Source organism: Rosa chinensis, chromosome 1 (genome assembly GCF_002994745.2).
Source record: "Rosa chinensis cultivar Old Blush chromosome 1, RchiOBHm-V2, whole genome shotgun sequence".
Taxonomy (NCBI): domain Eukaryota; kingdom Viridiplantae; phylum Streptophyta; class Magnoliopsida; order Rosales; family Rosaceae; genus Rosa; species Rosa chinensis.
Window position 1 is genome coordinate 37,759,929 of NC_037088.1, and position 103,317 is coordinate 37,863,245.

Here is a 103,317-nt window from a genome sequence, read left to right on the forward strand (position 1 = left end):
ATGTTGAAGATTTCCGCTAGGGTTTTTGTGCTGCTAGGCCTGTCAAGACACTCCACCCTTGTGTCCGCTGGACTTCGGTGTGGTTGAGCGGTTGCTAGTCTGGCCAGTGAATCAGTTTTGGCGTTCTTTTCCCTGGGGATTTGAGTGATGGTGTGAAATTTGAATTTTTTGAGGAGCGTCTTGACGTAACCCAAGTATGCCGCCAACTGTTGATCCTTGGCCTGGAAACTCTCGTTGACCTGGTTGACGACTAACTGGGAGTCGCTAAATATGTTGACACTGTCAGCTTCTGAGTCGATGGCGAGGAGTAGGCCGGTGATGAGCGATTCGTACTTCGTCATGTTGTTTGAGGCCTTGAAGTTGAATTTTAATGTGTATTCCACATTTAGTCCCCCTGACCCTATTAAGATGACTCCAGCGCCGTTGGACTTGGCGCAAGCGAAGCCGTCCACGTGTAAGTTCCAGTCTGACTGCTGGGGAGCTGGTTCCTTAGCGGTTACCATTTCCGTGCTGGGTTCGACCTATCACTCGGTGAGTTCAGCAATGAAGTCTGCCACCGCCTGGCCTTTCATGCATAGGAATAGAGAGTAGTGGAACTGCCACCAAGTACTCTTTCAAGCTTTGAAACGCTGCCTCATAGTCTGGGTTACAATCAATGACCTTCTTGTGGGTGGTCTTCAGGATTTTGAAAAATGGGAGACATCTGTCAGTGAGTCTGGAGATGAACCGAGAAAGGGCGGTTAGTTTGCCCTGGAGACTCTGAACGTGTTTCTTCCACTCTGGAGCCTTCATGTTGAGGATGGCTTGTACCTTGTCAGGGTTGGCCTCTATGCCTCGTTCACTGACTATGTAACCTAGAAATTTGCTAGCGGTGACGCCAAAAAAGCATTTTTCTGGGTTAAGGGGCATACCATAGGCCAAGAGAATGGCGAATATAATTCTGAGGTTTGCCACGTGTCCGCTAGCCTTTATGCTTTTTACCAACATATCGTCCACTTAGACCTCGATGATTTTGCCCAGATGTTCAGCAAACATAGCATTCATCAGCCACTGGTAAGTTACACCGGCGTTCTTTAAACTGAAAGGCATGACATTGTAGCAGTATAGGCCCTTATCGGTGGTGAAGGAGGGGCACTCTTGGTCACCAGGGTGCATCTTGATCTGATTGTAGTCGGAAAAGGCATCCATCATGCTAAGTAGCTCGTGCCCAGCGGTTGCATCGACCAGTTGGTTTATGCGAGGTAGTGGGAAACTGTCCTTAGGACATGCCCTGTTGAGGCCTTTGAAGTCAACACACATTCGCCACTTTCTGCTGGGTTTTTTTACCATGACCAAGTTGGAAATCCACTGAGGGTAATTTACTTGGCGGATGAATCCAATGTTCTGGAGCTTGGTAACATCTTCCCCTATAGCACAGTATCTCTCCTCATCAAAGGCCCTTCGCCACTGCTGGGTAGGGTAGGTGGATGGTTTGATACTCAATTTGTGTGTGATGATCTTGGGGGAGATGCCTGGCATGTCAGGGTAGGACCATGCAAAGACGGCGGCGTTGTCACGTAGAAACTGGATGAGCGCCGATGAGGACTGTCTGCTCAGGGTGCTCGTCGGAGATGCTGATAACCCTTAAGGATGTTTCTGGGTTGACAGCCTCCTTTTTGACATATTTCTTCTCGTTATCCCTGGGGTCCTCAAAGATATTTGGTGCCAAGGAATGATTTCCCACTGTTAGGATTTCATGGCGACGCGATGATTGTGCCACTGCTGTCCTCGTGATATTTGCACCACTTGCCAGTGTTTCTGGGCTTTCCCACCCTTGGGTATTTCCTTGGGGGTGGTGGCTGTATCTGGGCCTTGCACTGATCGTATATTTCCTTGTATAAGGCCGTGAGGACCATAAACACTGCATACCGCTGGGATGACTCCATCTGTTTATTACGGTTATCCCCATGAAATGAGCGACTGCCCTTATTGTAATGCTGGTCCTTTTGCAGCTTGCTCTGGTGGTTGCTCTGTTGGCATTCTATCTTTTTATCAGTTGGCGGTGCAGCAGAGGTTTTGCTAGCGGTTTCCTGATGGCTGGCGGAGGGTTGGGTGGACTTTACAAGCGTTGGTGGTGGTGGTGGGGTTTCTCCATATGTGATGAATTCTGCCTGTGCATGGATGATAGCCTCACTTATGACATGGTCGTAAGCGTCGTTTGGATGATTGTAGTTGAGGTGATAGAGAAATGGCCCCTTGAGGAGTCCCTGCTTGAAAGCTGCCAGCGCCATTGTCTTATCAAGATCGCTGCACTGGGATGTTGCCCCTCGCCACATGGTGACAAATGCCTTCAACGTTTCCTCCGCCCCCTGCTTGAGGCTAAATAGTTGTGTTGTACTGTGGTGTCCTGCCGCCAATAGGATGAACCGAGAGAGGAAAGCGTTTGATAGTGCGTGGAATAAGTCAATGTACCTCGGCGGACACTAAAAAAACCAACAAATTGCCTCACTATCTAGCGTTTCGCTGAACAAGTGGTAGAAGGTGGCCTCACTTCTTTTAAGGTGTCCATATGGAAAAATGGGTTAGTTATGCCACTGTAATGTGACATCTTTGGTGTCTTTGCGTGCGCAGGGAGGATGACATGCAGGATCCTGGCAGTGAATGCTCTTGATCTGGACGCAAAGAGTGGATTTGGTATTGGCGGTGGGGTGCCTGCCTCGGCCCGAATTAGCCTTTGCTCTAGTTGTTGCATCCGCTCCAGTATTAAGGTGGTTATGTCCCCATCGGGTCCTGCCTGTATGTTCTGCTGACCTAGCTCTCGCCTGGGGACAAGTATATTACCCTCGGTTCTGGCCTTGATTGTTGAGCGGCTAGTGTGTGGTTGTGACTCTGCCTCCTGCTCCAACATTAGTCTGGGTGGAAGTGGTGGTCCCATTCCCAGTAGCTCCGGTGGGTTCAGCGGTATCTGCATCTGTATGATTGGTCCGGGTACCAATCCACCGGTGTTGGGCTAACTGTGCCTGGTGCTCTGCGATTGTTCGCTTTGCGCTGGGTTGGCGTTTCCTCCAGCGCCCTCTTAAGCTTGTCAAATCTTGACATCAGTGTGACCACCTGCTTTTGGGCCTCAGCCTTTTCTCTACGCTCCTACTCGCATTCTCTATTTGCTTTGTGAAGGTCTGCCAGTGCCAGCTCATACATAGCGGTTAGGTCCTGCACCGGAGGGCGGCTACCACTCGGCTGAGCCTCCGCTGTGGTTTAGGTTGGTGGGACCTGGGAACTTGCCTGGGGTTCCCCGCTAAGGTTGACCAGCATGCTGAATAGTGCATGGTTAACATTAACCGCTAGATTGACATTGATCACTGGGTTGGGATAGGGGTTGGCGGATTGATCCGCCTGCTCCTCAGTGTTTTCCCCGCTACCGTTAGTCATGGTGGATGTGGTGGGATGGCCTTCTGTTCAAGAATTCCCACAGACGGCGCCAATATTAATGTTTAAAGTTCAGCGGTTGCTAAACCTTTGCTAATGCTGGTCCGATGGGCGGATTGCTATCTATGATACTCTTTAGAGCTCCCGCTACATGTCAAGTGAAATATAGAGGGCGTCAAAGGGAGACCGCGCTGGGTGGTCTTCTCTTATCCGATGCCTAAGTTAGTCAATGTATTTTTATTGACAAAGTAACAGTAGATAAGTATTAAATGCATAATCAATGAGGAGAGAAGAGAGAACCTTTTATAAGTGAAGAAGGAGCTGATCTTCTTCATGTTTTCGATGTGGGAATGACATGCTTCAGTCCCCAGCTTCTGGAGCTTCTGATGCTGTCTTGGCCCAGCGCGTGGCGGTGCGTTAGAGGTGATCTGGGGGTAAGCCAGGGCTCAGGCGGTAGCCTGCTTGGCTCTGTTCCCGTAGGTCACTCCTTTGGCTGGAGTTGGTACCGCTAGCGGTAGCATGAGCGTGGCTCATTATAGCTAATTATGTTTGCAAATGCCTATGTAAGTACATGGAACTTCTCCCTTTTTCATCTTGTAAGCGAGATAGTCTCTGCTAAGCGCAACATCGCCAGTAGAACCTCCCCATTTACCTTACAAGCGAGGCCGTCATTGCTGACCGCAACGCCATTCATTGGGCTACTGCTAAGCAAAACCCCGCGACACTGCTGGCCACGTACTATCAGTGGAGGGACTTCCGCCAACGGCGATTCCCGAGGTAACGCCTCAATTTTACAACGACCGCCACACGGCGTTGCAGTCAAACCAAGGTCCTTCGAGACAAGGGGACACTTCAACAGAGTCTTCAACGGCCCTAATCAGGCATGTTGACCCCCGCCACTTGGGTATCAAAGATTGGGTTCGCTACCCAACACCCTCTGCCAAGTGCAACTCCCCTCAACAAACAATACACTAACCAAACAGAGGTCTATCTTAGCCGGAGAGTGGGGGACTCCCTAGGGGGCCTAGCAGGGGCCCACCCGAAAGGGTACAAATGTTTGCTTAGTAGGACCATGGTTGACAACGCACCGACGCTAATTATGCTCTTGCAAGTCTAGTGGAAGTAACGCTTCGAACCGCTATGCAACTTGATTCGGTGCCTATACTAGCACCTCACGCGTAATACAACACGGTCATCAAGTTTAGGGCAAATAAATTAAGCTCCAAGTATCGTACCCAAGGGAATAGGGAACCCCCACTTGGTTATGGACAACTAAGCACAAATACAAATTATCCTAGTAACAAGTATCCAAAATTGTGATTTTTGATTGTGAAGACTTAAACTAAATATGAGATCCGAAAACAGAAAATTGCTAAAAATAAAAATGCAATGCTAAAGTAATTTGTGAAAAATTCAAGACAAGAGAGTGTTGGGTGCTAGGGAGGTTCCTTCACCCAAATCCTATGTGTCGGGAGCTATCTAATGTAGATGCAAAATTCTTGATTAGGCGGTAGTCGAATCCAAGGCTGTTCAAGGCTCAAGGACCATATATTCTCAATTACGGCATTAATGCGCCATTTCAAGGGTCACACAAACTCAATTAGAGAGAGCTAGAGCTGGTTCAAGGGTCTCTAAGTCGCTCTAATTGGCATAAAGCTCAAGAATTAGACCACGAAACGATTCACCCTCGCAATCACGCGGCGGGTGTTAATCACCATGCTTATAACTCCTACAATACCAAATTGAGGGTTCTAGCTTCGGAATAAAGGAGGTCAAATCTCTAATTCCGTCCTAGACATGCTTAAAATACATACCCTAGAGTTGACTAGGCTCCTAGACATGCATTTCAACCCAATAAAAATTGATATAAGCATCCAATAAAATAAACTGCATCAATCCATTAAAATAGACATTCTTTACATAAAATTTGGGCAAAGGCACACAACCCTAACCCCCAACAAAATTTCTACTCACTACCCATAAATATATACATCATCAATTCCATCAATTTCATATAAACAAAAGAGGAAAAGGTATAGAAGAGGGAGAACAACCAAAACAAGTTACAAATGCTAAAAAGCAAACATAACAAGCCTTGAAATGATAATTTCTCCCTTTTACCCAAGTGGTGATTAAACCCCTAATGCTTGAAGTGCTTCCCCTTTAAATCTTTGTGAAATTGATGAGAAGATGGAATTTTGGTGAGGTGGATCTTAGTGAGGAAGTATGAATCTTGGTGAGGAAGTGTGGAACTTGGTGAGGAGAAGAAAAGATGAGAATGAAGAATTTTGGTGAAGTAGATCTTGGTGAGGAGAAGAAATCTTGGTGAGATAGATCTTGGTGAAGAGAAGAAAAGATGAGGAGGAATTTTGGTGAAATAGATCTTGGTGAAGAGGTGTGAATCTTAGTGAGGAGAAGGAATTTTAGTGAGGTGGTGTGGTTCTTGTTAGGGAGAAAAAAAATGGAGAAGGAAGGGAAAGAGAGTAGCCCAAAGGGCTGCCTCTGTTTTGGTGTTGTGGCGCTGCGGAGAAGAAAGGAATGAACAGTCTGCCTTTTAATTGTGAGGGGGAGGATTAAATACGGGGCTGCCTTTTTTTTTTTTGGTCGAGAGACATGAAGGGATAGGGTAGGCTGGCGTGTCAACATCTGAGAGGAAGGGTGAAAGGAAAGAATCAGGAAAGGGAAAGCCACCGTGCATAATTATGCAATTAAACATTCTAACGTCAGCATGATGTCATAACTATTTTTTTATAATAAATAAATTTCATTTCCTTTTCTTTTCTATTCTTTTCTTTTCTCCATTCTTTCCCTTCTTCTTTTCCGTCTTCTTTCTTCTCTCGTCGCCATGTACTTCCACATATACTCTCGGAGGCAATTGAATTCTGCTCCCTTATGGCATTGACCACGGTTGACCTGCATTGACTATTTCGTCCTTTTGTCGAAAACTCCAATCTGCTCCAATTTTTGCACCAATTTCTCTCGTTTCCGCACAATTCCGCTTATTCTACAAAATAATAAAAATAGATTAATTACATATAAATTGACATGGGGATTGACTTATTTCTAGTGTTTTAGATATAATTACACACATATAATGCATATAATCACAACTCCCCAACCAAGATTGCCCTCCTTGACTGGGGACTTGTACTTACATAGGCATTTGCAAGCATAATTAGCTACAATGAGCCACACTCATACTACCGCCTGCGGTACCAACTCCCGCCAAAGGAATGACCTATGGGAACACAGCCAAGCAGGCTACCGCCTGAGCCCCGGCTTACCCCCAGATCACCGCCGACGCTCCGCCACGCGCCGCGCCAAGACAGCATCAGAAGCTCCAGAAGTTGGGGACTGAAACACATCAGTTCCACATTGAAAACATGGAGAAGATCAGCCCCCTCCTCACCTATAAAAGGTTCTCTCCTCTCTCCTTATTAATTACGCATTTACTACTTACCTACGGTTACTTTGTCAACACAAATACATTGACTAACTTAGGCATTGGAGAAGAGAAGACCGCCCAACGCGGTCTCCCTCTGACGCCCTTTGTATTTTACTTGATAGGTAAACGAATGTTCCAAATATCATAAGTAGCGGTCCGCTCATCGGATCAGCATTAACCGAAGTTCAGCTACCGCTGAACTTTTAGACATATATATATAACAATTATAAATGAACAGAGATTAAAAGATTAATAATAACAAAAAATTACCTTTTGTGCAACTTCTGCTAATTCTGGAACTTGTGAACCATATGTTGACCACCAATTAATGGTATCCATAGTTACAACATCTGTCTGGACAACTTGTGTAGCAAAAATACCTTTTTGCTGATGAAAAATGGCATACTGTTGACGTAATAACTCTGCTTTTTCTCGATCTTCTGATATCTTATCAAATGCTTCCATGAGGCTTGTAATCACTTCTATATCTTGATTAGGGCTCTTTCGAGTGAATCCTCCTCATGCTTTTTTACTGAGAAATTCTCTATCATAAAATCTTGGCGTCAGGGCATATCCAACACAATGGATAGGGTAATTCATTTTTTGCCACCTTTGGAGCACAATCTTTTCGACTTGTGGAAAATAATTTGAGTGCGGCCCAGAACTCATAACTTCTCTTATTTCTCCAAGCATATTGTCCATCCTTTCATAAATTTTACCCATCTTTTGACCATCACCATTACAATATTTAATTAAAAAATATATTGGCTTTGTGATATTCACTATAGCCAACACATCATCCCAGAAGTTGTCTGCCAATACAGCTTGTGTTATATTCTCCCCAAGTTTTCTTTTCTCGGGGTCTAAAGTCTTCACCCAATCTTTCCATTTTTGAAGAATTACCGTACTTGCTAGTGCTTCTTTGCAATCAATAAGTCGCTTTAACAAGATATAATGCAATGAAAATCTAGTTTTTGCAACTTTCAATAACTCCAATTTTGATTGACTTCTGAACGTGGCCAAAGCATGTGAACGGTTCAAAAAGAACTTAACAATAGCTTTTCCAATATTATAAATTTTCTGAAACCACTCAAACTCTTTTGCCAAATCTTTAAAAATAAGATTCAAGGTATGAACAACACAGGTAGACCAAAAGATATGTTTATGTACCTTTTCAATCTCTCTCCCAGCAGATTCACAGTTTTTTGCATTGTCAGTGACTATCTGGAGGACATTTGACGATCCCACATCTTCAATTGCAGTAAGCATAAAGGCAGCAATCACTTTACCAGTTTTTTGTATCCCAGAAAAATCGTGAGCATAAAGAAGCAACGCTCCTCTATATTTGCAGCAATAATGTTGATAAGTGGCTCATGCTTCATGTTAGACCATCCATCTGATACAATTGAAATATTGTGAGTAAACCATGTATCTTTAACAGGAGCTAATTATTTTTCCAGACTTCGTTTACACTCATCAAGCAAAGTAGTTCTTGCTTTTTCAGAAGATGGAGCCTTATAACCCTTGGGTCCATTATTTGTAGCTGAAATCATCTCATGAAATTGGCGATTTCTTAACACATTAAACGGAATTCCATTAGCGCACAATCCTCTCATCACCTTCATATCAACACGATTTTTGTCTATAATCTTGAACATAACATCAAGAGCACCCGCAGTGGATTTTTGTAGTTGTTGCCTCAAGATTGTTGAGCTTTTCAAAGATGAAAAAACTCCTTTTTTTCAGCTTCCATATCTGCGAACCCTCGCATATTCCTCCCAATTATTAATCAATGATTGACATCGACAGATCTCTGATTTTTTTCCAGGGAGATTACCAAAAAAGTGGTAGTGAATGCGAGTGTATGAACTCTTATACTGACCATCACAATGTTTGCAGGTCCATGATTTTGTTTCACCCGAATTTTTTCCTTGCGCTCCACCTGTGATAATAACTTCATTGAGTAATGGCTTTATGTCAAAATTCATTGGAATTTCTTGAGCTTGTTCATGGCTGTTTCTACTCGATCATTGGTCTGTATTACTTGCTTGAGTTTCTTCAATAGTATTATTGTCTTCAAGCTCACCGACATCACCTTCATAATTTTCTTCAAAAATTGGTTCTTGATGGGATGGTTTTCCTTTTCCAAACACCATTGTTGAGTTGAGCTAAAATAATAGAGGTTTTTTTTTTTTGGAAAGGAGAGGTTTTTTTTATGCTTTGTAGTTGTACGTACTGTTTGCATGTAGTAGATTGCGATTTTGTATTCTTTCCCAGAATCCCAGCAAATTGAATATTACATTTTTGCATCTGATTCTTTTCATCTCTTCAAAAACTAGAAGGAACTGTTGCCGCCTATCTAGAGGAAGCCAGAGGCGAGCAGTCCTTCCTTCTCTGCCGCAAGCTGAATTCGCGGTGGCGTTTGATGATGCGGTGCATATTAGCAGAGGTTCAGCTTCCTTAGATCGGTGTGGAAAATCAAAAGAGCTCTTGGAATTGGTTCAGATTCTCAGAATCTCAGTACCAATGTCTCTGATGTATGTGAGTTTCCAGATTCCCGTGACACCATGTTTTTGATCTGTCTGAGTTGTGATTGGAATTGGCTCTGATGTGCGTGAGTTCGCCAACACCATGGGATCGCTAAACATAGCGATCCGAATCGCGAACGCCTAGCGATCGGGTTCGTTCGATCCGGAATGCGAGTCGCCGGCAGGTGCAGCGTTTCCGGTGACTCTGGTTCAGTAGAGCCTACAAGGAGAGAATCAAAGGAATGATTGGTGAAGTGATCTTCCCATAAAAGAATAAAAAAGGAAATGACTGGTGAAGCACGTATTTGGTGACATTCCGCCCGGGCCAACCCTCAAAGAGGCGTTTGGCAAGACAATGACAACTATCACACTATAGGAAGAGCAATTTACACATCTCACAAGACGCAGTTATGTGTTCTTGATATTGAACACCTTGACTCTTTCGAGTTCAATCTTCATAATCGTATTGCTTACTCATAATAGTAAAGATCCTCAAATTTTATAAATAAGGAGGCTTTCTCTAGAACGAGCCTCTAGGTGTTGTGTTAAGCGGTTACCTGCTAGGACACACGGGATTCTACCCAGTAATGTAATAAAGAACTTCTAACCATTTGGTTTTCGTCTACTTTGATTCTTTTATGGATATGCTCAATTTTCTTTTCTTAACATGACTTCATGTTTCCTATGGTGGTTCTCTAATATAGCTATGACCGCAATTTGGACACTTGTGTTATAAATCTAGAAGGAGGTTTTGTGGGTGCTCTTTGTTTGAAACATTGTCATCGTCTTCCAAGCTACTTTGTTTGGTTGATTTGCTGTGGTATCTCTCTTGCGGCTGCAATCATGTCAAGGGGATGCAAGTGATGGCGTTTAGAGTTGCGTTTTCAATTTGCTACTTTGATTCTTATGCACAGATACTATTTATGTTCAAATTGTTAGGATCTTTAGTAGGTTCATCTTGCAATTTCAGAGCAAATCTGTTGTTGAATAGATTGACTCTATCTCGTTGAAATGTTGAAAAAAAAAAAAACATTGGTTGTAGATGTATTTGTTAATTAATCTGCAAAAAAAAAAAAAAAAAATTAAATGCTAACACTCTTTCACATAGAAATCAGAGTGAGTTATCTTCCACATAGAAATGAATGTGAGTTAGGGTTTAGGGCTTCCACACAGAAATTAGTCTGAGTTAATTATAATTTTCTACTCACATAGATTGAACTAATTAAAATTAATTATGGATAAATAGTGTGGCCCAGACTGACTTCTAAAATCATGTGAGATGAGCATTAGCCCCCATTCGAGAGAGCACGGAAAAACAATCCATGTGTATCAAAGCCTCATAGGTAAAAGCTTTCACACATTGAAAATCGTGTGAGAATGAAGACTCTGAACCAACAATAGTTGTACTCGAAGTTTTGCTAGTGTGGAAACATAACATTTGTTTATATATGACTTCACTTTACTATGCATTGACATTATATGAATCATTAGTTATTCTAAATTTGTTCTTAGTTAACTATATTGGTTCAAGAGGCAGAATTGTTGGTTCAAGAGCATAAGGATCTTAAAAATTAGGAAAAGAAGACATTGCTGGAGTGGTAAACTGTGGAAGAAACACTATTAGTGTAACGTCCCGTATCTTAAATTAACCGTTTACTAGTCATTTGGACGGTAAACGACAACTACTTCAACTTTTTACTCTGTGTTGATACTTTTAGTGGCCCTAAAAGTTGTCTTTTTGTTTGGGTCAAAATTTAAGAAAATTTTCTTCATGAAAGTTGTAAAGGACGTTAAACCGAATCCATGGACATGTGGTACTTAAAAATCGGAGTTCGTATGCGAAAGTTATAAGCGAAAAGGTAAAGCTACTGTTCATGATAGAAATTTGTAGGGAAAAATTCACCAAAGGTGTCCGGACACTTCGGTGACTTTCAAAATGATACCTGAACTCTGCAAGTTATCAATGTGATACCTGAACTTTAGTTTTCGTATTATCGTCGTACCTGTGGCCAACTTCCGTCACTCCTCCGTCAACTGTGAGCACGTGCGGCCCACGTGAGACCCAAAATGAGGGCAAAATGTCTGATATGCCCTCTGTTTGTTTTATACCATCATCTACGCCTATTATTCCCTCCATAACACACGATTTGGACCAAATTTGTGGACTTCTTCCCTCCAAATTACATAAAATCCATTGACCATGCTAACAAATTTGACCAAGACCTGTTTCACATGAAATTGGTACAAAGAATGCAACTGACATAAAAGGAAATAAAATAGTGCCAAATGAAAGGCAACTCTGCTATCTTAACAAACACTCCATGTTCATAAAAAGCAGAAATTAAAAATGGCAAAGGCAATAACCAAATAGAAATTCATTGCCTCTTGAAACTGACAAATTGTTCCAGAAATTCAACAAAAGAGAGCAAATTCAAAAGTCATGTTCATTACATCATAACCCTACATGTTCCATACAAAAAGTAGATTAGTTCTTAAACACCCAACCCTTGCCTCAAAATCCTGCCCATTCAGATTCAGTTTGGCCCTTCTGTTGTGCCTTTTTTGCTGCAGGGTTTTGGCTACTCTGAGTTGGAGGTTCATGCATTGCTTGTGAACTAGAAGCCCCTCCATTTGCACCTTGGTTGCCCTCTATGGTCTTCAACTTCCTCCAACCCCTCCTAGACTTGATGATCTGATCCCTCAATCCGCTATTACCCTTTGAGGTTGGAACTTTTGGTGCCTACATATGAAAACATAACCATATCCATCACAACCAGAAATCCATAACCTTAATCTTAACCAACAAATCAGAACCTTAAACAGATGACAAGTTCACAACTATAGACAACCATATCCATCAATTGTCAACAAATCACAGTCATACATCCATTTGCTTCTTTTTCATAAATCTGGTATCACACATCTATTTCAACTCAACAATCATAAATCCAAAATCATTCACCCATCAAACATTTACTGTAACAATACCACAACCAGCAAATTTCTACAAGAATCACACAAAAGAAAAAATAACTGTTGGTGAGGAAAACACAAACCTGCTGCCTTCTTTGCCTCTTCCTAGTTTGCTGGCCTCCAATGGAACTCCCTTCACCCTACAATGAAAATTAAAACAAGTTAAATGTATGATTATAACCAACAACAAACCATCAATTCTGAATGCTTGGCCTGACTTACTGCTTGTTGAGCTGCTGCTGCTTTTTTGGCCTTAGTGATTGGGCAGCCCAACCTGTTATGGCCTTTCTTGAAGCACACCTGGCAAGTCATCTTGGTGTAGGTTCTAGGCATCCTTTTTTGGTTATCTGTTTGGTTAGGTGCTGGTGGAGGCAGCTTGTTGTCACCAGGTTCCTTGGTTCTCTTCATTTTTGGCCTTCCTGCTTGTTTCTTATATGGGGGAGGTGAAATTGGATACTCAACTTGTTCCCAATCATCCTCACCAGCAATATGATGAATAATGGGATTATATGCCTCCATATAAGAGGAAGGCATCAAGTAGTCATCACAAAAAAGTGCAGGTTCTGCTCCTTTGCTTCTAATAGCACAAATGGCATGAACACAAGGTATGCCACTTAATTGCCACCTCCTGCATGTACACGTGTGGAGCCTTAAGTCCACTGCATGCTTACTGCCATTTTCACCACCTCCAGTGATCTAGAACTCATGTTCACCACTGTGATATGCTCTATAACAAGAGGTCCTCTCTGCCACCTTATCCAAAATCTTTTTTATCCTAGGCCCAACCATATCATCAGTCCACTTTTGAACTCCAACCCTTCTGTTTGCCATCCTAACCATTAGGTCCATTCTTATCTTCTCTAACATGGTTAAGATGGGCTTATCCCTTGCTGGAAGAATTGCTGCATTGAATGACTCACACAAGTTGTTGAGCAATATATCACACTTGCTATCAGATTTGAAGTATGCCCTGCTCCATTGCTCTGGATGCTTGTCTTGAAACCATTTCCATGCTTCTTGGTCCAATTGCTGCAGCTCATCCATGTGCTTGTTGAACCACACTTTGGTGCTGCTCCTTGCTGCATCCCATACAAGCTGTTTAAGCCCCTCTCCTGGATGCTTGGCCTTGAAGTTATTGTACATATGCCGAACACAATGTCTGTGTTCAGCACCAGGAAACAATTCAGCTATGGCTATCCCCAAGCCCTTCTGTTTGTCAGTCAAAAAAGTGTAGGATGAATCTCTCTCTATTTTCAAACCCCACATCAAGTACTTTAGAAACCACCTCCATGTATCTGTGTTCTCCACTTCTACAATAGCATAAGCTATAGGGAACATGCCATTATTGGCATCAATACCTACTACACATAGAAGCTGCCCTGGGTGCTGACCCTTTATGTGACACCCATCCAACCCAATCAAGGGTCTGCAGCCTTTAATCCACCCCTTCTTGCAAGCAGCAAAACACACATACATCCTATGAAACCTTCTAACTTCCCCCACCATCTCAGCCTTAATCTCTATAGTAGAACCTGGGTTACTCCTCAACAACTCCTTCTTGTAACTTGCTAGCTTGTTGTACTGCTCCACATAATACCTTTCATTCATCCTTTTAGCTTTATTTTTTCCTCTTGAAATTGTTTGCACAGAAACATCCAAATTGAACTTCTTTTGAATGTGGTTCTTAATCCCCTTCCTAGACCAACCTTCATCCACCAATAGGTCTTCCTGTACCTCCTTAGCAATCCTATTATAGTTCAAATGGTGACTTTTATGAATATGTGAACAGTTGTGATCAGATCTGAGAGTCTTGATCACAAGTGTGCTTGGTCCAAGCTCTTGAATGCCACTAGCATACAACCAAAAATGACATCCCAACTGACATTTTACCTCAACCTTCTTAGGAGTGTTCTTTTGAAACCAAACAGCCCTTCTATTCACCAAACCATACTCCCTAACTGCTTCCTTCAACTGCTCTGAGTTTGCAAAACATAACCCAACCAAAAACTTGGGGTTCTTCAGGTCTACCCTTCTTTTCCAAGATTTAAGTTTAATGCCTCTCCAAGAGTTTACAGGGAGTGGATTCCCTTCCTCGTCTTCTTCAGTTTCAGATCCTCTCAAGCTATCAAGCTCCTCTTCTGTTTCACCTCCATCATCACTGCATTCACCCCTATAGCCCATGTCTTCAAACTCTTCAACAGCTTCTGGATTGGACACATGTTCCTCAAACTGAGCATCATCTTCCTCATCGGCTTGGTCATAGTCACTGTCCACAAAGAAGTCAGAGCCATCTGAGCTTGATCCACTTTCTTCTACCTGCTCATATTCCTTTGCCCCATTGTTTCTCGTTCTGTACCTTGGCTCCTTTGTTTGTCTGCCCTTCTTCTTGGCAGCAGGTTTACCCTTCTTCCCCTTGGCTTGAGTGTCCGGTGCAACCTTCTTACCCTTCTCTGCCTCACTGAACCTCTTCTTCTTGCCTCCCCTACTGTCCTCTCCTCTTGGACCCTTCTTAGAACAAGCAGCCTGTTCAGTTGGTTCAGATTCCTTAACCCCAGCTTCTTCTTCAACTCTTGGTTCAAAAACTTCTTCTTCAACAATTGGTACAGCTTCTTCTTCAACTCTTGGTTCAGTAACTTCAGCTTCTTGCACAATTGGTTCAGTAACTTCTTCTTGCACAATTGGTTCAGTAACTTCTTCTTGCACAATTGGGTCCAATTGCTCTTTTGCTGGTGTTGTTGCTGCAGCGTTTTTAATAGTGCCTTCTACTTCCACAGCCCCTTGAACTGGTCCTCCTTCTTTTGTACTTTCTGCAGCCTTGTCTTCAGGCCTTCCCTTTGGCCTTGTTACACAATGTTTTTCACGAGGGTGAGGAATAAAAGCATTGTAAAAGCCACTAAATACCCCTGGACAACCATCCACATAGCCCCTATTACTATTTTGCCCCTGCCTCAGCTCACCTTGGATTCCCTCACCTTGTGAAGCAAACAGGTCAGGCACCAGGTCACTAAGACCGGTAAAGGTGCCTTGACTTTGCTGCTGCTGCTGCACACCATCCCCTACTTCTTTATCACTATCTGAGTCCAACTTTATCACTTCAGGATGCCCTCCCATGTGCTTAACCCTCTGACCCCTTGCATTTACATCTGCACCCACTCCACCTCCAACATTTACTCCACCTACTCCACTCGGCCTATTTAGTTGACTTGCAAAGATGTTGCTACTTTGTTCCATCCTTACTCTCTCTGCTGCTGTCAACCTATTCAATGGGTTTTCCCAATCTGGGTCAGATGGCCTCAAGTCATCCTGTTCAGCCTCCTTTTTTCTCCTCATCCCACCACCAGTAATATACACACTGATTTGCCTTGTCTTTAGAGGAATGAGCTTGGTCATCTCAATTGCATCTGCATCATTCTTAATCGGCATCCATCCCTCATTGCAAGAAGTTCGAGGAATCTTGAAGTAGTATGAAATCGGTTTCTCTCTATACCCAAGATCCCAAGCTATGTTCCCAAACTCTGTCCATGCTATCTTATCTGGGTCTAAACCATCTAGCCATATCTTCCCACCATCTTTGTTAAACCTAGCCACCCTATACTTTTTGGTACCATCCGGCATCTTGTCAAAGTAACCACCATGGTGGATTTCCATGGTGTACAAGTCTTCTGGAACTGAAGATGAAACAAAAGAACAGTATAAACAACAAAAACCTTATCCAAAATCTACACAAGCTCAAAACCCAGAAAATGTAGAAAATGAAACAACAAAACCTAGAAATCCCAATTTTTTATTGAATACCCATAATCGAAACAATAAAAAATAATTCTGGCATTTCAGACCTAACTAATCCAATGTCAATCAACTAAGTGACAAACAAAAACTATTTTTCATATCATGGACCACTCCCGCTTGTCAATTAAAAATTCGGCCCCAAATTCCAAAACCCTAAAAAATTCATCTTAATCAAAACCCTAATCTGGTTTAACCTATTCTAAACCCAGATTTCCTGAAAACGATGTCTTTAACCATGTAAGACCAGATATTTGAAATCAAAGGATAGGAATGGGAACTCACTATTGTCGCGTCTGGGTCCAGATTCTCTGAAAAACCTCCACATCTTCGCCATTGATAACTTAACTTTTTGTCGGGAATCAAATCGAATCGAATTCTTTCTTGAGAGGTTGATTAACTTTTGTCGCCTTTTTGGTTTGAGAGCAAGAGTTTGGGACTGATTATGATCAGTCATTTTCGATAACTGTAGTGTTTTCGAGGGAATTCAACTTTTAATCGATATTAGGGTTGGATCCATGAAAATCTCTTTTTTGCCCTCATTTTGGGTCTCACGTGGGCCGCACGTGCTCACAGTTGACGGAGGAGTGACGGAAGTTGGCCACAGGTACGACGATAATACGAAAACTAAAGTTCAGGTATCACATTGATAACTTTCAGAGTTCAGGTATCATTTTGAAAGTCACCGAAGTGTCCGGACACCTTTGGTGAATTTTACCCAAATTTGTATAAATAATAAAAATTTACTGTGGTAGGTTTCCAAATCCAGAAACCCACCTTTCTCTCTCCTTTCCCCCGATCTCTCCCCTTTCCTCTTTGGGCGATTCCTTCTCCCCTTCGATTTGCCGCCGTCCGGCCATTAACCGGTGGGCAACTGGCCACCACATGATCGCCTCTTCCTCCTCTTGACGTTAGTGCCCTTGAGTTTCGGCGATTTGGCCAGAAAACCCCGAATTGAACTCACGGGGGCAGTTTGAGCTTTTCCGGCGATTCAGCCATTTTCGGCCGTCTCCGGCCACCAAACCGGCGTCGAAGGTGCGGTTTTCGCCAAGGATTATTTTCCCCCTAGCCTTGAGCCACGATTTGCAGTGTAGAGGGAGAATCGATCAAAACCCGATCCTAGGGTTCTTGGATTTTCTGGGTTTTCTTCACCGGCCAATTTCGAGCACTTAAAGGGCAATATACCGAGCTATTACTCGATGAAGGAACTCGTATGCGTGATCGCCTAAATAGTACAGTGAGTGGACTTTTGTTTTAAATAATGATACATGCATTTATTTTGAAATTATTGATTTATTTAATTATCATTTTATTGATTGAGCATAATATTTTGCCTTGGATTATAATTTTGACATTGTTTTTCCATATGAATTTCGGTTACGAATCTATTATGCTCGGATTTGGATTTATGATTTATTTTCGGAAATATGATTTAATTTTCGGAGATTAATTATGAATTATTTTCAATTATGATTCAGAAATGGATTTTGAGCCTTCGATAAGTATCTTCGATATATGGCTTTTATTTGAAATCATGATTTTCGACGAGTTATTTTCCGAGGTGATTTCTGGAAATTTATAATACATTTCTATTTGTCGATATTGAGATTTCTGGAATATTTTTCGAAAATGAAATTTTCGATGGAATTATATTTATCGATTATTTCTCGCCTAATGGTTCATTGACTTGAGATTATTTTGGCATGCGGGGCCACGTCGTTGGAATATGTCCTTTCTCGTGAGTATTGGGGAAGCCTTACTGATTTTTGAGTTTTCGTATGGTTTTAAACCACCATACCTGGGTCATCATATTTATTACTAGCTAGCCTATTAGTACTCCTCCCTGCTTACTATGTGTTCATGGGTGAGTAGAGCAAAGCATGGGATGCTCTAGAGTGTGGGACACTCCGACCCGAGCCTGGGAGGCTCCCTTATTTGTATGGTGAGAACTTCTTCCCCATATTTGACTGATACCTTCAGCTAGCGGGGCTAGCTCGATTTCTTTTGACCAGCGGGGCTGGAATGTTTTCACGAGTTTTTGAGTTTAAAGAAATACGTTTTATCCACATTGCATGCATCGAGTTTTTAAAGGAATAAATGTGGGAAAGTATTAAAGCTTTACTTTCATTTGAATTAACTTATTTATTTTGTCCACTTACTCTAACGTGTTTTAAATTACTTTCCTCTGGGCCTTTCGGTTTCAAATGCCTAGTTTGCAGGAGAATTAGTGGAGGTCGGGCGTACATGGCATTTGAGGCATAATTGTCACTACTTCCGCATTGTAGGATCCCTTAATTGATCTTTTACTCTTCTTTTTATATCCTTGTGTATTAGTATTGCTCTGATAACCTTTGGGATTAGTATTGTTGAGTTTTGTGTTTTGTGAAAATGGAGGTGATGGTAATTGGGAGCAGGGTGGCTCCAGGAGTATAAGGTTGGTTTGCTTGAAGTGTTTTACAGGTTTTTGGATAGTCCATTTTAGGGGTAACTCTGCCGAAATTTTGGTAGAGCTATTCCTAAGGTGGGCCCCACAGGGCCACCTCGGGTTTCAAGGTGAAATTTGGGGCGGGTCCTATCAATTAGTCCTTAACAATGCTAAGATATTTGAATACTACCCATGTTGGCCTCAAGTTAGATGTATATATGTGCGTTATAACAATGTCCTACTCGCCTATTTACTTCATTTATCAAAATGTCCTACTCGCCTATTTACTTCATTTATCAAAAAAATTTCAACAAACTTGACTAGAGCACTCAAAATGTCATGACCATTGAACCACTATGAGGAGGCCTATTACTTCTTATCAAACTCAAGTAAGTGACTAGCTCTGATGATGTAATGAACCAAGAGTATATACAAGTTGGACTAATAACATTATACACACAAGAATTATTGCTCTTATATTTTGGATTCAAGTGTGTTGATTTCTATACTAATGTATAAAGCCTCACTTACTAGCAATTGTTCCCATTACTTTAACAGAACTCCCCCATTAATACAACACCAACATTATTTGATCCAAATTCAGAACAATGCTTGTCGTATCTTCTTCAAATTCCACTAATTTACCTGCTATTATTACATTAAGACCATAAATACGAGCAATGCCATCTTTCACTTGAAGTACAGATATTGATATTTAAAATCTTTACCTCTCGGTTATATTGCTCAATATGTTCGCGAATAATATTACTAATTTCATTCTCTAGCTAGTATGGTTAACCTGCACCAACTTAGGGCAACTAGGGTTGGTCAATCTTGCCAACTATTACAAATGGACTGAGGTCAAGCCGAACTAATGAGGTCGGTGTCGAAAAAGCCTGTAATTGCAATAATTTCTTTATATCTTCAACCACCATTCTCTCCTCCGCCCAACAATGATCGATCTACCCTAGCAACATCACCTATGCTAAAAATTGTTGGTGTGTTCCATGCTAAAAACTTCGTTTCTACCACCCCAATTCTCCGAACATCCATAACAAATAGCCTAAGCGCTGAACACTCAGCAAACCCCAAATTGTTATCAACACACATTTTTGCATTTTCTAATTTGTTTTTATTATACAAATTATCGATAACACCTTCAAATTCATTAAAGTGTAAACACTTCTACATTTGCTGTCATCAAATTTGGGCCGCATGGAAAGTCTCTTCGATTTCACCTAGTATCCCGGTCTACATTCTTTGAGCTTTTCTACCCAACCCGTCTCACACACCCTTTAAATTCTTCATCCCGCACGGGCAACCTTCTCTCTTTGTTTTCTTCCGCGGCAGTTGCTGTGACTTGAGAGCTCTTCTCCTGTGAGGAACTTCCCTCACCACTTCCCACTCTGCCAGGTTCTTCTCTTTTAGGTTTTGGTTTAGAGGGTGTTATGTTTACATTGTAATTTGTGGTTAGTTGACTTTTCATACTGGATTGAAAGTTTTCGGACTTTTTCTCACTCTAGAAAAGAAGGAAAACATGTTTATTCTATGCATATTGTAGTTGATCATGTAAAATGGTTTTCATTGGTATGGAGAAGCAACTTTTGGTGTCAACATGCTTGCAACAATTTTTGTTCCTTTGTAATTCCAAAGAAATCTCACTAAGGTTCCTTTGTAATCTCAAGAAGAAATTAGAGGCTCTATAGAGTTCGAAAGATAGTGATGCAAATGCTAAAAGATCGGGACTATCTAATTGTGGATCACGATCTCAACATGACAATGTCGCAGTTTAAAAACAAACATGGAGAGAACATGAAAAGGGAGGACCTTACTATTAATAGAAGGAAGAGAGGTGACGAGTCTGATCAAGTATTTGATGGGATTTAGTGTTCTTGAAGTAGTATTGTTCGGGTTCTAATTGATGGTTGTTGGGTACTAGATTTATGTGTTTTTCCCTGATGAACTAAAAGTTGGGGTCAAGACAATGGAGAGTTACATCACATGCATGAATAAGGAGAATGTGATTAGAGCAATCTTAGTTGCTCAACAAAATCTAACTCCTTTTGCAAAGACCTCCATTAGTGAAACAGGTTCAAAGTACCACTTCAAGATTTGAAGGAGTGAAGGGTGGAGAAAGAAGCCATGCCTAGTCTTCAGAGATTGCACATTGAATATTGCAAAGAATTGCGGGCAGTTCCAGATGGGCTTCAGGATATTACTACCCTCAAGGAATTAACAATTGACCTGATGCCTGGTAGATTCTGCAGTAGGTTTGGGGAAGGAGGAGAGGATTGCTACAAAATCAAACATGTGCCTTCTCTTATAATCACAAATATTCGACCCGATGAGAAAGACGATGAGCGACAAATTAATGGAGGAAGCAGCAGCTACGTCTCAAGTAGTTGCTTATGACTCTGAGGAATCAACTGTGGACGGTATGTCACTAATTGACTCAACTGTGTAATCAAATCAAGATTTTATTTATTGATCACTTCTCTTAATTTTGATTCATATATTCCTGCTAATATGTCTTGATTATGACTAGCTCCTCCTCCTCCTCCTCTTGATGAAAAGACAGAGGAAATACAAGTTGCATCCCCTCCAAACCTCGACCCAGTTTGGGATTGATTTTGAAACCTTCTTTTGATCCCAAAAGAGCTTCTAATGGGATTGAGGGTGTTTGGTAAACTCTAAAATTTGTGCTTCTGGAAGAAGCGCTGCAGCCAATAGCAGGAAATCAAAAGCAGCTCTGAGGTGCTTCTTGTTTCAACTTTTGCGGAAACCAAATGGAGGATGCAGAGGATTTAATGAAACTTTATAGACTACCAAAACTACCCTTGATGCTCTCACGAATTTACATCAAATGTCCTAATTTTCTTTGCTTCAGTTCTAGCGTCCTCCCTCTTCTCTCACTGGGTCTGACCCATATCTCTTCCCTCTTCTTTCACTAGATCTGATCCAAATCTCTTCTCTTAAACAATGTTTGAGTCTTAGATCTATGATACTTTATTTATCTGTTCGAGATATCGTTTATCCCCTTCTCTTTCTCCAATTTTAGTGTTCATATATTTTCCTTCAGTTTCATTGTCTTCAAAAAATTCATAGAAGAATCTCTCCTCTCTAAGAGGTAATTTTTACATGTTTGGGTTGGGTTCTGATTATTTGTTTGCCTCATGGTTAATATTTTATTTGTATTTGATGGACATTCATTATTTCATGTTGGATGTCCGTGGTTAATTAGTTGCTGGGTTCTAAAGAATCGATGGTAAAGAAATTGATTTCCATAGTGGACATCATCTTCTTTGACTCAGCCTGCTGGTTTGAACCGTTGGATGGATTGACCCACAACTCGGCCTCGTCGAACTCAAAGACTCCGTCGGAGTTGCGAATCGGGTTGTGGGTCGGGAACATGTAGTTGGGTTTGGACTAGAAGCTGGTCATCCTTGACGCCATTGATGGATTGAAGAGAGGAAATGGGTTGGTTTGGCTTGAACTGATTTATAGCTAAGAAGCTAATTTGTGACTTTAATGGCTGAGATTTTGGCTATTAAAGAAGGTTTGCTTTTGGCTCATCCATTCTCCTCTTCTTTGATTTTCGAATCGGATAATCTTCAAATTGGACAGTTGCAACTTTGTTAGAGAGCATTAGAGAAGTTACAGTTGCTTTTCCAGCATTGGATCAATAGAGATGTTAATTAAGCACAGATCATTTTGCTTGTTTAACTCGCAAGGGGATCTGTTCTCTGGATTGGATTCACAATCCACTATCCTCCTTCCTATTAGTTCAGTTGTTTTGCTGTTCATGTGACCCTTTTCGTAATTATGCCAATCAAAAATATTTTATTTATAACTTATCAAATACTCAGAATTTGTTTTTCATTCTCACAACACTTCTAAAAATAGTTTACCAAACACTCAGCTACTTCCCCTCATAGCAGATTCAGACGTGCTTCCCCTCACAGCAGATTCAGAAGTGTTTCCCCTCACAGCAGATTCAAAAGTGATTTCCCTCACAGCACAACAATCCCAAACTAAGCTGATCATTAGTTAAATCCACAAGCTGCTGGTTATCAATATTTGGGCCGCATATAAGGTAGCCCTTCTATGTTCTTTGGGTTAGTTTTTTTTTTTTTTTTCTTCTCTCTAAATTGTACGTAATAGATTCACAATCATAAGCTAAGAAATGTTAATTCAAAATGTTATCCCTTCCATAGTACAAAATCTGGTGTTTTAACCAGACTTGCATATTTACATATTTCAAAAGTAAAATTTTTACTGGTATAACTATATATAAGTTCTTCAGATGTATCATCATCATCTGCTATTGATCTGGGGGCTGCCACTGAAAGATTGGATGGTAAGAGAAGAAAAGAGTGACTGAAGTTGCCGTTGAAATGTAATCTTGAATATGATCAAACAGTAACATATAAGAAGCACTTTCCTTCCAACCCTATTTAATATCAAACAGACACAACAACAGAAGTAATATTTTGGTCATTTCTCTAATGAGAACTTTAATTTAGAATAAGAGGAGGTAATGCTTAAAAAAAATATGTTTTTATACTTTAGAGCATTAATCTCCTTAATCAATGTTATTGGAGAAGGCATTAGAAATTGACCACTGTTTATATACAGTTTGTATTGATTTATCTGTATCTAAGATTTTTGTTTTCTTCTTGATATTTTATCTGTATCTAAGGTCTTTGTTTTCTTCTTGATATTATTAGAAACAGAAAATTTGGACCAAGAAAGTGTTGAAAAAATATAGTGGTATCTAAATTTGAAGATTTGAATAAGAAAAACAGAGATATTGAGTAATCTAATCAATGAGGCCTAAGCAATACTGATGCAGCCAAAAAGCCAGAAGAGCCGTACAACAAAAGTCAATGGTCGGAAATTTCATGTCAGCAAAGATCTGTAAGAGAACGAACTACTAATGCATTTCACAGGACATAGAACCTACCTCCTCAACTGATTTTGCATGCTAGCAATCTTTATAGAACTCTCAATCCCCAAAACACAGCAGCTCAGCAAGAATATGTAACTTATATTAGCAATAACGTATGTAAGTAGAAGGTTTTTTGAAATATGAACCAACATGGGAGAGGGAATGACTGCACTGTATACATACCACAGGTGGAAAAAGCAATAGAACATTCATAGTCACACATATAAACATTGAAGAGTCAAAACCCTCTCTATTGCATATAAAAGTTCCCATTCAAACGATGTTGTGAATTCTTGAGAATAGGATTGATGTACTGCAGAGAGTGCGGACAAATACAGATATCACAATTCCTTGATGATCAAAAGGATACAGAATAGCAAACTCTGTACATATATCACAAACACGTAGCCTACACTCCCATAACAGCTCAAAGATTATATTTTCATTATCAAACTTTGTCAGCTCAAAGTTTGTACCGTCATCCTAAGTATCTCTACAATCAAACACATCACTTTTTAAATGCAATCGACAATACCACATAAGACATAGAATTTTGTTTTAGAAAGAAGAAGCACCATAATCAAAAACCCATTACAGCAAACTTATCCAAATACAGAAAGTATCAGAAATTCAAAGAACCTAGAAAGAACATGAAATCAAAGTTTGCAACTTCAAACAAAATTCTTGACAATAAAAGCCATATCTTCTGGTAAAGCAGTAATAAATGATTAGGGTCTGTATCTTCACTTTGAAATTTAAACAGAAAATGAAGTTTGGTATTTTAAAGGTGTAAATTGTAACCAAAGGAGGCCATATATCTAACTCTGATATAAATAATGAAACATGGAATGAAGCAGACTTCATATGAAGGTTTGCAGAAAGATTGAACTACCAGAATTCGTCACCTCAGAGCTGACAGAGCAACAGTTCTCATGCTGGTGGAAATAAAATGCTGTAAATAAATTTGAATAAAAAAAATAAAAATAAAAACAGAACCAAAAGATGCAATTTATCTCACTCTGACAATTTTCAAAACAGATTATCAATCAAATTAATCGTGCTCTCCAATTCAATGAATCAGAGTTCATGCAATTCATAACATAAAGAAGTCTATGAACTTAAGTGATGAGACACTGAATGAAGCAGTCCCCATAGGAAGGTTTAGAGAAAGGATTGAACTACCAGTATGTATCAACACCTAAAATCCATCACATCACAGTAAGAGTTTTAGATCAATTTGAGTTTGCTTAAGCAGAACCATATTAAAATAAACTATAATTAGATGTTTCTTTTTTTCATTTTGTTGGAGTAAACATGGTTTGGAAGCTCTGGTCAAATTACCCTAGTAATCTTTACACGTTATGACACAATGCAGATGTATTTGCAGACATATGCGTCCACATACACAAGGAAACTATATCATTCAACTGAGTAAAAATACCTTGTGCACACCATGAAATCCCCAACCCCTCTTTGGATCCACTACTCGGGCTTCCATTTCGTATCTTTCAAGCCACCTAAGAAAATCGTCAAAATCTTCTTCAGCACCAACTTTCTTTGTGTCATTAGTGTCACTGTCGGTTGAGCTGCTCGAGTACCACAACTTTGAGCTTCTTTGCCTGCCTACCGCTGTAATACAGCTCATGTTAACCATAGACACCAAATGATCTATCTAAAACAATCAGCCTCCACATACACACACTCACCACTATTTCAGTGCATGTTAAAGTGTACATTCTCATTAAGATCACATTATGTAAAACAGTAGCAATTACCTCAATGACAACCCAACATCAAAAACATCATAACCAAAGCCTCACGCTTTATGATCAAGTACTCAATTTTGAAGAAGGTAAGTACCCATTCTCTCTTCATGACAAAACAGAAAGCATAGAGAGTGAAATTCTATATAATCATCATTAGATCCGCATGATCTTCGTTACAGAGAAAGCAGAGAGAAAGCATCAAATATTTATAGACCAATTGGGAAATTAAAGATTCAATTTTGAAGAACCCAACAATCAATTACCAAGAAATTGAAATAGAGCTTACCTCAGTATTGGAAGTATTGTCGGCGCCGGACCCGAACTATTGATTGGCTCGAGAGTCGTCGATTTTGGAAGCTCGATCGTTCCCCCTTTCTCTCTCATCGTGCGAAGCAAAGAAGCATAGTCACATTCAACAACAAAATTTTATTTCATCAAACTCAGTCATACCGTTCTGTTGACCGCTGACGTCAGTTTAATCTCTTTAATTTTTTTATTAATTTGCTCATCCAATACGTCATCATCTCTTCGACATTCTATTTTCCTCACCCAGTACGTCACCCCAGCCCAAACCCTAAAATCTCCTCCCTCTATATATATATAGCATTTAACTCCATTGAAGGTAGCTCATACTTCCATATCTGTCTGTCTCTCACCTTTTACTAGTCGAACTACATTAAGCCTCAACACCAAAACCATCAGTTAAGAACACCCCAGGAAGGCAGTTGGATGGGCTGCAAGAGATTCATCTGGTGTTCTCTCTCCCTTCAGTTTCTCCAGAAGGTATATATAGTACATGTTTGTTTTATATATAGTTCTGAAGTTCAACCGATTCGATTGCAGGGAATCCGGAGAGAAAGACGTGACATTCAAAGTGTTGTATTGTGGGATTTGCCATTCGGACCTTCACATGGTCAAGAATGAATGGGGCTTCTCTACCTATCCTCTGGTTCCCGGGTACGTTCGACCTATTCCTGCACACTCTTTACTAGTATAACTGGTAAAGGTGTTTACCATTTTATTTATATTAATGCTTGAACCCTCTTCAGTAATCTAATATAAACACAATTTGGCAATGCAGGCATGAGATTGTCGGTGATGTAACCGAAGTAGGGAGCAATGTACAAAAATTCAAAGTTGGAGACAAAGTCAGTGTTGGATGCATAGTTGGAGCTTGCCGATCTTGTGACAATTGTACCGACCATCTTGAGAACTACTGCCCCAAACAAATACTCACGTACAGTGCCAAGTACTATGACGGAACCACCACCTATGGCGGTTACTCTGACATTATGGATGCAGATGAACACTTCGTACTCCGTATCCTGGACAACCTACCCCTTGATTGTGCTGCTCCTCTCCTATGTGCCGGAATCACAACCTACAGCCCGTTGAGATATTTTGGACTTGACAAGCCCGGCATGCATGTGGGTGTGGTTGGCCTAGGTGGTTTAGGCCACGTCGCAGTGAAGTTTGCCAAGGCAATGGGAGTGAAGGTTACAGTGATCAGTACGTCCCCTAATAAGAAGGAGGAAGCAGTTAAACACCTAGGAGCTGATTCGTTTTTGGTTAGTCGTGACCAAGATCAAATGAAGGTAATTATTTGAACAAGTTACATCTTTTACGACTTTTAAGTGGATTATTCAATGAACAAGTTACTTAATTAATGTTTGTTTCATTGATTAATTTGTAGGCTGCCATTGGTACCATGGATGGGATCATTGACACAGTTTCTGCACAACATCCTCTCTTACCTTTGATTGGTCTGTTGAAGTCTCATGGAAAGCTTTTCATGGTTGGTGCACCAGAAAAGCCTCTTGATCGAGCTTCTAGTTTTTCCTTTACTCATGGGTAAGCATGTAACTATGAGTAGTTGGCTTTTCCTGTTATCTTTTGCATTGTAGGGTTATTAATAGAGCTAATGTTCGATTTAACAGGAAGGAAGATGGTAGCTGGTAGCGGCATTGGAGGTATATATGAAGGAGACACAAAAGATGATCAATTTTGCAGCCAAGCACAACCTAACAGCAGACATCGAGGTTATCCCAATTGACTACTTGAACACTGCCATGGAGCACCTTGCCAAAGCAGACGTCAGATACCGTTTTGTCATTGACATTGGAAACACACTGAAGGCTAGATCTTAAATTCTCCAAACCAGACTGTATCAATGAAGGTATAAGAACAGAAGCCCAGACTCATCTGGTGCCATAATCATTGTTGTTCTTTCTACAGAGCATTTTTTGTTGTTCGCTACATTCATTCTTTTTCTCCTTTTAAACTCTCTTATCCTCATCACATTATAAGCAGAATGTAATGTAATGATTCGAAATAAATGATTACATGAATAATTTACTGCCTTCTCTAATGATTTGATATAAATGAATATTTGAATAATGTTACTGCCTTCTTTTGTAATGTAAGTGCTATATAATCACTTCAAATTTTTGCTCTATCTCTAATCCCTACTCCTAATGTAAATTCATCAAAAACCAAAATTAAGAACTGAAAACTAATATCTGGTACAAAATACATGGAGTTATCTGCAATGATGGCTGACTTTAAGATTTAACTCTAAAGGTTGAATTTCTCCTCTATCACAATGTCATAAACTAAAATTCAAGAGATTCAGTTTTAGAGGACCAGAACAACTACTAGAAGTGCCATATGAACTCCCACAAGAACAATCGATCGGGGTATGCTTTAGACATTCTACAACCAAAAACCTCCGCTTTTGTAGCTTTATTGAGAACGTTGTTGCCTCAAGAATGACAAGAACATGTGCAGGAGAAATTATTAACGTCATAAAAAAAAACATATTAAGCAAGAGACAGACTATAGTACCCCCCCAGTATGGGATACCTTTTTATTTTTATTTTTTTAAATATATAGCAAGTTAATATGATGGTAACCTGATGAATAGGTCATCAGGTTACCCATTCAAATTTTGACACATGGCAATTTAAAAAAATTAAAATTACATTTTTAAGCACACATTTGTCATCAATTTGTAATATTGTCCATATACTTGTAAATATTGTCCTAAATTGAGTAATTACTAAAAGGTTTACCCCAATTACGTACAGAATGGAGAACTATATTACGTGAATGAGAACACATGCTCTATTTGGTATAAATATGAAGATTTACCACTTGTACAACACATTTGTTGTCAATTTTGTAAAATGGTTCATAAACTGGTGGATGTTGTGTTAGAACTTGTAATTACTACAAACAGAACATTTTTTACAACATTTTTCATCATTTGTCCTTATATTAGTAATAATCGTTGTTAGTGATGTAATTATTTTCTCAATGAGGAACATTACACAAGTTATCACCCAATTACACAATCGAAAACTCTATTATGTGAATGAGGACACATGCTCTATTTAGTATGAAATATGAAGATTTATCACTTACACAACACATTTGTCGTCAATTTTGTAAAATGGTTCAAAAATTGGAAGATGTTTTCCTTGACATTGTAATTACCACAAACAGAACAATTTTTACAATATTTTTCATCATCTGTCCTTATATTCATAATAATCGTTGTCAGTGATGTAATTATTTTCTTTATGGGGAACATTACACAAGTTACTACCCAATTACACAATCAAGAACTCTATTACGTGAATGAGGACACATGCTCTATTTAGTATGAAATATGAAGATTTATCACCCGGACAACACATTCGTATTCAATTTTGTAAAATGGTTCATAAACCTGTAAATGTGGTCGTAGACCTTGTAATTACCACAAAGATGACATTTTTTACAACATTTTTCATCATTTGTCCTTGTATATCGTAATAAGCAGTTGTCAGAGATATAATTATTTTCTCAATGACGAACATTACACAATGTATCACCCAATTACACAATCAAGATCTCTATTACATGAGTTAGGACACATGCTCTATTCAGTCCTTAACAACATATTCGTCTTCAATTTTGTAAAGTGGTTCATTAACCAATAAATTTGGTCCTCGACTTTGTAATTACCACAAAGAGGACCTTTTTTACAATATTTTTCATCATTTTCTCTTATCTCATTTTCAGCTCCTCTCGGCCTCTCTTGCTCTCTCAGAGTCTCTCCCTCTCTCTCATAGTTTTATCAACACACTCTCTCGGTCGCTTCACCAAAGATTGGGTAAGGTTTCGAAACTTAGGCCTAGCTAGTTCAATGTCTGATTGAAATTTGGGTTTCTAGGTTGCATTTTTCTGGGTTTCATAGTTTGGGGTTTCAAGTTCATATCAGTTTGCATCTGGGTTTTCATAAGAACCATTTTTGTGACATGGGCTCATCTCAATGATTCAAACGTCACCGATTTTCATGATGATTTGATTTTGATTTAGAATTAGAGTTTTTATTTGGGTTTTAGGGTTGACAATTCTGATTTTCTTGTTTCGGGTTCTGATTTGGGTTGTTGCCCTTCCGGCTCTGGATTCCCAAGTCTCGGAGCACGCTATCTGGTGTTGTTCCCAGATTGTCGTCTCCGGTGACGCAATTGAAGAGGAAGCGGTCGGCGAAGCTTTGCATTCCGATTGCATCGACGGGATTTGGGGCTGCTCCGGGGACGCCGTCTACGGCGGTGTGGAGAGAGGTGCTGGAAGATTGAGAAGGTTACTTCTCCGTATATCGTAAGAAAGGGGGGAGAGAGGCTTTGGAGGATCGGTATTCAACCACTCTTAATCTTCATGGTGATCCCAAACCAGGTAAAATTTTTCCCTTTTTTCTTACTGTTTCTATTAGTAATTACACCCGGGACTGTGGTGATTATACTGGCTGGAAGGTTTAAGTGGAAGAGAGTTGTTTTCCTTAAGCAGCTTTCATCTGGGTTGCTTCTTGTTACTGGTGAGCTTCAGTTTCTCTTAGAAAAGTATTAATCGAATGTTAAAGCTGTTTTGTTCTTTCGTCTTCTGTGTGTTAATGTGAAGATTATGACCTCTTATGCACACTGCAATTGTTTGTAGGGTGGTTAGTTAGTTGAGTAGTAGTTATTTATTGGGTAATAGGCACTCTAAGCTAGTTGCTATTTAGTTGAAAATGTATTGAAAGGATTGTTTTTTTTTTTTTTTTTTTTGGGAATAGCAATTGGAATAACTTCATGTAATAGCGTAGTGAGAACTGAATGCATCAATCTGCAAAAGTATCACAATTATAAAGAGTTCATGTATAAGATATATGTATATCCTGTGTTGAGATTCTAATAGTAAATCCGTTTGTACAGATGTTCTGTAACTATTAGGTTACAATTATAAAGAGTCCTCGTGCTATTGACACTTAATTTCTGTAATTGGTTTCCAACGCTAGTTTCATCTGGTTTTCATTTTTGTAAAGACATGATACACCCATCTGTTTTGCAACAGATTTTGTTCAAGTTTGCTATTGGAAAGTCATAAATACTCTTAACAGCTTATTTCATTTTTTTCTTTCCATTATTAATATTTTTCCCAATAACAAATTGCAGGACAAGAAAGTGTTCCCACAAGAGAGGAAAGATGATCAGAAGAGTGTGGATGCTTTGTTGATAATGTCCATTGAGGCTGTCCCAGACTTGAAGACATACTTAGCTGCAAGATTCTCTCTTGGGTCTGGCATGAAGCCTTATGAGCTTGTCTTTTAGACAGTCAGCTCTTTTCTTACTTAGGATATTTGTTCCCGTTCTTGTTTGTTTCTTTACTATGATTGTATGTTCTGTTCACATTGAGATCCGAGATTTTGTATTGATCGGCATTGCCTTGCAAGGGATGTTATGATTTTCATTTTGAAAAAAAAAAACTTGGGAAGAAACATTTTAGATGAAGTTGTGAGGAGGAATGACGAAATGAAACATAGAGATTTGCACTCATTATCCTAAAACATTTGACAATCTCATAAAGATTCTATTAAAACAAATTTTAGATTTATTTTCGAGAGTTTTTATTCTTTGCAGTATGAGGGCGACCACGACCCCTTGCTTGTAGTGTTGAGGTTTTTCTCTGCACGACTTTTGAATAGCTCCTACCCTGATGTTGATCAACACTATTTCCAGTAGCTTCATCAATTTCTTCTATTGTCTTGATCTTGTTCTTGGCACCATCATTTTTGTTTTCATTATCTAAAGCCTCATTAATTTTCACCCATGCTTGGTTCTTTGGGTGCTTCAACATCCAAAGGGCAAGTTGCACACGACGATTTACAGAATCTAACTGCATTTAGTAAACATCAAAGTTATACAATAGGGGAAAAAACATCATTTATTGCAATTAAAGTTGAATCATCTTACCTCATCTTTCAACGGATTATCATAGTTTATTATGTATCTGAGCATGAAAATGCCACAATCGGAGTTGTTTTGTTGAATGTGAATGTCATCTACATTGAAAACTGTGAATGAACAAAACGACCATCCTTTCTTGAAACTACTTTGGATTTCATTGTCAAATATTGTGTCCAATACCAAAAGCTGTATTTCAAACAACAAGAAGCTAAGTGTGATGTGCAATACAGTTTCCATATAATCAAGAGAATGATTTCACTCTTTAAAATTTATTACCACAAAATAAACAAGATCATTTCGAGCCATAGTGCGTGCAGGGTTCGGGTAAGTGTCCCATATCTCTACATCCGTTCTCGCTAATACGAGTTCTTCTCCTTGAAGTACCTCACCTTGAGAAAACATGGGCAGTGACACCTTGTCAATTTCTTTGGCATACGGACATTGTTATTGTTGTCCATATATTTCTCTCGTCTTTTCCCCTCTGCAGAACAAACCCATTTGCTGATAGTGACTCTCCCAGTCCTAGCACTTGTTCTCTTGTCATCCTTTCTAACATCAAAACCCATGGCTTGCACGTCTCTACATGGAAGAATAAGGGAAATCAGATATTTCCCTGTTATTGACTCTTGGAACCCCCCACCAGTAGGTTATTAAATTTTTTCATGATAAGTTCTTGCTAAGAATTCTGGATCCCTCTGACCATGTCTTTGAGGGCTGCTTGCTTACTGATAACATGTTATATTAACTTATGTGTTTCCATCAACAAAAGCTTAATTCAAATTTCTTCCTGACATATAATTGTCACCTATATTCTGTGCAGACCACCTCCAAAAGGTGTGTCAAATAATTGTCACCTATATTCTGTGCAGACCACCTCCAAAAGGTGTGTCAGGGGTTATTGATCAAACAAGGGGACTCCTGTATTATGTTGAAAAGAATTGCTCAAAACTTGTTTACACTCCTGAACTGAAATATGTATGTATTGCTGGGAGGTAAAACTCAAATTGTTCCTATTTGGTGCTCTCAGATTTTCTTGTGTTCTTATATGAATGGATATACTTTAAGAAACCATCTCTACTTTTGGGTTAATTAATTGGCTACTGCTGTAGTATACATTGTAGTAGTCTGTATTCATTGCTACTGCTCCATTAGAAGATCTTGCAGCATTATATAAGCTAGATGAGGTACCTAGATATGTTAAACAGCACACCACCCTATGAATGGTGTGTGTGTGTGTGTGTCTATATATATATATCTATATATATATCTATATATATATATATTGTATTGGTGAGAATCAATAAGCAACACTCTTGAGATCTTGACTGTGGTAAACCTCACAGCTAATGTAAGACACCATCAAAGAATATGAATGCACTTACTTTTTTATTTGCACCTTGAATTCAATAGTAGCTTGGGATCTACACGGGCTTTAAATATGTAAAATACAGGTATCTCCAAGGCGCTCGCTTATTTGGCAACTCAGGTGGAAGTGTTGATTCTGCAATTCCAATGGAGAGTTTAGAACCCTCATAAGAGGTTGCTGTTATAAATGATGTGAGCACTTCAAGCCAAATGCAGATAGTAGAGTGAACTCAAGAGTCCAGGAATCCAAGTTAGATCCAAGCTTAATTGTATTATATCTAGTGATTCGGAGATTAAAAAAAATTAACGATTAAAAATTCTGCACATAATGTTTTGGTGACTTAGTTGTAATGAACTTTTATCTAAGCTGTAAGTTTGCCCAGACATCATAGTTGTAATTGGAACGTCATTTACAAATAGTAAATAGTCATATATACAATCAAATGATCAACTCCATCTATAATCTGACCTTAACTCCATTTTAGAACAATCTACCTCAAAGTCTCAATCTAACAAAGTACCAATTGAAAAATCTAACAGAACATCACAAATTTCCACACATAACATTATAGCAATAAGCCAACAACAGAAACAAGAACGCCCAAATATCCAGAATTCCAGCTTCACCAAATTTCCAACTTTGCAACATTACGCCTTTACCAAATTCCCAGTTGATATCAGTAAGACAGAAATAAATTGAACAATACCAATTCAAAATTTCAAATTTCAATTTTCCAATTCAACCTCGGTTCAATAATTCCCATAATCCCAGATTCTCAATTTATCAGAACAAGAACATTGGAAGAAGTAAAAAACAAGAACTTACATGGAGGAGCAGTGGAGTAGAGGAGCGCCGCGCACGGAGGCCCGACGCAGGAGGCACGGTGACGAACTGAAACCGACGGCGAAGTGAGGCTGTGAGGGTGTGACTGAGATTGAGAGGGCGAACCGTACGTTCGTGTTTTTTTTTTTTTTTTTTTTTGTAACAGGCTACCTGCTGAATAGGTTAATTATTTGTTGAATATCCAATGACCATTAGATATATTACTGATCCAATGGACACAAATATTCACAAAACCCCCAGTACTGTAAAATTTCCCATTAAGCAAAACAGAGTATACACTCAAATAAACAAAAAGTATTATTTCAAATAAATAAGGACAAAATACTGTTTACTCCCTATATTTATAAGGTCTCGACGTTTCAGTCCCAGACGTTTCAATTTCACCTAAAAAGTTCCTGAACTTTCCAATTTCATCTAAAAAGCCCCTGCTATCAATTTTCCATTAAAAAATTTGTTATCTTGCTGACGTGACACTATTTCAACAGTAAAATGACTATTTTACCCTTATTGACCCCCAAAAAAAAAATTGACTCTCTTTTCTCTATTTTTTTTTTAACTCTTTTTTCTCTATTTTTTGAATTTGTTCTCTTTTTTTTTACTCTTTTTTCTCTCTTTTTTTTTAACTCTCTTTTCTCTTTTTTTTATTTATTTGTTCTCTCTCTTTTTTTTTAACCCTCTTTTCTCTTTTTTTTCCCTACTCTTTTTTCTCTTTTTTTTAAAAAACTTTTTTCCTCTTTTATTTATTTGTTCTCTCTCTTTTGTTTTTTATTTTATTTTCTTTCTTTCTCTTTTCTGTTTACCTCTTCTTCCTCTTCCTCCTCTCTGCTCTTCGGCCTTCTTTTCCTCCTCCCTGATCGTAGCTCCAGTTTTCGGCAAGCATCACCACCTCTCCTAATCACCATTGGCATGCCTGCCGTTCCAAGCAAGTGCTGGCCATTCCACCATCCATCCATCATCCCCGTCATGCCAGCAAGCATCACCACCTCTCCTAATCACCCCTCTCCATACAGCGGTTCCAAACCAAATCGGAGCATACCCAAATCAAATCAATTCACGTTCCACCTCCCTTTCTTCGGTGCCAAAATAGTTCAAACATTTCTCTCTAAAATTACGATCAGAAACAGCCAAATAGACCAAAACATGGAAACTCGCAGGAAAACTCAAATATTTTATCCTCTTCGAATCTCTATTGGCTCATCATCTCAGCAAACCAACACCAAAGAAACGTAATTGACGTCGAGAGAAAGCTTATGATATAGCTCCGACACCACGAAGGGGCCGGAATCTGAAGGGAAGAGAACCCGACCATTCCGGCTTTCAAGCGTGGCCGAAAACTGGAGCTGCGATCAAGGAGGAGGAAAATAGGGCCGAAGAGCAGAGAGGAGGAAGAGGAAGAAGAGGTAAATAGAAAAGAGAAATATATATATATATATATATATATATATAAAAAGAGAACAAATAACAAATAAAAAAGAGAAAAGAGTGTTAAAAAAAAGAGAACAAATAAAAAAAAAGAGAAAAGAGAGTTAAAAAAAACAGAGAGAGAAAAGAGTAGGAAAAAAAAGAGAACAAATTAAAAAAATACAGAAAAAAGAGTTTAAAAAAAAGTAGGAATAAAAAAGAACCAATTAAAAAAATAGAGAAAAAGAGTAGGAAAAAAAAAAGAACAAATTAAAAAAAATAGAGAAAAAAGAGTTAAAAAAAAAAGTAGGAATAAAAAAAAACAAATAAAAAAATAGAGAAAAGAGTTAAAAAAAAGTAGGAATAAAAAAGAACAAATTAAAAATATAGAGAAAAAAGAGAGTAAATTTTTTTTTTGGTCAGTAAGGGTAAAATAGTCATTTTACTGTTGAAATAGTGCCACGTCAGCAAGATAACAGACTTTTTAGCGGAAAATTGACGGCTGAGACTTTTTAGGTGAAATTGAAACGTCAGGAACTGAAACGTTGAGACCCTATAAGTATAGGGAGTAAACAGTTTTTTGTCTAATAAATAATGTCATCCTGATTTTATTATTATAGTATAACTTTCTAAGTTTTTCCTTGTTTTTCTTGTACTTTTTTTTCTATTGATCAATGACCAATTGAACTTTTAAGGTTTTGAATCTGAAATAGGTTTTTTTGTTATCTTTTAGTTACCTTATGTCTCGACCATGAAGGTTTGGATCTTGATTTCCCTCCTAGATGCCGATCTACTTGCATCCAACACCAAGGTCCAAAGACAAGACCCGGTGTGGCAATATTGGGATTAATTTAAAAGCAGCCGTAGTTTTTAGCTTATGAAAGCTGCTATTTACAAAGTTTTATAAGCTGCTATTTACTAAGTCTGCTGGGCGTTCTGCTGCTGCTGGAAGAAGTCCAAACTTGGGCTTGGGTGTGAGAAAAAAGGTTTTTAAACCTAGTCTGGCAATTATCCCTCCGGAGTTCCAACTGGGTGAACTAGTGGAGGTTCCAATTTCGATGGGAGTAGCTCCAAAGAAGAAGGGTCGTCCACCTGGACGTCGGGCTAAGTAGTTACAATCTCCAAAGAAAGTGGAAGGTAATGATGTCGGTGTGGATTTATGCTCCAACTTGAATGGGAAAGAGCTGCTTATTGTTTGATCGTTCTTGCTTAGGTTTAAGCCTCTTTAAGGGTGTCTTAGTTTCTATGAGTCTTCTATGACGTTTCTAGTTTCTTTCTTGTACCACAATTGCGTGATTGGTAAGGGAGGGCTAGTTGAATGATTTCTTTCCGTAGGAGGTGAAGCTTTGTCACTCTTGGATAGGCTTGCTTAATTGTGAACTTCCCAATGATGTTAATTAGTTTGTTGTAGCTTGGATAGTTTTTACCGGATTTTCTTGCCTGTTTTTCTTTTGTAAGCTTTGTAAGCTATGGCCAATTGGCTGTTGATTATTTGAATAACAATCAACTTCTATTCAAAAAAAAAAAACTTAATGATGCAACTTTTAAAAGAAGCGATTGTTTTTTAATTTCACAAAACACATTTTGTTTCTTAATTTATAAGTTAAGCAACTTTTTGCACAGCATAAGATGTGCAAAACTAGACTGAAGCCTATAGCGCTTGCCAAATCTACAATTCTGAGCCGAGATTCCATGTGGTAACAATCAAAACACTAGCCACAATGTAATGCCAATGAGATCCATAAGCTCATAAATTGATTGCTTAAGCCAACCAAATAAGCAAGGTTGACACCCATCAGTATACTGTAAGAGAGGTCGCACCAACCACCTCTAAACTTGGATCTAGAACGATTTTGCGAGTCTCTAAGAATCAGTGTGAGAAACTTTCAGAATGGACATGCATGGACCCATCAGTATTCAATACTTTTTTAGTTTTTTTATTTATTTATAAATTAAATTACGTAATTATGTATTGTAACATCCTGACCCAAATTAATAGAAGAGAAAAATAAGACAACACCATCTACTAGATCCATACCTGGATCAATATTGATTGTATCCATTATAATCAGAAAATCGAAACCTTTGATTCAGCAATCATGGTCACAACATGAACAATGATTACTTCACCGCCCCTGAAGAAACGATCAACACATAATTTTCAAGAAAAGATGATTGGACGATGTCTCTTTTCTGATGATCTAATCGTTGCTGCCAATGGCGATTCGGGAGGAAGGAAAGTAAAGAGATAGAAGCAAAGGTGGTTCGAGAGAGAGAACGAGTCTTTCTCTCTCCAAGGGACCTCCGGGTTCCAAAGAGATCCAGTCTTTCTTCTTTCTTTTTCTCCCTCCCAGTTTCTCCAACCTTCTTGATCCTCCCCCATCCACTTTATTTATTTCTTTATTTATGTAATGTACTAATATCGGCAAACAAATCAAGGCATCGTAATTTGCCACATATATTTCTTTAACACCATGTTTGGATGGACAATCACATAATAAAATCCTTATTTGCTAAGGAAATGATGGATGACAAGGAAAAAGATAACATTTTAATTATTTTAGCCTCAAAATGACTTTCAAAATCCATTGAGATAATGAGAAAATATTCATTACGTCTTCTCATGGTCACATGATCTTTAATGACTTGTCACTAATAATTTTCGAACATTTTAATATATATATATATATAATTTGTTTTTAAAATGTCTCTGCCATTACAAACCCACCCGCTAAAAAAAATTTCGTCCTCGAAATTTAGAATAGTATAGCATAATCCGAAGTCTATAGTAGATAGCTCTTGATCTGTCAGTCTATTCGTTGGACTACTCATCCAACACTACAATTTTACTTGCATAAACTAACATTCTGGTTTCCAATTACTAATATTATTGAAAACACTCAACCCATCCAATAATTTAGGAATCTGTGTTGCTAATGATAACACAATCTTATGATGCCACATATCCTCTCTATACATTAGTGTGACAGGAAAGCATGTAAAGCTTGTTCCAATAATTCTACTCTGTGATCAGTACCCTTGCAGGCTTGCATTTGAATGTAAACATCATGCTTTCTAATCCCTCCTTGGTCCTTCGGACGCTAAATCTACTTCATTGTATGACACTAACATCGTATGCTATATCTTATTCTCTGTAGGTTATGTGGCTCTGTAGTTCATGTGGTATAGAGCATGTGCCACAATAATATCACCTAAGCATAGCTTCTATTGCAATTTAATTATTCACACTAGTGGCGAAAGAAGCAAACTCTGAATCATAATTCAAAGCGCAATTAGATTTTGTTCGTCTGAAACTTATCAGTTGGATTTGCATTTTACCACGGAACTCCAGGTTGCAATAAGCAACCATTTTTTTTTTCCTCACAGTTCAATTGATTGCCAAATATATTCACCAATATATATATTCACCCGTAATTACTAATAATTATGGATCATGTTCAGCTACTTCAGCTAAAGCCTTGGAACACATTCAGAAGCTATAGAACTGCTCAAGGAGCCAACTCAAATTATTAACATATTGAATCATACTTATTCTTATAATACTGACCATATCTGGTCTTGCAATATTCATTAAACCATATATATCTGATCCGTACTGGTCTTTGTTGTAACTGTTACATACCACTAAAATTTGTCTAACTAAACATGATTATGTTAAATAATTTAACCTTGTCATTCCTTTCCAATTTTTTTTTTTTAATTTTATTCTATTTTCTTTTCGTTTCCTCTGTCAGCGGTTAGGCCCAATACCTCTCGAATTAAGGCCATCGAGAACACCCCGAACAAGCGGATAACCTCAGATTAAGACCACCGAGGACACCCCGTACTAAGCGGATTCCCGATTGGGTTTTGGGTCTTTCACCCTAGGGAGGCACAATCCCTACTTAATTATCCGCTCAAATCCATGAACCCCAATCAGGTTTAGGGTCTTTCACCCAAGGGAACTCGATCCCTCCTTAATTATATCCCGGGCCTAGCTGAATTAAAATTCCTTCAGATCACATAAGAGTCATTCACTGTCTTTAATTTTCTTTCATTAAACCATTATGATTTGAAAATTTCAAACTCACTTATATCTATGAGCAGGTCATATATGCAGACATATACATCAATATAATGAATGATTTAACCAAGGCCAAGTCATGCATGCAAATATATTTGAGCCTAGACAAGGTAGCTATGTATAACATTTATAGAAGCCAACTGATTACTTAAAAGGAGTAACGACTTACCTGAATATATATCTGCATTCCGGAGATTATTGCATCCTTCCCGAGCTTCCATTCACCCATACATATAATTACATATACAAATACATAGAAATATAAGAGCCAACAAATCAAAGATTAAAAAGGACAACTGAAATTTAAACCTTCACAAGAAAGCAGAAACTAATACAGTTCTTCCCTTCTCTTTTTCGTTTCTTCTCTCTCTACGAGAATGAGTTACCCCTGCACAAGTGCACTACTTTCCAATAAATGAGTCAGCACTATGCCAGAAAAGCAATCAGACGACAGAGGAGATCTATCGTCTGATTAAAAAAATTTCTGTTGTCTAGTACGGTGACGTCTCTTGGGGCATCAGACGACAGATTTCCTCTGTCGTCTTATTTATCAGACGACAGAAATTTGTTAGGTCTTCTGTTGTCTGATGAAATCGAGACATGAGGCTAGTGAATTCAAACGACAGATAAATGTGATGTGATCTGAAAACAAATAACAGCTCCTTGTAATTTCTATGATCTAATGCTTATTCCAAAGACAGAAAAATGTGGTTTGAATGCTCCAAAGTAGAAGATATGAAATCTTATCTGTTGTCTGAATGGACTTATTCACATTCTAATAACAGTTAACTGTCATTAGCATTCAGTTTAGATTACAATTATCTATTGACTTTAGTAGCCTACAATAACATTTATATGTTGTTTGAGTGCACAAGTAACAACATATTTTTTCTTGTTTCTGTTGTTCTTAGATATGTCCAACAACATATTTGGATTTCACTTTGTTGTTGCTTTTTATTTTAGATGACAATTTTCTGTTGTTTGAGTACACAAGTAACAACATATTTTTCCTTGTTTCTGTTGTTCTTAGATATGTCCAACAACATATTTAGATTTTATTTTGTTGTTGCTTTTTATTTCAGATGACAATTTTCTGTTGTTTGAATGCACAAGTAACAACATATTTTTCCTTGTTTCTGTTGTTCTTAGATATGTCCAACAACATATTTGGATTTCATTTTGTTGTTGCTTTCTAATTCAGATAACATATTTGTATTCTTGTTGCGCCACAATTATGTAAATCTGGAAACTACCCAATGCATTCATCAAATATGGAATCCATTCACAAAAATACCAATATTTGATTAATCTGTTACTGCAGCTATACATACATCTAAAATGAAGCTAAGTTTAGTAAACATCAGTTTAATAACCCATAGCAGTTGGCATGATCAACAAATGGAACTCAAAAAACACTGATATTTCATACTATTGATCATATTTAGTGAAGGCAGATTTAGGTGGTGCATCAGTCTCTTCAACAGCTGGTTTCGACACTATTTTTTCACCTCTTTTCATTTGCACTGCCTTCATCCTTAGTGCTGCTGTCTTTCCATGAAACTGAACATTCAAGGATTTTCAATAAGAGCTTAGAATCCACTTTCTGTAGAAAAAAATAAAATAATAAGATTTAGTCCAGGAAAAGCTTCTTTAAGCAAAAGCCCTTTTATGTTGATAAAAACAAATCAAGAGCTGCATAAACTATACCATCTGTAGACCTTTAGTCATTAATGGGATGAACAGACCTTAACAAAATATCAATATGCAGATGATCAAATAGGGTTGGTTGCAGAGTAATGTAACTCAGTTTTTCATTGAGAAATAGAACCTGCCATTAAAAAGAAGCATACAACTATTCTTTTGATACAAATCAGACCTTAATAAATAACTTAATGTGTCTTCAGATGCACCCCTAAGGAATTTCAGAATTGAATTCGAATAGAATAGCTTCGTAAGAAAACTAAAACCGAAAGTAAAACTACTAGTAGCCAGTCATCTGTCATAGTCTGTATATTTTCCTTAAGAAAACCAAAACAGTAAGCACATGAATAACTTCTACTTTCCTTACTATAGGACATGAGTAGTAAATAAATGGAGATGAGTAAAGATACTAACTTGAGGAAATTTTTATGAAGAAGCTTTGCGAATGGACAACACAAAGACTAGAAATAGGCTCAGTTGCAGCCATACAAAAGCTTTAATAACATTTGAAATCATAGTCCATTGCTTTGAAACCAGGTAAAGTAAATAAGCTTTTCAATACAACACTAAAGATGGGGTAAACATCACATTTTTAGGATTCTTGACTACAATTATAACTTGACAAGAAGAGAATGAAAAAGAAGAGAACACAATCTTTTCATTAAGCAAAACTGGAGATGGCAGTCTAATGAAGCAAATAGTCTCTTTACTGCAATCAAATCCTTCTAAGAGAAGAAGGAAAAAAAAAACGGATAAGGCTATCAATATATGCTTGGAAGTTGTTTAGCAAGGCTTTATTTAACAATGTAACTTAGCTTTAAGGAACTTCACATGTAGGTATTCTTTTCAAAACTTGCTAAAGAAATCTTTAATAAGTATCTATTCAAGCTTTTTAATAGGATTGAAACTTGGACAAGATGAGATAGTTCTCTGCTGCAAAACTTTCTGTGAAAAGGACAAAATAAAGATATAGTTCAGCTGCATATTTTAAAGATCTGGGTAAAAGGAATGTCAAAGTAAAATCACAACAATGAAATTGAGTATTTGAACGTCAACCATGTTTATGGCTGACAACCAGTTCAAATTTGCAGATTAGGAACGAAACCAATATGCCAAAGGCAACCACTTTTACCAATAAGAGTTTGATCAAAACTCAAACTTGACAAATCATTGTTCATTCGTATATGAACACTCAGTACAGAAATATAGAGAAAGCATCTCAACAATCACACCAAATACACACCAAAGTAGAATCAAAGCTATAAAGAAAATTTTGCTTTCCCTACCTCAAGCCTTAGATTTCAGTAGGTAATAAAGCCAATCAACTGCTACAAACGGCAAAACCAAATTGAAAAGCTAACACCAACTCTATAATCAGCAATTCCAGCCACCTAAACCATGTTCATTTGCCCACTTATGCTGCGATCTCTATTATTGAAGACGCAGGTTAGCTTATAAATTGTGATAATTTAGGTTAGCTTATAAATTGTGATAATTTTTTTTATAGTTAGCTTAATCTTTGTGTGATTTCATTCAAAGTGGGGGAAGGAGAAGATCCTATAGTTGGTTCCAACCTAAGCAACAAAAGGAGAAAAAGAAAAAAGAAAAAGAAAAAAAAAAGGAAACTGAAAATAATAAAAACAACAGACCCTGAGTAAAGGTATGCACACCAGCAGGCACTAGAAGAAAGATTGCTATCTCATATCACAATGCTACAGGGTGATGTGCAGTAGGTATATATAGAAAGAACACTTGAAAGAAATATGCCTGGTAAATAGTTGGAAAAGGAAAGACATATCATAGAGAAAATATTAGCAACAAAAAATTCCTGGTCTTGCTACACAAACTGACCAGCAAGGTATTTCCTTGTACTTTGATGTTATGTGCAAATTATAATATCACAAAAATGCAGCATTCAGTTGCGTACACAAATTTAATCCGTTTTCATGTAAATGGGTGGAATATTATGATCAGCATCAGCATCTTATAAATATATATATATATATATATATATATATATATATCTACATGATTTCTTTCTCATTCTTGACCATAAAAATGAAAACTTCAAGAAATGCAGCTAATTACTTTAGCTTAATATATATATAGCTTAATGAAAAGTCGTTATGTATTGACTGAGCTCTTACTAATGAACATGATATAAGTCCTATTTGTGTGTGTATACACCGACTACTATTGATTGTCTAATAACGTCTTTCAATACGAATCTGCTTCTCACCCTTTACGTACCATCCAATATAAATTACCATGATGCACAGCAGATACTGATCAGTTTTCAAGGGATGAATTCAGGAGTTATTAGTATTTGCTCTGATATATATGAATATATGCACAACAACATTGATTAGTTTCAATTCAAGATGCACAACCCATTAACTGATCAGTTTTCATACATTTCAGAACGATGTTATTGGATCACAATGGAAATTACACACCAATCTCAATAGTAACATGAGCAGCATTAAGAATAACAAAAAAACAAAAGAGAAAGAAGCCGTGCGTATCTTGCTTAAACAAAATCTGTCACTTAGCCACTCCTAATTGCTCATACAAACCCATTCTTTTTGTATCACTTATCTAGAATATGGAACATAAACAAAATAAGTCAAAGAAGGCAGAAACAGGGGAAAAAAATAACAAAGAAAGAAAGAAAGAAAGAAGGGGGAGCAAGAAAAAAAAATAATTAATACAGTTCTTGCTTCCACTTTCTAGAAGCCTTGGCAAGAATGTGGCAACTTTCTAACTAGCCTCCACCAGAAAATTCTATATTTTATGTAAAAGAAAGTTCAATATTTTATGTAAGAAAGAAAGAAGCAATAAATTTGAAAACAAATAGCAGATATATTATAGTGAGCATAGAGTGAAACTTAAGGGAAAATAAAGGCATATCTATCAAATCCAATTTGAATTGGTTTTGGTAGTGGAAAGAATGTATACCTAGTTTAGTTCCCACGAGAATAATGGGCACTGATGAGGCATAATGTCTAAGCTTTGGAACCCACTTCTCCAACATAACATGCAACAGGTCAAAAGAGAAGACAGAACACATAGAATCTGATTAGTATTATACATTTGGTGCATGTACAAATTGAAAAAGTGAATTTTGAGTTTAGGGTAGAATCTTGGTAGAGAAAAAGGAGCTTACTTTCTTTGATATGTTCTCATAGCTAGGCCTACTTATGAGAGAAAAGGCAAGAAGAAAAATATCAGCTCCTCTGTAATTAAGAGGCCTCAACCTGTTATAATCTTCTTGACCTGCATAATATAGGTTACATTATATTCTTTAAATAATACTAATTAACAGTATCAAGCACTCATTGATTGGAGAAGTGCTTTATAACTACTTCAAACAATATGATCATGTATGAAAAACCCAACAAGAAATTACTTAAACCCAACAAGAGTTTGTACTTGCATTTAGTGTTCATCTTTATATAAGATAAGGAAAAAAAAAGGGGAAATTACTGGTCACTCCCTGTACTTTTAGGGCGTCGACAGTTCAGTCCCTGCTATCCTAATTTCGACAAGTTAGGCTATGTTTGGGGGGGCTTTTTTGCTCCCGTGCTTATAAGCAAAGCCAAATTTAGTGTTTGGTAAACTCTCTAACAGCCTGCTTTTATTGGAAGCCCTGGCTTTTTGAGAGGAAAAGCGGAAGCCGGCAGGAGGCTGCTTCTGGCTTCTAAAAGCCGTGCGGCCACTGTAGCGAATAAATGAACTTTTCAAAATACCAATGGGTACCCTTATGAATTTGGTGTAATTACACGACCCAACCTCCACCCCTACCAATGAGATGCCCCTTCTCTTCCTCAACTCTCCGTCTTCTCCGTCAACTCTCTCTCTCTCTCTCTCGGTGCTCTTAAGACGTCGTTCCTCCATCTTCGTTCTCCCCGGTGGTCACATTGAGTTCGGTAAGAGGTTTTGTTAGTGATTTTGATTTCATGGGTTTGATTTCATTTCTCTTTGTCCCGAAAACCTGAAATTTTGGGTGGATTGGATTCGATAAAATTTTGGGTTTTGTTTTGTGATGGGAATAGATGAACAAGTTTGTATATTTATTGGAGAATTGGAAATAGATGAACAAGTTTTGTTTTCAGAATTGAGAATTGAGAATTTGGTTAAATTTTGTTTTGTAATGAGAATAGATGAACAAGTGGGATTTGACGAGATGGAAGCCGGAGTCTTTTGTAGCTTTATCTTGTCAAATGTTTTTTTTCAAAGATTTATGATTGCTGATGGTTCATATCCATTTTCTTAATTGTCTGCAAGTTTTATCTGGAATACCCAGTTTCCAGTTTCTAGACTTCCACCCAGTTTACGCCTGCTCGTGGTCCAGATCACTTTTTATTTCAGGTGAGCTATCTCTTCAGAATTACACCCAGCAAAGTAGTCTAGTTTGCTTGCATTGCATCATATATTAACATAGAGTTTTGTGATAAATGACAGGGTATATAAATATAGTGGAATTGGGTCACGGGGAATCACCAACAGCATCAACATGATGACCAAGATCAAGACCACTGTAATCAACTTACCAACCCCTTCTTAACATCATGGGTTAATTAGTAAGTTGTGTAAAATAAAGAAAGAATCATAGTATTCAGAGCTAGCTACTTAATCAATATCGTGTGGCAGATCAAATTAGTAAAATGTGTTAGTGTGAATGTTTTCAGAATAAAAAATCACCATGTTCCATCAAAGTTAGCAACTTGTGTATGATCCATTAAAGTTTAGATCAAATGGATAAGTTTTCAGAATAAAAAATCATCTATGATTCATCAAAGTTAGCAACTTGTGTGTGATTTTCTTGCTTGGCTTGTCCATGAACTTTGTTGGGTTTTCGATTCCATGTGAATTTCAGGCTTTGATTTTGCGTAATTGAATTTATGAACTTATGTTGGGAAAAGTTTAGCAGCTTGATATTGAATGTCTATTGTTTTGTTTGACATTTTGTTGCTTGGTAAGGTTCATGGATAGCAACGATGGGAGTCCTCCTCACGGTGGAGATCCTGCAATGGATGCAGGGGATTGGAGGAACCAATTGCAGGCGATTCGTGGAAAAGAATTGTCAATAAGATGTTACTATGCTGAAATTTAAGTGAATTGTCAATAAGTGCTCAAGTGAATTATTGAATGATATTGTTCATGTTGTTGAGATCATTGTACCTCTGCTATGATCTTGAAGTATATCACTTTAGAGTAGGTTTCACATAGCGTTATATGGAGTATAGATCACATCAGCAATGGAAGTTGATTGATGCTCAAGTTGTCTTACTTGTCATGTGGTGAAATGAAGCTAGATGATACTGATTTTGCCAATTTTGAGCTTTGTTTCCAAAGTGGGAAACCAATGTTATTGGACTCGTGATGATCTTTTATTTTATAGTTTTTAGTTTTGATCCTTGGTTTGAGCTTGATGTAGAAGCACAAGTATTCTGTGCTAGTTATGTATAGCATCAAATAAGAAATGTTACATTTCCCGGGTAATGGAATGGAGGTGGTTAACCACCAAAGATTTTATATGTAAATTTTAAAGGTTACTAATCGTTCAAGTTCTTCACAGGAAAGGGAAAAGAAAAAAAAAAAGAAACAAGAGCAATGCAACTACATTATATAACCATATAATTAAGCAAAAATTCTTTCATGTCCAAATTGGTCATTTCACAAATAAAAAGTACAAGCCAGTTTGAGTTTACCAAACATTTTGCCACTGCTTTTGCCACTTACAGCACTTATAAAAAGCCAGTTTACCAAACACTCAGCTGCTTTGCTTTTCAGCCACTTATTTTCAAAAATAAGCAAAAGCCAGCTTTTCTTCAAAGCACAGCCATACCAAACACACCCTTACTCCTCAGACTTTCAAATCTCACACAATTTGGTCCAAAATGACTATTTTGCCCCTCCCTTCCTCTTTTTGTTTTTTATTTTTCTCTCCTCTCCCCTCCTTTCTTCTAAAATTCATAATTAATTCATACAGACTCCGATATTTGCGTTCCATATATGTACGAGATCGTATCGATGAGCTCCACAACTTTTATGAAGAAAGTTTTTCCAAATTTTGTATGTATAAAAAGTCAATTTTCACAACCGCTCCAAATAACATTTGTTTCGAAAATCCACTTTCTTCTAAAATTCATAATTAATTCATACAAACTCTAATTTTTGCGTTCCATATATGCACAAGATTGTATCAACGAGCTCTACAACTTTCATGAAGAAAGTTGTTCCAAATTTTGTATGTATAAAAAGTCATTTTCACTACCCCCCTAAATAACGTTCGTTTCGAAAATCTCCTTTCTTCTAAAATTCATAATTAATTCATACAAACTCCGATTTTTGCGTTCCATATATGTATGAGATCGTATCGATGAGCTCTACAAATTTTATGAAGGAAGTTTTTTCAAATTTTGTATGTATAAACAGTCAATTTTCACGACCCCCCCCTAAATAACGTTCATTTCAAAAATCTCCTTTCTTCTAAAATTCATAATTAATTCATATGAACTCCGATATTTGCATTCCATATATGTACGAGATCGTATCGATGATCTCTACAATTTTTATGAAGAAAGTTTTTCCAAATTTTGTATGTATAAAAAGTCAATTTTCACGACCCCCCTAAATAACGTTCATTTCGAAACTAAAATTGATACGAAACCGAATTTCTCGTACAACTACTTATGAAATAGTCTCAATATTCATAATTCAAATATTTGATATTTCTTGGGTTGAAATGTGCATAATGAGAGAGAGAGTGTGTGTGTGTGTTATTTTGTGGTTGGGGGGGGGGTCGTGAAAATTGACTGTTTATACATACAAAATTTGAAAAAACTTCCTTCATAAAATTTGTAGAGCTCATCGATATGATCTCATACATATATGGAACGCAAAAATCGGAGTTTGTATGAATTAATTATGAATTTTAGAAGAAAGGAGATTTTCGAAACGAACGTTATTTAGGGGGTAGTGAAAATGACTTTTTATACGTACAAAATTTGGAACAACTTTCTTCATGAAAGTTGTAGAGCTCGTTGATACAATCTTGTGCATATATGGAACGCAAAAATTAGAGTTTGTATGAATTAATTATGAATTTTAGAAGAAAGTGGATTTTCGAAACAAATGTTATTTGGAGCGGTTGTGAAAATTGACTTTTTATACATACAAAATTTGGAAAAACTTTCTTCATAAAAGTTGTGGAGCTCATCGATACGATCTCGTACATATATGGAACGCAAATATCGGAGTTCGTATGAATTAATTATGAATTTTAGAAGAAAGGAGGGGAGAGGAGAGAAAAATAAAAAACAAAAAGAGGAAGGGAGGGGCAAAATAGTCATTTTGGACCAAATTGTGTGAGATTTGAAAGTCTGAGGAGTAACTTGTCGAAATTAGGATAGCAGGGACTGAACTGTCGACTCCCTAAAAGTACAGGGAGTGACCAGTAATTTCCCCAAAAAAAAAAGTTAGTCAGTACCAATGGCTTGTTTGAGAGACATACAAGGGAAAACAAGTGTTCCAGGGCTTATACTAACCATTTAAGGCAATGAATGCATTTAAATGTTCTTTCTTCTAATGACTATAGTTATCATAAAACAATAAAGAGAAAAAAAATACTTACCAAGATGCAAAGAACTCCACAACCTAGAATTCCACTTAAGCGGTCATTCAATAGAGCATTTATCTGAACAAGACCAAACAAATGGTGAGGTATACTTAATATATAAGTGCATCTTATGCAATACTATTCTAAGACCAAGTGAGACAAAAGATCATCACCGTACTACATAACCATGAGTATCTCATGACTAAGTTAAATAAAGCAAGGTAACATAAATGGATCAGAATGACTTCAAAGAGAAGGATAGGTTAGTTAGAACAGCCATGGTGTCAAGTGCAGAACCTGCCAAAGGTTTCCAACTAAAACATACTCAACCTAGTACTATTTTCTTAGGTCTTAACCCATCCACATGATCGGCATTGCCACTAGGGAAAGTTAATAAAACAGCTTCCGACTTCCAGGACAACATATGCAATATATTCTTGAATCACAATTACCAAATGGCCATGCTTCATGGGGTTTTGAATGAAAATCAACCAAACATAACCAAGACCCATAATTAATACTAAACATGAGTCCAAAAGCAAGAGATTAATCCCAGATCAAGATAATAGAAAGACTAATAAGAAACCCCAAAAATGCAGAGAAAGGTAAAATATGTTCTACATGAAAGAGTGCAGAATTTAAAGAAATTGAAGTAATCCAAAATTACTACTACAAACCCTCATTTTGAGTAGAAATTGAACAATTCGATAAGCCATATGCTCATTATAACATAGAAACCATGAGAAACAAAGAGGTATTACAAGAGGAGAATACCCCAAAACAGATAGAAGTGAAATTGATTTTAGTTTTCCCAGAAAGGTTGCTCGAGATTTAAGTAGAAGAATGAAAATCTAACTTACCCAAACAAAGAGAGGGCGGAATAAATGAGACCAATAATGAAGTACCAGAGATGAGGCTCAAACTGTGAAGAATTTCATAAGTCTTCCTGTTCAAACCCAACTAGTAAGACCCAAACCCTCCTACAATGTCACATATTTCAGTACAAAATACTACGAAAACTAAAACCTTCCACACCAAAATTCACAATAAAGTTTCAAGCTTTTCTCACCTCCAACAGCAATGCTATAACAAGCAACAGTACAAGTCTGAATCCCTGAATTCATAAACCACAGCAAGAAATCCATAAATTCAAAAACAACAAATTTCACCACTAAGACAGAACCCGAACACCTTAATCTATTTCAATATCCCCCAATGAAAATCAAAGAAAGACCTAACAACTAATAAGATTTACAAGGAAAATTTTACAAAACCCCAAATCAATTTTCAGAAGAAAAAAAAAACCTAAAATAGAAGATTCAACCCAATCGAAACCCTAAAATCGAAGATTGAGCCCAATCGAAGCCCTAACCTAATGAAGCAAAATGCTTACCGGCCAATAACCCAATCGAAAATAGTCAAGCTTCCTCTAATCTTTTGAGTGGTTGTTGGACAGCTCCATAGAGCCGGACGCGAATGCAAATGATTCCTGGGTTGAAGGAGAGACTAGGTTTGGGTAAGTATTCTCAAGTTTGAGAGATTGAGATGGCTGAGATTGAGATCACAATCTCAGTTGAGTCTTTGGTTGCTGAGAGAGTGGATAGAGTTCTAGACAGTTTTTTCAAGGGGTTGAGTTTTAGATAGAGTTAATAACACGAAGAGGAGTTTTGTGTTATGTCCCAAGAGCAAGACTTGAAACAATTAAAGTCAAACTCACCTTATTCAGACAACATAATTCTGTAGTCTGAATATCACCCCATTGACTAGTCAGCTATAGGGTTTGGACACTTGAGAGGGAAAGATTTAAACTTCTTGGAGGGATTTCTAAAATTTTTGCTAGGCTTCAATATAGAAAATCTCCATCTATTAAGACAACATATAACTGTTGTCTGAATCGGACCATATTTTCAAAAAGTTCAAAGTATGGTTTCTCTATGTACTCAGACAACACATTTAATTTATCTGTCGTCTGATGTCGTCTGAAAAAATTAGAGGACAGAATATTAGCCTTCTGTCGTCTGATGCGTGTCGTCTGATAGCTTTTTTGGCATAGTGCAGTAATCACATTCAAGAATATTCAAGCACAATGTGTTGCAATCATTTACAATCCCTTATGTCAAATGAAGTCGATCAGGCAACAACCTGCATATCCATTGAACTTCTCACTATTTATGATGTACCAATACGTACACTACCATAAAGCACCAAGATTTCCTTTCAATAAGGCCATGCGTTAATTAAGAATTTCAAACTCTTCTTACCCATAGTTAGGATACTTGTATAGACATAGGAAACATGTTATTGCATAGAGCCAAATTATACACACAAATAATTAAACCCCCACCACAGCAACTACGAATGCAAACAGAAAAAAGATCAATACATATTGTAATAAAGCAACTAAATTAATTGACTAAGATTAATTTACTCAGAAAGATACCAGTCAGCAAACCAGAAGTGACTATCCCTCTATGACTCAGTGACCAAAATATATGAAGAAAGTATAATGAGTGTGTAGGTATAAGATTTACACTTGATGTGTTGGCATTCCTATACAAAGCACTGAAGAAACTTACAAAGTTCATCAAAACTGATCTCGGAGAATTTCAGGTAATTGCATCTCATGCATAAGCACGGGATTGCAACATGTACGTGTTGCAATCTCCGAGTCAGTCCTAGTCAACCCTACATTTTTGGGAGTCAAATTTTGGAAAGTATCTTTTGATTTTTAGATTTTATTTTACAAAGATATTTTCCAACTAATAAAACCATGCTTTTGAATTCCTAGGTGATTTAGGGTTTGTTTATTTTAATTGGATATCTTTTATTAAAAGATCTTTCCTAGTAGGAGTCCAATTAGGGCTAATTTTTAATTGTTGAGAATTTATTTTCTCCTTAATATATTCAGAAAAGCAGCGTTGATTGGGTAGGGATTTTTGATGCAAGAATTATTGTGTGTCTTGCTTGCTTAGAAAGAGATAGGAGTCCATGAAACACTTGTTCCATGTCAAAGTGTTTCAGTGTTCATTCATATACATGCATTGATTCTCTCGAGATCAGTAGAGAAGATTGGTGGTGCAAGTGGAGCGATATTTGCAGATCGTTCAAGTGAAGAAGAAGGTCAAGATTCAAGACAAGCACCTCTCTAGTGAGTCTAGAGATTGTAGTCACGTAGAGAGCTATATGTGTTTGTAAAGAACCATATCCTTCATCAATAAGTTGATTGATTTTATTTGGGTTCTCAAGAGTAAGAGTCCTGCAGTGTTTTTAATCTCCAAATTGAGGTTTTCATTGCATAACCAAAATTGTGCTTTATGTGTGAATTTTTTTATTTTTGCCCAGTAAGGATTGCAACATGTCTATCAATCTCCGAAACCCAGAAAAACGTTTCATCCAAGTATTTTAAGAGTGATACCAGATTGATATCACCTACATTTACCAACTCATACCAAAATTATAGAACTTGAATTTTCTTAATACTCAGCCAAGGGACTGAAGTTACTAGTAGTCCATAGGTTATTGCATCCCTCACAAATACATGCATACATACCCAGAGGAATGAAAATCAACAAACATTTACACACACACACACAACGATCGAGCAATGAAAATTGCCTTGCACTTGTATAATAAAAGCAACTAACCAAGAATTCTGAATTCACTGCAAACACCCAAAATCAACCAAATATTAGCAAAGCGAAGCAATATCAGAACATTGATAGAGCATCTTCAATTATATGACAAGAAGCAAAGCCCAAATTAATGCCTATAAGAAAATACCTTCCTCAGGACATTCTCTGAAATTCACAATTCTATCTTGTTAAGGCCCTGAAGCAATCCTCCACAAAGACATATATATATATATATATATATATATAGCTAATATGTGCACAAATGTTTGCAAGTAAATAAATACATTTATTGTTGTTATTATTATTATTATTTAAAAGCAAATCATAAGTAATGTTTATCTGATATGGCTTGCTTATAATTCTTTTCCACCTAAATTCCTCAGTCCTTTCCCAAGTCCACTCACCACTTCACACAGGTACGTCTCTTTAATTTCTTCTAAATTATGCCTTCTTCCTGACCTAGGCTTTCAGATTATGTTTCAATACGTTTCTTTTTTATCCTCCAAATTTGATTTTTACTGTATAATTACTACTTTATGTTTTGTTTCATAGGGAGTATTGTTTATATTGTAATTTCTGGTTAGCTTGACTCTTCATAGTTCATACTGGATATGTGTACTGATAATAATACAACTATGACTATCCATTATCATCATCTCACAAAAGTTTTAGGATTGGTCTTTGTCCTTTTAACTGTAGAAGAGAAGAACATAAAAGTATAGAGGACCAAGTAGTTGATCATGTAGAATGATCTTTAATCATATGGTTGGTGACCAGGCGTGCAAATATGGATTTGCAATCATGTTTGCCGCAATTTAATTGAAGAAGAAATTATGAGGCTTTATCGAGTTCAAAAAGCAATGATGCATATGCTGAAAGATCTGGACTACGTAGTTTCAAGATTACATTGCCACCATTTAAGAAGAACTATGGAGAGAACATGAAAAGGGTTGACTTGGATCACGACTTTGATCAGGTATTTGATGACACTATTTAATTTTGTAGAAGCAGTATTGATCAGGATCAGGGATTCTATGAGGAATTGAGTTATGGGTTGAATATGAAGAGTATGCATAAGATGTATAGGAATCGAGTTGGGGTTAGGATCAAGCAAGTATCTATCAACCTCTCCTCCAACCACCACTGTCTTACCTTCAAGCTACTTGTTCCACAAGTCTAGCATAACAGCCCTCTTCCCGGTTAACCCTTTTGTGGACACTGTTGGTCTGCTGCTAGGGCCTTCTCCCACACTCTTCTTTTTCTCTTTGATGCAATATTCTGATAACTATTAGAAGTTGCATACATATCACACAAGTCCAGCACAAGCTATTTCTTCATTTGATCTGCTCTTAATCTCTTCACTTCCCATGTAAAGCATGGTTCACACACATAATCAAAATTCTTCAGTTTATACCTTGGATCCATGACAAGTGCAACAAAAAAAAACTCATTGATGTCATCGAGGGATCCGAAGTATTTCTTGTACTTGGTCCTCATTTTGGTAGCCATACCAAACAAAACCTTGCCACTCTCACTTGAATCACTATCTATGGGCTTGTGAAACAGCTCATCAAGCTCTGCCTTGACTGTGACTATGTCACGGAAGTCTTTGCTATAGGGTGAAGCTGTGCACTCACACTAACTGTGACATCGTAGAAAACCTTCAAAAACTTCACAAAAACACTTGCTTTATCCCAATCAGCTTGCACAGGGGGCCCTACCCTCTTCCTAGCTAGCCTTCCTTGGCCTAACTTGAGTCTCAGCCTCTATATTTTCATCATCAAGCTCCTCATCTTCATCAAAATAGCTCATGTATCTCGCATCTTCCTCATCTGTCATTCTATCGAAAGCCTTCTTTAATTCTAGAGCAGTATCCAGCATAATGAAGGTGGAGTTCCACCTTGTAGGCACATCTAACACACACACTTTCTTACACGGTATCTTCTCTTACTCAATACATAGCTTAAATGCATCACATCTTTGTCCACTACTCCTCACATACCAAACAACATTTCTAATGCTAGTCACTGACCTATCCATTATATGCAGACCAGCCCTCACAATTATGTTGACAATGCGAGCCATGCATCTCACATGCATAAACGTCCCATCAAACAAAGGTTTCCTAGGCCATCCACTCATTTTGTTTTTAAGATACTCTATGGCTACCTTATTTGCTGATGCATTGTCCACCGATATAGTCAATACCCTATCCAAATTCCATTCAACCAAGAAATTTTCCAAAATCTTTCCTATGTTATTCCCACTATGGTTAGTTATGACACAAAAATTCAGAACTCCTTTGTGCATATGCCAGGCAGCATCTATGAAATGTGTTGTTATAACCATATAACTAATGTTTTGACATGAGGTCCATGTGTCTGTTGTCAAATGGACAGAATGTGACCTCAATTCCCCCTTCAATGTCTCCTTTTTTGCATCATACATGCGCAAAAAATTCTTCACAACAACTGTCCTACAAGGTACATTCCACCTTGGTACAGCTACTAAACCAAAATAAATAAATCCCGGCCTTTCAATTGAATTGAAAGCAATTGAAAGGCAGTTCATCCAACACATGCAGTATCTAGACATGCATCTTCTGACCACTGCCTAGAAACTATAGAGCATTTCTGAACAAACACATTACTGGTTAATATTTGTTGACTCTCTTCTAGGTTATTCCTACTGGGGTACCCTTTGCAAACTAGCACAATATGCTTCCTAAGGGAACTAGTTCCATTTTCCCTAGAATCACAAGCTAATTGAGTGGAGCAGTACTTACACTGAGCTCACTTTGTACTGTCGACTACAATTTCCTTTCCATCCACAACCTCCAGTAAAAGCTTGTCGAATTTGGTTAAATGCTCCCACACTTCGGACCTCTCGTTCTTGGCCTTCTTATCCCTCTTTCTCTTCGTGTTCTTCGCAGGCTCAAATTTCTTCTTCCCTTTAGTTTTCGAAGCTCGAGATGGTGTTTGATTTTCTGCACTTTGTTGATTCTGTTCATCATCTCCACTTTGTTGAACAGCCAGGACCTCATTACCAGTCACTGAATTAGTGGAGCGACTGGATTGAGTTCTTAAATCAGTGCTTTCAGAGGCCATTAATTTGGATTGGAGTGAGTTTTCAATTGGCTTGTCAAATCTGGGGATTTGGGGGTTTTCGCATTGAATTGAATTCGATTGTTTAGAGTACTGAGTTGGGGTTTGGGATTGGAGTTTTCGAATTGGGGTGAAATCGTGGATGAGGTCGAGAAGAAGGAAGAAGAAGATCTGAAGAAGTGAAATGGAACAGTGGGAGGCTGCGCGTAGAATTTTAGGTTTTAGTCGTCAACTCTAGGCCAATGGTAGGATGACAAGTGGAGATATGACTGTTGCATTCAGTTCTACAGGTTTATGCGTTTCGAAAACATAGGAACCGGAAAAAACCGAGATGTTGTACATCGGTTCGTTTTCAATGAGACAGCCTATATTTTCTTCACATGAACAGCATCGAACCGCAGGTTCGGCCTATTCTGTGGGTTTTAGGGTCAAAAGTCCCAGGCCTAGTAATTCAAGTATTGGAATGCGATGGCTTAATCACCAGGCAAACCCTGCTTTGGTCATATTCTGTTCATCTTGATTTTGAAATCTTCTATCATCAAATTAATTAGATTCCAAAACCGCTCCTAATTCCAACAATGGTAAATTCCTGCTATGGTACCTGAGGCATGACCAATTAGACACTTTGGTACATGCTCTTCAAAAGATGACAATTTAATACCTGAACTTATACTCTATTTGACACTTTGGTACTTCTGTTAATTTTTCAGTTAAATATGAGGGTAAAATTGACATTTAGAATATTTGTCAAAAAAAATAAAAAATAAAAAACTTAAGTTTTGTGGGTTGATGACCTTTCTTCGTCATTATATGGATATGAAATCATGCTTATGGGTTGTGGTGAAATAATCAAGTTTTATGTTTAAAAAATATAGTAATCATGATTTGAACAGCCACAAGACTACTCCATTAAACTATGTCTAATCCACCGAAAGTAGTCTCTTGAGTATTCAAATCACGACGACTAATTTTTTTAAACATAAAATTCAATTATGTCATGTTTAACATAACTCAACAACATTAGTTCATGTTCATTTTCTCCCAAATGACCCAAATAATGATGAAGACCCAGGGCTGATGGTCATCAACCCACAAAACTTATGTTTTTAATTTTTTTTTTATACATATATTCTAAATGTTAATTTTATCCTTACACTTAATTGAAAAAATTAACAGAAGTACCAAACTGTCAAACAAAACCAAAGTTCAGGTATCAATTTGTCCACTTTTGAATACTAGGTAGAAAAAACTGAAGTGTGCAATTGGCCATACCTCGGATACAATAGAAGGAATTCACCCTTCCAACAACTCCAAACTCATATGTTCTCTCACTTACTCTCTCTTGCAAGTTGTAGGATGATGGGCACTTCTATTAATGATGGGCACTTACTCTCTCTTGCAAGTTGAGATATTTAGTTAACTAGCTTAATGGATGCAGTGATAGAGTAGCTGGACCTGGTCTAGATTATATATTAAAAGAGAACCAACAACCTTTCAAATATATATATATATATATATATTTTTAAATTCATGTTTGAGTTAACTAAACTTTGTTTTCTCATTGTAGAAAATCCCTCGTTATGGTTTCTTCTTCTTCTTCTTCTTCTTCTTCTTCAATGTTGCACCGTAACTCTATGTCGGCAAATTTATTTATTTATTTTTATTACACATCAACCACTGGTGCTTGAGTTGAATTAATGATCTCTCACATGCAAAGGGGGGAGTAATACTACTACACCAAATGATACTGGCACAAGGCATATGTTCTCAAAGTTGATTGATAATACTACTCGACTAAATGGTATTGGCATAGGGCATATATCGACAAAGTTGATAAGTTACTTTTTTTATTACTCCATAATGACTGACAATACACAAATAACTACTCGTTCGACTCTCCCATAATGTCCAGTATAGATAGTAATGTCACTAGATTAAATATTATTGCACACTGCCAAGTTTTTCTTTTGATTGATTTCCCTCAAAAGGAATTGCTTTTAGTGAAATGAATCTTTAGCTCTAAGTTTCACTTTCTTGCTTTTTACTTAACTATAGTCATAATTATTTGTGTGTCACTAGACCTAGCCGTCTCTGCTAGGGTTTCTCGGTGTGTTTCCTACATCGACAAAAATTCCAAAACCTTTTCTTTCTCGTCCAATTCAATGGCAGAAGTGAGGGATAACCTCGCTGTTGATCTGCCACACTCTGATTCATCGTTGGTCTCGTTGGGAGAAGCAAGTGCTGTGGCATTTCAAGATGCTCACTGGTACATGGTCGGCTGTTTATTGGCTCCGAAGGCAAAACTACCGGGATTCAAGGGCACGATCTCCACCATTTGGCATCTCAGATCCGGACTCTCTATTCAGGATGTGGGAGAACGCTTTGTTTTCCAATTCAATAGGGAGGCCGCGCGCAACCGAATTCTGCATAGAGGACCGTGGTTTTAACATAACACTATGCTTGTGGTTGGGGAGTATGATGGCATGAGTCCGGTGGCAGATGTGCCATTGTATAGGATGGAAACTTGGTTTGCCGTGAAGGGGCTCCCAGTGGCTTTGAGGAACAAAGTGGCTCTCTCTTTGGTGGGTTCATCGCTGGGGCAGGTAATACGCTTTGATTTGAATGCGATAAAGCGAAAGGAGGAAGAACAGTGAATCAAAATTGTGTTCGATATCTGTCGCCGTATTCTAACGTGGAAGGTTTTTGAGTTCTTTGCTGCTGTGAAACCGGAGTTGGTGTTTATTTTTGAAAAGGTAAAAGGGTTTTGTGGTGACTCATGATGCTTTGGGTTGTGACAAGATGCTAGTTAAGGAGAAGGAGGAGCTTCAAGCTACAACGCCTGAGGCCGCAATGGCTGGTCTTTCTTTGATATCGGACACGGCTTACTCTTCCGGTGCTTCTGGCAGGTCTAGGAGTCTAGGTTTTGTGATAGATCACCACAGTAAGGATATGGGACCTAGAGGGCAGGGTTTGGCATTGTCTGGTGGCAGTGTCAAAGGTCTTATTAGTGAAAAGGGAGATCAAGTTGGCGTTGGCCCTCATGGAATGGTTGGGGCCGTGCATATGGCTGATGTTAAGAATGCGGGGAGTTTTCCAACTAGGGAGCCTTGTTTCGGCGAGGCAAACCCGACCTCTCTAGCTATGGTACCTTGTATTGGCCAAGGTTGGTAAGGTTGCGGCTCGAGTGGAGTTTACTTCCTTACAAGTGGCTCCAGTTGGGAAAAAAAGAAAAGTGCTGAACAATTTGAAGAGGTTTGGGAAGAAGGTCTTAGCTTTTCCTGACTCCATGCTTCAGGTTGAGGAGGATGTATCCTTAGTCCTGCAGCACAAGAATGGGAAACTGATGATTTCACCAAAAAAGAAGAAGATTAGGCGTCCTAAGGGAAGCAAGAACAGAATTAAAGTTGCAGAGGATATAGAAGTGAAAAAGCTTCGTAAGTATAAGCGTAGGGGTAAAGTTTTGGAGAATGATCCCACCTTTGAAGGATCTGATGATGCAAAGGATGGTAAGGGGGAGACTGTGCCTCTGGTGGAAAGTGAGGTTGTGCAGATGGTGGAGTCGTCTGCTGCAGAGGGTCCTATGGAAGGTGCTGCATCACCTTCTACTACAAATTTAATTTAATTTTGTTTGGGGTCGCAAAAGCCATAGCCTTAGTTGAACCAATTTATGTCTGCTTTGAGGTTATTGGATTTTGTTAGAATAAAGGAGCGTAGATTTCCTAAAAGGTGGGTGTACTGGGGACTTGTTGGGTTTTTATTCTTCTAGAATAGGGATTACAGGAGGTTCTGAGGAACGATTCCTTCTGTCAACCCCATATAGGGGTGTTTCGTTTTTGTATTGTTTGCTGAATTAATGAAAGGGCTGACCTATTTCTATAAAAAAAAAAAAAGTTTTTCTTTTGATTAGTTTACTTAACATTTTTTTTCTTTGTTTTAAAAAAAACTTCTATAAAAAATAAAAAGAAGTAAATTTTGTTTCGGTTGATCTTAGCTCCAAGGTGTCGTCTCTTAGTGCAGACATGACCTGCAGGATGGTGTTTGGGAAGAAATACATGGATGAGGAATCTAGTGAGAGGGGTTTTAAATCCGTGATTCAAGAAGGCTTGCAGTTAGGAGCTGCCCCTAACTTGGGAGATTACATTCCTTGCATTGCTCCACTCGATCTCCAAGGATTCACTAAACGAATGAAGGTTGTTCACAGGGTCTTTGATGACTTTTTGGAGAAGATTGTGGAGGAGCATCTTCAATCTAGGGATCAAGGAGAAAGTAGCTAGAACCAAGGACTTTGTTGATGTCATGCTGGGCTTCATGGGGTCTGAAGAATCTGCGTACTAAATCGGATGCTCAAACATCAAGGCCATCATATTGGTAAGTATATATACAATCAAGCAAGTTCACGTCTGTATTGGTATTCTTGTCTGACTTCTATTTTTTGTTTTTGTTTTTTTGTTTTGTTTTTTTCTGATACACTCTGTTCATATCCAGAATGACATTGCTATGAGCTCTAATTTAATATATTATATTTCTGATATAAATCCCAATGGATAAAAAACTGACAATAGTTTCTTGGTCAGAATGATTCTGATTTAACGCTTTACTCTATATTCAAAAAGTGTCATTAGTGAAACGAGAAACATATTAGAGGATCTCTTTTCCATATTCTGTCTAACAATGGTGAATTTCTTTGCAGGACATGCTCGCTGCCTCAATGGACACATCGGCAACAACAGTTGAGTGGGCACTCTCTGAATTCATCAGGCATTTAGAGGTAATGAAGAAAGTGCAAATAGAGTTAGCAAATGTAGTCGGAATGGAGAGGATGGTGGAGGAGTCAGACTAGGAGAAGTTGGAGTACTTGGACATGGGGGAGTGAAGGAAACCTTGAGGCTACATCCGGTAGCACCATTATTGCTTCCCTATCAATCAACTGAAGATTACACTGTTAATCGCTTCCACATATCCAAAAAGTCGCGCATTATGATAAATGTATGGTCAATTGGGAGAGACCCAAATGCTTGGACTGAAGCAGAGAAGTTCATACCTGAGAAGTTCGTGGATAGTAGTATAGATCTTCGGGAAAACCACTTTGAGCTTCTTCCCTTTGGCTCTGGACAAAGGCGTTGCCCTGGAATTCAACTAGGCCTAACGGTTGTCCAGTTAGTGGTGGCGTAACTTGTGCATTGTTTTAATTGGGAACTTCCAGAAAACAAGTCACTGAATGATTTGGATATGAGTATATGACGGAAAAATTTGGTTCCTAGGGCCAAGAATCTACTGGCAATTCCATCATATCGCCTTCACAAATGATCACAATGTGTGTAATGGCTAGTTCCCACTTGTGGCGGGATTATCTTAATGTTTTGTTTTCCTATTCTATGTGACCACTATTGTAGCATCTTGTGTCTGCTTTCTTTTGGATACGGGAAAGCAGTAATGAAGTAATATGGTGTAATTCAGTTAAATTTAGGAAGGCTGTTTTGTTCTTTGTTGAATGGTGTTAATGGAGTATGTTTAGAGGTTTGCTGAGTTTTTAGATAGATTTTTGAAACTGTTATCCAGAATAAAGATCTCTATCTTTTTGGCATGTAGTGAGGGAAAATCTGTGAGTGCATTTTGAAGTAAGAAGGCTGCCTGGTGGTTTGGGAGTTGGGACACACCACTTGCCTGCAGAGGTGAGTCTCCTACTACAGATTTGTTATGAACTTTTTGTTCTTCCATGAATTTTGTCAGTTTTGGTAGTTTACATTTTCTTATTTTCAGATGTTTTAAATTTATTTCTCTGGTTCAGGAAAACCAAAAGGTTAGGTTGTGAGTTCAATAGAAGTATATGAGTCCTGGGAATTTTCAAAAATGTATATTTGCAGGACTGTAGGACTTGTACAGAAATATTACTGCATGCTAGAACAATTGAAAAGTTTATATCATGATTAACTTTTGGGTTTACACTTAACAGCAGTCCTCGACTGCTGAAACAATTTGACAATAGGTATGGATATGTGATATCCTGTCTAAACCCAGGTTGGAGGAATTTTCCAGGTTTCGCGCGCATTTAGAACCACCGAGATAGACACTTTAGTTATGCAGCAGGTAATTAGTTGAAACAAACCATCATCAAAACCCGTCTTAGTACGCCAAACTCAAATCTTGGTTCATGTAGAACAGAATGGAATTTAGTGCAGGGTTGATATCATAATTAACTTTAGGTTATACATATTGGAAATAGTGGCAGTATGGCAGCAGCATGGCTGCAGTATGACTAGCACAGCTCGATTGCTGTTTTGTGCTTATCTAGCATGGTTCACTGTTTTGTACATTACCTTCTACTGTTCATATATTACCTTAGTTGTTAATCATAGTTTTGAGTTTAGGTGATAGAGTTGAGGCTAAAAGCATGGAAGACTTTACACACGCGCGCGCGCGCACACACACACACACACACACATATATATATATATATATATATATTGTATCATTATAATCAGTTTTTCTCAATGAAGTAATACAAGAAAACTTTCCACAAGTCTCTAGCTTGTTTTCTTCATGGTATCAGAGTAGAAATTCAAGGTCCGAGTCTAATATCTTTCTTGTGTAGTTCCTAAGTTTACTAGCTTAAGATGGCTCGGAAATCTGGTTCTAAAGATGATGAACCTCTAGCTATTTCTTCCGATGTGGAGTTTAATCCAAATCAACATCTTAGCTTTGTCTTGTTGAATGAATTCAATTACCTTTCTTAGGCTAGAGCAGTTACACTTGCTCTTGGAGGAAGGTCTAAGCTTGGCTATGTCAATGGAGTTGTTCAGAAGCCTAAACCTGACTCTCCTACATATGATTCTTGGCTGTGCAAGGATCAACTTGTTATGTCTTGGCTACTCAACTCTATGGAGAGCAGAATAGCAGAAATTTTCAGTTTTTCAGAGTCATCTATGCATCTTTGGAATCATGTTAAAGAGATACATGGAAATCAGAATAATGTTGCTCGGGTTTTTCAACTCAAACGAGATATTGCTGATCTTCAACAAGAAGGTAAGCCTTTTGTTCAACATCTTGGTAGCCTTACAAGTATGTGGAATGAGCTAGATGTTTATAGACCTCATACCACCGAGGCTAGTGTTTTGTTAAAAAGAGCTGTGGAGGACAAGATTTTTCAACTCCTTGCAAGCTTAAGCTTAGAATATGAAGATTTGAGAAGTCATATTCTTATGAATACTGAGCCACCCTCTTTCAACAATGTGTGTGCTACCATTCAAAGAGAAGAAGTTCGAAAAAAAAGTGATGAATATGGTGTCACGCCCCGAATTTTGAATAAAAGAATTCAAATCCGAAACGCGATAACTTAACAAGCACAAGAAAAACACATAAAAAAATTTTCATTTAAATTAAGCAACTAAACAAACTGAGCTCACAATGTCAATACTGACTCGTTCTTTAGAGTCACATATTACATTACAGATAGTTTACAAATTAAACTGAATGACAATTCAATAAGTAAACACACCCACCACAACTCACTACACAACGGAATACTTAAAACTAAGATTACCCTTTGACGTCCACGCTACCAAACGTACCCCTCAGCTTCGACGACGATTAATTGATATTCTAACCTGCACAATAAACCCTACACCATAGAATAGTGCACCTGGTTGAACAAAACAACCCGGTAAGCTTTTGAAGCTCGTATGAGTAAACTCAATTAAAATGACTCACGCCACTCATGCTTATAATTTCTCAATTCGTGAGATAAATTAAAGCAACAACATTTAACTCCACAAAACACAACCACGAAATCACACTTCTTTCCTCTCAACATAAAGCATTTATCACCACAATGACGTGATAAAACATTTCTTGACTCTCTACGAGTCTCAACCACAACTGCACTCACAATTGAATTAAGTAAAATCAGTAATCCCTGCATAGAAACTTAGTTCAGGAGATCACATTAAAAACGAACAATAGAAATCATCTAAATCCCTGCATAGAGTTTAGTTCAGGAATTTACATTAAAACAAATAATTCAAAAAGCGATAATCCCTGCATATAACTTAGTTCAGGAGATTACATTAAAACAAACAATTCAAAAGACTGTAATCTCTGCATATGACTTAGTTCGGGAGATTACATTTAAAATCAAACAATTAGAATGACACAGAAAATAGATAAAGAAGTGAAACAACTCACACCAGAGTCGATGATCACCCATCAACTCCAAATAAATCATCTCACAACATGACTAGTTTTCAAAACTCGACATCCTTACCCCTTAAGGTAACATACATCACAAAAGTGATAAAAAAAAATCATATTATCCCAACTCACCCATAATATGAAAATCAAGTCCCTCTTAGACAATAAAAGAAAGAACCCACACGATACTCTCAATTAAAAACATGTATTTGAAGGCTTCATGTAACCCTCATGTTACTCCCCTGAATATACAATGGCAGACAGACTAGAGCTCTAACTGAATCGTAGCTTGTCACCTCGGCTGAGGTTCAAATCTACGACCGGATCCGTATACCTGAAAACATTTAAAGTCCCACGTGACTCAAAACTTTACCGAACTCGACTACTCATTCAACACAATAAGCAACAGTTCAAAACGATATTCTGAATAAATCACAATTCACTCATATCACAAAATCATCTTTTATTTCCAAAACCATATATTTTCCTCAACATCACATTGCACAACAATAGTAAACTACACACTCAATTCCACCAAGATATATATTTCACGTAAATATATATATATATACACACGTAGTCATCCACTCAGGGATGCCACTAATACCAACTATAGTTTTATAAATTATTCTTCTCGAAAATCATTTTATATCAAAACATTGTTTTCACTTACCCATGAACCGTTGTCGATCAAGTTCATATATTTTAAAACAAATAATTTTTTTCGAAAATGATTTAACAATTAAACAAGTAATTCCGAGTAATAAATAAATCCGTTCGTAAATGAACCACGTGAGATTTACTCACCTCTAAATCCAGCTGCGTCTTCTCTTACTGCAGAGATATGGTATCGACAAGTCTCCGTCAATCACCTAAGGAATGTACGTCACAACTTAGTACACGAATTGAAAACAATTAAGTGTCGAAACCCCCATTTGCCCTAAAATCTTGAAAGTGATGCCAATCGAGACGAAACTTCATCCGAGACCATTCGAGGTCTCCAGAATACTTATACAATCAACATATCAAAACTACAAGTCGATCGGACGGCTGGATCCTCACGGATCGAAAATTGATCGAACCGAAAACCCTAAAACTTTGAAAATTCATAACTTAATCATACGATATCCAAAATTTATGAATTATATATGCAAACGATCGCATCGACACTTAGAACACAAAAATGGACAGAAAATGTTCTTGGGGTGGTCGGAAGTGGCCGGAAACCACCACCACAGTGGCAGCGCCGCCGCCCACCCAAAGTCAAAAATAGACAAAACTCCCAATATGAAAGTTCTTCATCTCAACTCCAATTACAAATTTTATAACTGCATCAAAGTCAGAATATAAGTCAAAAGAGTCGAATTTTACCTCACAAAATTTTCAGATCGGATGAACCCTAGTTTCAAAAGCTCCACAATTCGATCACCTCAGATCGAATAGTTGCAACCCATCTTAGGGGAAATGATCTACATCCTCAGAAGTACAGAATCCCCTCAAGAATCACGGCAAAAGATGGCCGGAGGAGGGAGAACGACGGTGGGGAAAGGAAGTGATTTCCAGCTAGACGGCACCATGTTCTTCGACTTGTAGCGGCTACCACATTGGTTATTTCCCTTCGATGTCTTACAAAGTTGTAATCGAGCTCAAGCCGAGCAAAATCCCCTTTGGAATCAACTCGATTGGTGGCCTGTGGAAAAAGATATGGCAGGACAAATGTGAGCCCCGAATTTGGGCAATTTGTTGCAGCGTCGCCACCACTTCTCGGCGTTGCTGTGTCGTGCACGGTCCTACCCACATCGTTAAACTTCACATAGTTGTATATGGGAGTGAGGCGAAGAGATAGGGACAAGAATCTCAGCCTATGGCGGCCGGACAGTGGAGGACGAAGCCTACGAAGTCGGCTGGGCGAAACTGGGCTCGGGAGGGATTTCTGGAGTTCTGGAAATTCTGTCCTTCTTTGCAAATTTCCCAAATTTTCTCTTATTTATAGAATTTTTCCAATTTTCAATTGCTCATAATTTTCTCATACAAATTCCGATTCTCGCGTTCCGCATGTCTACGAAGTCGTATCGACGCGCTCTATGACTTTCATGAAGGAAGTTTTCCGAGAATCCCAATGAATAAAAAGTCAACCTTTGTGACCCCCCTAAAAACAAAATATTCGACTAAATATTCGTCCAGAACACTTCCGCTCCGTCCACCAGCCACGAAACCGTCCAACAACCACAATTAGATTTTGGAAAATAAATACGAATTTTCGGAGCATCACATATGGAGACAAAGACAAGGGCATCTGAAACTAGAGCTTATGTTTCTAATCACATGCAAGCTGAAGCTAAAGTGTACAAAGGTAAGAGACCTGACTTGAAATGCAGCTACTGTGAGGGTGTTGGACATGTCAAGGTTAGATGTTGGGTTCTCTATCCTGAACATAAGCCAAAGTTTTTGAAGGAAGGCAAAGGTTCTCAAAAGAGTTGGAATCCACCAAAAGCAAACTTGGTAGCAACTTCTTCTACTCCTTCTGAGGGTAGGCTGAACTTCACCTCCAATCCCACTACTTTAATCAATGAATTTGCTGCCTATCTCAGCAAGAAGCAGATGCATAGTGGAGTTGAAGAAACAGCCATGCCTGGGATTAAAGGTCACACTGCACTCCTTGAAAAATTTACTGGCTTCCTTGCAGAGACTGATTGTGTTCCACATAAAGAAGCTTCGTGTACTCTAAAATCCTTCTCTACTACTCTCAGTGTTTGTGCTATGGATGATTATTGGATTATAGACTTAGGGGCTACGGATCACATGACAAATAAACTTACAAATTTTCATGAGTTTGAAAAAACGTCTATTCCTTCTAAAGTGTCTGTAGCAAATGGCAAAGGTGCCTCAGTTTTAGGAAAAGGAAAAGTCAAATTACTCTTTAATCTTATTGAGTCAATTGCTCTCTATGTTCCCTCTTTTCCTTTTCAACTCTTATCTGTTGGAAGAATTACAAACACATTGAAATGTCTTGTCATCTTCTCTCCTTATAATGTCATATTTCAGGATCTCATCACCAAGAAGACGATTGGTGAAGGTTTCTTTTTGAATGGTCTTTATAATTTGTACAAGAATTCTTTTAATTCCAAGGCTTTCCAAGTCAGTTCAAGATCAACACAAGATCATCATCTATGGCATCAACGCTTGGCTCATTCTTCAGAGAAAGTGTTTTCTTTTTTGTTTCCAAATATGTGTAAAGTAGACAATCAATGTGATATATGTCATCTGTCAAAATCTTCTAGGTTGCCTTTTACTTCCTCTCTTTCTAGAGCTAGTAATCCTTTTGAAATCGTTCATTTAGACATTTGGGGTCCAGTTCTTGAATTCTATGATGGATTTAAGTATTTTGTAACTTTTGTAGATGATTTTTCGAGGATTACTTGGTTATCTATTGAAATTCAAAAGTGAAGTTGTGGATGTTTTTAAGGATTTTGATACACTTGTCATCACGTACTCAATTTTCTTCATCCATTCATGTGTTAAGATCCGATAATGGCTCTGAGTATATGTCCAATAACATGTCACATTACTTGAGTACACAAGGCATTGTGCATCAAACTAGCTTTGTTAGTACTCCTCAACAAAATGGGATTCCTGAGACAAAAAATCGAGACCTTCTTGAAAAAACCAGAGCACTTATGTTTCAAATGAGTGTTCAAAAAAATTTTTGGTCTCAAGGTGTTCTTACTGCTACATATCTTATCAACAAACTCCTTAGTATAGTGCTTGGTTTCAAATCCCCTCTTGAAGTGTTGAAAGGTAGAAAAATTGATCTGTCTCCCTTGAAAGTCTTTGGCTGCACATGTTTTGTTCATATTCAAGCTCATCAACGGGATAAACTTGATCCTAGAGCTGATAAGTGTGTTTTCCTAGGATATTCATCTACTCAAAAGGGTTATAAATGCTATAGCTATGCTACAAGGATACTCATTGGCTCCAGGGATGTGAGATTTGATGAAGCTACTCCCTATTTCACTAGAAAATCATGTGATTCTGGTAAGGGGAAGTCTCTATCTAATTTGTTTCCAAGTCCTAACCTTCCTGTTAATGAGGATTGCAGTCCGTATTTCAATCCTGACACTTCAGTTCAAGAAGTTCCAGCAGTAGTCACTGATGCAGAAACTGGTATGCAAGAAGTTCAAGAAGTTCTAGCAGTAACCTCTGATATAGAAACTGATATGCAACCTGTTGTTGAGCCTCTCTCTCCACCTGCAGTTGTTCTTCGTAGAAATCCTTTGGTATCACCTCTTGCAGTTGTTCTTCGGAGGAATCCTCTATGAGAACTAGGTCCTCCCTCCAAGCTAAATGACTACAGAACTTACAATGCAAGGTATCCAATGACATGTCATATCCTATAAGAAATTCTCCTCTGCTCATTCTGCTTTTCCAAATGTTCTTGATAGTACTCATGAAACTCAAAGCTTTAAGGAAGCTAATCATATTGATGTATGGAATGGCAGATGAACTTCAAGCACTCCATGACAATAATACATGGAGTGTTGTTCGAATTCCTAAAGGAAAGAAGGTTGTAGGCAGTCGTTGGGTTTACAAAACGTAGCTTCATTATGATGGTTCTGTGGAGAGACATAAGGCTCATTTAGTAGCTTGTGGCTTTACTCAAACATATGGAGTAGACTACAAGGAGACTTTTGTTCCTGTTGCTAAAATGAGTATAGTAAGAGTTTTGTTATCAGTTGTAGTATATCATTCTTGGCCACTGTACCAGATGGATGTGAAAAACGCCTTCTTACATGGTGATCTTGAAGAGGAGGTCTATATGAAGTTACCTCCTGGTCATCCTCAATTTCATGATCCTAAGATAGTATGCAAGCTGCACAAGTCCATTTATGGTTTAAAGCAATCTCCTTGTGCTTGGTATGCCAAGCTCAGTTCAGTACTTGAGAAAGTTGGTTTTCATAGAAGCAATGCGGATTCTTCTTTGTTTGTTCGGATTGGTTCAACTAATAAACTTATGGTGCTCATCTATGTTGATGATTTGATAGTGACAGGTGACAGTATTGAAGAGATTCAGTCTCTCAAGCAATGTGTTCGAAACAAGTTTGCTATCAAAGATTTGGGAATTCTTAAGTAAATTCTTGGCATAGAAATGGCTACTTCTCATAAAGGTCTCTTTCTCAATCAAAGAAAGTACATACTTGATCTACTGCAAGATGCAAATATGGAGGATTGCAAACCAGCTCACACTCCTCTTGATACCAAGCTGCAACTTAATGTATCGAGTGAGCCTCTCTTTAATCTAACCTCCAGTCAAAGGTTAGTTGGTAAGCTTATCTATCTCACAATCACTCGACCTGACATTTCTTATGCTGTAAGCATTGTTAGCCAATTCATGCTTGCTCCAACTTTGGCTCATCTCCACATTGTGAAGCAAATTCTTCGTTATCTCAAAAGTTCTGTTGGAAGAGGTATTTTGATGAAAAATAGTGGAAACACTCACATAATGGGGTACACTAATGCTAATTGGGCAGGCAACTCCCTTGATTGAAAATCCACTACTGGCTTCTATACATTTGTTGGTGGTAATCTGGTTATTTGGAAGAGCAAGAAGCAAATTGTTGTTGCTCGTTCTAGTGCAGAGGCTGAATATAGAGCTATGTCTTTCAGTACATATGAGTTTATTTGGTTAAAAGGTCTCATATCTGATTTGGGATTTCCTAGTTGTCAACCAATGTCACTTTTCTATGACAATCAAGCTGCAATGCATATTGCTTCTAATATTGCTGTTAATCCGGTATTTCATGAAAGAACCAAACACATAGAGGTTGATTGTCATTACATTCGAGCTCAAGTTTAATCTAAGGTCATTGGTACCCATTACACTCAAAGTCATGATCAATTGGCTAATATTTTTACCAAATCTCTCCCAACTGCTCAATTCCTCAGAATTTTGGGCAAGCTTGGCTCAATGAATCCCCTTGATCCAGCTTGAGGGGGAGAATTGGAAATAGTGGCAGTATGGCTGCATGGCAGTATGGTAGCAGCATGGCTGCAGTATGACTAGCATAGCTTGATTACTGTTTTGTGCTTATCTAGCATGTTTCACTGATTTGTACATTACCTTCTACTGTTCATATCTTACCTTAGTTGTTAATCATAGTTATGGGTTTAGGTGATCAAGTTGAGGGTAAAAGCGGAAGACTATGTATATATATTGTATCATTGTAGTTAGTTTTTCTCAATGAAGTAATACAAGAAAACTTTCCACAAGTCTCTAGCTTGTTTTCTTCAATACACCTCACATTGAGAACAACACCTCAATTTCTAGGGATTGTATGCAGAGAACATCTAATTGAAGTGGTGGTGATCAAGTGAAAGAACATCGTCTTAGAATCACTATAGGTCGTTCCATCTAATGCTGTTCTTCATTCTTACAGATCCAAGAGACCAAGAGCATTCATGTTTTGGTGATCAAGAGAATCATAGAGAATCTATGTTCTGGATCTTATTCAGCTCCGATATTTAACAGCTCGCTTGTTCTTCTAAGCTAAAAAAGTTATCTTTGGACTATGAAAAGCAAGTACAAGGAAACCCTGGTCCTCTCACATATGGGCTCGTCTGTTGGATCCAAATTGCATTATTGTTAGATTTTACGTTCACAATTTCAAACTGCATTAATAGTTGTTGTAGTAGGTGACTTCATATACAATGAAGAGTGTTCGTGTCGGAATTTGGACAGGGTAATGTCTATGACTTTTCAAACCTTGTACACGTAAGATGCGTTGAAAAGTCAAAGTGTCCACGAGGGATTCTGACTTTTCAACAACAACAAAATAATAAGGGTTAAATACTGCTTACTCCCTATACTTATAGGGTTTCATCGTTTCAGTCCCTGACCTTTGAATTTCACCTAAAAAGTCCTTGAACTCCCAATTTCCTCCTAATTAGTCCCTGCCGTCAAAAACTCTGTTATCTTCCCCTAAAAAAGTCTATTAGACCATCTCCAATGGAGAGGTCATTTGCCAGATGGACAAGGCAACGGTAAGAAATGATATAGCAACCTAACTCCAACAGATCTGTCAAATCCTACGTGGATTTGACATATCAAACCAATCTGTCAAATTTGACAGTTCTCCCCAACTCTGTCAAATTTTTTCTTTTCTCGCTCTTTGCTTCTGTGTTCTCACTCTCTCTCTCTCTTTCGTCTTACCCAGAACAAAGCCACTTATGACAAACCTTTCATGAATCATTCTCTGATTTTCATCTCTCAATTTCTTCCTACCATACCATAAACAATTATGGCAAATATTCGCAAAGTCTAATTTAGATATAAGATTTGGGGTTGGTGATTTAATGGAGATAAGCAAAATCAAGAACATCTTACACCCAAAAGCAGATCGCCTTTCTTCAACATAGGTGACAACGAGCAGGGCAGAGATGGAAGATATTGAACACGGGAATAAGAAGCAAGCAGATCTTCTATTAATTGGGCTTTGCCTGTGTCCCTCCTTATTGCAAAGTCAAGCTAAGCTCTTTCCTGATCAAGACTCAAACTTTGATCTTTCTTTCTTTGTTTTGATGCTTTTTGTAGATCTTGGTCCGAGCAAAAAAAGGGGAAAATTTTTGTTTTGGGTTGGTTTGCTGGGGGGGGTGGGGGGGGGGGGGGGGGGGGGGGGGGGAAGACAGAGAGAAAGAAACTTCTGAACCAGACCCAAAATGGTTGGGTTGAAGTGCTGAACACGAACAGGAGAGAGAAGAAAGAGAATTTTTTTGTTATAAATTTTTTGAAAAATAATAAAATAATATTTAAGTATAACGTACTAATCCATTGGACCAAAAATGACCATAACACATCATCCTTCAAATTCAAATTTGACACAAGTTTTTTAACCTACCCGTTGGAGATGCTCTTATACCCTCAATTACTTCAAAAAAAAAAAAAAAATTATCTTCCTCTATTTTTTTTTTCCTTTATTTTTTTCTCTTTTTACCTCTTCTTCTTCCGGCTTTCTCGCATCCTTTTGTTCATCTCCTCATCAAGATGGTTCCACTCCACACACCTTCAAGAGGTGAAATGAAAAAAAGAAATAAAAGAGAGAGAAAAATAAATTTATAAATAAATAAATAACAGTGAGGGCATAATAGACATTTTTGGCAAATTTAACAGAAAATTTTGACGGCAGGGACCAATTGGGAGAAAATTGAGAGTTCAGGGATTTTTTAGGTGAAATTTGAAGGTCAGGAACTGAAACGATGAAACCCTATAAGTATAGGGAGTAAATAGTATTTAATCCAAATAATAAATGTCAAACAAAAATGTTCAATCATACATTACAACTAAATAAATCTCAGCCTCGACTTCCAACCTTCGTTACTTGAATGCCATGGGTATTAGAACTGGAAGGTCACTCTTATAGCTCGGTCATCACCCAAGCCTGCAATGTCATGATCGACCAACACTGCTCAGTTGGACTGTCAAAGCCTCCCTCCACATGAGATTGCTCACAAATCACAAGGGCTTGATTTACTCAAATCAAGGAGCAAATCTCACCTAATTGGACAAGTGTCACAATCCCATGACCAGCATGGCCATGAACGTGGGTTGAAGATGATGTGATTAGAAGAGACCACAAAAATGGTGACATCTGTCACCCACTCGACCAAACCCATGCTGATGGCATGTCCAAAAAGGAGCTGACACCCTATTTTCGGGGCCAAGCCCATACTCCTACAGTGTACCTCAACCACCTCCAAGCCCTATAAAATGAAGGACTCTTCCTTCATTCGGGGTCTCTTGATCACTTTCCAAAATACCAAAAAAAAACTTCTCCTCCTTCTCACTTTCTGATTTGATCATCGGAGCCTGACATGCCAGCACCACGTTGAATCGACCAGTCAACCCTATGGAGAGAAGATAAACCCCATATCCAAGATCCTACCCCACTACCCCGCCTCGGATTTCAACGGAACCCTGTTGACTTGATGCAAACGAAATTTTGCATCAACAAAGAGCTATCAATCTCTTGTCAGAAATCAAGAAAGGCACCAGGCGAAATGGTGCTTCAGGTATCTTGGCAATGAGTTTTGATGACTTACCATCCCACTTAAAACTATGCTTTCTATATTTTGCCCAATTTCCTAAAGATTATGATGTACCGGCAAAAAGGTTGACTCAATTATGCACTGCTTTCGAGATTATATCTTCGAGAAATGCATGGTTCAATGGAGACAATGGAAGATGTATCGTATAGTCTCCTAATCAAGTGAATTGGTGGAGAGGTGCGTAGTTCAAGTTGTAAAACCTGGTTTAAATGGGAAGGTTAAAACTTGCCGGCTCCATGATCAAGGCACCAATAACAGGTTGGGTCAGAAGGCATGGCTTCTATTTGAAAGGAAAACTTGAAAAATTACCTTGAACAAGAGGTGAAGGAGATGGCCACCTTCGGTCTCTGTTATATTTTTACCCAAAAGTAGACCAGAAAGTTGTTACCATCACATTTCAAGGAGTACAAATTGCTTCGAGTTTTGAAGTTGGAACAAATGAAGGGAAAAATAAAGTTACTGAGTGCTATTGGGATTCTAGTTCACTTGAGGTTTTCAAGTCTAAAGAATAGTGTGAGGGAACCCTCGCAATCATCAATAGCTAATTTGGTATGTCTGCAAACTCTAGAGTCTAGAGTCTAGACTTACATGTGTGCGGGGTGTACAAAATGCTAGTAGTGTTTGGGAATATGAAGCAATGGGGCATTTGTTATTACCGCAGGATCATTTACAAAGTGAGAAATTGTCATTCTCTAGTCTTGGCGATTGGAGTCATCAAGAGAGTTGAACATATGTAAACCAACTATGATATGCCACCATTTTTTTTAAGCTGATCTATCCTGTTTTTCCATGGATAAGGAAAAAGATGATGCTGCAACTTAAGCTAGGGAAAAGTACTGCAACCTGAGAATACTCAGAGTTCATGTATTCAGGGGTCTTTTTGGTTCAAGGCTGTAGCTACACTAAAGTGTGAAGAAGAGTATTTACTGCAACCTGAGAATACTGCGACTGAAATCTTTGTTTTCTGTTTGGGTTCTGAGAACTTTGGGGGTTTTCAATTTTTGGGTTTTAATTATAGATGGGTTTCAATTGTAAGCTCAATGTCTTTGTCTTTCCCCTTTCCTTTCCTTTCTTTCCTTTTGTTTATTTTGTTATAACTAATTATTCATTTCATTTTATTTGCAGGTGAAAACAAAAGAACAAATGAGATATAAGTATGGCGAGGCTTGCCTTCGTTTATGTTTCAAGTATTATGTACCGTTTAGACTTAAATTTTTGTTTAAATTTCGACATATTATGCATAGAAATACTTGGGATGTTGTCATGTACTTTGAGCATCAATATTAATCAAAATTTATTTACTTACAATATTTATTCTCATTAGATCTCCTAGCAATAGTTACAAGTCAGTTTATAACTATAAAAATGAAATCATATAAGAACTAATACATCAGTTCTAAAAGAAAAAATTGATGTCCCATTAGCCAGTGGATAACGAAATATTATGATAGAATCGATGTCCCAAAAGCTAGTGCACATCGAATTATATTGTAGAGATTGCTGTTTTATATAAGAATGGACATCAATATGGATTGAATAAACGATGTCCTAGGAGTTACGGGACATCGTCATATAATGGGAATTGATGTGCCGAAGACTAAAAGACATCATTTGTGTCTTGAGAAACGATGTTAAAATGCATAATTGTGCTGCTGGACCTGTACTTCATTAAGCATTAAATGCTAAAATATGAAGGTTTAACAATATCTAAACACACCAATATGTCATCATAATAGCGGTTTTACATCGATTCTTGTTGCTTATCCGATGTCTATTTTGTTATGGGGCATTGGTTTTTAACCGATGTCTTTTTTTCGTGATCTTTAACATCACCTACTAAGACATCAGTAGTTTTTTTTTTAAACATCGACCAGGAACCGATGTCTGAGGCCAAAATTCTAGTAGTGATTTGGAGGAAATCCTGAAATCAAGAAGAATCACATTTAACCAACTTCAATCTCTATCACTGGATGTGTAAAACGGGGTCGTCTAGAGTACCTTGATGTATACCATATGCCCATACCCTTATTTTTTTTAATTTAAATAAATTAATGTAGTGGAAACTTATTGAACCGGTTAGCAGGTTACCCACTTAAATGTTGACATGTGTCATTTTTTAAAATAAAATTTACAATAATAACAACACATTATTTCTTGATATGACAGGTAATAAATAATGTTAAAATAAAAAATTACACCTAGTAGCACTAAAATTACGACTCATGACTACACTTATTGTGGTTATTGTAATTCAGTGGTCAAATATGTAAATATTATAGTAGGACAACTTTTATCAAATGGATAACATTGATTATCAAATAGAGAACCTCCTTACAATACTATGTACTTATATATCTTTTGCTCTAATATTAATTTTCGGGCTAAATACTGTTTAGTCCCTGAACTTTTGCTAAAAAAACACTTCAGTCCCTCACCTTCTAATTTGACATGTTTACTCCCTGTTCTTTCAGTTATTGGAAGTCTATTCCGTTAGACTCCATTAAATTGTGTCATTAACTCCCAATTTTAAAGATAAAATTACTATTATAGCCCTAACTTTCTCTTTCTTTAATTTTTTTAATTGTTTTTATTCTTCTCTCATATTTTTTTCTTCTGATTTGCACCAATAAAATTACTAATTTTTTTAATTGTTTTTATTCTTCTCTTTTACTTTTGGTTCCTTTAATCTCTTTTATTTTTGGTTTCTTTAATTTTTGTATTCTTCTCTTTTATTGTTTTTCTTCTGATTCGCACCAATAAAATTACCAATTTTTTAAAATTATTTTTATTCTTCTCTTTTATTTGTTTTCTTCTGATTCACACCAATAAAATTACTAATTTTTTTAATTATTTTTATTCTTCTCTTTTAAGGATAAAAATTACTATTATATTCTCTCCCTTGTTTCTTTTGTTATGACTAATTTTATTGGGTGTTTGGGTGAGCCGGAGAAGAAAAAAATAGTCATAACTTCTAATACGATTTTTATAAAAGGATTGGTGGGAATCAGAAGAAAAAAATAAAAGAGAAGAATAAAAAAATTAAAAAAATTAAAGAAAAAGAAAGTGAAGGCTATAATAGTAATTTTATCCTCAAAATGGAGAGTTAATGGCACAATTTAACGGAGTGTAACGGAATGGATCTATTGGTTATGATTATTTTTTTCTTCTCCGGCTCACCCAAACACCCAATATAATTAGTCATAACAGAAGAAACAAGGGGTGGAATATAATAGTAATTTTATCCTTAAAAGTGAAGAATAAAAACAATTAAAAAAACTAAAGAGAAGAATAAAAAAAATTAAAAAAATCAGTAATTTATTGGTGCAAATCAAAAGAAAAAAATAAAAGAGAAGAATAAAAAAAATGAAAGAAAGCAAAAATAAAAGAGAAGGATAAAAACAATTAAAAAAATTAAAGGGAAGAATAAAAACAATTAAAAAAATTATAGAAAGAGAAAGCAGGGGCTGTAATAGTAATTTTATCCTTAAAATAGAGAGTTAACGGCATAATTTAACGGAGTCTAACGGCATGGACCTATTGGATGTAAAACTGAAAGAACCGGGAGTAAACATGTCAAATTAAAAGGCGAGGGAATGAAGTGTTTTTTCAGCAAAAGTTCAGGGGCTAAACAATATTTAACATGTTCACAACACAAATGTTGTCAGAATTGCAAAATGGTTGATAATCTTGTAAATGATAATGTTTTTGAAGTAGTTACTACAAATAGAACAAAAGTTACCACTTTTACATCAATTGTTGTGAGTTGTGGTAAAATGTGTAGTCATTGTAGTAATCATTTCATTAATGATAAATACATAAAGATTTACCACTCTGACAACAAATTTGTTGTCAGACTTGCTAAATTTTCGACAAATTAGTACATTAGTTTAGGTGGAGTAATTACTGCAAATAGAACAATAATGACCATTTTTACATCAATTGCCGTGGATTGTGGGAAAATGCATACTCATTGAAGTAATCATTTCATTATTGATAAATTGTCAATTTGTTAAATTGTCCATAAACTAGTAAATAGGTTGTAAACTTGTAGGTGGAGTAATTAGTACAATTAGAATAAAAATTATAGTTTTTACATCAATTGTTGTAGTTTGTGGTAAATTGCGTCGACTGAAAGTAATTACAACTTCGACGATGAAAATTACACAATATATTACTTAAATTACGCAAGAGAGAACTTCATTACACCAATGAGAACATACGTGCTTTTAGTAAAAATATAATGGTTTACCTATATGATAGCACATTGTGGTAATTACATTTGTAAATTAGTTCAAAAAAAGTAATAACAAGTTGTACGTGAAGTAATTACTACATCTAAAACAAAGATTATCTATTTTTACAGTAATTGTTGTGGTTGTAGTAAAATGCATGTAAAAAGAATTATATTTGGTTAAAGAAAATACTAATGCTATAATTAATTAGTAATAAAGGCTATTTAATTAGTACTAATTCTGTGAGCCTAGATTAGAAGTTTTTGGTTTTTAATAAGGAAAAAATGTCATTGCCAATAGTGTAATTGTTAATTGATAATAAAAAATTAATTAGCTAATGAGAAATTAATTAGTAATAAATACTATTTAACTAATAGTAATTGGCTAAGGACTAAACAGGTTACTAAATTTTAAATATTTTGGACCATTGGATATATTACTAATCCAATGGTCCAAAATATTTAACAAAATAGGTGTATGGCAAACACTCGGGTACCTAAGAAAATTCCGTGCAAAACGGTGAAGAGATATGCCAATGGATATATCTTTTTTTTTTTTTTTTTTAGAATAATAGTCAACCGCTTTATTGATAAAAATAATAAGAAATATTACAACTACTTATAGATGTAGAAACTACATCATAATATAAAATAACAAGAACAATATTAGAGCAACAAGGCATCAAAAATAAAACTTAGCATGGAAATTAAAGGATGCAATTAAGCATTTGATGAAGCACTAGACATAATCCGGGCTATGTAAAACGATACTAATAGTATGGTTGACCATACTTCCACGCAAATATATACGTCCAATAGAGGGTAACAGGCGGTAGTGTGACCGATCTTACCTACTCCACGAAAAATAATATGTCGAATAGAGAGCAATCTTCTACCTAAGTAGCCTAAAAATCCATTCCAAAATGTCAAGAAATCTGGGGCCCATAAAAAATCTCCTAGATCCTAGATGCGAACCCTAACAACATTGGGCTCATACACTAGTTGCAAAGCCCCAAGAAGGATGGCCCAAACAAAACTTGAGCAATCCAACAAACAAGAGGCCTAGGCCCACATAAATTTCTTCTCGGCACCCAGAAACTCTCTGGGCACCCAAACCATCCATGACTTCGACCTTTGACTCTATACAAGCTGTAGTTGACTGGGGGAATCACATATTTACTGGAAGGCCTGTTGTGCTTTCCAAACCTCACCAAGATAATCCTAAAGGGAACTGAGGTTGAGGAGAACCACCAATTAGACATTTTACAGAAGCTCCAAAACTTAAGAGTGCTTACCCTTGGATTTAATATTTTCGAGTCAGAGACAATGGTTTTCTTAGGATGAGGCTTTCCTTGTCTTGAATGTCTTACCCTTTATAAATTGATCTTAAATGAGTTGAGGGTGGAGAAGGGAGCCATGCCTAGTGCACATTGAAGTTTTATCATTGCAAAAAATTGAGGGAAGTTCTAGATGGGCCTGAAATATATTACTACCCCCTCAAGGAACTAAGCATCAACTATGTACGGTGAACTCTGCAGTAGACCTGTTGAAGGAGGAAAGGATTTTGAAAAGGCTTATGTTTTATTCACAAATATTCAAACCAAAAAACAAAGGTGTGTAGAAGTAGAAGTAGATGTAGATGGTATAAATTGACTATTTATATATCATATCTATACATAATTACATACTTGTGATATAGTTAATGTTGGCGTGAGTGATACTTACCTTATTTATGTAGATATTCTGTAATATTCCATGATCTGTAATATTCTGTAATATCTGAAGTATTATTAGGTTTACTACTCGCCTTAGGAGTAGTACTTGTCTTATTAGGCACAATTGTAATTTGTATATAATTCTTTCTTGTAAGGTGAACGAAATATCTGAGTTATTCAGTCAAAATTATCTCTTGTTTTTCGTTATATTTGACTTGGTATTAGAGCAGTGATCTGATCCTGGACTCTGACTCATTGTTCTTTTATCCTTGACCCTTGTTCTTTGTGCTTGGATTTGTTCCTTGTCTTTTGATCCTTTCATCACCGTTGCCTTCTTATATTTCCAAGTACTTTGTTGTTTTTTCCTTCCACTGTGTAGTCACCATGGTGAAAGATCAAGACGTATCTCTCAGGTTCTCCTCAAATCTGACTTGTAACTACCACAAGAATCCAGGCCACATCAAAGCAAATTGTTATAGATTGGTTGGTTTTCCAGCAGGCTACTTTGATAGGCCCCGACCTTAGGACAACAAACCCAAGGGAAAGGCTGTAAGACCAAAATTACTATGCGGTGACAAAACCAGATCACACCAACTTTGCTGGTAAGGATACCACATCGGTCAGTCGCGATGGTAATGGTAAGGTTGGAGTTGCTTTAAAAATTTCTAGCTTTACTGGTGGCAATACTTGGATAATTGATTCTAGAGCATATAACCATATGACCAATGATCGTAGTTTCTTTCTTTTTCTCAATCCACCCTCTATTTCCTCTGTTGTCAATGCCAATGGTGATTCTTTTCCTGTTTTAGGAATAGGGTCTATTCGTCTCATCCCTTCTTTGATACTACAGGATGTTCTTTATGTCCTCGATCTCTCTCATCATCTTATATATGTGCCTCAACTTAATACTCAATCTCGGTGTTCTGTAACATTTTTTCAGTTGTATGTGATTTTTCAGGACCTCCTCACCAGGGAAATAATCGGCAGGGGTTATCTGAGGGGTCTACTATTTCATATGGATTGCATGTTCGCTGGAATGAAGCCGAAGAAGGCAGTCCAAGCAGCTTTGATTTCGACTGGGGTTACTAATCAAGTTGAAGAATTATGGCTATGGCATCGGAGATTGGGGCATCCTTCCTTTAGTGTCATGAAGAAATCTATGCCATTCTTGTTTCTGGGCATTGATGAGTCTAAGTTGCATTGTGAGTCATGTGTCTTAGCTAATAGTCATCGTACTAGTTATCCTTTGAGTACTACTAGGAGTTCTTTTCCTTTTGAGGTTATTCATTCTGATATCTAGGGACCTTCCCGTGAGTCAATCTTGTCTGGCAAACATTGGTTTGTTTTGTTTATTGATGATTATACCCGCCTTACTTGGGTCGCTTTATTGAAACACAAATATGAAGTCTTCTCTGCTTTCCAAGAATTTTTTTCTCTTGTTCAAAATCAATTTGGAGCCAATATTAAAGTCATTCGTTCTGATAATGGGGGGGAGTTTGTCCATTCTCAGTTTCACCAATTCTTTCATTCTCATGGGATCATTCATCAAACTACTTGCCCTCAAACCCATGAACAAAATGGGGTGTCAGAAAGAAAGAATCGTCATGTTCTTGGCATAGCCCGGTCTCTTCTATTTAGTGCTCATATGCCTAAGTATCTTTGGGGAGATGCAATTCTCACTGCTTGTCATCTCATCAATAGGCTACCTTCCTCTGTTCTCAATGGTCAAACCCCCTATGCTGCCCTTTCAAATCATGTGTCTGTCCCTTCATTTTCTAATCTCCCTGCTCGTGTCTTTGGGTGTGTTGTGTTTGTCTATGTTCCTAAGAATCAAAGGTCCGAACTCGATGCCAGGGCATTAAAGTGTGTTTGTGTGGGCTCTGGTGTTAATCAAAAGGGCTACGAGTGTTTTCATCCTCCTACACAGAAAGTTTTTGTTACCATGGACGTCACCTTTTATGAGGATGCATATTATTTTTCTCCCATCAATCCTTCACATCAGGGGGAGAAACACACTTTTTTGGAAGAGAAGTCTTGTGGGATTAAAATTCAGCCCATTGAAGCCAATGACACTCCTGCAGAAACAGAAAAGGCAATTGCCAAACAGAGCATTGCGAGTTCCGAAACAAAAAAGGCAATTGCTGAATTGTCTACCCTTCGCCATGCAACTGCTGAACAAAGCATTACAAGTTCCGAAACAGAAAGCCAATTGCTGAATCGTCTACCCTTCGCCATGCAACTGCTGAACAGAGCATTGCGAGTTTCGAAACAGAAGAGACAATTGCCGACTCGTCTACCCTCCAAGAAGGCCAAGCTCCTCCACCCCTCTTAGATATAGATAACCCTTGTCAATTAATCCCTGAGGAGCGTCCCAATCTTGAGGTTAGTGGTGTTTCTTCTAACTTTGATATTGGTGATAGTGTCTATGTTTTGCCTCCTAGGTCCACCCGTGGTAAACCACCTCGTCAATATGAACCAAGTTTAGATGTTAAGTCTAAATATGTCATAGCTAACTTTGTATCCACCCACCGATTATCCAAATCCCATGCTTCTTTTATGAATCAAATATCCATTGTATGTGTTCCCAATAAAGTGCAGGATGCTCTCAAGGATCCCAAATGGTCTCAAGCGATGAATGAAGAGATGGAGGTATTTGAGAAGAATAATACTTGGGAGTTGGTGCCACCTCCACAAGGAAAGAGAGTTGTTGGATGTAGATGGGTGTACACTATCAAACACATGCAGATGGTTCAATGAACATGTGATGCCTAGAAATTCGTAATTATTTTCCGAGGAATTTTCGAAATCTAATTTATGGTTATTGGACAATTTCGTGGCTCGTGGACTGAGCAGAAGTGTTTTGGACGAATTAATTATTTGAAAAGTATGACTTTAGGGGGGGGGATGTTCAAGGTTGACTTTTGATACATTGGGATTCTCTTAAAACTTCCTAAAGTTGTAGAGCGCATCGATACGAGTTCATGGACATGTGGAACGCGAGAATCTGAGTTCACATGAAAAAGTTATGAGCGATTGAAATTTGGGAAATTTCTATAAATAGGAGAAAATTTCGGATTTTTCATAAAATCCCAAAATTTCCTTTTTTTCTCTTTTCTCCCCCTGATTCTCTCCGTTCTATCTCCTTACTCAGCGCGATTCGACCCAGACCTGGGTGATCCAATCAGAGTTTTTCGGCTTTTTTCGGACGTCCACCGGCGACGAGACCAGCGCAGACGTGGTCGTCGAAGTCTCGCCGTTCTCCCTCTGGTGTTCAACGGCCACGGAAACCACCAGAAAGTGGAGATCGAAGCAGCTACAGTCGACGAGATCGGGACCAGGTAGGAAGTTCACTTTTCCGGCAACGTCTCGGCCGATCCTTCGTGGTTTTGGAATCTCCTCCTCCTCTTGATCACCCCTGTATCTGCCTTAAGGGACGATTTTGTGTGTGGAGTGAAAGATCAAGGTTTGAAAATCAGCGGTGCACAACGAATCTAGGGCTTGATCAGAGGGCAGCGATTGACCGATCTTGCAAACTTGATTTAGGACGATCTAGGCCGAACTAAACTTAGCTCTAGGTATGAAAGTTGCTATACTCTTCGTGATGAACATTTCTGGATGACTTGATTGTCGTGGTTTTGAGTTTTGGCCGGTGGTGGTTGTGGTGGTTGCACTGCCGACTGTGGCGGCATTATGGTGGCCTTCCGGCCATGGAATGGTTAGTTTCTGGTATTGTATATCATCTACTCGTCGATACGAGCGTTTTGATAAATAATACGCAACTTTTGGAGATCGTATGAATATATTGTGATTTTTACGGTTTCGGACTGTTTGATGCTTAGATCCGTGAGGATCCGAGCGTCCAATCGACTTGTGGTTTGGACATATCGATCGTAGAAGTATTCCGGAGACATTGGGTGGTCTCAGATGTGGTTTCACCTCTATTGACATCACTTTGGGGATTTTAGTTCAAAATGGGGGTTTCAAACTTAAATCATTTGTGAATCGTTACTGATTTGAGATCATTGGTGATTAGGTGCTTCTAAAGGTGAATTGGACAAGTTGTTGGTGATAGTGTTAGTTCGGTTCTGTATAGAAGACGCAGCTGGATTCTGAGGTGAGTAATCTCACAACGTTCATTTACGAACGGAGTTACCATTATTTAGTTAACTGCAACTATAGATGGTATTAGTGGCATTTCTGAGCGAATGACCACGTATATATATATATATATATATATATATATATATATATATATATATATACGTGAAATATGTATATTCTTATGGGTTGATGAGTGAATTGAAGCAATAGGTATTGATGGGTTTCATTCTATTTTTTTGGGGCTTGACTTTTCGGAAACATTGTTTTAGGAATTGGGAATTTCTATTTTTGAAAAGTGTCAAGATTTGGCGTGAGTTGCTTAATGTTTTAATCTAATGGCCGGGGGTCTGAAGATCTGAGAGTCACAAGTGGTGATTTCTCCTTTTGAATTGATTTAACATTTTGGGTCCAGAGCGGCTTGCTTAATGTTTTGATTTGACTACCGGGGAGGTTTGACTATTGGAGGTCACGGGGTGACATGTCCTTTTTGTGAGTTGAGTAACTTTTGGTCCTGAGTGACCGTTTTGAAAGGTTTTGATCTGACGACCGGGGAGGTCCGAGGATTTGGGGTTGCTGGGAGTGACCTCAGGCATATATATCGGGACTCCACACCTTTGGCCAGGTGAGTGGATACGATCAGTTAGAGCTCTAGTTTATTGCCATTGTACATCATGGGGGGTAGTGGGGAGCTATCTGATGCTCATGAATATGTGTTTTTAAAAGAGAGTTTTGAGGATTTTTGCTTTTAAATGTCCGGGAGGACTTGTGTATCATATTTAATTGTCAGAGTTTCAATTATTATGATTTTGTCACCGGGTGACTTGTGTTGATTTGAGAATGAGTTTTTAAAAGGGAATTTCGGGGATTATTTCTTTTAAATGTCCAGGGAGGACTTGTGTATCATATTAAATTGTCAGAGTTTCAATTTATATGATTTGGTCACGGTGTGACCTTTATTGTAATTTTTGGAAAATGCATATTGAATTGTCAGAGTTTTAATTAATATGATTCCGTCATGGGGTGATTTGAGTTGTTTTCTTTTGGGAAAAGAATGTGTTGTTTTGGGAAAACAGGGTGTGTGTTCCTTTTTACGAGTTGATGGGTTTCCTCGTTGGGCGAGTTGTGCATGTGTGGTTTTGAGTTACTCATACGGGCTTGCAAAATCTTACCGGGTTTGTTGTGTGGCAACCCGGTATACCATTCAAACGGTGTAGGGGTTAATCCTACAGATCAGAGTAATCGTGGCTGAACCTAAGGTGGCGTACTGGTAGCATTACGGTAGGAAGCCAATTTTGTGACTTTACCGTTATTAAGACTTCTGCTTGTAGTGAGCTCTAAGGAGCATTTACATTTTATTTTGTTGTTGACAATTTAATTCGTAAGCTTGTGTAATATATAACTCTGTGGAGAGCGAGTGTATATTAACTTTGAGGGTTCGGGGCATCAGTATGTACTTGGTTTAAAGGGAAAAAGTTTCCAGGTATTTTGTATTGATGGCTGAATGATCACGCATGTATAATTATGGGATTATATATCAATTTTTATTGTGTTAAAAATCAGGGGCGTGGCAGAACAGGTATAAAGCAAGACTTGTTGCAAAGGGATATACTCAAACATATGGCGTGGATTATGAGGAGACCTTTGCTCCAGTAGCAAAGATTAATATTGTTCGAGTGTTGATGTCTCTAACAGCTAATCTAGATTGGCCTTTGCAACAATTTGATGTGAAGAATGCCTTTTACATGGAGAGCTATCTGAAGAAGTCTATATGGATCTACCACCAGGATATGAGGCAAGTACAAGAGGTGGATTTGTGTGTAAGTTAAATAAGTCCTTGTATGGACTCAAACAATCACCACGAGCTTGGTTTGGAAGATTCTCTCAAGCTATGCGTCGTTTTGGGTACAAGCAGAGCAACTCTGACCATACATTGTTTTTGAAACACTGTGAAGGTAAATTAACTGCCTTGATTATTTATGTTGATGATATGATAATTACTGGTGATAATTCAGAGGAGGTTGAAATATTAAAAGATCTGCTTACATCAGAGTTTGAGATGAAAGATCTTGGTTCTTTTAAATATTTTTTGGGGATTGAGGTCACCAGGGGGAGTTCAGGAATTTTCTTGTGCTAGAGAAAATATGTGCTAGATTTGTTGACAGAGACAGGAATTCTAGGATGTAGACCTGTTGATACTCCTATTGAGCAGAATCATAAACTGGCTGAGTACCCTAATCAAACTCCTACAGAAAAGGCTCGCTATCAGAGGTTAGTTGGTAGATTAATCTATCTGTCACATACTTGGCCAGACATTGCATATGAGGTTAGTGTTGTGAGTCAATTCATGCATAATCCAAGTGAAACTCATATGGAAGCTGTGATCCGTATTTTGAGGTATTTAAAGTCTGCACCTGCAAAAGGTTTGATGTTTTCAAAGCATAATCATCTTGATATTAGTGGTTATACATATGCAGACTGGGCAGGTTGTGTTACGGATAGAAAATCTACTTCTGGTTACTTCACTTTTGTAGGTGGTAATCTTGTTACTTAGAGAAGTAAGAAACAAAAGGTTGTGGCTAGGTCAAGTGCTAAAGCAGAGTATAGAGGTATGGCTCATGGAGTTTGTGAATTACTTTGGTTGAGAAATTTACTTCGTGATTTGGGATTTAAACCCAAACGAGCCATGGATTTGTATTGTGATAATAAGGTAGCGGTGGATATTGCTCACAACCCAGTTCAACATGACAGAACTAAGCATGTTGAGGTTGACAGACATTTCATTAAAGAGAAGATTGATGCTAAGCTTATCTCTTTTCCTTTTGTCCACTCAGAAGAACAGTTAGCTGATGTTCTCACGAAGGCAGTATCGAGTAAGGCATTTCATGACTCACTTGACAAGTTGGGCATTCGTGATCTGTATGCGCCAACTTGAGGGGGAGTGTTGGCATGAGTCATACTTACCTTATTTATGTACATATTCTATAATATATGTAGTATTATTAGGTTTACTACTCGCCCTAGGAGTACTACTTGTCTTATTAGGCACAATTGTAATTTGTATATAATTCTTTCTTATAAGGTGAATGAAATATTTGAGTTATTCAGTCAAAATTATCTCTTGTTTTTCGTTATATTTGACTGTTAATACATTAAGAATTTATGTATTTACCTTTTTCTGCTTTCTCCTACTTATAATTAAGGGTAAAATACTGTTTAGTCCCTGTATTTATAGGGTCTCAAAGTTTCAGTCCCTGACGTTTCAATTTCACCTAAAAACTCCCTAAACTCTTAAATTTCACCCAATTGGTCCTTGCCGTCATGAATTTTCCGTTAAAAACTCCGTCATCTTGCTGACGTGGCACTCCTTTCTACAGTAAAATGACTATTTTACCCTCATTGACCAAAAAAAAAATTCTCTCTCTTTTTTTTTTAACTCTCTTTTCATTTTTTTTTACTCTCTTTTCTCTTTTTTTTTTTTTAACTCGCTTTTCTCCATTTTTTTTTTAATTTGTTCCCTCTTTTTTTTATCACTCTTTTTTTTAACTCTTTTTTCTCTATTTTTTAATTTATTCTATTTTTTTTCCTACTATTTTTGTTAACTCTTTTTTCTAAACTTTCTTTTCTCTTTTTTATTTATTTTTTATTATTATATTTCTTTCTCTTTTCTTTTTACCTCTTCTTCTTCTTCCACCTCTATCATCTTCGGTAGACCTGTAAATGGACCGGATTTGGATCGGATCGACCTAAATCCAAATCCGTTAACTTAAGAAAAAATTTGATCCAAACCCGCTTCGTTAACCCTGTGGATCATTGATAGCTCGATCTAAATCCGTATCCGCTGGATTAACGGATACCAATCCGCTAATTCGACCCGTTTATTAATTTCAAATGTTTTAAAATTTTTATAGTAATATTAAATTTATATCATGATACCTCATAAGATATTAATAAAATATTAAAACAACATGAAGAGTATCACAAAAAGTAGAATTACATTATCAAAATTCTTAATGCTTCTTGAAATCTTTGGTGATGGACTGTTATCCCTTAGATTGCTGCAAAAAAGGGTGATTGGGAGGGGTGGTGGTGCTTGCTAGCATGACGGAGATGATGGATGGATGGTGGAATGGCCAGCACTTGCTCGGAGCAGTGGGCACGCCAACAGTGGTGGGCCGGCAAGGTTTTGGCTTGCGAGATGGTGGCACGAAGATCACAATAGTCTGCACTCTTAGCTTGGGTTTGCAGTGAAGACGAGGACAGAGACGAGAGAGGGGAAGAAGAAGAGGTTAAGAGAAAAGAGAGTAGGTAAGAGAGAGAGAGAGAGAGAGAGAGAGAGAGAGAGAGAAGAGAGTTAAAAAAAAAAAAAAAGAAGAGAGAGAGAGACAGAAAGGAGAGTTAAAAAAAAAAAAAAAAGAGAACAAATTAAAAAATTGAGAAAAAAGAGTTAAAAAAAAAAAGAGTTATAAAAAAAGAGTGAAAAAAAAAAGAGAATTTTTTTTTGGTGAGTGAGGGTAAAATAGTCATTTTACTGTAGAAGGAGTGGCACGTCAGCAAGATGACGGAGTTTTTGACGGAAAGTTGACTGCAAGAACCAATTGGGTGAAATTTAAGAGTTTAGGGAGTTTTTAGGTGAAATTGAAACGTGAGGGACTGAAACGTCGAGATCTTATAACTACAGGGACTAAACAGTATTTTGCCCTATAATTAATGTACACTAATTTCTGGTGTATTATGATTAGCAGCTCTCCCTTTTGGTATTCGAAAGGCTGCAGTGAAGGAACAACAAATTTCGTTTGATCTCAGCTCCAGGGTGTTGTCTCTTAGCGCAAACATGAGTTACAAAAGGGTGTTTGGGAAGAAGTATATGCATGGATGAGGAGTTTAAGGAGAGGGCTTTCAATAGTCTGTGATTCAATGGTTGCAATTAAATAGCAAATGTAGTGGGAATGGAGAGAATGGTGGATGAACCAGACTTGGAGAAGTTGTAGATACCCAAAAATTTTAAGGAGAGGGCTTTCAATAGTCTGTGATTCAATGGTTGCAATTGAATAGCAAATGTAGTGGGAATGGAGAGAATGGTGGATGAACCAGACTTGGAGAGTTGTAGATACCCAAAAATATATGGGCATGCTTGAATTGGACATGACAGCGGAGTTTGGAATCTCGGTTCCAAAGGCCAACCAACTAGTAGCTCTTCCATCATATCATCTTCACAAACAATCATAATGTTTAATTATGTAATGTTTACTTTCCTACTTGTGGATTATCTTGATTTTCTGCTTTTCTATTATACATTATCACTCTTGTTGTTGTAAATGATAATGACTATTCATGCAATAGGTATTGCCTATTGTATGCGATTGACAAAGTCGTAATGTATGAGATTGACTCGTAATGTATGTGATTGACATACTTGTAATGTGCGATTGATTAGTATAGATATTATGAATTGCCTTTTGTATACATGATGTAACCCTATATAAACCTCATGGTGAGATGAATACAATACAATTATCCAATTCTCTACAACACGTTATCAGCACGATACTCTAACCCAAGCCCTAGCAAGAAAAAAAACCCTAACACCAGAAATTTCTTTCACCAAAAATTGCCGCAAGCTCCTAGCCCTTGCAAGCCATACCGTGTGCTGCTCCTGCAGCCCTTGAGCACCCGTGTGCCTCCTACTTCCCCTGCAGCATCGTCGCACGCCTGTTGCCCCTGCAGCACAGCAGCACGCTCGTTCCTGTGCAGATCAGCCTGTTTTAATGCCCCGAAACATCTTGATCAAAATCTTTCCTCCATCAAAGTTGTTCGTCTCTGCCTCTTCTATCTGACCTCCAAATTTCAGCCCTATTGGAGTCGTTTTGAGATCTGTACACCATTCGAAGTAGGAGCTGTTTAGAAGCGAATCTTCTCCGAATTCAACAAGTGTTAAAGATTAAAGTTCCTGCTTTCTTGTCTTTTAAATTCCTTTATTTTCTGCAGGATTTTCAATATACGAACATGGGTTCGATTATTTAATAAAGCAGAATTGTGGGGATTCACGCTTAACCAACTAAGAGTGTCCGTATGAACTAAGAGTGTTCATAATGATCGGACTAAGAGCATCTGTAAGCATCAAATTGTGACCATATTAAAACATTATTGTTTGGTCTAATCCAAAAGAGATTCTTGGAAATTGTTTTCTTGGTAGCATAGCTCAGAAATCTTATTATTTTAGTTTTCGTGGAAATTTAGCTCCGAAACTAATATATCTTCTCTTCTTATTTTCAGGATGTCGAATGAACCTAGACTCGACTTTTCTATGCATGACTCAACAGGCTCGAATTACCACAGTTGGGTAACCAATGTTGAGAACCACCTCACTTCAAAGGGAATATTACCCATAATCCAGGCACCTAACCCGGATGGTATGTTCGTGTGAACACCTACAAAGCATGCTCAAGCAGTTATCTTGATGCGACGCCATATGGATAAGGCACTCAGATTGGAGTATATGTCGATCAAGGATGCAAGAGAGCTATGGGTAGCGCTAGAAGAGCACCTTGGCAATGTCCAAGATTCCCTCGTCCCTGACTTGAAGGTCCAATGAAACAATCTGCGCTTTGCTGATTTCAAATCTGTTGCTGAATATAATTCAGAAGCTCTTCTCCTATAGTCCATGTTGAGGTTTTGTGGACAACCTGTCACAGAGCAAGAGCAAATTGAGAAAACTCTCTCCACCTTCCCTGTTTCAGCCATTGTGGTATCAAAGCAATACTGCACTAAATTCAATGCTGGACGATCACGAGGTTTCATCAGCTTATCAATCTCATATATGTAGCTGAGACACATGATAACATACTCGTGTGGAATTATAATTCAATGCCCATTGGAACTAAAAGTGTTCATGAGGCGAATTATAATGCACCCAAAAGATGGTGCAAGGAGCGGAACCCTAAGAATAAGGGATATGAGGGACGTATGGGTCCATATAACCGCCCTAACAAGGAAGGAAACCGCAGGTTTGGTGTGGATACACGTGGTGGCAATGCCACACGTGGGAGAGGTGGTCATGGTATCCCTGGTCATGGTGGTGGCGCCATGGCTCGTGGTGGAGGTGCCATGGATCGTGGTGGTGGCACTAACCCTCCTAGGGAACGCCCACAACATGCACCTCAGTTAAAAGGAGGCAACCACAATGACATGTGTAATTGATGTGGATCAAGTGAGCATTGGTTCAAGCACTGCAAGGCAAGCGAGCAACTAGCTTCAAGATACAGGGCATACAGGGACCTGAGAGTGCAAGAAGTGTACCTTGCAGAAGAAGAAAAAAATGGTGGAGACATCCATCTCACAATAGAGGACTTCAAAGCTGATGATGAAGTGCACAAGGATGCCGCAGACTTTGATTAGATTAGTCCTTTTATTTTCCAAGAATTTTTGTAATGGCAATATGCCTTAGTCAATAAATGACAATTGTATTAAACTCTTTCTTATGTGGTGCACCCAATGAAATATGATGTCTAGGAAAGTCATTGAGATTAATGGTACTTAAGAGAGCCTCGCTCCACCAACATCTCTCTCTACTTTCCTGGTCATATTTGATTGGAGTTACCAAACGGATAGAGTGACTACAATGTGTATTAGTTTGATTTTATTTTGGATTAGACTTTTCGGGACCTTTGATGTAATCATTGGCTATCTTTATTAATAAAGTATCGTTATTCGATGTCATGGACATGTTTTAATTCCGAACTTTATTATTTTTCAGTATGTTTCCTGGAGAGTTGGAATGCCTTGTTGATAGTGGCACCACACATACTATATTGTGACAAAGGCAACTATTTCTATGGATGACGCCTAGTCAATCTTATGTGACTACGATGGCTGGACCATCACAATTGATTCATGGTTGAGGACCAGCTCAATTTGTGTTGTCAAATGGCACAAGTATTAATGTCACCGAAGCTCTAGGTGATCCAACCGTTGGATCTTCGTATAATTTTGAGAGGATGAACTAAGGGCGATCCGTGAGGATCCGACCGTTGGATCATTGTATAAATCGGTAAAGATAATCCTCTTGGTGATCTGTGAGGGTCCGACCGTTGGATCGTGGTATAATTGTGATTTGTAAATTATTTTTTGTCAAAAAAGGAAAGGAAAAAAAATCTAGAAAGATAGAAAATAAAAAATTTCAAAATAGAAAACCAAAAAAGTTTATATAGAGAAAATGGCAAATGAGGGGGATATATATAAGTCTTAATTGGTTTTAATTGCTTTGATAAAAAGTTATATAAAAAAATTAAAAGAAATGTTTACGGATTTTAACGGGTTCTAACGGAAAACCCGCAAACCCGCCGGGTTTGGCCCGCGAAACCCGTTAAGCTAACGGGTTCTTACCTGATCGGCCCGTTAAAAACCCGACCCGTTAAGAACCCGCACCGTACCCGCACTATACCCGCACGTTGCCAGGCCTAGGCTGGTGGACCCTATTGAGTTTTAAAGATATAAGAGCCAATGGTTTTCATGTGGAAACACATTGTGAGAATGGACAAGAGTTCCTTTGCATCACCTCTAATAACTACGGACGTAAACGAGTATTAGAGAAACTTATGTATCGATCTAGTGGGTTGTATGCAACCACTATTTGAATTATTGAATCCAACCATGTCATGAGAGATGACTTATGGGATTCTGACACATATAGGCTGGTCGTGATATGATGATTCATATATTAAAGACTTCACACGGACATCCATTTTTCAAAACGAAAAGAAGTCAGAACCAAAATTCTATCCAAGGTAGGGCTGGCGCCGCCTACCCCCTGCAGCCCAAAAGTGGTATTAATGCCACCAATACCTCCTTGGTTCCTTTTTCCTTCTTCTAAAGTCAATTGTGACTTCGTGGCTCAACCGGATACTTCCCTGGTTGCTTATAAAGCCCATCTTTCATTTTGCAAAGCCTGCTCTTTAGCAAAATTAGGATCGAGACCATCCTATGCAAAGGACACTAAAGAAAATATTCCATTCTTACAAAGAATCCAAGGTGATATTTGTGGACCTATTCAACCAACTTGCGGACCATTTAGATATTTTATGGTGTTGGTTGATGCATCGACACGATGGTCACATGTCATGCCATTGTCCACAAGAAATGCTGCATTTGCTAAACTCCTAGCACACATCATTAAATTAAGGGCTCACCATCCTGATCATCCCATTAAGTCAATTCGTCTTGACAATGTTGGAGAGTTTACATCAAAAACGTTTGATGACTATTGCATGTCCATTGGGATTGAGGTTGAACACCATGTTCCTCATGTTCACACCCAAAATGGTCTCGCAGAAGCTGCCATTAAAAGACTTCAAATGGTCGCTAGAGCATTGGTTATGCGCACCAATCTCCCTGTTTCTGCTTGGGGCTATGCAATATTGCATGCAGCTGTGCTAATTCGTCTGAGGCCTACTGCCACTCAACCCGTTTCTGTGTCCCAGATGGTTACTGGATATGAGCCTGATGTCTCACACTTACACATATTTGGGTGTACAGTTTATGTGCCAATTGCGCCGCCACAGCGCACTAAAATGGGTCCTCAAACACGATTAGGAATATATGTTGGATATGACTCTCCAACCATTATCTGCTACTTAGAACCCTTAACAGGCGATCTATTTACCGCTAGATTTGCGGATTGTTACTTTGATGAGACAGTCTTCCCCTCGTTAGGGGGAGATAGGAACAATAATGTTCAACAGGAACGACAGGAATTGTCCTGGTCTGTCCCCACTACGTCTCATCTTGATCCCCGAACCGCACAGTCCGAAATTGAAGTGCGGAGAATTCTCGATCTTCCGAACGTAGCAGACTCTATGCCTGATGCGTTTTCTGATATCGCTAAAGTGACAAGATCACATATACCTGCTGCAAACGTGCCTACAAGGATTGATGTCCCTAAAATTCATGGACATGGCGCCACCCCTAGGGTATTGGGCATGACGCCTCCACCGGCTACTAATAGTGATGGCAATGTGGCTCAGGCCGGTCTCCCATCAAGGAAACGTGGGAGGCCCAAAGGTTCAATGGATTCTCGCCCAAGAAAGACAGCGAGTTTGGCACAGAAAGATCCATTAATCATCGACATAAATAACCCGTCTCATGAAGATATTCCGGATTATGGTTATATCCAAGAGACATCATTGGGGGACGCTCCAATGTTAGAACCAATTCCAGGAAATAGGGAGGTCTCCATGAATTACACTAGTGTACATGAGACGTTGAATCGAGATTCTATTATCCTTGATGATGTGCTTGCATATTCTATTGCTCAAGAAATTATAGAACACGATGATATCAAACCTCGCTCCGTAGAGGAATGTCAACGAAGAGCAGACTGGCCTAAATGGAAAGATGTGATCCAGGTTGAATTGGATTCACTAACAAAGAGATAGGTATTTGGGCCTATAACGCTGACACCCCCAAGTATAAAGCCTGTTGGCCATAAATGGGTCTTTGTTAGAAAGCGTAATGAGAAAAATGTGGTTGTTAGATACAAAGCCCTCCTTGTGGTGCAAGGTTCCTCACAACGCCCTGGAATCGACTACGAGGAGACATATTCTCCCGTAATGGACGTTATAACGTTCCGCTACCTTGTCAATTTGGTAGTTTCTGAAAAACTTGACATGCAGCTTATGGATGTGGTTACAGCATATCTCTATGGGGATCTAGATTCATATATATATATATATATATATGAAGGTTCCAGATGGACTTCAATTACCCAAGTCAAGTGGCTCTAAACCACGGAGCGCGTTTTCAATAAGATTGAGATACTCACTATATGGATTGAAACAATCCGGACGGATGTGGTATAACCGTCTAAGTGACTACTTGATTGGGAAGGGATATGTCAAAAATGAAATATGTCCATGCGTGTTTATAAAGAGGACAAGTTCCAGATTTGCAATTGTAGCACTTTATGTCAATGACATGAACCTAATTGGAACTCTAGATGAGTTAAAGGAAACTGCTAAGTACTTGAAATCCGAATTTGAGATGAAAGATCTTGGAAAAACACAGTTTTGCCTCGGACTAGAACTCGAGCACCGTAGTGATGGGATTATGATCCATCAGTCAGCATATACTCAAAAATTATTAAGGCGCTTTAATGAAGATAAAGCAAAGCCTGTGAGTACTCCCATGATCGGTCATAGTCTTTAGCCTGAAAAAGATCCGTTTCGTCCAAGGGATGAGGACGAAGACTTATTAGAGGCTGAAGTGCCCTATCTAAGTGCAATAGGCGCATTATTGTACTTAGCTCAATGCAAAAGATCGGACATCTCATTCACAGTGAACTTGTTAGCTCGACACAGTTTTGCGCCAACACACCTCCATTGGATTGGCATTAAGACAATCTTTCAATACTTGAGAGGTACGATTGATATGGGCTTATTCTATCCCTACATAGAGAAAAGAAATAACGGAAGTGTGGGATCAGACTCCACAAGGAAAAACGCCACATTCCGTGATCCTCCTCCCTTCCATCAAAATGACAATGATGTCTTGATGGGTTTTGCTGATGCAGGGTATCTCTCTGACCCTCACAAAGGTTGCTCCCAAACGGGTTATGTCTTTACCATGGGAAACATTGTGATATTTTGGAGGTCTACAAAGCAGACCCTTGTTGCTACTTCCTCAAATCATGCAGAGATTATCGCTCTACATGAAGCCGTGTGAGAATGCATATGGCTAAGGTCTGTAGTTAGACACATTCGAGGAACTTGTGGTTTGAAGTCTACCACAGATGAACCTACATGCATTTATGAAGATAATGCAGCTTGTATTGAGCAAATGAAGTTAGGTTTCATCAAGGGCGACAACACCAAGCATATATCGCCTAAGTTCTTTTACAATCAGCAACAACAAACACTTCTAAATATTGAAGTGAATCAAATCTGTTCAGAGGATAATGTAGCGGACTTGTTTACCAAGTCGTTACCTAAATCCACCTTCGAGAAACATGTAAAGAGCATCGGATTAAGAAAGTTATCCGAACTCCCATAATTGTAGAAATCAGGGGGAGACCTTGACATCAGGGGGAGGTATGATGTCTACATGTTCGATCTCGAAGAGTGAAGGACGTGTTGTACTCTTTTTGCCCTTCGACCAGGGTTATTTTTGTCCCACAGGGTTTTTGTTACCTGTTAAGGTTTTTAGTGAGGCAACGATCAAAACGTCATCACCGAGTTTGAGCGACACAAGGGGGAGTGTGGAAGGATGTCGACTACTCCACATTCACGCACGTTGTGCTTCTTTTCTCCTTCGACCAAGGTTGTTTTTTCCCACAAGGTTTTTATCGTTTTTGACGAGGCAACTTAGAAGCGCATAGCAGAGGCAACACTATTGACATGAAATATCCAAGGGGGAGTGTTGTAAATGATAATGACTATTCATGCAATAGGTATTGCTTAATGTATGTGATTGACAGACTCGTAATGTATGCGATTGACATACTTGTAATGTGCGATTGATTAGTATAGCTATTATGTATTGCCTTTTGCATACATGATGTAACCCTATATAAACCTCATGGTGAGATGAATACAATACAATTATCCAATTCTCTACAACACTTGTACGTTTTTCATTTCTTTTGTAAAGAAGAAGCTAATTAATATATTGTGAGTTTGGAAGGGAACGAGGGATGTTTCTTTCCATTGCTGAATGGTGTTGCTGTGTATGTTTAGAGTTCCATGAGCTTAAATAACCGCTCCCTCTAGAAATTGGTGTACTTGGGTAGATTTTTTGAACGAGGATCCAGAGTAAAAGAGTGTGTTTCTTTTACCTGTAGTTGAGTAACTTTGGAGATGGCTAACAAAAGTGTGTGCATGTGTGTAGTTATATAATATCTATATATATTTAATTATTTATACAACTGGTCCATCTCAGGATCTCCCATTTATAAAGATAATATTTATGTCACTGAACCAAAACAAAATAAGAAACTTATTAAAAGTAATTCCAGCTAGTACGTATAAACTCATATTGCCATTGATAAAGTAATCGGCAATTTCGTTATATTGGGTGACGGTGAGCACGCGTGACCATCACTGAAACCAAACACGTGGGTAACCCGCTCTGATATCATGATAAAGTAATCTGGGATTCACATCCAAAACCAATTGACAATGGATAGAGTGATCCAAACCTTTATAAGCCCATGGGAAATGTTATATTTTTCTAATGTGAGAGTTATATTTTTCACATTCTCAACAGCCATACTTTATTTTCCTGCAGTTCTGCCACATGTCAATGCCATTACAGATTATGCATAGGGTCACTCTCATATTATGTTTGATTGCAGTCCTTGAAGAAGAAGAAAGCAAGAGCAACATACATAATTAGTGTGGTTGCTCAAGTTGTTCGGTTTCTTAGCAAACTCTATGAAACAATGCAATACAGTTGATAGAAAGGAGACTATAATTTTTTGGGACGTAAATCATGATTCTGATTTCTGTCACTGTTTGAAGTCCGCAGCCTGAATTTGGCAATTTCTTTTACCCTAGCTTCCCCAAATTGTTGTGACTAAATCTTGCTCTTGGTTAATACTTGTTAGTATATCATGTTTGGCATTCCTCACATTAACAAAACATTTCTACCCGAGAATTAGAAGCCCAAGCCCATAATTGTTTAAATACAATTGCTGTGGTTGTCTTGCTGTCAAAAACTCACTTGAAGACTTGAAGATCAGTTTGATGCCTTGCTGTCAGCTTCCCTATCTGATGTAGAACAGATAGCGGTCCAATTTCAAGAACAATTGGATCGTGCTAAGGGTGGAAACCGAAAAGGGACTAGTAGACGTGAAATGGGCCTCCGGAGTCCGATCGGGACGCACTTTAGCTTTCCGGAAAGGGAATCGCGCCAGAAAGCAAACTCGTCGCTATGCCACGACGTGTGACCTTTTTCGGGCTTTCGGGATCGTTTAGGGCCTCAAAACGGCATTTTTCTATTTTACCCGTTTTTGGTTTTCTTAGTTATTTTTGGATTGTTTTCGTTTTTATCCATGGGCCTTAGGGTTTCGTTGTTAGTCGCCCTAGGGTACTTTTCTCTTATTTATGCAGCCGCAAGCGGCTGCAGAAGGCATCTTATCATCTTTTATCAATATATTGAGATTATTCTCTTTTATCTCTGGTGGACTCCAGAATCGTTTGCTTAGGTTTATTGCTGGTAAACCTAGTTTATCATTCCGACTGCGTCAGGTGGTATCAGAGAAGGTCTTTCCTGTCTCTCCTATTTACCTTGGTAGCAATGGGTGAAGTTACAAAATCGGATATCGAAGCTCTCACGGCAGCGTTTACCGCTGCCATCAACACCATGAACACTCGGATGGATCAGCAGATTGGAGAAATTCGTGGGTTGTTAGGAGAGAGAAACAACAACAACAACAACAACAACAACAACAACAATGATCGGAATATAGGCAGGGAGGGAGGCCAGCGAATTAGGGCTCCACGTAGAGAGGTTGTTGTTCATACTTCAGAATCTGAGTCTAAAGAAGAGATGGTGCAATATGAACCACAAGGACAAGCTGACCAAGATTACAAATTCAAGGCCGAAATTCCTTTCTTTTCGGGCAACTTGGGTGTAGAAGATTATCTAGATTGGCAGCTTCAAGTGGATAGGTTCTTTGAGATCATGGAAGTTCCTGAACACAAGCAGGTTAAGCATGTTGCATGGAGATTGAAGAGTACTGCTGCAGTTTGGTGGGATAAATTGCAGAACACCCGCAAGAAACAAAGGAAGCAGGGTGTTAAAACATGGCGAAGAATGAAGCAGCTGATGATGGAGAGGTTCTTACCGGACGATTATGAACAGATTTTGTACAGATTGTATATCGAATGTGTCCAGGGAACTAGGACAGTGGCTGAATACACCGCTGAGTTCTTGCGTTACTCGGAGCGTAATGAATTAGGAGAAACTGAAGGTCAGAAGGTGGCTCGCTTTGTCAGTGGGCTGAAGCCTTCCATTCAAGAGAAAATCGGGTTGCAAACTGTTCATACTATGGCAGAAGCTTCAAACCTAGCATTGAAGGCAGAGTTGTTAGAGAAGCCTTCACGAGCTTCTTCTTTCCAAAGATATAACTACCAAAGGAGCACAGATCTAGTAAATTCTTCAACTGACAGGGGTAAAACCACACTGCAGAAAACAGAAGGTGCTTTTAGGGCTTCCAATCCTCCTTTTAAAGGTGTTGGTAGTTCTAGTGGTGCTCAAAATAGAGCCCCGAATCAGAGATTTAATAACCCTTATGCTAGACCTACGGGAGATGTCTGTTATCGATGCAACAAGCCTGGACATAGGTCTAATGTGTGTCCAGAGAGGAGACAAACTACTCTTATAGGTGAATATGATGAAGATGAAGAAGAAGGAGGAAGAGGTGACGATTATGATGGGGCTGAGTTCGCGGAGGAGGAGTCTCCTGAAAAGGTTAATATTGTATTGCAGCGGGTCTTATTATGTCCCAAAGAAGATGGACAACGGCGCAATATTTTAGATCATTTTGTTCCGTCAATAACAAGGTGTGCAATTTGATTGTGGATAATGGGAGCTGCGAAAACTTTGTAGCCAAGAAACTGGTGGAATACTTGCAGTTACCTACGCAGCCTCATGAAGCACCTTATTCCCTTGGTTGGGTCAAGAAAGGTCCACAAGTTCGAGTTATTGATTCTTGCAAAGTACCGGTCTCCATTGGTAAGCATTATAAAGATGAAGTTATGTGTGATATTATTGATATGGATGCTTGTCATATTTTATTTGGACGACCTTGGCAATATGATGTGGATGTAATTTACAAAGGCAGAGATAACGTGATGATGTTTATGTGGGATAGTCATAAAATTGCTATGGCTCCCGTGAGTCAATTTGAAAAATCTGGTGGGAAGAAAGGGGAGAGTTTCCTGACCTTATCTAGTAGTGAGTTTGAGATGGAGGAGGCTTTTAGAGAAACTGAAGTTTTCTGCCCAGTAGTGATAAAGGGATTGTTGGCTACAGAAAAGGAAGATGTGTTGATCCCTAAAGAAGTGCAGAAGTTGTTGGGAGATTTTGAAGAGTTGATTTCAGATGAGTTGCCCAACGAACTACCACCTATGAGAGACATCCAACATCAGATCGATTTGGTTCCTGGAGCTAGCCTGCCAAATCTGCCACATTACCGAATGAGTCCCAAGGAGAATGAGATTTTGAGGGAGCAGATCGAAGACTTGTTGAAAAAGGGGTTCATCCGAGAGAGTATGAGTCCTTGTGCAGTTCCCGTCCTCCTTGTTCCTAAGAAGGGCAATCAATGGCGGATGTGTGTTGATAGCAGGGCCATTAATAAGATAACTGTGAAGTACAGGTTTCCTATTCCTCGTTTGGAAGACATGCTTGACGAGCTAGAAGGTTCCAAAGTGTTTACCAAGATAGACCTTCGAAGTGGATATCACCAAATTCGAATCAAGCCAGGAGATGAATGGAAGACAGCTTTTAAGAGCAAGGATGGCTTGTACGAGTGGATGGTCATGCCATTCGGGTTGTCTAATGCACCCAGCACTTTTATGAGGCTTATGAACCAGGTTCTTCGCCCCTTTATGGGTTCCTTTGTAGTAGTGTATTTTGATGATATACTGATATATAGCAGGACCAAAGAAGAACATCTGGTGCATTTGAAGCAGGTTTTGGAAGCTTTACAGGAGAATAAACTGTACATCAACTTAAAAAAATGTACATTCTGCACCAACAAGTTATTATTTCTGGGATTTGTGGTTGGAGAAGAAGGCATTCAGGTTGATGAAGAGAAGGTACGAGCAATAAGAGAATGGCCAGCTCCGAAAACAGTTTCTGAAGTGCGGAGCTTTCATGGTTTAGCTACTTTCTACAGGAGATTTGTGAAGAATTTCAGTACCATTACTGCCCCTATTACTGAATGTTTGAAGAAAGGCAAATTCCAATGGGGAGAGGAACAAGAGAAGAGCTTTGCCTTAATCAAGGAGAAGCTTTGTACTGCACCAGTTCTTGCTCTTCCTAATTTTGACAAGGTATTCGAGGTAGAATGTGATGCTAGTGGCGTGGGAGTGGGTGCTGTATTGTCACAAGAGAAGAAACCCGTAGCATTCTTTAGTGAAAAGTTGAGTGAAGCTCGTCAGAAGTGGAGTACTTATGACCAAGAATTTTATGCAGTGTTCCGGGCATTGAGGCAATGGGAGCACTACTTGATTCAGAGGGAGTTCGTACTGTTCACCGATCACCAAGCCTTGAAGTACCTCAATAGCCAGAAAACTGTGAATAAAATGCATGCAAGGTGGGTGAGTTTTCTGCAGAAGTTTCCTTTTGTGATTCAACATAAATCTGGTACTCTTAACCGGGTCGCAGATGCTTTGAGTAGGAGGGCGTCCTTACTGGTCACTTTAGCTCAGGAGATTGTGGGGTTTGACCTCTTGAAGGAGTTGTATGAAGAAGATGTTGATTTCAAGGAAATTTGGGCCAAGTGCAGCAATAACAATGCAGTCGCAGATTTTTATGAGAATGAAGGATATTTATTCAAGGGCAACAGACTTTGTATCCCTAGTTCTTCATTGAGGGAAAAACTGATCCGAGATCTGCATGGAGGAGGATTGAGCGGGCACTTGGGCAGAGACAAGACTATTGCTAGTCTTGAGGAGCGGTATTTCTGGCCACAGTTGAAGAAGGATGCAGGAACTATTGTGAGAAAGTGCTACACCTGCCAAGTATCTAAGGGTCAGTCCCAAAATACAGGTCTTTATCTACCTTTACCTGTTCCTGATGACATTTGGCAGGACCTTGCTATGGATTTTGTGTTGGGCTTACCCCGTACCCAAAGGGGAGTGGATTCAGTGTTTGTGGTAGTTGACAGGTTCTCTAAGATGGTGCATTTCATCGCATGTAAAAAGACTGCTGATGCTTCTAATATAGCTAAATTGTTCTTCAGGGAAGTGGTTCGTTTGCATGGAGTACCCAAGTCCATTACATCTGACAGAGACACCAAGTTCCTTAGCCATTTCTGGATTACTTTGTGGAGGATGTTTGGAACATCTTTGAACCGTAGTAGCACAGCCCATCCTCAAACGGATGGCCAGACAGAGGTTACTAACAGAACTTTGGGTAACATGGTCCGGAGCGTTTGTGGAGATCGACCCAAACAGTGGGATTATGCTTTGCCCCAGGTGGAGTTTGCTTATAACAGTGCTGTGCATAGCGCCACAGGGAAGTCACCATTCTCCTTAGTTTATACTACTGTTCCTCAACATGTGGTTGATCTGGTGAAGCTTCCTAAGGTTCCTGGAGTTAGTGTTGCTGCTGATAGTATGGCTAGAGATGTACAAGCTGTTCGAGATGAAGTTAAGGCTAAGCTGGAAGCAACTAATGCTAAGAATAAAACTGCAGCTGATAAACATCGGCGAGTTAAAGTATTCCAGGAAGGTGATGACGTGATGGTGTTCCTGAGGAAGGAGAGATTCCCTGTTGGTACCTATAACAAGTTGAAGCCCAGAAAATATGGTCCTTTTAAGGTGGTGAAGAAGATCAATGATAATGCTTATGTTGTTGCACTTCCAGATTCAATGGGCATTTCTAACACTTTCAATGTTGCTGATCTGCATGAGTTTCATGAAGATGAGGTTCTTTATCCTGAAGAGAACTCGGGGTCGAGTTCTTCGGAGGTGGAGGAGACTGATGTAGAACAGATAGCGGTCCAATTTCAAGAACAATTGGATCGTGCTAAGGGTGGAAACCGAAAAGGGACTAGTAGACGTGAAATGGGCCTCCGGAGTCCGATCGGGACGCACTTTAGCTTTCCGGAAAGGGAATCGCGCCAGAAAGCAAACTCGTCGCTACGCCACGACATGTGACCTTTTTCGGGCTTTCGGGATCGTTTAGGGCCTCAAAACGGCATTTTTCTATTTTACCCGTTTTTGGTTTTCTTAGTTATTTTTGGATTGTTTTCGTTTTTATCCATGGGCCTTAGGGTTTCGTTGTTAGTCGCCCTAGGGTACTTTTCTCTTATTTATGCAGCCGCAAGCGGCTGCAGAAGGCATCTTATCATCTTTTATCAATATATTGAGATTATTCTCTTTTATCTCTGGTGGACTCCAGAATCGTTTGCTTAGGTTTATTGCTGGTAAACCTAGTTTATCATTCCGACTGCGTCACTATCTTAGCATAATAGTTTAATTGCAACTTGGTTCTTCTTCTCTTTTGTGTGGCTGCCTTGCTCTCGAAAGCCAAAGGCTAAGTTTGAAGAATTAGTTCAATTACAACTTGATATTCTCATCACAGTTTGCTGCATTGTTGTCGTGCTTCCCCAACCCATCTCATCTTGTTGTCTTGTCCAAGATCAAGCTTCAACCTTGCAGATCAGAAGAAGTCCCTTCTTCCTCATGGCATAAGTAAACTCATGCATGTCATCTCTTTCACAAAAGTCAATGGTTTTTCATGGGTTCCATTTGGGTGTCAGTTTTGATTAAGGAGTTGGAGTGTTTGGCTTCTAGAATTGGTGTTCCCAATTGAAATTAGGAGCATGGGTTTACACGTGCAATCTGAAATTAAGGGTATGGGTTTACCTTCTCAAATTGAGTTTAAGGGTTCTTTGAGTGAACTGTTCTTTCTCTTCCTCCTCTATATATATATTGGTTCTTTGTTCCTATTCGGGTATTGAAAACACTTGTGCTTTTCAGTCCCTTTGTTTATCAAGAGTTTATCTCTTTGGTTTTCTGCTTTTCAAAGTGTATTGTTCCATGTTGAAAACAATTTGAAAAACACAAAACCATTCATGCATATTCATCTCTTGCATCCCATGAGTTCAGTTGGGAATTGTAAGCTTCAAAGGTGAAATCTCCAAGTCGAACTTGCTGCGTTCATAGCTTGTTTCATAATTGAGATTTCTGAGTTGTATCACTTGTATAAACAATTAGCAAGTAGTGATTACACACAGCCTAGTGAGTCAGTCTAGGAATGATTGCCACGGTCAGTCCAATCCCTGTAGTGGAAACTTGTAATCTGTTTTTCATTAGTGATTTGGTTTTGGTCTTTCAAGTGTAAAGGCCATGCAGATGTTTTCCCTTGATAGTTTACTGCGTCAACAAAAATCTGTGTTCTTTAATGCTTAGTTGGTTTGCTTGATTGTTCAATATATTCTGTTCAATATCAGCACTCAGGATTGATCACCCAGTTGCAATCCCTGAGAAAGTTTTGAACAAAAAAATTGGTTGTGAGCCTATTCAGCCCCCTCTAGGCTCCTTCTAGGATCTTCAATACTAAATACTGATCGACGCACTAAATCATAAAGATTGGTTAGTTGGGCATTAGCTAATCTAGCTTAGGCAGTCAAATCATATGAATTTGGTATCAATAATCTTCTTTATGCGGTGTGTAAAGATGTCAGAAACTTATGAATGGAGGCTCCTCTTGTTATCTTCATAGTTCCTGGTGCTTTCTTTTGAATATAACTTTGCTTGGAATGGTGGTAGTGCTTTGGTTGCTTTAGTTTGCTTTTCGTTGGGTGTTTTTTCCTTTTGCTTTGGCTTTAGGCCTTGGTTCGTACCCTAGCTTCCCCAAATTGAGGTGACTAAATCTTGCTCTTGGTTAATACTAAAAACTGATCGACGCACTAAATTATAAAGATTGGTTAGTTGGTCATTAGCTGATCTAGCTTAGGC

General features: G+C 38.2%; 3 protein-coding genes, 3 long non-coding RNA genes and 2 pseudogenes across 17 annotated transcripts; 5 read left to right on the top strand and 3 right to left on the bottom strand.

Moving 5' to 3' along the window:
* Window positions 1-22,748: 22,748 nt before the first annotated feature.
* LOC112166210 lies at window positions 22,749-25,720 on the bottom strand. 4 transcript variants are annotated; one of them, XR_005805386.1, is made up of 4 exons: window positions 25,563-25,719; window positions 25,286-25,379; window positions 24,952-25,139; window positions 23,020-24,003 (listed from the first exon to the last, which is right to left on the bottom strand). XR_005805386.1 is itself a non-coding variant. In XM_040513398.1 (3 exons), exons 1-3 carry the CDS (start codon window positions 25,658-25,660, stop codon window positions 22,884-22,886), a joined length of 384 nt encoding a protein of 127 aa, XP_040369332.1. In that variant the 5' UTR covers window positions 25,661-25,702; the 3' UTR covers window positions 22,749-22,883. The 4 variants fall into 4 exon arrangements, 1 of the variants encoding a protein (XP_040369332.1); XM_040513398.1 differs by lacking the exons at window positions 23,020-24,003; window positions 25,286-25,379 and adding an exon at window positions 22,749-23,012 and having other exon boundaries at window positions 25,594-25,702; XR_005805384.1 differs by lacking the exon at window positions 25,286-25,379 and having other exon boundaries at window positions 25,563-25,720.
* A 265-nt stretch (window positions 25,721-25,985) lies between these two features.
* On the top strand, window positions 25,986-27,580 carry LOC112166219 (annotated as a pseudogene).
* Window positions 27,581-29,800: 2,220 nt separating this feature from the next.
* On the top strand, window positions 29,801-31,050 carry LOC112181934. Its single transcript, XR_002929207.2, has 2 exons — window positions 29,801-29,998; window positions 30,754-31,050. It is a non-coding gene; the product is annotated as an uncharacterized LOC112181934 (long non-coding RNA).
* Window positions 31,049-33,886, bottom strand: LOC112181932. 6 transcript variants are annotated; one of them, XM_040512640.1, is made up of 5 exons: window positions 33,737-33,886; window positions 32,928-33,046; window positions 31,822-32,124; window positions 31,552-31,731; window positions 31,049-31,474 (listed from the first exon to the last, which is right to left on the bottom strand). In XM_040512640.1, the coding sequence occupies exons 3-5, from the start codon at window positions 31,945-31,947 to the stop codon at window positions 31,190-31,192; spliced, it is 591 nt and encodes a 196-aa protein (XP_040368574.1). In that variant the 5' UTR covers window positions 31,948-32,124; window positions 32,928-33,046; window positions 33,737-33,886; the 3' UTR covers window positions 31,049-31,189. The 6 variants fall into 6 exon arrangements, 3 of the variants coding, with proteins under 3 accessions (XP_040368574.1, XP_040368576.1, XP_024176110.1); XM_040512642.1 differs by having other exon boundaries at window positions 31,822-32,463; XR_005804594.1 differs by lacking the exon at window positions 31,822-32,124.
* A 9,642-nt stretch (window positions 33,887-43,528) lies between these two features.
* LOC112182469 lies at window positions 43,529-50,263 on the bottom strand. Of its 3 annotated transcripts, none has more exons than XR_005803559.1 (6): window positions 49,958-50,263; window positions 49,425-49,510; window positions 48,580-48,642; window positions 44,107-44,216; window positions 43,899-43,962; window positions 43,529-43,538 (listed from the first exon to the last, which is right to left on the bottom strand). It is a non-coding gene; the product is annotated as an uncharacterized LOC112182469 (long non-coding RNA). The 3 variants fall into 3 exon arrangements; XR_002929461.2 differs by having other exon boundaries at window positions 49,425-49,544; XR_002929462.2 differs by lacking the exon at window positions 49,425-49,510 and having other exon boundaries at window positions 49,958-50,261.
* On the top strand, window positions 44,637-46,445 carry LOC112182468. 2 transcript variants are annotated; one of them, XR_002929460.2, is made up of 4 exons: window positions 44,637-44,869; window positions 45,228-45,311; window positions 45,405-45,523; window positions 45,924-46,445. It is a non-coding gene; the product is annotated as an uncharacterized LOC112182468 (long non-coding RNA). The 2 variants fall into 2 exon arrangements; XR_005803558.1 differs by having other exon boundaries at window positions 44,638-44,869; window positions 45,405-45,480.
* A 7,199-nt stretch (window positions 50,264-57,462) lies between the features above and the next one.
* LOC112166228 lies at window positions 57,463-60,964 on the top strand (annotated as a pseudogene).
* Window positions 60,965-68,633: 7,669 nt separating this feature from the next.
* On the top strand, window positions 68,634-79,621 carry LOC112166244 (uncharacterized mitochondrial protein AtMg00810-like). The gene is made up of 2 exons (XM_024303039.1): window positions 68,634-68,952; window positions 79,491-79,621. Exons 1-2 carry the CDS (start codon window positions 68,634-68,636, stop codon window positions 79,619-79,621), a joined length of 450 nt encoding a protein of 149 aa, XP_024158807.1.
* The last annotated feature ends 23,696 nt before the right edge of the window (window positions 79,622-103,317 follow it).

Bases quoted from the DNA above. Each gene is read 5' to 3' on its own strand.
- LOC112181932 (XM_040512640.1), bottom strand. From the start codon at position 31,947: ATGTTTTCTCAAGGTGAGGTACTTCAAGGAGAAGAACTCGTATTAGCG. The intron at 31,732-31,821 runs GTAATAAATTTT...TTTGAAATACAG, and splicing joins ATGATCTTGTTTATTTTGTG to CTTTTGGTATTGGACACAAT. The intron at 31,475-31,551 runs GTAAGATGATTC...TACTAAATGCAG, and splicing joins ATAATCCGTTGAAAGATGAG to TTAGATTCTGTAAATCGTCG.
- LOC112166210 (XM_040513398.1), bottom strand. From the start codon at position 25,660: ATGAGAGAGAAAGGGGGAACGATCGAGCTTCCAAAATCGACGACTCTC. The intron at 25,140-25,593 runs GTCCGGCGCCGA...GCTGTATTACAG, and splicing joins CGAGCCAATCAATAGTTCGG to CGGTAGGCAGGCAAAGAAGC. The intron at 23,013-24,951 runs GTATTTTTACTC...GATATTAAATAG, and splicing joins GATTTCATGGTGTGCACAAG to GGTTGGAAGGAAAGTGCTTC.
- LOC112166244 (XM_024303039.1), top strand. From the start codon at position 68,634: ATGGCTACTTCTCATAAAGGTCTCTTTCTCAATCAAAGAAAGTACATA. The intron at 68,953-79,490 runs GTATTTTGATGA...GTGATTTTTCAG, and splicing joins CAAAAGTTCTGTTGGAAGAG to GACCTCCTCACCAGGGAAAT.